The following is a 101,686-nucleotide window of genomic DNA, read 5'->3' on the forward strand; positions in this document are numbered from 1 at the left end:
AGTCAGTGCTGTGCCTCTGAGGTGGGAGAGCCAACTTCAGGACACTGGTCCACAAGAGACCTCCCAGCTGCACATAATATCAAATGGTGAAAATCTCCCAGAGATCTCCATCTCAACACCAGCACCCAGCTTCACTCAACGACCAGCAAGCTACAGTGCTGGACACCGTATGCCAAACAACTAGCAAGACAGGAACACAACCTCACCCATTAGCAGAGAGGCTGCCTAAAATCATAATAAGTCCACAGACACCTGAAAACACAAGACCAGATGTGGACCTGCCCACCAGAAAGACAAGATCAAGCCTCATCCACCAGAACACAGCCACTAGTCCCCCCCACCAGGAAGCCTACACAACCCACTGAATCAACCTTAGCCACTGGGGACAGACACCAAAAACAGCGGGAACTATGAACCTGCAGCCTGCGAAAAGGAGACCCCAAACACAGTAAGATAAGCAAAATGACAAAACAGAAAAACACAGCAGATGAAGGAGCAAGACAAAAACCCACCAGACCTAACAAATGAAGAGGAAATAGGCAGTCTACCTGAAAAAGAATTCAGAATGATAGTAAAGATGATCCAAAATCTTGGAAATAGAATAGACAAAATGCAAGAAACATTTAACAAGGACCTAGAAGAATGAAGATGAAACAAACAACAATGAACAACACAATAAATGAAATTAAAAATACTCTAGATGTGATCAATAGCAGAATAACTGAGGCAGAAGAATGGATAAGTGACCTGGAAGATAAAATAGTGGAAATAACTACTGCAGAGCAGAATAAAGAAAAAAGAATGAAAAGAACTGAGGACAGTCTCAGAGACCTCTGGGACAACATTAAACACACCAACATTCAATTATAGGGGTTGCAGAAGAAGAAGAGAAAAAGAAAGGGACTGAGAAAATATTTGAAGAGATTATAGTTGAAAACTTCCCTAATATGGGAAATGAAATAGTTAATCAAGTCCAGGAAGCACAGAGAGTCCCATACAGGATAAATCCAAGGGGAAATACGCCAAGACACATATTAATCAAACTGTCAAAAATTAAATACAAAGAAAACATATTAAAAGCAGTAAGGGAAAGACAACAAATAACACAAAAGGGAATCCCCATAAGGTTAACAGCTGATCTTTCAGCAGAAACTGTGCAAGCCAGAAGGGACTGGCAGGACATATTTAACGTGATGAAGGAGAAAAACCTGCAACCAAGATTACTCTACCCAGCAAGGAGCTCATTCCGATTTGATGGAGAAATTAAAACCTTTACAGACAAGCAAAAGCTGAGAGAGTTCAGCACCACCAAACCAGCTTTACAACAACTGCTAAAGGAACTACCCTAGGCAAGAAATACAAGAGAAGGAAAAGGCCTTCAATAACGAACCCAAAACAATTAAGAAAATGGGAATAGGAACATACATATCGATAAGTACCTTAAATGTAAATGGACTAAATGTTCCCACCAAAAGACACAGATTGGCTGAATGGATACACAAACAAGACCCATATATATGCTGTCTACAAGAGACCCACTTCAGACCTAGAGACACATACAGACTGAAAGTAAGGGAATGGAAAAAGATATTCGATGCAAATGGAAATCAAAAGAAAGCTGGAGTAGCAATTCTCATATCAGCCAAAATCGACTTTAAAATAAAGACTATTAGAAGAGACAAAGAAGGACACTACATAATGATCAAGGGATCAATCCAAGAAGAAGATATAACAATTGTAAATATCTATGCACCCAACATAGAAGCACCTTAATACATAAGGCAAATACTAACAGCCATAAAAGGGGAAATCGACAGTAACACATTCATAGTAGGGGATTGTAACACCCCACTTTCACCAATGGACAGATCATCCAAAATGAAAATAAATAAGGAAACACAAGCTTTAAAGGATACATTAAACAAGATGGACTTAATTGATATTTACAGGACATTGCATCCAAAAACAACAGAATACACATTTTTCTCAAGTGCTAATGGAACATTCTCCAGGATAGATCATATCTTGGGTCACAAATCAAGCCTTGGTAAATTTAAGAAAATTGAAATCGCATCAAGTATCTTTTCCGACCGCAACACTATGAGACTAGATATCAATTACAGGAAAAATCTGTAAAAAATACAAACACATGGAGGCTAAACAATACACTACTTAATAACGAAGTGGTCACTGAGGAAATCAAAGAGGAAATCAAAAATACCTAGAAACAAATGACAATGGAGACATGACGACCCAAAACCTATGGGATGCAGTAAATGCAGTTCTAAGAGGGAAGTTTATAGCAATACAATCCTACCTTAAGAAACGGGAAACATCTCGAAGAAACAACCTAACCTTGCACCTAAAGCAATTAGAGAAAGAAGAACAAAAAACCCCCAAAGTTAGCAGAAGGAAAGAAATTATAAAAATCAGATCAGAAATAAATGAAAAAGAAATGAAGGAAACGATAGCAAAGATCAATTAAACTAAAAGCTGGTTCTTTGAGAAGATAAACAAAATTGATAAAACATTAGCCAGACTCATCAAGAAAAAAAGGGAGAAGACTCAAATCAATAGAATTAGAAATGAAAAAGGAAAAGTAACAACTGACACTGCAGAAATAAAAAAGATCATGAGAGATTACTACAAGCAACTCTATGCCAATAAAATGGACAACCTGGAAGAAATGGACAAATTCTTAGAAATGCACAACCTGCCAAGACTGAATCAGGAAGAAATAGAAAATATGAACAGACCAATCACAAGCACTGAAATTGAAACTGTGATTAAAAATCTTCCAACAGACAAAAGCCCAGGATTAGATGGCTTCACAGGTGGATTCTATCAAATATTTAGAGAAGAGCTAAGACCTATCCTTCTCAAACTCTTCCAAAATATATCAGAGGGAGGAACGCTCCCAAACTCATTCTATGAGGCCACCATCACCTTGATACCAAAACCAGACAAGGATGTCACAAAGAAAGAAAACTACAAGCCAATATCAATGATGAACATAGATGCAAAAATCCTCAACAAAATACTAGCAAACAGAAGCCAACAGCACATTAAAAGGATCATACTCCATGATCAAGTGGGGTTTATTCCAGGAACGCAAGGATTCTTCAATATACGCAAATCTATCAATGTGATAAACCATATTAACAAATTGAAGGAGAAAAACCGTATGATCATCTCAATAGATGCAAAGAAAGCTTTCAACAAAATTCAACACCCATTTATGATAAAAATCCTGCAGAAAGTAGGCATAGAGGGAACTTTCCTCAACATAATAAAGGCCATATATGACAAACCCACAGCTAACATCATCCTCAATGGTGAAAAACTGAAAGCATTTCCACTAAGATCAGGAACAAGACAAGGTTGCCCACTCTCATCACTCTTATTCAATATAGTTTTGGATGTTTTAGCCACAGCAATCAGAGAAGAAAAAGAAATAAAAGGAATCTAAATCAGAAAAGAAGAAGCAAAGCTGTCACTGTTTGCAAATGACATGATACTCTACATAGAGAATCCTGAAGATGCTACCAGACAACTACTAGAGCTAATCAATGAATTTGGTAAAGTAGCAGGATACAAAATTAATGCATAGAAATCTCTGGCATTTCTATACACTAATGATGAAAAATCTGAAAGTGAAATCAAGAAAACACTCCCATTTACCATTGCAACAAAAAGAATAAAATATCTAGGAATAAACCTACCTAAGGAGACAAAAGACCTGTATGCAGAAAATTATAAGACACTGATGAGAGAAATTAAAGATGATACAAATAGATGGAGAGATATACCATGTTCTTGGATTGGAAGAATCAACATTGTGAAAATGACTCTACTACCCAAAGCAATCTACAGATTGAATGCAATCCCTATCAAACTACCACTGGCATTTTTCACAGAACTAGAACAAAAAATTTCACAATTTGTATGGAAACACAAAAGACCCCGATTAGCCAAAGCAATCTTGAGAACGAAAAACGGAGGTGAAGGAATCAGGCTCCCTGACTTCAGACTATACTACAAAGCTACAGTAATCAAGAGAATATGGTACTGGCACAAAAACAGAAATATAGATCAATGGAACAGGATAGAAAGACCAGAGATAAACCCACGCACATATGGTCACCTTATCTTTGATAAAGGAAACAAGAATGTAAAGTGGAGAAATGACAGCCTCTTCAATAAGTGGTGCTGGGAAAACTGGACAGCTACATGTAAAAGTATAAGATTAGATCCCTCCCTAACACCATACACAAAAATAAGCTCAAAATGGATTAAAGACCTAAATGTAAAGCCAGAAACTATCAAACTCTTAGAGGAAAACATAGGCAGAACATTCTATGACATAAATGACAGCAAGATCGTTTTTGACCCACCTCCTAGAGAAATGGAAAAAGAAACAAAAATAAACAAATGGGACCTAATGAAACTTCAAAGCTTTTGCATAGAAAAGGAAACCATAAACAATACCGAAAGACAACCCTCAGAATGGGAGAAAATATTTGCAAATGAAGCAACTGACAAAGGATTAATCTCCAAAATTTACAAGCAGCTCATGCAGCTCAATAACAAAAAAAAAAACCAACCCAATCCAAAAATGGGCAGAAGACCTAAATAGACATTTCTCCAAAGAAGATATACAGACTGCCAACAAACACATCAAAGAATGCTCAACATCATTAATCATTAGAGAAATGCAAATCAAAGCTACATTGAGATATCATCTCACACCAGTCAGAATGGCCATCATCAAAAAATCTAAAAACAATAAATGCTGGAGAGGGTGTGGAGAAAAGGGAACTCTCTTGCACTGCTGGTGGGAATGTGAATTGGTACAGCCACTATGGAGAACAGTATGGAGGATGCTTAAAAATCTACAAATAGAACTACCATATGACCCAGCAATCCCACCACTGGGCATATACCCTGAGAAAACCATAATTCAGAAAGAGTCATGTACCAAAATGTTCATTGCAGCTCTATTTACAATAGCCCAGAGATGGAAACAATCGAAGTGTCCATCATCGGATGAATTGATAAAGAAGATGTGGCACATATATACAATGGAATATTACTCAGCCATAAAAAGAAACGAAATTAAGCTATTTGTAATGAGGTGGATAGACCTAGAGTCTGTCATACAGAGTGAAGTAAGTCAGAAAGAGAAAGACAAATACCGTATGCTAACACATATATATGGAATTTAAGAAAAAAAATGTCATGAAGAACCTAGGGGTAAGACAGGAATAAAGACACAGACTTACTAGAGAATGGACTTGAGGATATGGGGAGGGGGAAGGGTAAGCTGTGACAAAGCGCGAGAGAGGCATGGACATATATACACTACTAAATGTAAGATAGATAGCTAGTGGGAAGCAGCCGCATAGCACAGGGAGATCAGCTCGGTGCTTTGTGACCGCCTGGAGGGGTGGGATAGGGATGGTGGGAGGGAGGGAGACGCAAGAGGGAAGAGATATGGGAACATATGTATATGTATAACTGATTCACTTTTTTGTAAAGCAGAAACTAACACACCATTGTAAAGCAATTATACTCCAATAAAGATGTAAAATAAAATAAAATAAACATACTATAAAATACAAGGGAATATTGTAAGAACTGAGAAACCATAAGACATGATAGTACCAAATACATAAAGAGCTATTGTGTAGAAGAGGAATGGGACTTACTGTTTCTCTAAATCTAAGAGTAATCCATGGCATAGTGCTATGTGAAAATGCAGAGCAAAATATTCCATCAATGACTGCAAATATGTAAACATTTAATAGGCAAGCGAGTAAGGATTGAAGGTAACTAGGACAGATGAAACACTGATGTGTTTAGGCGATGGTACCGTGGCCAAGTTGACTCTTTGTTTAGTATTGTTCTGCAAAAAAGAAATTTTAACAAAAGCAAAACACATAAAAGAAGAAATGGAAGTGCTATAATCATAGAAAAATGTTCGGCCTTACTATAATCTAAAAACAAATAGATTTACATATTTATCAAAATGAAAAACATTAAAAATAGATAATACCTAGTACTAGTAAGGTCTAAGGAAATAAGATCTCTAATGCAGTTCTGACCAGAGTGTAAATTTTTACACATTTTCTGAGGAAAAATTTGGCAAACTATATAAAAAAGAATAAACAACAGTGACAATCCTTTGATGCAGCAATTCCACTTTTAAGACTATATCCTAAGTAAGGATTTATGTAAAGTTTGAACTAAAAACGTACTCACAGAAGCCTTGTTTATAATCCATAACAATTAAAAATAACCTAAATGTCTATGATTAGTTAATTTGGCTCAGTAAATTATACAATGGAATATTATGCAGACATTAAAATTATGTGCAAAAAGTACATATATATATATATATTTTTTTTTTGGTTGCACTGCACAGCATATGCGGTCTTAGTTCCCCAACCAGGGATCAAACCGTGACCCCTGCAGTGGAAGTGTGGAGTCCTAAGCACTGGACCAGCAGGGAATTCCCTGGAATAAAGTATATCTGATGGCAATAAAGGAAGTTCACAACTTGAACAAAACAGGTAACTAAATACTCTGCATAGTACGGTCCAGTTTTCGTTTACAATATTCTATATATATGTACTATATGTGCATATACACATATCATATACACATACATATACATATATACATATATTTGGTGCTTGATTTCTTTTTTGCTCATGTGTATATAAATTTTAAAATTTATTATTTGATTTTATTACATTATTTATTTTATTGCTTATATAACAAAACAAAGCAATTAAAAATTAAATAAGAGGGCTTTCTTGGTGGCGCACTGATTAAGAATCCGCCTGCCAATGCAGGGGACACGGGTTCGAGCCCTGGTCTGGGAAGATCCCACATGCCGCGGAGCAACTAAGCCCGTGTGTCACAAGTACTGAGCCTGCACTCTAGAGCCCACGAGCTACAACTACTGAGCCCACGTGCCACAACTACTGAAGCCCACACGCCTAGAGCCCGTGCTCTGCAACAAGAGAAGCCACGACAATGAGAAGCCCGCTCACCGCAACTAGAGAAAGCCTGCGCACAGCAACGAAGACCCAACACAGCCAAGAAAAAAAAAAAAAAAGAAAATAAAAAAAAAGAGCTTTTCTCATCTATCAAATATGGAAAGTTTTTAAAAAATATGGATTAGATAACACAAAGTTCACAGCACTTAGTTTGTAATGGAGCAGGACCCTATGGGGCCTTCCTGGGACAGGCCTTTTCTCATATTCTCTTCTTTAGTTCCTCTCTGAAGTACCTAGATAACAGCATTTCATGCACATTTCCATAGTTGTTTTACAGATGTGAAAACCCCCCACTGAAAGGAAGGTATTAACTACTTGATGACCATGAGCACATAGCCCCAGACCTCCCCATAGCCTAAGGACTGATAATGTTAATCCCTGTGACACCTCCCTGTTGCCTGCACCTTCAGCCAATCAGAGAATTGTGCGTGAGCTGATCACATACCTTGTAACTCCTCCCCCACCCCCGCCCCCCAACCTGGCTTTTAAAAAATTGCTTTGCTGAAACCCTTTAAGGAGTTTGGGTTTTTTTTTTAGAGCAATGAGTCACCTGTCTCCTTTGTGGCCCTGCAATAAACCTTTCTCTGCTCCAAACGCCCACGTTTTGGTGTTTGCCCTCACTGTGCGTTGGGTACACGAACTTGCGCTAACAAGTTGATGATCAATAAATACTTCCTAAATGGGAAGGAAATCTAAAAAAGAGTGGATATATGTATACATATAACTGATTCATTTTACGGTACAGGTGAAACGAACAAAACATTGTAAAGCAACTAAACTTCAATAAAAATTATTTAAAAAATTTATCAGAAAAAAAAAATACCAGTTCCTCTCTCTTCCCTGGTGACAGGAGGTATTCAAGCACAAATTAGAAAATGGCAGATCTGGGATGCAGTTGAAGAGATTTAGGCAAGAGGTTTGTATTAGATGAACTCTAAAGCTCCTATCAACTCTGACATTTCATGATCAACACAATTTTCCCCTATTTACCTCTTAAACTATCAGCTGGGATAATACAAAAAACTACGGTTTGTATTGACTACCTAGTAGTTGTGTTACCATCAGTAGCACTGTACATTGTGAATGGAGGGGCGGTGTTGTGAAAAAAAATCCGGCACAAGGGAAGCCAGACTCAAGTCCCAGCCCACCTCTCCATTGACAGTTCCCTGGCTCCTTGTTTTGTGAATGAGCGGTGGTCCTCAGGCCTCAGATCAGACACTATCCGCGAGAAACAGAACTTTAAAAAGGGAATTACTTTCCTTTTCCAAGGAGTTGCCGGGTGGACCAACACAGAGGAATGGAGCGCCCTTTCCAACCACCTGAGAGTACGGGAGACGTTCAAGACCCTGGGATCCAGTCAGTAAGGGACGACTGGGGAGCTCTCTCTAGGAACTGAGAGGGCCTCTCCCAGTTGGTCGCACCGGGCCTTCTCCGCCGGGCGCCAGGAGGTCGCGCTGGGCGCGGCTACAAGCAGGACAGCACGGAGGGGCCGAACGCCCTGCCAGGTACCCTTACGGCCCCCACGTGCACGCGGGCCGCGAAAAGGCTGGGGCCTCGGGCCGGGGCGGGGCTAAGGCCGCGGGGCGGGGCTCCAGCTGCGCGCGCGGGGCGGGGGCGGGGCGCGCAGCGTGGTCTGGGCAGGCCCGGTGCTCTTCCTCCTCCCGCGCCCAGGCCTGGCGGGCCGAGCTCCTCCCCCGGCTCGGCCTCTCTCCCCACCCCTGCCCTCCTTCTGCCCAGCAGTTCCTCCTTCCCTCCTCCCCCTCTTCCTCGGTGAGGTGCTCCTCCATCAGCCAGCCAGCATGGCGGCCGTGGAGACGCGTGTGTGCGAGACGGACGGTTGCAGCAGTGAGGCCAAGCTCCAGTGTCCCACCTGCATCAAGCTGGGGATACAGGGCTCGTACTTCTGCTCGCAGGTAGACTCCCGCTCCCCAGCGGCGCCGCCGCCGCCCCCCCCTCCCCTCTCCGCCTGACCTCGCCGCCGGTCGGGACATGCTCCTCCTCTTACCCCCGCGGTCGCGCCGGCCGCGCTTCCTCCTCCCCACAGTCTGAAGCGCCGCCGCCTCCTCTCTCCTCCGGGGGATCTGGGGCCCCACCGGATCCTGGCCGCGCGGGGCGCACGCTGGGTACTGGCGCGGGCGGCCGCGGCCATGTGGGCTGGGGGCGGAAGCGGACTTGCCCTGAGTCGCTCGGCCGCGCTGGGGCCCCGCGTTGAGGGGCCGGTTCTCACCGCGCATCCTCTGCCCGGGCTGGGGCTGCCAGGTGTGCGGGCTACCCGGGACAGGTGGGGACGCTGGGGGAAGGCGGCAGCCCCAGCTGTGCGAGTCGTCACAGCTGCAGCTCCCGGCAGGGCTCTGATCTTGGTCGCTGGGGGCTGCGGGGCCGGATAGTCGCTCTGGTCCCTACGGGATTGGGGGTCGGAAGAGACCCGCTGGCCTTTGAAGAGTGAGTTACCTGGGACGGTGGGGGTCGCAGAGAGGAGGTATACCAGCCCCACCCACCTCTGTCCGTAGGTTTTACTGCTGCGCATTGACACTTCGGCAACTTTGGGATTGGGGATGGAGAGGGATCTGTGTAATTCATTCTTTTCCTTTGGCATCCAAAATTATTAATTTACAAAACCATAAGTTAACAGTATGAGTCACCCCTGATTTACTGAATTTACCACTGAGTGAAAAAGACAGTTCCATTAAGAGTTATGCTTTAAAGCCGTAGTGTATTAAAATACAAGTTTTGTGCGGTGGAGCAAAGCCAGCACTGAATGGGGTCCGGACTGCAACGTGTGCTGGTGTTTATGTTTACTGAAGAGCACTAGTGTTCCGGCTGCATTTAGACGCCCGGAGTATTGGCCCGGCGGCATTGGTACGGCTTTTAGTTACAGTCCGGATTTGTTGAAGAAAGGCACGTGAATATTCAGGTACTAAATCGGTAGTGTCCCGCGAGGAGGAGAGCATGAACAAAGAGTCTGAAGGCACGGTCAGGGCCCTGGCCTTGCCGTTGACGGTGAGATCTTGAATTAGTCCAGTTACTTAATCTTGCTGAGCACCTCTGTGCAGAGGGGAAGATGATACTTTTACTTGCATATTTCACAAGGTTGTTCTGAGGCCCAAATTATCCAATGAATGTGAAATCTTGGTAAAACCTAAGGAGGTTCTTTTTAAAGGTCGTCAGTACACTGTAGCACTGTTATATGTAAAAATATAAACGAATAGAAGGAAAACAAATATATAAGAGCAATAATATAAATATTTCAAATATAAACTGTGTAAACATAAAGATGTATGTAAAATTAACGTATAAATAAAATCCTTAAGGTCCAGCACTTGTAGATAAGCGGTTGTAAGAGATCCTAGCTATGTTGTACAGGTGTTGTTTTCAGATAGGATATGATCCTTGACCTTGTTAGTATCATTTGGAAAAAGTTGCACATGGAGAAGTGTTGCTCATTTTAAAAATAGCATTGGGACTACTCAACATGCTAAAAGTGGTCTGAGTCCTTTTGTTTCTTTAAAATAATTTTCAAATTCTATAATTTGTTGAGGCCTGTGTGGGACCTGGACTTAAAACAAAAAAACAGTAGTTTATCTTTGGAAATTGTGTACCGCATGAGTAGACTAATGTGGTTTATGTTGTGCTTAAATTTAGTTGGCATTTGGTAATGTTAAATGAATTAATATGTACACAGACTTACCTGCTGGGATTTTAAAAAGATACTATGAAGCCATATTCATCAGGGATGGGTGATATTCTCTTAGGCATGGTTTTATTCAATAGAAAGAACATTGGCTCATTGGGGTTTATGGAAAAATGCCAACACATTTGTGAAAACATGCAGGGTTTATTCAGTACAGTAGGTATTTCATGTTGGATTCTGCAGGTATATTTCTAGTCCCATTGTTATACCTGTAGTCAAATATATCCTGAATGGTGCTCAAAGCTGTCTCTTTCTTCATTTCTGTTACTACCTCCTTTAGTCAGTTTTAAAAATTTCTCACCCGTTTCTCTTAGTTCATTTCCCTGCTGTAGTTTCCCACCTTGCAAATAAACACCCACACCCACACACACACACACACACACACACACACACACACACACACACACACAAATCAAAGGAAGAAAACCTTTTGTACAGAAGTTATTTCTCCCCTAGCATAGCACAGTCTGACTATGCTTACCGCCACCTATAACAAATAGAGTTACCATTGCTTGCAGGATTCTAGCCCCGTAGTCAGGGCACCTGTCTTCAGAAATCACAGCTATTCTTTCAGTCCCAGCTTGAGACCTTGATCAATCATTAACTTTTCCTAAGCCAGTTTCCACATTTGTGATGAAACTAGGGCTTCGTGCCACTTCTCTGATCATTTTCACTAGCAGTGGTCTGTCTTTTTTCTTCTCCTTGCTCCTCTGGTCCCCAGCCTGGCTATCTGGCCAGCTTGTCTTTGGGAACAAACCGAACAAAACTACAAGAGCCGTAACAGAAGTAAGCCTTTCCCGGTTACCCTGTCACACCACCTTATTCCCTTTATAACATTTTATACAATCTGTAATTATTTCATTTTTGTTCTTGTTTATCTGTCTTTTAATCAGAAGGTGAAGTCATGAAGAAGCTATCTTGTTCAGTTCCCTATCCTCATTTCTCAACACAATGCTCTATGCAATAGGTGGTCAATAAATGCTTGAGTCATTGTATCAAAAGGCAGAATAAAGAGGTAGACTACTGCATTTGAATCACAGCTCCATTACTTACTAGCTGTGTGCTTTAGGTAGATAATCTTTGTTTTTTGTTATAGCCTTTTAAAATGGGTCTATGAATAGTACCAACATCAGGGTTGGTACTAAATACTAAAGACTAAATACTAAGTGTATGTAAAACACTTAGCATAGCAGTGCATTTCATCAGTGTTAGCTCTTTTTATTGTTATACTGAGTTTATGCTTAAGAAGATAGAAATATTTTTATTTAGGATGCTTAATTTTAAGAAAAGTTTTGGTCCTTTAATGAGTAAAACCCGTTTTACTTGAAATCGAGCTTTTCAGGAATTCCTGATGTTTGATGGTATTTCTTTATAGATGTATCTATCTTATTCAATAGTAGTTGACCAATTTTAATAGTAGTTTAGTAGTTTACTTGTAGTCCCTAACAGTTTGTAAGAGTTTTTTGAGGATGGAGGCTGTGCTGTACTCATTTTTGTATTTCTTTTAAGTGCCTTGTACACAGTAGGCACTCAGTTCATTAAATGAAAGAAGAAAGGTCATTGGGCCTGAGAAGGAAAAGCAAAGAGCAATCAAGCCCTTAGTGAACACCCCAGGGCAGATGCTATCTTGTCCTTAGTTGAAGGATCTGCTGAGAAGGACCTGAGTGATTTGCAGTCCTTCATAAGGCATAAGAACTTAAAAGGTAGTATAGTATAAGTGGAAGGAGCCTGCCTGGGTTTGGAGTCTGACCTGGGTTTAAAATTTTTGAGACCATGTCCTTGGGTAAGTCATCTCCTATTTTATGAGAGGACTAATGGTACACCCTCTTTATGGAGCTGAGGTGAAGGTGAATAAGAGCATGCGAAGTGCCTCACACAGTGTTCAGTAAATAGTTTTATTACACACATAGCCTTATGTCTAATACTATTACAGTCAGATATAAGGAAGGTTTAAAAATGTTTAAGGACTCCTAGAGTAATGAAAACAAAAATAAACAAATGGGCCCTAATTAAACTTAAAAGCTTTTGCGTAGCAAAGGAAACCATAAGCAAGACTAAAAGACAACCCTCAGAAACCATAAGCAAGACTAAAAGACAATCCTCAGACAACCCTCAAAAGACAACCCTCAGACAACCCTCAGAATGGAGAAAATACTTGCAAATGAAACATCAGACAAAGGATTAATCTCCAAAATATACAAACTGCTCATGGAGCTCAATATATAAAAAACAAACAAACAACCCAATCAAAAAATGGGCAGAAGACCTAAATAGACATTTCACCAAAGAAGACATACAGATGGCCAAGAGGCACATGAAAAGATGCTCAACATCACTAATTATTAGAGAAATGCAAATCAAAACTACAATGAGGTATCAGCTCACACTGGTCAGAATGGCCATTATCAAAAAATCTAGAAACAGTAAATCCTGGAAAGGGTGTAGTGGAATGCTGCACTCTTGGTGGGAATGTAAATTGATACAACCACTATGGAGAACAGTATGGAGGTTCCTTAAAAAACCAAAAACAGATCTACCATATGACCCAGCAATCCCACTACTGGGCATATACCCTGAGAAAAACCACAATTCAAAAAGAGACATGTACCAAAATGTTCATTGCAGCTCTATTTACAATAGCCAGGACATGGAAGCAACCTAAGTGTCCATCGACAGATGAATGGATAAAGAAGATGTGGCACATGTATACAATGGAATATTACTCAGCCATAAAAAGTAATGAACTGATTTATTTGTAGTGAGGTGGATGGACCTAGAGACTGTCATACAGAGTGAAGTAAGTCAGAAAGAGAAAAACAAATACCATATGCTAACGCATATATATGGAATCTAAAAAAAGATAGAAATGGTACTGATGAACCTAGGGGCAGGGCAGGAATAAAGATGTAGACAGAGAATGGACTTGACACGGTGTGGGGAGAGGGGGAAGCTGGGGGAAAGTGAGAGTAGCATTGACATATATACACCACCAAATGTAAAATAGGTAGCTAGTGGGAAGCAGCAGCATAGCACAGGGAGATCAGCTCTTTGCTTTGCGACCACCTAGAGGGGTGGGATAGGGAGTGTGGGAGGGAGGCTCAAGAGGGAGGAGATATGGGGATATATGTATGCATATGGCTGATTCACTTTGTTGTACAACAGAAACTAACCCAGCATTGTGAAGCAATTATACTCCAATAAAGATGTATTTAAAAAAATAAAAATATAAGCAGTAAATAAACATATTCTATGAAATGGAGAAGCATCGTTTGTCATGAACATTTTGAACAAATTCTTGCAATAGGTTCTTTCAAAGAAACTGGTGATGTAAGGTGACTGATTGGGTCTTCAGTAAGAAAGTAAGTGGGTGGGCATCTTGTATGTTGGAGTTGGAAAGTGAGGAAGGAATTGACCTTCCAACATGTAGCATCTTTGAAATGCAGACCTGCCCTCTAAGACGCTTTCTCCTTTGGTAACAAAGTTCCTGAGAATGCGAGTGTTTCTGGAACTCATCTTCATCCTCCTTGGAGGTATTACCATATTATACTTTTTATTTCTAGGGATTTTCTTTAAATTCCTCACATTACCTCACACTATGCCTAGATATTGTTGTAAGATTGGTGTTTGGGTACAACTGTCTTAGCTTCTTATTAAAAAATGAATAGGATGAAGGTCTGGAGAGGTTGTGATTTTTTTTTAAACAAAAATAACTTTTGCTGTAGAAAAAATTAGAAAATGCAGGTGAAACGTTACCCAGTGATTATTTCTGTGAGTTTTTTGATGAGTATTCTTACAAACACATTTATATATTCTTATATACATTTATGTGCATATACTTGTGTTTTTGTCAGAATGGTACCATAATATGCATAATCTTAGGGAATTTGCTTACTTTTACGTCTTAACTAATACATTGGGAATGTCTGTAATAGCTACATTTACATTATCCTTTGTAGTGGCTGGACTAATATACAACGTGATCGGTGTACCGTCCTTTATTTACTCACTTATGGTTGAATTTACTTTCTTTTCAATTTTTTTGGCTACTGTTTAACTGCTCTTCAATAAATGTTCTTGTGAAATTTAAATCATTTTGATTTACTCGGGAGTATAGGATAATAGTAGGACTGGTACAGGAACCCAGGAACCAAGGATTGAAGCACCCCAAGCTGCTAGTAGTTCTCACAGTGTAGTCAATGGATTGTTACTAGTTTGAGAAACTTCTGGTGGTGAATGGAGATCTCCTTTTATTGACATGTTTGTATTATAAATGCTTGTCATGAATTATACTTTTATTCCAGTAGAACTTGTGAAAACCAAGCATCATTTGGTTGGTAGATAGTAAAAAGTTGAACAAATCTTTAACTCTGAGTTACTGTTTTAGAGATTGAAGGGCTATTGGAAGTAGATGTGATCTTATACTATTGATATAGCTTGTGGTAGAAGTTTTAGTCACTTTTTTTTTTTTTTGGGGGGGTGAGTCTGTTTCAGATTTGGCACACTTACAACATTTTTAGTTTGGTCTTAATAATTTGGTGGGGATGACAGACACATAAGCCCATTGCTAAACACATACCCAGCTCTAGACAGGAGGGAGGAGCTTTAGCATGGTAGCTCCTTCTCTATAAATGAGGAATTGTCTTTGGTATTAATAGCAAATCCATTTAGTTGATGTAATATAGGCAGGAATACTCTATAGAGCAACCATTGGGATTCTCTCCATATTAAAGTTTTAATGTAACCAAATATAAATATAATTATCCTTTCTGCTTGATCCTGAACCTCTCTTGACCTCACAGTTTTAACATGAAGCATTTGCTTATTCATGCTTGGGCAGCTCAACAATTATAAATCTTTTTTTTCTTTGATTGATATCAATCTCGGATCTGGCTTTGAATAAAGAACAATTCAACACACCCTGTAAGCTAGGCCTGCCTTTCGCAATGTGTGTATTTAGCAGCTATAGTTGAACCTAGGAAAGGGGGCCCTCTGAAAATTCCCCTCAGTTATTCATTGCAAATGAGTTTTCCCTTTGTGCACCATTCACAATAGCTAAGTTGTGGAAACAACCTACATATCCATGGATGGATGAACAAATAAACAAAATGTGGTATAATATATAACAGAATACTATTCAATTTTTTTTTTTTTTTTTTTGCTTTACGCGGGCTTCTCACTGTTGTGGCCTCTCCTGTTGCGGATCACAGGCTCCAGATGCGCAGGCTCAGCGGCCATGGCTCACGGGCCTAGCCGCTCCATGGCATGTGGGATCTTCCCGGACCAGGGCAGGCGGACTCTCAACCACTGCGCCACCAGGGAAGCGCAGAATACTATTCAATTTTAACAAAGAAGGGAATTTTGCAATGTGCCACAACATGGATGCATCTGGAGGACATTGTGCAGAATAAAATAAGTCAGTCACAGAAAGACAAATACTGTGTGATTCCACTTACAAAAGGTACCTGAAATAGTCAAAATCAGACACTCAAAGAGTGGTTGCCAGGGGTTGGGTGAAGGGGGAAATGGGGAGTTACTAATTAATAGGCATAAAATTTCAGTCAAGTAAGATGGATAAACTCTAGAGATCTGCTCTTTACCATTGTACCCACAACAATGTAAATTATATATATATAAATTTTTTGGCTGTGCCCTGCGGCATGTGGGATCTTAGTTCTCCGACCAGGGATTGAACACGTGCCCCCTGCATTGGAAGTGTGGAGCCTTAACCACTGGACTGCCAGGGAGGTCCCAATGTAAATTATTATCGACACTTAACAATTGTTAAGAGGGTAGATCTCATGTTAAAGTCTTCTTACCATTAAAAAAAAAAAAAAGTTCTTTCCTGTTTTTGTCTCTAGTAACCTATCTGTTTTATAGCTAAGTTCAGTGGGGACTTCTTCCTGATACACCAGAGCTGTGCCATGTCTGTTGGAAAGCATTCCTAAAATCCCTGTCAGCTGGAGTTGGCTAGTGTGACATTTATCTGGGTCATAGGCTCAGGCCTCTAAAGAGTGGTTTGGGTATAAGTGAAATTTTGTGACTTTAGCAGTTTCCTTATCATCATATAGTGGGAGGCAACAGAGACTTTTCTATATTTTGAACTTGTATTTATTGGTTCTGCCTTGATAAAAGGTAAAAAAGGGCAGCCCTTTGCATCAGATTCTGAAGGTTATCCTGCTTTATTGATCAAGCTATGAGCTCAAAATCATTTAGTAAAATAGGTAAATGTAAGTACCATTAGGTTTTAGACATGACATGGCTTTTTTTTTTTTTTCCCTCTGAATGGGGATTAATTTTCTTACTGATTGTTTCACTAATTGGTGCTAGTGATGGGTTTAACTATTTGAATACTGATAACTCTGCATTGTTCACTACTAATATGTGGAGAAAAATATAAATGCAGTTATGTGATTTAGTGTTGCTTTTGAATTGAGGTTTTTAAGTACCTTAAAGTCAGGATCTATAAGTTTTTTTTTTTTTTTTACTCATTTGTTTTTATTAGATGTTGAATAGAATAAAAAACTAACAGTAAGTCATCCATAGGATCTAAAGAAACGTGATATAGTAAATGCCTCTATACTTAACCACCTAAGTTATTAAAAAGAACATTATTAGTAAAGCAAGTAAAACCAGAAGGCTCTTACGTGTCTCTCACCCAAGTGGAACTCCCTATTCTGAATTTTGTGTTTATCATTCATTTGCTTTTCATGTTTGATTCCTTAGATAATACATTGTTTAGTTTTGGTGTTTTTGAGATTTTTATAAATGAAATCACTGCAAGTATTCTAAAACTTGCTTTATATATTGAGGTGCTCCTGTGTTGCACCTACGAGTGCAACGTGGGGGGAGGGGCTGGGAGCTGAGGCTCAGGCTTCAGTGGTCAGACCCCAGGGAGAGGACTGGGGTTGGCTGCATGAACACAGCCTGAAGGGGGCTAGTGCACCACAGCTAGCAGGGATGGAGTCTGGGAAAAAGTCTGGAGCTGCCAAAGAGGCAAAAGACCATTGTCTTGGAGTGCACGAGGAGAGGGGCTTCCTGCTGTGTGTTCCCACAGGTGACAGAGCACCACCTAAGTGAGCTCCAGAGATGGGCACGAGCTGCAGCTATCATCTTGGACCCCAGAGGCGGGCACGGACCGCTACTGCTGCCACCAAGTATCCTGTTTGCAAGTGCAGGTCACTACCCTCACCCTCCTGGGAGCCTGTGCAGCACACCACTGCCAGGGTCCCGTGATCCAGGGACAACTTCCCCAGGAGAACACATGGTGCACCTCAGGCTGTTGCAGTGTCACTCTGGCCTTTGCTGCCACAGACATGCCCCGCATTCCATCTGTGAAGTACCCCTCCCTCTCCTCGGCCTGAGTGAGCAAGAGAGCTCTAATCAGCCACTGCTTTAACCCCCTCCTATCGGGCAGGAAACAGATGCCTGAGGGCAGCCAACACGCCCTCAGGGACCAAAACCAAAGCGGAACCCCAGGAGCTGTGCAAACAAAGAATAGAAAGGGAAATTTCTCTGTGTAGCCTCAGGAGCAGTGGACTAAATGCCCGCAATTGGCTTGGTAAACCCTGTGTATGTGGAATACCTGAATAGACAATGAATGCTCCCAAAAGAAGGCGGTGGACTTTGGGGAGCAGCTGTAGACTTGGGGTTTGCTTTCTGTGTCTAATTTGTTTCTGGTTTTATGTCTATTTTTGGTTTTGGTTTTATCTTAGTTTAGTTTTAAGTGCTTGTTATCATTGGTGGATTTGTTTATATGCTTGGTTGCTCTTTTCCTTTTTTTTTTCTTTCTCCTCTTTTTTTGAGTGTGTGTGTGTATGTTTCTTTGTGTGATTTTGTCTGCTTTTACCATTTGTTTTGAGGCTCTGTTCAGTTTTGTTTTTTTTAATAAATAAATTTATTTATTTATTTAGTTTTGGCTGCATTGGGTCTTCATTGCTGTGCATGGGCTTTCTTTAGTTGCAGTGAGCGGGGGCTACTCTTCGTTGTGGTGCGTGGCTTCTCACTGCGGTGGCTTCTCGTTGTGGAGCACGGGCTCTCGGCACGCAGGCTTCAGTAGTTGTGGCTCGCGGGCTCTAGAGCTCAGGCTCAGTAGTTGTGGCGCATGGGCTTAGTTGCTCCGTGGCATGTGGTAGCTTCCTGGACGAGGGCTCAAACCCATGTCCCCTGCATTGTCAGGTGGATTCTTAACCACTGCGCCACCAGGGAAGCCCTGTTTGTTTTTTTATTTATTTTTTCTCCTCCTTTTCTTCCGAGCCATGTGGCTTGCAGGGTCTTGGTGCTCAGGCTGGGTTTCGGGCCTGACCTTCCAAGGTGGGAGAGCTGAGTCCAGGATGTTGGACGACCAGAGGCCTCCCAGCCCCATGTAGTATTAATCAGCGAGAGCTCTCCCAAAGATCTCTGTCTCAACACTAAGACCCACCTCCACCCAACAGCCAGAAAGCTCTAGTGCTGGATGACCCATGCCAAACAACTAGCAAGATGGGAACACAACCCCATCCATTAGTAGAGAGGCTGCCTAAAGTCATACTTAGTTTACAGACACCCCAAAACACACCACCTGATGTGTCCCTGAGCACCAGAGGGACAAAATCCAGCCCCATCTACCAGAACACAGGCACCAGTCCCCCTAACCAGGAAGCCAACTTCACCCACTGGGGCAGACACCAGAAATAATAGGAACTATGAACCTGCAGCCTACAAAAAGGAGACCCCAAACACAGTAAATTAAAAAAAATGAGAAGACAGAGAAATACGCAGCAGGTGATGGAACAAGGTAAAAACCCAACAGACCAAAGAAATGAAGAGGAAATAGTCTACCTGAAAAAGAATTCAGAGTAATGATAGTAAAGATGATCCAAAATCTTGGAAAAAGAATGGAGAAAATACAAGAAACATTTAACAAGGACCTAGAAGAACTAAAGAACAAACAAACAGAGATGAACAACAATAACTGAAATGAAAAATACAGTAGAAGGAATCAATAACAGAATAACTGAGGCAGAAGAACGAATAAATGAGCTGGAAGACAAAATGGTGGAAATAACTGCCGAGGAGCAGAATAAAGAAAAAAGAATGAAAAAAAATTGAAGAAAATCTCAGAGACCTCTGGGACAACACTAAATGCACCAATATTCAAATTATAGGGGTCCCAGAAGAAGAAGAGAAAAAGAAAGGGTCTGAGAAGATATTTGAAGAGATTATAGTCGAAAACTTCCCTAACATGGGAAAGGAAATAGTCACCCAAGTCCAGGAAGCGCATAGAGTCCCATACAGGATAAACCATAGGAGAAACACATCAAGACACATATTAATCAAACTAACAAAAATTAAATTCAAAGAAAAAGTATTAAAAGCAGCAGGGAAAAGTAACAACATACAAAGGATCCCCACAAGGTTATCAGCTGATTTTTCAGCAGAAACTCTGTAGGCCAGAAGGGAGTGGCAGGATATAGTTAAAGTGATGAAAGAGAAAATCCTACAACCAAAATTACTCTACCCAGCAAGGATCTCACTCAGATTTGACGGAGAAATCAAAAGCTTTTCAGACAAGCAAAAGCTAAGAGAATTCAGCACCACCAAACTAGCTTTACAACAAATGCTAAAGGAACTTCTCTAGGCAGGAAACACAAGAGAAGGAAAAGACCTACAAAACCAAAACCAAAACAATTAAGAAAATGGTAATAGGAACACACATATCGATAATTACCTTAAATGTGAATGGATTAAAAGCTCCAACCAAAAGACACAGACTGACTGAATGGATACAAAAACAAGACCCGTATATATGCTGTCTACAAGAGACCCACTTCAGACCTAGGGACACATACAGACTGAAAGTGAGGGGATGGAAAAAGATATTCCATGCAAATGGAAATCAAAAAAAAGCTGAGTAGCAATACTCATATCAGACAAAATAGCCTTTAAAATAAAGACTATTAAAAGAGACAGAGGACACTACATAATGATCAAGGGATCAATCCAAGAAGAAAATACAACAATTGTAAATATTCACGCCCCAACATAGGAGCACCTCAATACATAACTCAAATACTAACAGCCATAAAAGGGGACATTCACAGGAACACAATAATAGTAGGGGACTTTAACACCCCACTTTCACCAATGGACAGAGATCATCCAAAATGAAAATAAATGTGGAAACACCAGCTTTAAATGATACATTAACGAAGATGGACTTAATTGATATTTACAGGACATTCCATCCAAAAACAACAGAATACACTTTTTTCTCAAGTACACATGGAACATACTCCAGGATAGATCATATCTTGGGTCACAAATCAGCCTTGGTAAATTTAAGAAAATTGAAATCGTATCAAGTATCTTTTCTGACCACAACGTTATGAGGCTAGATATCAATTACAGGAAAAAAATCTGTAAAAAATACAAACATACGGAAGCTAAACAATACACTACTAAATAACCAAGAGATTACTGAAGAAACCAAAGAGGAAATTAAAAAATACCTAGAAACAGATGACAATGAAAACACAATGACCGAAAGCTTATGGCATGCAGTAAAAGCAGTTCTAAGATGGAAGGTTATAGCAATACAATCCCACCACAAGAAACAAGAAAAATCTCAAATAAACAACCTAACCTTACACCTGAAGCAATTAGAGAAAGAAGAACAAGAAAAACCCAAAGTTGGCAGAAGGAAAGAAATCATAAAGATCAGATCAGAAATAAATGAAAAAGAAATGAAGGAAACAATAGCAAAGATCAATAAAACCAAAAGCTTGTTCTTTGTGAGTTGAAGAAAATTGATAAACCGTTAGACTCATCAAGAAAAAAAGGGAGAAGACTCAAATCTACAGAATTAGAAATGAAAAAGGAGAGGTAACAACTGACACTGCAGAAATACAAAGGATCATGAGAGAGTACTACAAGAACTATATGCCAATAAAATGGACAACCTGGAAGAAATGGACAAATTCTTAGAAAAGCACAACCTTCCAAGACTGAACCAGGAAGAAATAGAAAATGTGAACAGACCAGTTACAAGCACTGTAATTGAAACTGTGATTAAAAATCTTCCAACAAACAAAAGCCCAGGACTGGATGGCTTCACAAGTGAATTCTATCAACATTTAGAGAAGAGCTAACCCCTGTTGTTCTCAAACTCTTCCAAAATATAGCAGAGGGAGGAACACTCCCAAAGTCATTCTACAAGGCGACCATCACCTTGATACCAAAACCAGACAAAGTTGTTACAAAGATGAAAACTACAGGCCAATATCACTGATGAATATAGATACAGAAATCCTCAACAAAACAGTAGCAAAAAGAATCCAACAACACATTAAAAGGATCATACACCATGATCAAGTGGGGTTTATCCCAGGAATGCAAGGATTCTTCAATATACCAAATCAATCAATGTGAAAAACCATAATAAAAAATTGAAGGATAAAAACCATATGATAATTTCAATAGATGCAGAAAAAGCTTTTGATAAAATTCAACACCCATTTATGATAAAAACTCTCCAGAAAGTGGGCATAGAGGAAACCTACCTCAACATAATAAAGGCCATATAAGAAAAACCCACAGCCAACATCATTTTCAATGGTGAAAAACTTAAACCGTTTCCTGTAAGATCAGGAACAAGACAAGGTTTCCCATTCTCACCATTATTCAAAATAGTTTTGGAAGTTTTAGCCACAGCAATCAGAGAAGAAAAAGAAATAAAAGGAATACAAATCAGAAAACAAGAAGTAAAACTGTCACTGTTTGCAGCTGACATGATACTATACGTAGAGAATCCTAAAGATGCTACCAGAAAACTACTAGAGCTCGTCAATGAATTTGGTAAAGTAGCACAGAAATCCCTTGCATTCCTATTACTAACAGCAAAAGGCTGAAATAGAAATTAAGGAAACTCCCATTTACCATTGCAACAAATGGAATAAAATAAACCAACCTAGGAATAAACCAACCTAAGGAGACAAAAGACCTGTATGCAGAAAACTATAAGACACTGATGAAAGAAATCAAAGATGATATGAACAGATGTAAAGATATGCCATGTTCTTGGAATTGGAAGACTCAACATTGTGAAAATGACTCTACTACCCAAAGCAATCTACAGATTCAATGCAATCCCTATCAAACTACCACTGGCATTTTTCACAGAACTAGAACAAAAAATTGTACAGTTTGTGTGGAAACAGAAAAGACCCTGAATAGCCTAAGCAATCTTGAGAATGAAAAACGGAGCTGGAGGAATCAGGCTCACTGACTTTAGACTATACTACAGAGCTACAGTAATCAAGACAGTATGGTACCTGCACAAAAACAGAAATGTAGATCAATGAAACAGGATAGAAAGCCTAGAGGTAAACCCACTCACATATGGTCACCTTATCTTTGACAAAGGAGGCAAGAACATACGATGGCGAAAAGACAGCCTCTTCAATAAGTGGTGCTGGGAAAACTGGACAACTATATATAAAAGACTGAAATTAGGACACTTCCTAACACCATACACAAAAATAAACTCAAAATGGATTAAAGACCTAAACTTAAGGCCAGACACTATAAAACTCTTAGAGGAAAACATAGGCAGAACATTCTATGACATAAATCACAGCAAGATCCTTTTTGACCCACCTCCTAGAGAAATGGAAATAAGATCAAAAATAAACAAATGGGACCTAATAAAACTTAAAAGCTTTTGCACAGCAAAGAGACCATAAACAAGACGAAAAGACAACCCTCAGAATGAGAGAAAATATTTGCAAATGAAGCAACTGACAAAGGATTAATCTCTAAAATTTACAAGTAGCTCAGACAGCTCAGTATCGAAAAAACAACCCAATCCAAAAATGTGTGGAAGACCTAAATAGACTTTTCTCCAATGAAGATATACAGATTGCCAACAAACACATGAAAGGATGCTCAACATCAGTAATCATTAGAGAAATGCAAGTCAAAACCACAATGAGGTATCACCTCACACCGGTTAGAATGGTCATCATCAAAAAATCTAGAAACAATAAATGCTGAAGAGGGTGTGGAGAAAAGGGAACTCTCTTGCACTGTTGGTGGGAATGTAAATTGATACAGACACTGTGGAGAACAGTATGGAGGTTCCTTAACAAACTGAAAATAGTAGTACCATATGACCCAGCAATCCCACTACTGGGCATATACCCTAAGAAAACCATAATTCAGAAAGTGACATGTACCACAGTGTTCATTGCAGCACTATTTACAATAGCCAGGACATGGAAGCAACCTAAGTGTCCATTGACAGATGAATGGATAAAGAAGATGTGGCACATATATACAATGGAATATTACTCAGCCATAAAATGAAACGGAATTGTGTTATTTGAACTGAGGTAGATGAACCTAGAGTCTGTCAGTCATGCAGAGGGAAGTAAGTCAGAGAAAAGCAATTACCATATGCTGATACATATATATGGAATTCAAAAGAAAATGGTTCTGATGTACCTAGGGGCCGGACAGGAATAAAGACGCAGGCGTAGAGAATGGACTTGAGATGGTATGGGATGGGGAAGCTGGGATGCAGCAAGAGGGTAGTATTGACATATATACACTACCACATATAAAATAGCTCGTGGGAAGCAGCTGCATAGCACAGGGAGATCAGCTCGGTGCTTTGTGACCACCTAGAGGTGGAAGATAGGGAGGGTGGGAGGATGGTGCAAGAGGGAGGAGATATGGGGATATATGTATATGTACAGCTGATTCACTTTGTTCTACAGGAGAAAGTAACACAGCATTGTAAAGCAATTATACTCCAATAAAGATATAAAAGAAAAAAAAACTGAATTTGGATAAACTGAAAGAAAAAAAAAAAGTAAATGAAAGGGTGTGTATCAGTGCAAAGGAGAGGACATTCTCTCCAGGGGAAGGATATGTTTATGGAAGCAGGAGCAAGCTGAGACGTGTGTTATGGCAGGTAGATTAGCTTTACGGTGGTAAAGAGTCTCAGTACAGAAATATAAGGAAATAAAATGATTGTTAGAAGGGTAGAGACCTTGCTGTTCCATTGAGTATATTTTTTCAAAATGTAAATACCTTCATTTGTATTTTCGGTATAAAAAGCAGTACATGATCTTTGCATAAATTTAAAACAGAAGTTTATAAAGTGAAAACTCTGTCATGATCATATCCTAAGAGAGTGTTAACAGTTTGGTTTATTGTCTTTTCAGACTTTTATGTATATATTACATAGAGGTTAGAGCATGGATACTGTGTACAGAGGACCTGCATTTAAATCCTGGCTTTGTGATTAATTAGCTGTGTGGTTCTTTTACATGTTAATTAATCTCTCTGTGCTTCAGTTTCCTCATCTGTAGAATGGGAAATAATAGTACCTACCCTTTAGAGTTGTAAGGATTAACAGTTAATGCATAGTAAGTCCCTAAATCAGTGCTTGGCATGTAGTACACATTTAAATGTTACCTGTTGTTTTTATCTTTTGAAAACAAAAACAGGATCGTTTTTCTTTATTATACACAGGTATACAGTTTTGTAACTTTTAAAAAATGAATTTCTTTCTTACTGTGGTTAAAAAAGACATAGAGACGTCACCATCTTAAGCACTTTTTTTTTTTTTTTTTTGCGGTACGCGGGCCTCTCACTGTTGTGGCCTCTGCCGTTGTGGAGCACAGGCTCCGGACGCGCAGGCTCAGCGGCCATGACTCACGGGCCCAGCCGCTCAGCGGCATGTGGGATCTTCCCGGACCGGGGCACGAACCCGTGTCCCCTGCATCGGCAGGCGGACTCTGAACCACTGCGCCACCAGGGAAGCCCAGATCTTCATGTATTTTGAAATATAAGCCTTTAGCTAAGTTAGTTGTTTTGTAAGACAGTTCCTCAGTTTATTTAATGAGAATAATCCTCTTAGTCCTCTTATTAAAGCTGGGATTTGATGTAAGTTTCATGAACCACGTATAAAACACTCTGAAATCCTCTGAGGAAAATACAAGGCTATTTATTTGGATAGCTACTTTTCAATGAATGTGATGAATTTCAAAATGTTAGTTGATGATAGCTACATTGAAAACATAGTTGGGAGAAAAATCGATGTGGTATAGCATTGATCCCCAGTGCATTGTAAACTTCTTCAGAATACCAAGTAGTCTGAAAAATGTGAAGCGTGTTCTGCTTTTCTAGGAGTATGTTCACAATCTTGTTGAACGTGGGGTTTGTTTTGCTGAAATAGAGTCAAGGAGGATTATTTTAAAATCTTGGTAATTGCTCCATAGCTTATGACTTTTCAGAATAGATATGAAAAAATTAGTTTACCATGAATACTTACGGTGTGTACCTTAACTTAAGGTGTGTACCAAATCTTAAATGTTGGTCTTTACACATTGTCTTGGGCTTTTTACTTTGAAGTGACAGTAGAGGAGAAGCGTTTTGAAATATAGTTCCTTTAAAAAACTTATACTGCTTTTAGTTTGTTCAAAGTTTACCCGAGATCAAATCAACAGAGATTACAATGAAATAGATTATTAATTGAATTGTAGAGGCAGTAATTGCTAAAGGGTTTAGAAGAAATGTCATTTGTCACTGGGGGACAGGAGGAGTTTTACAGAGAAGGTGGTATTTAAAGTCATTTGTTATCTTCTAAACTCTTGCAGGAAGGTAAGTTTTGGATGGAGGAGAGGAGGGCATCTTCTTATTTAAGCTTAATTGCTTTGAAAGAGAAGATATGAAATTGGGCACAGGTGAGAGTGGCTCCCCCTCGCTGCTCCTGTCTCAGAGCAGCTCTTTGTTCTGTTTTAAATTCAAAAGATTGCTCTAGATTTCTTTTTACAAGAGTTCTGTGATCAGTAGCGGTACAAAGAAAAACTTGGCATCTACTCTGATACACTCCAGATGGCAAGCATTAGCAAATAGAATCGAAAATCTTTATTTATTTAGAATTCAAGAAGATTTGATGATTGGATTTCTGTATGTTTTCCTGTTGTAAATAACATTACCTTTTGAGTGGAGAAGCTAGGAACAATCAACAAATAATGGTGAATGTGTAGACATACCCACTGTAAGAGATAGGTCACTGAAGACGACAACGTTAGGAAGGATGTGAGATTGATGTGAAAAAAAAAAGAATAACATGATTGTGTTCCTTGATGCCAGTCTGTCAAGCCTTGTTCACCTTAAGGTGATGTCCCCCAGGAAGAGACTGAAAGAGGTGAGCTGTGTGTTTTTGCCACTGGGGGGATACTTAGTTGTGGGGCAAAGAGTAACTTGTCCGGTTAGTAACACTGTGAGCGGAAAGTATAAACACATTGCCTTAATGCTGTATTAATTGTTTTAAAGTGTGCTTCAAGTGACAAGATGCCTTAACTCAGAATAAGAAAACAGTTTGTCTTTTAGATGGAATCTTCATGCAGCTGGAAAATGGCGTTCAACTTAAAATACTGTCTGTAGGAAAGGAAACTTAATATATATACACTGTACAGTTTAGAGATTATTATACCAATTATTATTTAAATAAATTTATTTTATTATTTTATTTTATTATTTTATTTTTGGGGCTGCATTGGGTCTTCATTGTTGCATGTGGGCTTTTCTCTGGTTGCGGCAAGTGGGGGCTACTCTTTGTTGTGGTGCGTGGGCTTCTTCTTGCAGTGGCTTCTCTTGTTGCAGAGCACGGGCTCTTGGTGCGTAGCCTTCAGTAGTTGTGGCACACAGGCTCGGTAGTTGTGGCTCATGGGCTCTAGAGCGCAGGCTCAGTAGTTGTGGCGCACGGACTTAGTTGCTCTGTGGCATGTGGGATCTTCCTGGACCAGGGATCAAACCCGTGTCCCCTGCACTGGCAGGCAGATTCCTAACCACTGTGCCACCAGGGAAGCCCCCAATTATTATTTTTTAAATATGGCTTTGATTCTTGAAAAGACATGCACATGGCTTAGAGTCAAATAGTCTATAATCCTTACACCCTATACCAGATATCTCTTTCAACATTTTATCCCAGTTTTATCGAGAAATAATTGACATAACATTGTATAAGTTTAAGGTATACAACATAATGATTAGATACATGTATATATTGTGAAATGATTACCGCAGTAAGTTTAGTTAATGTTCATCACCTCGCATAGTTTCAGTTTTTTCCCCTTGTGATGAGAACTTTTTAAGATTTACTCTCTTAAGCAACTTTCAAATATACAGTAGAATATTGTTAACTACACTCATCATGTTGTACATTGTATCCCCAGAACTTTTTATCTTTCACCATTTTCAACAGATTATTTTGGTACTTAATTCCATATCTCTAAAATACATGGTTAAGTTGCTCTGTCTCGATAATCTGGTTTTAGGCCTTCTCTCTAGGCTTCCTGGAATGGCAGAAGAAGGGTTTAGCTATTACACTCCTCACCTGCCATGTGCCTGTCTTCTGACTCGTAAGGTGGTTATGAGTCATGTAGTCTACTTGCCACTTATTAGCTGTGTGACCTTGGGCAAGTCATTTAACTTCTGTGTGGCTCAACTTTTCTCATCCGTAAAATGAGTACTACATAAATAGTATCTAGCTCATACGGTTGTTAGCACTTAACCTATGTAATTAAAATAGTGCCTAGCACATAGTAGGCTCTAAATAAGTGTTATGTAATATTATTACATAGTGATTACCTTTCCTTTCCTGTGTAACTCATTACTTAGCTTTCTGTGTACTTGTCTTTAATTACCCCAACCCTTCCCCTGGTTTTTTAAGTCTTTTTTTAGTATATTTAAACATACTTGGTATTCTTTACTTGGTTTCGTGTTCTTGAAGAGTCTCTTCCAGAGTCTTCTGACCTCTCCAACCTGGTTTAGTCCATCTCTAGATCTGTTGTATAGTGAGTTTTTTTTTTTTTTTTTTTTGTAGGGAGGTGGGTGGGATGGGGAGGGGATCATCTCACATCATCCTGTGGTTTTCTTTTATCTTCTTTAATGTAGCATCCTCTGATTGTACATCTTGTTAAAATATTTCATGGAAAATTTCCTTGAGAAATAACATTTTGAGAAAATATTTTCCTTTCTAGGGTTATAAAGCATTTGTTACTAATTTAAAACCACATATGGGTAGCAGTTTTATATTTTATGCCCTTTAGTTAGAAATAATTTTGTTAGTTAGAGGTGTGTGTGTGTGTGTGTGTGTGTGTGTGTGTGTGTGTGTGTGTGTGTGATGGTAGAAGGTATTTAATAGCAATTTTACATGGAATACCTTAGTTTGGACCCAGAATAGGTACTTTCAAATTCAGGAATGCTTTTTATATATTGAGCACTCATTTAATATTAAATGATTGATTTTGGCAACTCTTAAACCTTCTATTTGTTGAAAGTTTCAAAATAGAAACAACCAAGTGTTATAGTTATGGAACCACAGTACGGCAATGTGGTTGATAATAGCAGTATCTCTAGAATTTATAAAATAGGCTTGTTATATCTTCTTGAAAGGACATTTTTCTGAACTTTTTAGTGTTACCGTATTCCTTCCTCTACCTTGTGTCTAGTAGGTCTTCTTGAATAGGCAGGTAGTTTTATGATTTATTTTGTTTTCTTTATTTGAAAATGAGGAAGAAAAGACTTGCTTGTAACCCACCAGAAGGAGTTTAAAAAGTCATGCTGTATAACATTCTGGCAAAGTTTGCTCATTTTTGTTATTTAGAGGTTGCATTTTACCAACATGAAGAATTAGTAATCTAGTGGAGTGATTTGCTTAGCATTTTTTTTTTTTGGCCGTGCCCCACAGCTTGCAGGATCTCAGTTCCCAGACCAGAGATTGAATCCGGGCCATGGCAGTGAAAGCCTGGAATCCTTACCATTAGGCCACTAGGGAACTCCCTTGCTTAGCATTTAATAACTTTACAATATTGTAATTTAAAGTTAATGAGTTTATTCTGTTTATGTAAAGTCCTTTCTGGGAGCTACTGATGCATCAGGATGGTTAAATTCTATTCAGTATAGTTTTGATGCTGAGTGTTTTTCTGTGTATGTGTTTTAATTCCATGAAAATCTCGGAAATTATTTTATTATAGTAATATTATATTTTGTTTATTAAAAATGATAATACATGATAGTTGTAGAGAATTTTGAAGTGATGAGTGCTTCTCCCCAAATTTATCTCTAATTCCCCAGGATCTCTATTAAATATTAACAGTTTGCTATGTATCCCAAGGTGTTTTCAAAGAACGTGGTGCATCTCTTAATCAGCATATTAGTCAACAGAATTCAATAAGAAACTTTCTTGATAACATGGTTTATTATAGTGTCTAGTAGGAAAATAATTACTAACGTAAGAGAATTAACATACAGTAATATAAGCTCTGTGGATGAAAACATTTAATTATGGAATGTTTAATAAGTGGTAAGTATGATTCTGTTTGAGACCAGTCTTTCGTTTCTTCTTTGACTTTATCCTTTGCCAGTTCTTAGTATACACTGAGAAATGTTTATGTATTTTTCATATTTATATAAAAAATTTTTTAAGCTAAAAATTTTATTTAACCTTTTTTCTTAAATCTGTTTCCTTTTACCTAGATCTCACCTGCTTCTTCCTCTCTCCTCTATATGCTGCTAGATTGTTTTTGCTTTTATTTATGTTTACCAGTTTATTATAGAGGATACAACTCAGGGACAGCCAGATGGAGGAGATGCATAGGGCAAGGGATTGGGGTGGGAGATTGTGGTGCAGAGCTGAATCTTATCCCTTTTACTGAGCCGTTGCTTCTTCAGAGCACTGTCCTGTGAGCCTTGTAGCTAGATAGAAAGAGAGTAGACTTTGGAGCCAGAGAGCCCTGTGTTGCAGTTCCAGCTCTGCCACCCGACAGCTGTTTGAACTGGTTCATATTATTTACCCCTTTCCTGCTTTAGTTTCCCCATCTGTAAAATGGGAATATTAATATGCAGTTCCTAGGATTAGTGTGAAGTTTTAATGATATAGTACATGTAAGGTGCCTGGCACAAAAAAGTCCCTCACCAAATGGTAGTTTCCATTAGCAAATGTCAAGGGTGGACAGGCTTTTATCTATAATGGAAGGTGATGTCGTGCTAACCCAGCTTGATGGGAACCTTCCTTTATAGATACTCACCACTTGGTCCTTTTTACTCATTAAGATGATGACAGGGCTATTTTTATTTTTGAGACAAGATTTTGAAGCAGAGTATTATCCTTCCCTATTATCTGTTGGCCAGTAATAATAAGGGTTGGTAGTAATAGTGAAATGGCAGGTAGACAGGAAAGGGAAGAAAGAGCAGCAAGAAAACCCTGGATTAAAATATCCAGCAATACATATCGAGAGACATAAAATGCATACAACTTCGTAAAACAAATATTACTAAGTTGCATTATGCAGTATGTAAAGGAATAATCCACCATAGTCAGCTAGTTTATTTCAGGGAGGTAGAAATCATTAAATAATACGTGAAGTTATTAATATAATATATCAAATCATTACATCAGATACAAAAAATCGCTTATGAAGATGCTTAAAATGAATTTGATAGGATTCAATACCAGTTCCTAATAACATTATTTAACAGTGAGAGGCCTGCGTACCGAAAAAAACAAAAACAAACAAACAAAAACTTATAAATGAATTTGAGGAGAATTGACATCTTTCTTGTATTTAGTCTTCTACTTCAAGAGCACAGGATGTCTATTTATTTAATTCTTACTTGATTTCTTTTATCATTGTTTCTTAGTTTTCAGCATACAGCTCCTGTACGTCTTTTGTTATATTTATACTATTTATTTAATATTGGGAGGAGTGATTGTAAATGGTGTTACTTTGTGTATTCCCAATTACACATGGCCAGTATATAGAAATATGGTTGGTTTTTGTGCGTTGACCTTGTATTTATGGCCTTGCTGAACTGATATTTTAGTTCTGGCAGATTTTTTTCCCTTGTTTTTTTTTTTTGCGGTACTCGGGTCTCCCACTGATGTGGCCTCTCCCATTGCGGAGCACAGGCTCCGGACGCGCAGGCTCAGCGGCCATGGCTCACGGGCCCAGCCGCTCCGCAGTATGTGGGATCTTCTTGGACCTGGGCACGAACCCGCGTCCCCTGCATCGGCAGGCGGACTCTCAACCACTGCGCCAGCAGGGAAGCCCTCCCTTGGTATTTTTATATAGGTAATTATGTCAGCTTTGAATGGGGACAGTTTAATTTCTTCCTTTCCGGTCTGTATGCCTTTTATATTTTTCTTACCTTGTTGCATTGTAAGACTTCCAGTATGATGTTGAAATATGCATGTTGAAAGTAGACATCCTTGTCTGTTTCTGATCTTAGGGAGAAAACACTGTGTCTTTCACATTAACTATGATATAATCTGTAGACTTTTTGTAGATGATCATTATCAAGTTGAGGAAATTCTCTTCTAGTTTACTGAGAGTTTTTATCATGAATGGTTGTTGATTTTTGTTTCCAACTATATTATGGATTTTTCTTTTTCTTCTTGCACTTCTGTTACTTTCTGCTTCATGTATTTTGAAGCTCTGTTGTTTGATATATACAGTTTAGACTGTTACATCATCTTAGTTAATTGATCTTTTAAAAAAAACATTCTGTAATTTTCCTCTTTACCCTTAGTAATTTTCTTTGTTATGTCATATAGGTCCTGAGGCTCTGTTCATGTTTTTTAAAAAAACTTTTCTGTGTTCAAATGGGATAATTTCTTTCAATCTTTTAGTTCACTGCATCTTTCCTTTGACATCTTCATTATGCTATTCAGTACATCCAATTAGTTTTTTAGTTTGGCATTGTATTTTTCAATTTTAAAATTTTCATTTGGTTTTTCTTTACATCTTCTTTGTAAAGATTTTCTTTTTCCATTGATTGAAGAGTGTTTTGATTGATTGTTGGAATGTTTTAATAATAGCTGCTTTAAAGTGTTTGTCAGTTAATGCCAACGTTGGTGTCATCTTAGCATCGGTGTCTGTTGACTCATTTCCCTTGTAAATTGAAATTGTCTAGGTTCTTTATATGCTGAATAATTTTAGATTGTATCCTAGGGATTTTGAATATTATGAGATCTTGAGTCTTGTTTAAATCTTGTGAAGAATGTTGATATTTTAAGTTTTAGCTGGGTAATAATCTGGTTAGGTTCAGCTTGCAAGTTCTAACATGCCTTCTTTGTGTCCAGTGTCAGTTCAGTTTTCAAAACCTAGCAGTGCCATTCAGATTTGTCCCTGAGACCTGGACGATGGTCTCTCTATTCTGTTCTCACACACATCAGTATTGTATTATGAACAACTTTATGGGGTCACTTTCTGGTGCTCCTTCCTGGTACTTTCCGGTTCCTTGGGAATCCTCATTTTTGGTCCTCTGGCCAGAAAGCTGGGGTTTTAGTTACCTGCTTTGCCGCATACTTCATGACAGTGCCTTTGTCTGGGCCAAATGACAGGAGGACACAGAGAGAAGAAAGCAATGGGGTTCGGCCCCACCCTCGCTGGACCACAGCTTCACTGATGAGAGAGGAGATGCCTCTTCCTCAGAACTTTGACTCCTATGAGCTCACATTGTGGGTCGCCTCAGGATCACTTGGGGTTTGGGGTGTGAGAAGAGAGAAACAAGAAAAGAAGGTGGACTGTATTCTGAGCACTAGGAGTTCCCTTTCCTGTTCCTTGAGCCAGAATTAGAGGGCTTCTGGACTGCTCTGTGTTTGTGCCCCGGTGGGCACTTCCATGTTGCCCCTGGTGATTTTGGTGGGGGAGGATGGTAGACTCATCACCAGTTCAGTGGTTCCTTAAATAGCTGTGCCATACATTCTGTTTGGGTTTTGTAGTTGGACTAAATCTGTGAACCTCTGACTTTTGTCTCCTTTACAGTGGCTACTGATGTCTCTGCTCAATGTTTCTTTAATTTAAAAAATTAAAAAAAAAACCCTAAAACCTGGCTTCCTAAGGTTTGCTTTTGTGTCTGAATAGCTTAGAATTCTGCCAAAGGTTAGTCACAAGTTGTGCTCACACACCTTGAGCTGGCAGGCTGTTCTCTGTGATGGTCTCTGTGTTGGCTGGAGAGCCTGTTCAAACCTAAGGTTCTTCCTGACTCTTTTTTTTTTTTTTAAATTTTATTTATTTTTGGCTGCCTTGGGTCTTCATTGCTGCGCGTGGGCTTTCTCTAGTTGTGGCGAGCGGGGGCTACTCTTCGTTGTGGTGCACGGGCTTCTCATTGCGGTGGCTTCTTTTGTTGCGGAACAAGGGCTCTAGGTGACCGGACTTCAGAAGTTGCAGCACGCGGACTCAGTAGTTGTGGCTCACAGGCTTAGTTACTCTGAAGCATGTGTGGGATCTTCCCGGACCAGTGATCGAACCCGTGTCCCCTGCACTGGCAGGCAGATGCTTAACCACTGTGCCATCAGGGAAGTCCCTCTTCCCGACTCTTGCATCCCCTTTCCCAATGCGCAGGTTCTGTGGACAGTGATGCTAGTCAGCTACAAAGGTTACAGTCATCACTAGCTGCCTAACTGCCATAAGTTTTCATAAGCTAAGAATTCAGGGCAGGGTTGACACAGACATGTTAAAAATATACAGGTGCACCATCTTTTCAAATTTCAAGTTTAAATTGCTTTTAAAAATAATAAGATTGAGGGACTTCCCTGGTGGCGCAGTGGTTAAGAATCTGCCTGCCAATGCAGCGGACATGGGTTTGATCCCTGGTCCGGGAAGATCCCACATGCCGCGGAGCAACTAAGCCCGTGTGCCACAACTACTGAGCCTGCGCTCTAGAGCCCGTGAGCCACAACTACTGAGCCTGCGAGCCACAACTACTGAAACCCGTGCACGTAGAAAGCTCCACAACAAGAGAAGCCACTGCAATGAGAAGCCCGCACACCGCAATGAAGAGTAGCCCCTGCTCGCCGCAACTAGAGAAAGCCCCACGCACAGCAACGAAGACCCAATGCAGCCAAAAATAAATAAATCTATTAAAAAAATAATAAAATTGATAAAACTGTTATTGGCCACACATTTTTACACAGTTTTCCCTACATTGCAGTTGAGGAAAGTGGAACGTGGAGATATTAAGATTTTTTTTCCCCTTACAGCTAATAAATGATCAAGCTATGGGACAAGTCTGTCTGACTTCAAAGTCCATGATTTTAGCTGCTGCCCTAAACTTAATTTAGAAAATCATGTGAGTTTTGAGTTGTCCCTACCTATAAACCCTTTATGAATTATCCTTAGTAGTAAGTAGGCAATGGATTTTTTTGTAGTGTTAAAAAAAATTAGGTGAAAATACTAATTTTCTTTAACATTTTAAATGCTTCTTTTATCTCTCCTCTCTGATGGTTCGTTCTTTCCCCTCCCTTTCTTGAGTTAAATTGGTGTGTAAACTTCTGTGTTCTCTAAATGAATCAGTTGGGATAGAGATGTTATTTTATTTAAGGAAATATGTGTCAGCTTCTGTGAGGTCAAAAAAAGATGCTGGGTGAGGCAAAAGTACTTTGTTCACATAACCTATTTAGAAAAGTTTATAAATAGGTTGTATTGGGTTGCCAGCTATATAAATGCAGATCTTATTTTGCAGTTTTGATATGCATGAATCTAGTTACCATAGAGTAGTTAAAACCAGTCTCCGAACAACATGAGTAATGACATGAAGTACATAAGACTTCATTGCTAGCTCTTCAGTCCTCAGATCACTGCGTAAATCACAGCTGTGCGTCTTGATCAGTGAGTGACCAGTCCCTCCACTTCGTTCAAAGCCTGTCAGCGATTGGTCCCTGTGCATCTGTCACTCGGTTCTCTTGCAGACAGCAGAGCCTGTAGTTGCCTAGCTTTCTTGTTTCCCAATGATAAACTTATGTGACATTTTACAAAAATGGATCATTGAAAGAAGGAATTGGCTAAAAAAGATGGAAGTGCAGCAAAGAAGTGCTAAGTGTTAATGCTAGAAGTGAAATCTAAATGGAACATAAATGGAGTTGTGGAAGAAACAGCTGACCCAGGGGAGTGTTGACATTGCCCACCTTTCTAGAGACTCTGTAGATGTGCAGCCAGAGGAAGTCGGACAGACTTGTTGACATAAATGAGGAAAATGGTTGTGATGAAAAGAATGATGGTGTCTCAGGGGAAGTGACACCAACAAAAAACTTTACATTAAAAGAACTCTCAGAGGTATTGAGAGTGCAAAGGATAAAATTTGGAAGCTGTTTTAAACCTAAAAAGGAGTATGACAATCTGCCAAGCATAACAAAGATATTCACTCTGTTTACTGAGTTATACAGTGGGAAGAAGGCACACGTGTTCAAATTAGTCTTGATAAGTTTTAAAATAAAGAAATAAAATACCCTAATTTTCAATATATCTGATGTTTTAAATTACAGTATACTAAACAAATATTAGTTTTACTTTTCCAGTTTCCTGTATATTTATAACCTACAGTACAAGAATTTTTCTTAAACATCTTGTTCATTTATTTATTTATTTATTTATTTATTTATTTATTTATTTATTTATGACTGTATTGGGTCTTCGTTGCCGTGCACAGGCTTCTCTAGTTGCGGCGAGCGGGGGCTACTCTTTGTTGCGGTGCGCGGGCTTCTCACTGCAGTGGCTGCTCTTGTTGCAGAGCACGGACTCTGTGCACGCAGGCTTCAGTAGTTGTGGCACGTGGGCTCAGTAGTTGTGGCTCGTGGGCTCTAGACTGCAGGCTCAGTAGTTGTGGCGCATGGGCTTAATTGCTCTGTGGCATGTGGGATCTTCCCGGACCAGGGATCAAACCTGTGTCCCCTGCATTGGCAGGCGGATTCTTAACCACTGCGCCACCAGGGAAGCCCTGAATATTGCTTTTTACGGTTACAGCTTGTATGATTGCTTACTACTATGCAAAGCAAGGACTGCCTGTATTAAAAATCAGCTTTATGGAGTTCTTTAGGACCATTCTGTGTATTAAAGTTTTAATTTGGGGTGTGTGGATGGAGATCAGGGATGCTGTAAACTCAAGTCTTCATCAGGTTGTTCCTTCATTTAAAACCCTTTAGTGGCTTTTTCTGTTGTCATTAGAATAGACCAGAATTTTTTTTTTTTTTTTTTTTTTTGCGTTATGCGGGCCTCTCACTGTTGTGGCCTCTCCCTTTGCGAAGCAGAGGCTCCAGACGCGCAAGCTTAGTGGCCACGGCTCACGTGCCCAGCCGCTCCGCGGCATGTGGGATCTTCCCGGACCGGGGCACGAACCCGTGTCCCCTGCATCGGCAGGTGGACTCTCAACCACTGCGCCACCAGGGAAGCCCCAATAGACCAGAATTTTTAACAGGCTCTTATCTCTGCCTCTGTCTTTAGCTCTTGTCTTCCACTTCTTCTCATAGCACTGTGTATTTTTTCTGTTTAGCCCTTATGATTTAAACTATGTAGTAAATTGTGTGATTAGCCATGTAATATTTGTCTAGAATAGGCCTATATTGTTCACTGCCGAATGCCCAGCACCTATGCGCATATAAACATGGGCATACAAGTCTGTTCATTCACTCATTCATACATACAAGTACAGAGTGCACGTTACAACCACATGGCACTCTGTATTTTATATGTGCATGGATAATTTTTTTTTCTGTGGAGGGGAATGATTGCTTTCCCAAGATTCTCAAAGCCTTCAGTGGTCTGAAAATGTTAAGTCTTGTACTATAGGAATTGATACAGTGAAATGTGTACTCAAGCCTAGATGGTATCATTATACATTAAAGATGTTCACTTTCTAATCTGTATTTGAATATTTGGACATACAAAATATTATATATGGCCCTGAGCAAGCATTTAAAATTAGTACATTGTCTGTAGAAGATAAAATTCATTTTAAAAATGGTTATTTGTGTTGGGATATATTAATATAGTAGCATTTAAAAAATCTCTATCAATTTTACATAAGATATAAGACAGAGTAGAGTGGCTATTGGGTGGGAAATCGGCTGCTTGGCAAATTTAATCTTCTAGAAAATTGTTGAGTCCATAAATAAGTACATGTAAGTGGAAAAAGCTTCAGAAAGACTGTAGTTAGTCCCTCACCCTGTTTCAGTGTGTGCCCTGATGTCTTGTTAGTCACTGTATTAGTTTCCTGTGGCCGCTGTAACAAATCCCCCACACTGAGTGGCTTAAAACAACAGACGTTTATCCTCTTTTAGTTCTGGAGGCCAGAAGTCCAAAATCAGTTTCATTGAACCTAAATCAAGGTGCTGGCAGGGCCGCGCTCCCTCCAGGGGCTCTGCCACATCACTCTGATCTCTGCCCTCCTAGGCACATTACGTTTTCCTTTTCTCTGTGTGTGAACCCCCCTCTTCCTCCTTCTTACAAGGACACTCGTGATGATGGCATTTAGGGCCAACCTGCATAATCCAGGGTAATTTCCCTATCATAAAATCCTTAATTTAATCACATATGCAGCAACCCCTTTCCCGAATAAGGTAACATTTTACAGGTTCCAGGGATTTTATTATTGCTGCTTTCACCCATCACTCCTCCAGCCCCCTTTTTGTCTTTTATTAAACAGGTGAGTGATTGTTTATCCCAGTGTTCTTTGAGTTTTCGTACCTCATAATCCAATGCAATTTCTAACCAGTATATCCACCAAAACTAAAGTTGTGGAGTTTTTTTACTGACGTCTCTGTTATTGTTTTTCTACTATGATGAGGAGTCTGGAGGTGGATGTGTTGGGACTTGGAACAGCAGCTCCACAAAGTCATTAGGGACCCAGGCTTCTTGGGGTGTGCTTGTCGTTTTGCAGGCACAGCACTGCTACTTCACTTCAGGCAACATCTCCGGGTTTGAAGAGGGGAAAGGGCAAAGAGTAAAAGATAGGTGTTTCTTTTCTCAGAAGCTTTGCAGAAGCCCCACCCAACAACTGGGCTTACACTTGGCTGGCCAGACTGGGTCACGTGTCCACCTGCAGCTTCAAGGAGGCTGGGAATGTTTTTAGCAGTGTTCCCACAACTCCACTCTAGCAGGATTCTTTGGCTGTTGAGGAAAGGGGAGGATGGCTATGAAGCAGGCAGCTTGCAGTCTGTCCTGGAAAGTGATGAAAGCAGTTCACGTTTCCTTCTACAGCTACAAGGTTTTTTTTTTGTTTGTTTTGTTTTTTGTTTTGTTTTGTTTTTTTTTTTTGCGGTACGCGGGCCTCTCACCGCCGCGGCCCCACCCGTTGCGGAGCAGAGGCTCCGGACGCGCAGGCTTAGTGGCCACGGCTCACGGGCCCAGCCGCTCCGCGGCACGTGGGATCTTCCCGGACCGGGGCACGAACCCGTGTCCCCTGCATCGGCAGGCGGACTCTCAACCACTGCGCCACCAGAGAAGCCCCTACAAGGTTTTTTTTTATTGGCTGCACTGTGCAGCATGTGGGATCTTAGTTCCCTCACCAGGGATTTGAACCCAGGCCCTTGGCAGTGAAAGGGCATGGAGACCTAACCACTGGACCACCAGGGAATCCCCTAGAAGGCTTTTGTGTATATGATCACATTATATTTGTTTCTTCCCTAACGGTTGTGGAGAAAACCTGCTTAATGCTGGGTATGGTGATAAGCACTAAGATGTCATACGTTGATACTTGCTATGTGCTAGACACTTTAACTACTTTTATATATGTTAGTTGCATTATCTCCTTTAATCTGCTATGTGATCTTCTCTTGGAGAAAATCAACCCACTTTATAGGTGGAGCAACTGAGGATCCATTAAACTGGTAGTAAGTATCATCATTTCCTAAATTTAAAGGTAAAATTTTAGAGCTTATAATGGTATAGCTAACACATGGTATAGCTTAATCACACCTGTGTTTTCTAGTTCCAGGTTTGGTGCTAAATCAGTGTTTTGAATTGAGTATGCGCAAAACACCCCTCCCCCCCACCCCGCCCAGCCCATTCACACACTGTAAAACAGTGAGAAAGCATGACTTGTAGTCAGGTAATCCTGGTTTTGAGTCCTCCTTCTGCCAGGTACGGTTCTGTTATGTGATAGACAAATTATCTAGTTTATCTGTGCTTCAGTTTTATCATTTGTGAAATGGGGACAGTGCCATCTGCCTCGCAGGGTTTTTGTGAGGATGAATTGAAATATAGGTGTATAGTGCACATATATTTAGTAAATGATAATTTACAGTTTTTACTATGGTTGTCTTCCTATTACAATTCAACATTGAGTTTTCCTTTCTTATGTGATGCAGCGGTCTCCAACCTTTTTGGCACCAGGGACTGCTTTCGTGGAAGACAATTTTTCCATGGACCAGGGTGCGGGGGGGCAGTATGGTTTCGGGATGATTCAAGCATGTTACATCTATTGTGCACTTTATTTCTATTATTATTACATTGTAATATATAATGAAATAATTATACAACTCACCATAATGCAGAATCAGTGGGAGCCCTGAGGTCATTTTCACTTGCCACTCACTGATAGGGTTTTGATGTGAGTCTGCAAGCAATTGATTGATTAAGGTCTCTGTGCAGTCAAACCTCTCTGCTAATGATAATCTGTATTTGCAGCCGCTCCCCAGTGCTAGCATCACCCCCTCAGCTCCACCTCAGATTATCAGGCATCAGATTCTCATGAGGAGCGCACAACCTAAATGCCTTGCATGTGCAGCTCCTGTGAGAATCTAATGCTGCTGATCTGACAGGAGGTGGAGCTCAGGCGGTAATGCGAGCGATGGGGAGCGGCTGTAAATACAGATGAAGCTTCATTCGCTCACCCGCCCCGCTGCTTACCTCCTGCTGTGCGGCCTGGTTCCTAACAGGCTACAGACCAGTACCGGTCTGTGGCTCGGGGGTTGGCAACCCCTGATGTAATAGGTTAATACTGAAGAAATAATTTATTCCTTTTTAGTTCTTGGGACTTTTCGATTAATCTTAATAATCCTCTTTTGTGGTAAAATCATAGAAAAATATTTGTTTTTCTACCAATTTCCTATAACTCCATGGTGGGGAGGAATTGATTTTTGTGCCAGTTGTGAGTGGTTTTTGCAGTGACAACAGATAGGGGTACCTCTAGTTTCCTTCCTGTATTAGTTTTCTATAGCTGCCAAAACAAATTACAACAAACTTGGTGGCTTCAAACAACACAGCTTTGTTATCTTGCGGTTCAGTATGTCTGACACAGGTCTCAGGGCTAAAAGCACGTGTTGGCAGGTTGGCATTCCTTTCTGGAGACTCTAGGAGAATGTGTTATTTGCTCTTTTCAGTTTCTAGAGGCTTCTTGCATCCCTTGGCTGGTGGCTCCCTTCCTCTGTCTTCATAGCCAGTGATGTAACATTTCTGTGGCCATGCTTCCATCATTACATCTTTCTCTGACTCCTTCTGCCTTCCTCTTCCACCTCTTAAGGACCCTGTGATCACATTAGTCCCACCTGGGTAAACAGTATAGTCTTCCCCATTCTCCAAGTCAGCTGATTAATAGCTTATATTCCCCTTTACCTTAGTTGTAAACTAACATATTCACAGGTTTTGAGGATTAGGACACGGACGTCTTTAGGCACCATTATTCTGCCTCCTATATCTCCCATCCTCCCCAAAAGACTGAGCTCGGTTTCAGCTTCAAAACTGGAGAAGTCTTTAATGTTGCATACACCTTTTTATACAGTTGAAGTCTGTTGAGGTTGTAGGTTGTAGTAGGAGGTAATGGGTTAATCTGGGATTTTTGACTCAACTGCTGCTGGTTGCGGAAGATGCGAGGGGAGTGAAGGGGAAGTAGTGAAGGTCTGGCCCTGGAGGGGGAAACCAGCGGAGGCTGTTGGGTAAATCTCTAGGGAAAGCAGCTTTTAGCATCACTGGTGTAATGGGTGTTGATTACTACATAGTCCTAGGGATTTTTCTTTATTTCTCCTTCTATTTTTTCTTTAGCTTTCCTCTTATTCCTGGATTTTTTTGTGTGTTTGCAAAGTCAAAACGTTTGTAGGGATTTGTGAAATTTCTTAGTATTTGTATGATTTATTTGAGTAATTTTAAATTATTTGAAGGAAAGACTATAAAAGTCAAAGCATCAGTAAAATCTATGTCTGGTTGAATTCATTTTTCCAATTTATTACTTGAGTTCATTACTTGAATTCAATTTACTACTTGAATTCATTTTCCCAATTCAGTACTACTTACTGGTGTCTGAATTATGTCACACGAACGTATTTTCCCAAGTGAAAAGTCTAGTCTTTCTAGTTATTTATTTATCCATTCTGATCAATATGCAGGTGTTCACTGAAACTCCTCCATGTGCCAGGCGCTCTGCTTGGCTCTGGAGATATAGTGGTAAACTTGACATAGTCCCTTCCCTCACGGAGCTTACAGTCTAGTCTAGTAGGGCTGTCAGCACATAGTAAACAAAGTGGATATGACTAACTGGGAGTCAAACTACTATAAATCATGGAAGAATCTGCAAAATTTTCCTTATTTTTATTTCCCGCAGTGTATGATTACTTCATTGGTTCAGAGTTCTTTTCAAATTCTTCAAAATAATTTGATGACATGAAATTGAAATATAACTATGGCTACTATTTACAATATTGACTAATGTTTTTTGGCTTATTTGAAGTATGTAATCTGAAGTTTAGGTTGCTTTATTTATTTTTTTTGAATTTTATTTCTTTATACAGCAGGTTCTTATTAGTTATCTATTTTATACATATTAGTATATATATGTCAATCCCAGTCTCCCAATTCATCACACCACCACCCACCAACACCCACCACTTACCCCCTTTGGTGTCCATACGTTTGTTCTCTACATCTGTGTCTCAATTTCCGCCCTGCAAACTGGTTCACCTGTACCATTTTTCTAGGTTCCACATATATGTGTTAATATACGATACTTGTTTTTCTCTTTCTGACTTGCTTAACTCTGTATGACAGTCTCTAGATCCATCCATGTCTCTACAAATGATCCAATTTTGTTCCTTTTTATGGCTGAGTAATATTCCATTGTATATATGTATCACATCTTCTTTATCCATTCATCAGTCGATGGGCATTTAGGTTGCTTCCATGACCTGGCTATTGTAAATAGTGCTGCAATGAACATTGGGGTGCATGTGCCTTTTTGAATTGTGGTTTTTCTCAGGGTATATGCCCAGTAGTGGGATTGCTGGGTTATATGGTAATTCTATTTTTAGTTTTTTAAGGAACCTCCATACTGTTCTCCATAGTGGCTGTATCAATTTACATTCCCAACAGTGCAAGAGGGTTCCCTTTTCTCCACACCCTGTCCAGCATTTGTTGTTTGTAGCTTTTCTGATGATGCCTATTCTAACTGGTGTGAGGTGATACTTCATTGTAGTTTTTTTTTTTTTTTTTTTTTGCGGTACGCGGGCCTCCCACCGCTGCGGCCTCCCCGTTGCGGAGCACAGGCTCCGGACGTGCAGGCCCAGCGGCCACGACCCACGGGCCCAGCCGCTCTGCGGCACACGGAATCCTCCCTGACCGGGGCACGAACCCGCGCCCCCTGCATCGGCAGGCGGACTCCCAACCACTGCGCCACCAGGGAAGCCCCCTCATTGTAGTTTTGATTTGCATTTGTCTAATAATTAGTGATGTTGAGCAGCTTTTCATGTGCTTCTTGGCCATCTGTATGTCTTCTTTGGAGAAATGTCTATTTAGGTCTTCTGCCCATTTTTTGATTGGGTTGTTTGTTTTTTAGTATTGAGCTGCATGAGCTGTTTATATATTTTGGAGATTAATCCTATGTCCGTTGATTCATTTGCAAATATTTTCTCCCGTTCTGAGGGTTATCCTTTCAGCTTGTTTGCAGTTTCCTTTACTTTGCAAAAGCTTTTAAGTTTTATTAGGTCCCATTTGTTTCTTTTTGTTTTTATTTCTATTACTCTAGGAGGTGGATCAAAAAAGATCTTGCTGTGATTTATGTTAAAGAGTGTTCTTCCTGTGTTTTCCTCTAAGTGTTTTATAGTGTCCGGTCTTACATTTAGGTCTCTAATCCATTAGGTTGCTTTATGAAATGAGTTTTAATATAGGCATTATCATTTTTAAGCTTTTCCAAATATTTAATGTAGTGAAGTTACAGATGTTGATTTTCACAAATAAGGTTTCCAATAACTATTTCTTATATATAAAGTTCTTTAAAATATTTCTAATTAAGGAAAGCCTGGGGGCTTCCCTGGTGACGCAGTGGTTGAGAATCTGCCTTCCAATGCAGGGGACACGGGTTCGATCCCTAGTCCGGGAAGATACCACATGCCGCGGAGCAAGTAAGCCCGTGCGCCACAACTACTGAGCCTGTGCTGTAGAGCCCGTGAGCCACAACTACCGAGCCTGCATGCCGCAACTACTGAAGCCCATGCTCCACAACGAGAGAAGCCACTGCAAAGCGAAGCCCGCGCACTGCAATGAAGTGTAGCCCTCGCTCACCGCAACTAGAGAAAGCCGTGTGCAGCAACAAAGACCCAGCACAGCCAAAAATAAATAAATAAATAAAATAAATTTATTTTTTTTAAAAAAAGAAAGGAAAGTGTGACACTAATTTTCATGTTTGTTCCTTTTAGGAATGTTTTAAAGGAAGCTGGGCTACTCACAAGTTACTACATAAGAAAGCAAGTAAGTAAAGTCACACATCTCTATACCATTTTTCTTAGAAGTGGCTTTGTGCAGAAGACAAGAATTCTTCCAGCTCTGAAAGCGTATATTTGAATGTTCTGATGGTATAATCCCAAAAGCTAGAATTAGGACATTTTTTGTTCTTTGTGGTATGTAATCATTTAAATAAAACATGACTAATATCTCTGTTAATCTTGTTTCACATATGTAACATGAAAACATGAGATGGCTGCCACGAGTGGGATCTGGCTTGAGCAGTACCAGAGGACATCCTAAACTTTTGGCATCTTGGCACCCGCTTTCCTTTGCTAGAAGCGTTTGTGTGTTGTAGGCAAGGGCGCACGAGCTATCTGGCTTCATTTAATCAAATCGCTTTTGTTCTTGTTTAGTTTCAATTTCAGTTGCTTTGTCTAACTCAAAATTGTATCACTTTGTTTTTTGGATGTTTTAATGTTATTCCTTACAGTCTAATGTTTAGTTTTCCTTTTTGAGACACCACAAAGTGAAACTATTGGCTGCTTTTTAGCTATTGCTGTCAACCACACTGATCTATTGCTGATTCGAATGGCCTTTTCTGCTTTCGCGACTCATCCTATAAATTCAAGCCGTTAGTGTGGCTAGCTCAGGACAACTCGTCACAATTACTTGCAAATTGACAAGGGCTTTTTTTCTTATAGCATTGCCATCCTTATGGGTGGATTGGCAGATAGTACGTGGTTCTTGGTATAAGATTTTCTTTCAACTTACTGATCTTGGTATTTTTAGTTCATCTACTTTATATTTTTAAGGAATTTGCTGATTTAATAAAGTTTGATAGATTGTTTTATATGTGTATATACCTTAAAAATCTCATTGAGGTCAGTTTAACCACCATTTCAAGGAAAAGGAAATAAAAATTTAAAAAGACATATATTCTGTGGTTGTATAAAGCGAAGTCTACATTTAACGGAAATGCTAGGCTATTGTGGGAGGAAATGTGGTTAGAGATGAGGAAAAATGATATGAATAAATGAGTTTAAAAAGCATAAATGGCAGGATTTGCTACCTGCAAAGTGTAGAGATAGGTTTAAATATGCCATTTTATTTTATTCACTTATACTTTAAATACTGTATATCAAATGTGTTAGGTATTTTTAGAGCTCTTTGAGCCAATTATTAACATTTTATATTCAGGAACTTAAAGCACAGGGAACTGAAGGATTGAGGTGAAAGAGTATGTTACTAAAAGAACTTGGGGCTTCCCTGGTGGTGCAGTGGTTAAGAATCCGCCTGCCAATGCAGGGGACACGGGTTTGAGCCCTGGTCCGGGAACATCCCATGTGCCACAGAGCAACTAAGCCCGTGTGCCACAACTACTGAGCCTGTGCTCTAGAGCCCACAAGCCACAACTGCTGAGCCCTCGTGCCACAACTACTGAAGACTGTGTGCCTAGAGCCCGTGCTCCGCAACAAGAGAAGCCACTGCAATGAGAAGCCCGTGCACCGCAACAAAGAGTAGCCCCCGCTTGCAGCAACTAGAGAAAGCCCGTGTGTAGCAACGAAGACCCAATGCAGCCATAAATAAATAAATAAATAAATAAAGAATGGGTCTCTACTGCAAGTGTTTGCCAACTCATTGAAGTGTGCTTGTTTCTTCAATATTGGGTTTCTAAGGATAGAGCTATTTCATTATGACTTACACTGCAAGAGAATTAAACAGCTGGTGTTTCCTAAGTAGTTGTTACTGCATTGGACTAAGACGGTTTGTGTTTTACTTATACCTCTAGAGTTTAGTATGGTGCCGTGTTTCAGATTGTGCCCTCTTGGATCTTAGGGGATGATTTCTTCAGTGGGTGAGCTTAATATTCTTGATCACTTTGGGCTGTGTTGGGTAGAGTCAGCCCTCAGCTGCCAGCCCTGTGTCTTTCACGCCCTAATAAATTGAACCCAGCTACCATTGTGGATGACAGTCCTAGAGGAGGGAATGGTGTGGGGAAAGGTGATCTCCAGGGCTAAGAAGAATATTGAGAAAGGTATTAGGGGAAAAGAATGTTGGGCTGGGAAGGAACCAGGGCATCTTAAAAGATAGCACCTCATTCCAAGAAATAATAGTGAAATAATGTAGCAAACAGTTCATGTGAACTGATCTCTAATTAAAGATGGCCCAGTTATATTTATGTTCATGAGGGATATTGGTCTGTAATTTGCTTTTAATGTCTTTGACTGGATCTGGCATTAGAGTAATCCTGGACTCATAGAATGGGAAACATTTCCTCCGCTTCTATTTTCCGGAAGAGGTTGTGTAGAATTGGTCTTATTTCTTCTGTAAATGTTTGGTAGAATTCACCAGTGAAATCATTTGGACCAGGAGTTTTCTTGGTTGCAGAAGCTAATCAGGCCTTAGGAATATTTCAAGTGTGAGTTAAATGACTTAAGAGCAGAATTTACTTTTTATGTGTCATAGTAAAGAAGACCAGTTAGGTTGTCAAGTCCTTAAATGCATGTAATGCTGATGCTTGGGTGCATATTTCTTACACATATCTCCTGCCAGAGTTTACACAGTACCATTGCCTTTGATCTGTAAAAGTTGTAGCACTTCACATCTCAATACTATATTATTCTACACTTTTTACACTCACCACTGATATACTCAGTGTGTTTCTTTGCTTCCCATTTTCCTAAAGTAAAAGGTGGACATGGGTGACACGTATCTTTTTATTTATTTATTTATTTTTATTTTTGTGGTGTGCGGGCCTCTCACTGTTGTGGCCTCTCCCGTTGCGGAGCACAGGCTCCGAACGCGCAGGCTCAGCAGCCATGGCTCACGGACCCAGCCGCTCCGCAGCATGTGGGATCTTCCCGGACTGGAGCATGAACCCATGTCCCCTGCATCGGCAGGCGAACTCTCAACCACTGCACCACCAGGGAAGTCCCGACAAGTATCTTTTGAATAGCCAAAGATATGATATAAAAACTCATTTAAAAAAAAAAACACAAAAGAAAAACCTCTGTGGGATTCCCTGGCGGTCCAGTGGTTAATACTTGGCGCTTTCACTGTCATGGCCTGGGTTCAATCCCTGGTCGGGGAAATAAGATCCTACAAGCCGCACAGCGCGGCCAAAAAAAAAAAAACACCTCTAAATAATACTTTTTATTCTACTCTTCTACCCTTCCAAATTAGTGTGCTTGAATTTTGGATTGCAGAGGGAAGGTATTAGGTAATATTTCAAAACCGGTTCCACCAAGTTTTGTGAGCACGGATTACTCTAAGCCTCACTTCCAAGCTGCCGAAATCATGCATTTATTTTGAGTGTTAAATAAACAAATCTATGTAGAGTGCTTGGTGTATGTACAGTGCATAGTAAGTGCTCAGTAGGCATTTAATAATCACTTCTGGGAGAACTGAGTCAGGATTGTGATCAGAAGATTCTGTTCCAGGCAAAGCTTAGATATGGGCAGTTCTTTTGTGGCAGCTGAGGCCACCTGCACAGAACCTTTTAAAGAGGAAAGAAAGAAAGGTGTGCTGTACTTGGTACCTGATCTTGCACATATCAGGTACTCTTTGACACCACCTGCAGCTTACCTGGCCCTGTTGCATTGTGATGTTTGAAAGACAGCTTACAGATGTTCGTTTATGCTGTCCTGTGCTTTCACAGTCCTTTGAAAAAGACCAGTTAGTATGCAATTTTGTTACCAACCCCCAGTCCAATTCATATTTATTAGGTTTCTATTACGTATGTGTCTGGGACTTCGGGGCTTGAATCAATTGATCCGTAAATAGTTTACATTAAGAAAAACTTACTTTGGAAGAGAAACTTTCCCTAAGTAAATTATACCTAGAGACTAGAAAAGGGCTTGCCATATTTCATTCTTATTTAGATAGCTTTTGGGTTATATTATTTGTTGGAGATCTGCTTTCAATTCTCTTGAAAATCGATTGTGGAATGTTCAGAATCCAGATCAGTAGGAAGGAAAGATTTTACGTCCTTCGTTTTCACCCTCCCTTGGATGATGTTAAAGCAAAAAGCCTGCATCTTGATTGCTGTTCTGTCCTGTTTCTGGTGAAAGTTATTCTTGAAGTTTATGATTCAGACAGAAGCGGTTGATGCAATCACAGCTAAAGCAGGTGTAAGTTGGCCTGCATTTTAAACTATTTTCTATAATGTTTGACCCTAGTGGCAGTGAATGGAGTCCATTTCTGTCCTGGAATGAGAAACAGTTTCGTGTGAATGTTAATGTCAATAGGAAACCTTTCCTGAATTTCATAGGGGAGAAAGATATCTAAAATTTAGTAGTGTAGCAGAGCTTTCCTTTCTCTCTTTCTATTCCTTCACTTTTTTTTCTTTTGGCTGCGCCATGTGGCATGAGGGAATCTTATTAGTTCCCCGACCAGGGTTTGAACCCATGCCCCCTGATTGGGACTTCAGAGTCTTAACTACTGGACCGCCAGGGAAGTCCCCTCTATTCCTTTACGTTTTATGTAATATTATAATTGTATTTTCTTCAATAATGTGAATGGATTGGTGGTATTTTTGCATTGTTTTCAATTGTCCCTCAAGGGCCTTTCAATCCCAAGTTGACCACATGCTCTTTGGAGAGAGTACTGGACTGGGAAGCAGCATTTCCACATTTCTGTGCCCATGTGAACCATATTGCCTCAGTTTCCTCATGTGTAAAATGAGAAAATGAGATTAGATTGTCTTTTTCTTGTTGTTGATAACTTTAGTCACCATGCTGTCCTTTATATCCCCAGGACTTAATTTATCATATGACTGGAATTTTGTACCTTTTGATCACCTTCACCCATTTCACCATTCCTCTTTAGCTTAAGATGACATGATTCCATCTGTCCAAAATCAATTTTAAATAGATTGCTTAAAGGGGGGAGTTTTTTCCTTGTACACTTCTAAAATTATTTGGAGCTTGCCTTTTAAAACCTGTGCTAGCATTACAATAATCAGGAAGACACTGGTGTGCATTGGGAGGTGTATAGGCTGCTACTTGGTGTAGGAGGGATTTGAATTCCTGCCATTTAAACTCTTAGGTTAGTAGTTTTATTTTGGTTTTTGGATCAGAACTGCAGTTAATGTGCTCAGATACCATTAAGGGTAGGTTCTGTGTGAAGATTTTTAGGTGTATTTCAGTAAATACAACATTGTATATTATTAACTAACCTGGTAGTAAGGTGTGTGTTTGGTTCTTAATTTTTCTAATGAATTTTCAGTAACTTCCGATTGATTGTTCCCTCCCCTTATCTTTGCCTTTTCCTACTTCCTTCTATTACCTACTTCTTTCTGTTACCTCCTTCCTGAAAAAAAGGCAAATGATACTCATCAAATTTTCTAAGCAACTTAAAATGTTGAAAGTCATTCATCATCTAAGTGAGAAGTTTTTGTTTTTTACTTTAAATTTGCTTTGGGATTATTTAGAATCTGTTCTTTTAGTAAAAGCACAGAATCCATTTGTAATATCTGCTCTCAGTTGGGAAGTTTTCCCCAGGCTCAAATTTTGTATTTCAAAAAGCAGGCTTCCTATAAATTGACATTGTAGAGAGAATACATTTAGTATTTACTTGAGAAAAGGAGTTCAGCTATGAGCTGTTCCTATTCAACATTGTGTAAAAAATGAGAATATGTTTAGTTTGGGCTTTTTCTCCTAAGACACTTAGATCTTTGAGGAGTCATAGGGCTGTGGCAAGAAAGCGGTAGTTTTGGTGACTTAGGTTAGGGTAGAAGTTTGCTGGATTTTGTGCCTGGGCTCTTTGGCTTGGCTTTCAAATGGTGATAGTTAAAGTATGCTGCTGCTCAGTAGCTTGACCACTGAGGCGTTTCTTTCTCTCATTCATCTGTCCATCTCCCAGAAGATGAAAAGGCCAAGCGAGAATCTGTGTCTCCCTGGACTGTGGAAGGTGATATCAACACTGACCCGTGGGCAGGTTATCGATACACTGGTAAACTCAGACCACATTATCCACTGGTGAGTAAATAAGGTAATAAAAATTTAACATTCTTTTAAACCAATTTTCAGTTTCCTAAAAATGATACTTATAATTTGTATTCCAGTTATGAATCATGTGATCAGGATTAAGTTTACATTCTAGCTTTTGAACTTTCATGGTACATTATTTAGAAGTTAGTAGGGATAATTGGCAATCATGGATGAAGTAGAAAAATTTTAGATGAAGGATTCTTTAATATTTAAGAAAGAATGAGGTAGAATAGATATCTTTAGGCCAACATAATGGTAGTGTGTATTACTACTTCTCTAAAATGTTTTCAGTGTGATATTCTTCTACCTTAAGTTTGATATGGCTTTTCTGCCACTCCTGTTCCTTCCAGCGCTCTTGGCAGACTGACTTCAGAGTCTTAACCTAGGAATTGACTTAAGTTGAAATTTATTTGTCATTCTCAAATACTTAAATTCTTTTTACTGTTGTTTTCATTTTATAAAAGAGATACATTGGGGCTTCCCTGGTGGCACAGTGATTGAGAGTCCACCTGCCGATGCAGGGGACGCGGGTTCGTGCCCCGGTCCGGGAAGATCCCACATGCCGCGGAGCGGCTGGGCCCGTGAGCCATGGCCGCTGAGCCTGCGCGTCCAGAGCCTGTGCTCCGCAACGGGAGAGGCCACAACAGTGAGAGGCCCGCGTACCGCAAAAAAAAAAAGATACATCTTTAATTTTTAAAATTTGGAAAAATGTCAAAAATATAAGAAAGTTTAATTGTAGCTCCCGGAGATAATGTCCAGGAACATATTCGTGTACATTTACTTTGAAACATCATTTTTTTACTGATTGTGGTTCACCAATTTGTTTGGAACAACACGGGCACCTTCCTTGTCTGCATGTAATCTTAAATCTTTAATGGCTTCTGTCACTCTCCCCATTCCTTACATATCCTGGGAAAGGGGGTGGCATTAGCACTAGACTCGATCTTCACAAAACAGATATGTTGTGATATTTAAGATGTCATTTAAAACTTTTTTTTCATTTAAGTCAGCGGTCCCCAGCCTTTTTGGCACCAGGGACTGGTTTCATGGAAGACAGTTTTTCCACGGGGCCGGGTCTGGGGGGTGGTTCAGGCGCTTGTGAGTGATGGGGAGCGGCAGGTGAAGCTTCACCGCTCACCTCCTGCTGTGCAGTACGTGGCTGTGGCCAGGTGTTGGGGACCCCTATTTCAATGAAATGAATGAACTTTTGAATTTGGTGTTTATTCCCCCACTTTTATTTTCTTTGTTAGTAGATTTTTTTTTTTTTTTTCGGTACGCGGGCCTCTCACTGTTGTGATACCGGCCTCTCACTGTTGTGGCCTCTCCCGTTGCGGAGCACCGGCTCCGGACGCGCAGGCTCAGCGGCCATGGCTCATGGGCGCAGCCGCTCCGCGGCATGTGGGATCTTCCCGGACCGGGGCACAAACCCGTGTCCCCAGCATTGGCAGGCGGACTGTCAACCACTGCGCCACCAGGGAAGCCCTGTTAGTAAATTTTAATAATGAAAGTTACTTTCATGTTTGAATCGGATCCATCTAACCTCTTCGTTTCTTTTCAGATGCCAACAAGGCCAGTGCCAAGTTATATTCAAAGACCAGACTATGCTGATCACCCTTTAGGTAAATTCTGCTATGCTGTTTCTTCATAGTTCAGTTTGTGGGCTTGCAGACTACTACAGAGGAAAAGAGTGCTTTCTTAGTAGAAAAGTTTCAGTGCTGGATTTCTAATAAATGTAAATATGTTTTTTCAAGGCACACTAGAACATTTGAGAGCATTAAAGATTCTTTCCTCTCATTAGAAATCTAATCAATTCTGAAAACATTGTTTATGTGGCTGTTAAAGGCTACATTCAACATAATATTGTATTTAGTGTTATATCAAATTCTAGATTTTAAAAATAGTTTTGATTTTAGCATGTTCTCCAACCTTAATTAAATAATATCCATTTAGGAAATAACAGATGGTGGAGGCCTTGAATGCATGCCTAACTAAAGACTCTGGACTGTAGCAGTAATAGAAATAGTAGTAATGGTGATGATAATAGTAGTAATGGTGATGCTGATGATTCTATAACTGATATTTTTTCATAACTGTGTGTCAGGCACTGTGTCAACCTCTTTACATGTATTACTCCATTTAATACTTTCAACACTCCTGGCGTGGGTTCTATTGTCTTCTCCCTTTATGGTTAATGATAGTGAGACATGCAGAGAAGATAGGTACTTTACAGCATAGGCTAAAGTTGGATTATGTGAAATTACTGAATTTGCTTGTCAAAAATGGTTGAATGTGGTTTAATCTACAGAGCTAAGCTACCTTTGCTTTTTTCTCAAAGAAAAAAGGGGAACTGTATTAAGTCCTTATGAATATAATTTGAAAATTTAGTTAAACTCCACTATTTCAGATAAATTGAAAAAAAAGAGTCTGAATGATAGAATACTGTTGAGGATGTATAATTTCATTACACTGTATTTAATATTCTTGAATATAGTTTTAAATTGTATTTTTAAAGAGTACATAGATAAGGTAAATTGTAATAGGATAAAATGTTGCACAGTGAAAAGTGAGTACCTTTCCCCAGAAGTAATCACTATTAATGATTTCTTGTAGAACTTTTCAGATATTTGTTGTGTGTACACACATTAACACGCCCCCACCCAATTATACACAAAACGAACAAACTATATACACCTTTTCACCTTGCTCTGTTATATTTTATGTTGTAAATATTCCATATAATCCGATATAAAACCATTTCTTTCTTTTTAATGACTGAAGTATTCCATTATGTGGACATGTTACAATTTATTAAACCAGACTCCTACTAATGTATATTTAGATTATTTCCAGGTTTTTACTTCTAACAATTTGACTTCAGGAACTGTTCTTATAATTACATATTTGTACACATGTTGAGAGTATTTCTATAGGTTAATTGCCTAAAGTGAAATAGCTAGATCACAGGATACATGCATTTTTAAAAATTTTGAGAGGTATTATAAATCTCAGAGATTTTTTTGCCAGATAAAAACATATGAGAGTCGCTTTCCCTGTATCTTTTTTTCTTTTTAAATAAATTTATTTATTTTTGGCTACATTGGGTCTTCGTTGCTGCGCACGGGCTTTCTCTAGTTGCCGTGAGCGGAGCGCTACTCTTCATTGCGGTGCATGGGCTTCTCATTGCGGTGGCTTCTCCTGTTGCAGAGCACAGGCTCTAGGCACGTGGGCTTCAGTAGTTGTGGCACACGGGCTTAGTTGCTTCCTGGCATGTGGGATCTTCCCGGACCAGGGCTCAAACCCGTGTCCCCTGCGTTGGCAGGCGGATTTTTAACCACTGAGCCACCTGGGAAGTCCTGTTTTCCTATATCTTCCCCAGCTTAGAATCTTATCAAGTTTTGCGATCTGTGCTAATTTGAAAGATGAAAAATGGTATTTTGCAGTTTTTTTAATTTGCATTTTGAGTAAGGTTGAGCATCTCTATATTTTTAAAAATCATTTGTATTTTTTTTCCTTTTGAACTATCTATTCATATCCTTAGACTTTTTTCCCCCCAGTTAGATTACTTAGTTTTTTCCATACTGACTTATAAATGCTCTTTCTATATTAAGGAAAATAATCTCTTGGTGTATGTACTATGAAATGTTTTCTCCCAATCAAGCAGTTACATTTTTGTCTTTGTAACATTACATTTGTGACAAACTTTCAACATTCTTCTGTAGTAAAATTCATCAGTGTTTTCTTATAAGGTGCCTATGGCTTTATGACCTAGAAAGACCTTTTGGGTTCAGAGATTATAAAAACATTTTCCCATGTTTTCTTCTGTTTCTATGGTTTTACTCTTCTTGAGTGTGTGTGATAAAAGTTTTGGTCCATCTGAAACTTATTTATCTTTAGGAGTTAAGTAGGGATTCAACTTTATTTTTTTCCCAGCAGAATATCTGGTTGTGACATCACGAGTTATTTTTAAAAATTAGTCTTTCTTACTGATTTAAAATGCAAGCTGTATCACTATATTAAATCTTCACGTCTTTAGGTTTTGGGATTCTGTTCTGTTTCATTAACCCATCTGTCTAATCATATGCCATTGCCAAACTCTTAATTATTACAGCTATATCATGTTTTCATACTTGATAGGCCTTGTTGCCCCCGCCTTTCCTCGTTTTCAGAATTTTCCTGGCTGTTCTTGCATGTTTGTTTTTCCACGTGAAATTTAGAATCAGCTTGTCTGGTTCCCAAAAATGTCCTGTTGCCATTTTTTATTGGGATAGTATTAAATTTATAGAGCAATTTTGGAAGAATTGACACCTTTACCGTATCGAGTCTTCCTATCCAAGAATAGGGTATGTTTTTCTTTCCTTCATTAGGCCTTTTAATGTTAAGTTATTCCTGGATACTTTATCTTTTTAAGTTATTCTTGTGAATATAATATCTTCTGTATTTTTTGCTTGTTTGTATATGGGAAAGTTATTGATTTTTATATATTTTTCTTATCTGCCAACTTGCCGAATTCTTATTTCTAGTCATTTACCAGGTATTCCCTTGTTCTAGAGATATATAATCGTATCTGAAATTGATAAGGAGTTTTTCCTTTTCTTCCTAATTTTATATGTCTTGTTTCTTTCTCTCGTTTAGTACATCTGCTAGTATTGTCAGAACAGTGCTAAAAATACTAGTGCTGAGAGTGGGCATTCCATGATGTTGGTTCTTGGCTTGAGATTTACATTTATCATGTAAAAGTGGTAGCTGGCTATGGTATCAGAATTATCTTTCTAGATGATCATTTATTTTTCATTACTTAATCTATGGCTATGATGAGTTATATTAATAGTTTAATATTGAACCATCCTTGCCTTTCCAATATGAATCTCGCTGAAGTCATGCTGTACTATGTTTTTAGGATTCTGTTTGATAATATTTTATTTGGTATTGTTATATCAGCATTTATAAAAAGAGTAGTTTATGGTTATATTCTTTTTGTCAGATTTTGAAATAATTATTATACTGGCTTTAATGCTTTTAAATGTATGAATAACTTCAATTAAGCTAATTTTATGAGTGAAAATTCTTAGGGCAGTATTTTTCAAACTTTTTTGACTATGACCCAGAGAACTGTATTTTATAGCATGATCTGTGTATATGTGTGTGTGTATAAATCAACAGTCAAACATTTTACAACAGCACTTACTTGCTTACTTACTTACTTACCCTGTATGATATAGTCTATTATTTTCTATTCCATTTATTTACTATAAAAAAATATTAGTCATAGCCCACTAATAGCCACTAAAGGGTCACAAGCTGCCATTTAAAGAACACTGACTTAGGTTCCGGTTTCAAAAAAGAAATGAGTGTAATTAATTTATCAGTTGTTGATAATCTACTTGCTTCATGAGATGATGATCATGAAAACAGTTATAAATTGTATGGTGCTCTTCAAATGTGAATCATTTACTGACCTTATTAACACACTCCCGGGCAAATAATAAGTACTCCATCTTGAATGATTTCTCATAGATTTGGAAATTTGTTCTTTAAAATTGTTCTCTCAGTTTGTTTAGCAAATTTCATGTTGCAAGTAGTTTTTCAGAAAACCTGACCTGGACCCTCCCATGTTATGAAATACCATTGTGTGAAATAGTGAGCCCTGACTATTATTATATCATCTAGGGGATAATTATGCTAATATATACTACGTCTTTTTGTTCATTTTGGTTTTACTTACTGATTTTCTTTACCAGGAATGTCTGAATCTGAGCAGGCTCTTAAGGGCACTTCTCAAATTAAGTTACTCTCATCTGAAGATATAGAAGGGATGCGACTCGTATGTAGGGTAAGAATTTTTTTCTCCCCCCTTGGGATAGAACATGTTTAAGTAGTTATAACACATGAAGTCAATGATTTGCTCATTTATAAAAGTAACAAATGTTACGTAGTAAAACTGTGATTAGCCATATTTACTTTATTTTTAAATTTACTTTTTGAAGTACAGTTGATTTACAATGTTGTGTTAATTTCTGCTGTACAGCAAAGTGACTCAGTTATACATATATTCTTTTTTATATTCTTTTCCATTATGGTTTATTCCAGGATATTGAATATAGTTCCCTGTGCTGTACAGTAGGACCTTGTTGTTCATCCATTCTACATGTAATAGTTATTTTCTGTGGTTCTTTGAGGAAAATCATTCATCTATTATTTTATTTCCCTCCCTTCTCTTCCCTGTTGTAGAATTGTGAGAAGCTTCAAACTTCATCAGTTCATTATTGTTTAGATTACTTAGGATGTACATTTTCACATAGAAATCAGTCAGACGTACTTATTAAGCTATTTTCTAGTTAGCCCAATTTTATTTATATGTTTACACACACATGCATACACTTTTATTAATGGGTGTTAGAAATACATACAAATGGTTGTAAACTGAAAATTCAGGATTATAATATGCAAAGTGAGGTTCGTCTTATCAATATCCTACAAAATCTAAGTTAGTCCAAAGGGTACAGATTTCTATTTCTATTTCATTTCTTCTTGAATGTATGAAGTGTTTCTCTTTTACAGCTTGCCAGAGAAGTACTGGACATTGCTGCTGATATGATTAAACCAGGTGTAACTACTGAAGAAATAGATCATGCTGTACACTTAGTAAGAATTTTAATTTTATGCTTTGAAAAAATTTTTCATACTGTTAGATGTTTAGTCTAAAACATTAAAGTAAAAAATTAAGTAAACCTAAGTTCTGAATATCTACACTTGGCTAATTTGAAAGCAAAGTTTTCACTTTGTTTCAAATATAGAAAGTATTCAACAGTCATTATTCCCATCTTTAAGTATCTGTGGTATTGGGGTCTGAGGTAAGCTTGAAATATCTTGTTTCTGAAACCTCACATTTCATAACATTTTAGTTTAGCTTTTATAAGATGATTAGCTTTATTAGCACTTTAAGTAAATCATGCTACCACATGCATCAAATATTTTGAAATAAAAAAGAATATAACTTCTGAAACTAGATTAGTAGGAAAACATCTTCCTTTTTATATCTGTAATAACAAGGCCACAAACAGACCAGATACATGTTTGTAGTAAATATGGTATAGGTATACTTTTAAAATAAAGATTGCTTATCTACCAAAGAGAGACCTTAAAACCCTTTAGTAAATAAATATTCATGATCATAAAAAAAACAAAAAAAAATACCCTACAGTAGATGAGTACATATATGATATGATTAGGTTGTTCATAGTAGAAGAGCAATAATTAGTTAATAAATCACATGGAAAACTAATTAAACCTGCTCTGGTAATCAAACAAATGCAAGTCATAAAGACCTACTAAATTAGTAAGTATTTTAAAGATGTTTATGTCCATTGCCTACGGGAAGATGGTGAAATTGGTACTCCTTTGCATGGTGGTGGTATTGTAAATTGGAACTATCCTTTTGGAAGGAAATTTGACAATGTGTCTTGAGCTATAAAAATGTTTAGAACATTTTTTTATTTGGAATTTTATAAATCCTGATTTTTGGATATTGTTCCATGTTATAAAGTACAGTTGACCCTTGAACAACACAGGTTTGAACTGCATGGATCTTTTTTTTTTTTTTTTAGTATTTATTTATTTATTTGGTTGCACCAGGTCTTAGTTGCAGTGGGCTCCTTAGTTGCAGCTCCAGGGCTCCTTAGTTGCTGCTCACCAGCTCCTTAGTTGTGGCAGGTGAGCTCCTTAGTTGTGGCATGCATGTGGGATCTAGTTCCCTGACCAGGGATCGAACCCGGGCCCCCTGCATTGGGAGCGCAGAGTCTTATCCACTGCGCCACCAGGGAAGTCCCTGCATGGATCTTTTCATGTGATGAAAAAGATCTTTCATCTTTTTTCAATAAATATATATATCTACTGTAAATGTATTTTCTCTTCCTTTCGATTTTTAAAAAAAATTTAATAAAAATTAAAAAAAAATTCTTTGGCCTCACCACGTGGCATTCTTTTTTTTCTTATGATTTTTAGAGTAGTATTTTCTTTTCTCTAGCTTACTTTATTGTAAGAGTATAATATATAATACAAAGAATTATGTAATATAAAGAATACAGTATATAACACATACAAAATATGTGTTAAACTGTCTGTTATTGGTAAGGTCAACAGTAGGGTATTAGTAAAGTTTTGGGGGAGTCAAGTTATATGTGGAATTTGGACTGTGCAGGGGGTCAGTGCCCCTCCCCCTCCCCCTCCATCCTTCCCCCACCCCCTGTGGCCCCAGGTTTTTCGTGTCAGCTGTATGTGGTATGCATTAATAGCAGTTTGAATGCTTCCTATAGGCCAGGTGCTCTTTTACGTGCTTCTTTTATTAACTTATTTAATTTCCCCAGCAACTCAATGAGATAGATGCTACTGTCATCTCCATCTTACAGATAAGGAAACTGAGGCAGAGAGAGGTTAAGTTGCCCAGGGTTACACGACTTGTAAGTAATGGAGTTGGCATTTTCAGTCAACGCAATCTGCTTCTGTGTGCTCTTAACTAGTATTTATACTGCTGTAAGAAATACAGAAGCATATCGTTAAATATAAGGAAAAATGATAGGCATGTAGTTATTGATCATAATTTTTTTGTAATTGAGGAAACTAATATAAATTTTCAATACTAGAATTGCCAATAAAATTATAGTACATTCCACAAAGTGTATTCTAGGCAACTATTTTTAAATTATTTGTAGGAAGACTGTGGCAATGTGGAAAGAGAAATTATGTATGCTATGACTACCACTGTATAAAAACATCCAAGTAAAATAAGACTTATTTATGGGGAACCAGATCATTTTCTTAGAGGTTCTTTTGTTGTTCCACATGAATGTAGTGGTTAAAATGTCTCAGGGAATACTTTACCATCTCTTAATTATTACTAGTATTTATTTTTATTTTTATTACTTTTATTATTAGGGATAGAGGCTTGTTTCTATATAAGAAATTATAATTACATTAAGTGTGCACATTAATTTAAAATTTTAAATTTAAATAATATGTTTTTAATAAGGAGTAGGTAATTCTAAAATAAAATCTTCATATAGTGACATCTGTATATGTAAATATTTGGAATATGTGAATTTTCTTTTCCTTTGCGATTATCAAGTAAACTGGTTTGCCTGTGGTCTGACTTACAAACCCTACTATTTATCTACTGTTTAAGGTAATAGCTACTAGTGTTTCTAAAATAAAATCTTAAATAAGTTCTTCATTAGGAGCGTTTGTACAACAAAATTTTCCACATTTTTCAAATTTTAAAATGATTAATTGTATACAGATTAACTTTTTCTTTGGCACATTCCAGATTATTCTCTCTGTATTTTTATTTTATTATAGGCATGCATTGCAAGAAATTGCTATCCTTCTCCCCTGAATTATTATAATTTCCCAAAGTCTTGTTGTACTTCAGTGAATGAAGTGATCTGCCATGGAATTCCAGACAGACGGCCCTTGCAAGAAGGTGATATTGTTAATGGTAAGAAATAAGTGTGACTTTTGTCACTGTTAGCAAAGAAACAGCAAGGCTTTGGGAGTCTAATAGTGACTTGCATTTTCTTCACTTGCTTCCTGTCTTTTACTTTTTTCATATTTAAAACTTAAAATAAATTGAAAATCTCTGGAAACCTATTTTATGGTTTTAAGATGTTTAATTGCTTTCAAGGTGCTTCTACTATGATGTGCTTGATACAGGTTCTTTAATGCAGATGATCATTATGTGATTGGTAAATAGGGGAAAGATGTCAGTGAAGTGTGGAAGTAATGTTGATTCAAGTGGGATTTTTTTTTGCTTATTCCTTTTAGTCCACTATTGGTTTTGAAGAAATCAGGGCAGGCTTTCTTACAGATAAAGAGAAATCATTAGTAATATATGAAGCTCTTAAGAAAAAAAGCTAAAAATTCTGCAGAAGTATTGTCCTTGATGTAAGAAGTTCAGAAAGTGGCTTTAGGGACCACTGTGTTAAGCTATTTTGGGAAACTCCAAGTGCAGAGAAAGAAGCTGCAAAAAACATTTTCCTCTGTGATTGAAAAAATGTTGATGAATTAGGCTCCCCTCGATGGTATTTTTAATATTGATGAACTTGGTCTCTTTAGTAATCAGATATCTTCAAGGATCTATATATCAAACAAGGAAGCCTGAGCCCAGGTGTTAAAGGCTACAGAGAATGGACCAACTGTGATGCTGGCTGTGAATGGTAGTGGGGACTTGACCAACACTGTTTTTTTTTTGTTTGTTTGTTTGTTTTTTGGCGGTACGTGGGGCTCTCACTGTTGTGGCCTCTCCCGTTGCGGAGCACAGGCTCCGGACGCGCAGGCCCAGCGGCCATGGCTCACGGGCCCAGCCGCTCCGCGGCATGTGGGATCCTCCCGGACCGGGGCACGAACCCGTGTCCCCCTGCATCGGCAGGAGGACTCTCAACCACTGCACCACCAGGGAAGCCCTGACACTGTTTTTATATGAATTGTTTTTGCTTCAGTTAGAGTATCTGTTTATAAAGTTCCATAAGTTTTGAGGGGTCTGCCCAATGCTGTTTTTCATATATAAGCCTTATTATTTTTATTACACACATAATGTGTGAGGTTTTTCAGGAACGTGAGTGTTGTGCTAGAGCCAGCACACCTATATTGTGATATTGTAAGTGGATTGAAAATTTATGGTTTAAGAATACTCATTTAATGTGCTCCGTAGGATACATTTAGTGTAGTTTAGTGGTGTAGTGGTAATCTGTATTTTTAAACATGGGAATAGTCACAAATCAGTGAAAGGCAAATGAGTCTTTGAAAAATAAGTATAGAATAGTGTAAATGTTTCTATTTATTGATTCACTAGGACGAGGAAAAAGTCATTAAAGATAACTAATGAAAGCAGTATTTCCTGTTTAATGTCAAAAGGTGGCAAAGTCCTTCATTTAATGTTCTTAACTTGGATCATTGATCTTGCATGAATATATCCGGGGTTACATTTTTCTTCTGCTGTAAACGATCTAACCACTGCTGTAAGAGTATTAAAGCCCACTGTCTGGCTTGTGCTGCGAGACCACGGACCTGTTTTCCACAGTGAGTTCAGTTGCATTACAGACAAGAAGTGTCTCTTGGGCATTAAGTGTGTATTCATTGGTGTCACTTGTGAATGCAGAAGTTATCTCTCTCGTTAAGCTGCTTGATTCTGTCATGTTGGAGAAAGTTAACTTCAATTTTGAGATAAAAAACAAGTGTGGTCTTTATGTTTGCACATTCTTTTGCAGTGGACATCACTCTTTATCGCAATGGTTATCATGGGGACCTGAATGAGACGTTTTTTGTTGGAGACGTGGATGAGGGAGCTCGGAAACTGGTTCAGACCACGTATGAGTGCCTGATGCAAGCCATTGATGCAGGTCAGGCTCAGTGCTGGGCACCCGCTGGAGCTACTGTGTGGTGTGGGCCTTGAGTGACCTATCACTGTACTGTGCATGCCTTATCCCTCCCAGCTGTGCCTCTACCCTCCTTGAGTTAGCTTTGGGTTTGGCAGTAGTAGGTTTAAGGATGATTTGGGAATCCCTTGATGAGGATGGACCGGACTATTGCTTATTCCTTTGACTCTTCTATGATTTATCTTCCTTTTCTCTGGCTGATAAATGAGGAGGAATGCGTGGATACTTTTTTTTTTTTAACGTCTTTATTGGAATATAATTTCTTTACAATGTTGTGTTAGTTTCTGCTGTAAAACAAAGTGAATCAGCTATACATATACCCCCCTATCTCCTCCCTCTTGCGTCTCCCTCCCACCCTCCCTATCCCACCCCTCTAGGTGGTCACAAAACACCGAGCTGATCTCCCTGTGCTATGCAGCTGCTTCCCACTAGCTGTTATTTTACATTTGGTAGTGTATATATGTCAATGCTACTCTCTTACTTCATCCCAGGTTCGCTTCCCCCTCCCTGTTTCCTCAAGTCCATTCTCTATGTCTGCGTCTTTATTCCTGTCCTGCTCCTAGGTTCATCAGAACCATTTTTTTTAGATTCCATATATATGTGTTAACATACAGTATTTGTTCTTCTCTTTCTGACTTGTGGATAGTTCTTGAGTGCAACTTTTCTTCTACTTTTTAATTATTTTGGGAAAGAGTGTGTTAGATTATAAGAGAAAAATGAGTGATCTTCCTTTACGCTTGCTTCTCCTTTTTTGTTTTTTAATCTCTCTTCTCCAGAGGTGTCCACTTTTTTTTTTTTTTTTTTTAATAAATTTACTTAGTTTTGGCTGCATTGGGTCTTTGTTGCTGCGCACAGGCTTTCTCTAGCTACGGCGAACGGGGCCTACTCTTCGTTGCAGTGTGCGAGCTTCTCATTGTGGTGGCTTCTCTTGTTGCGGAGCACGGGCTCTAGGCACATGGGCTCAGTACTTGTGGCTTGCGGGCTGTAGAGCGCAGGCTCAGTAGTTGTGGCGAACGGGCTTAGTTGCTCTGCGTCATGTGGGATCTTCCCGGACCAGGCCTTGAACACGTGTCCCTTGCATTGGCAGGTGGATTCTTAACCTCTGCACCACCAGGGAAGTCCCCAGAGGTGTCCACTTTTAACATTTAGGTTTTTTTCTCTGCAGTATGTTAGTACACACATAGAAACACACATAACTGTATGTATGTGTTTAGTTAGGTTAAACGGTATCATAAGATTTGCGGTATTCTATAATTTGGTACTTTTCAACCAGTAATATCTTAGAGGTCTTTCCATATTAGAATACGTACGTACCTGTATGCATAGATCTCCATTCTTTTAATGGCTATATATTATATTCCACAGTATAAAAATTTCTACAACTGTTCCCCTACTGGATTTTGGTGTTTTCCATATATCTTGCTATTGCAGTGAATAATATCTTTGGGTAGAGGTGTATTTCTGTGGGATTTTTCTCACACACAACAGTTCATCCAGGTTTTTTAAAATTTATGCCATATCTTGTGAGGAAAGAGAAGGAGAGTCTTGTTGCAAATGTTAACAGACTATTACAAAGGACAGTTTGAGGGCAAATAACTTTTCAGTTAAAATCCACAGCATTTCAACCTTATTGTTCAATGTGTTATCCACCCCCTACCCCCTGTTAAATAAATCTGATATATCATCAACAATGTATTGGACAGGACAGGGTTCTTAGGCAAAAATATAGGATATGATGCAATTTTTACTAATTTAATGAAGTCAGAGGAATGAAAAATGAAAGCATGTGATTATTTTTATATATCAATATGTGAGATATTCTTTTCCTTATTTTTCACTGTTGATTATACTTAAAAACTTTGATATTCTCTGTGGTATTGTGAGATGAAGACTTTAATATTTAGTTTCTCATTTTGGAAGCTTTAGTTTTAAATCATTTTTAGGGTTTCTGTGTTCAATGTTTATGTCCCTTTTGCTTCTCTGTGGGTTGATTGAAATAACCAGACAGCTGGAATGTTGTTTTACAGTGACACAGGAATAAAAGTTGCTAAGAAACTACAAGAAATCAAAGTCTTCATTAACAGTAGACAGGAAAGAATAGAAGTTGCTTCATCTCTGGAAAGTGCTATTAACACTTTTGTATGTATCATTCCTGCCTCTTGTTTTCCAATAATTTGGCTGCCCACCCTGGTGCAGAGCACTAGAGAGCTTGACCAGCTATGAAATTAGCCTTCTAGAATAGGGCTTCTCAGTCTACATGCTCATGGCACTTTGAGTCTGATAACCCTTTGCTGTGGGAGTCTGTCCTGTGTACTGTAGGATGCTACGCAGCATTCCTGGTATCTCCCCACCAGAGGCCGTTTGCACCACCACTCCTCGTTGTGACAACCAGAAACGTCTCCAGATATTATGAAGTGTACTTCCCTGGGACCAGAATTCCCTCTGGCTTGAGAATTAGGGGAGAAGTCTCCTCTCTCACCCTCCGTCATTGTTTTTGAACAGTTTCTTGTGTGTTGTGCACCATGGTTAAAATTTTCCTTTCCTCCCTGCTGACTGGGGCTGATAGGACGGCTTGGATGGAAATGCAAGAAAATCATTATGCAAGTCAGCATGTTCCTCAAAAATCATTAACCTCCCACCCCCCCCAAAAAAAGTCAAGCTGGAACATGTGGTTAAGAGCAAGTAAATGTTATGAAAATGATGCCTTGAGCCGTTCACCTGGAAATTTGATTGATGGGAGAGGATGTGTTGTGCCTGCGCCTCAGGTTGGAGATGAGAGAGGCACAGTAGGGGACTGTAGGGCGTGGGAGGACCCCCAGAACCGTGGCTGGGTTCCCTAGGAGTCTCCATGCTAGGAGAGCTGTAGCAGCAATAAGAACCGCTTCTTTGGGTTTTTATTTAAACAGTGGTAAAAGTCATAAAAATTAAACGGGGCTGGAAGTATACAGTGAGAAGTACCTTTCTACATCCTACTCCTAAGACCTTCTGCAGAGGCAACTATGAATAATTTGAGAACCACTTTTATGGGGATAAAGAAGCCCAGGGGAAGTAATTCTTTGAGAAATTGACCAGACTAAAACTGAGGACAAGTCAAGTTCCTTTTTGGACCTTCCTTTTTCTCCTGATGCTCTTTCCTCTCTTATCTCTTCTGCTTGCTTTAATGGAAAGCACACTGACCTTAGGGAAGGCGAGGAAGAGAAGTGTGTGTTCCATTCTCTTGTTTATTCAGAGAGCAAGCGGTGCCTCTCCCAACCCCTTACTGCTGCACACGCCCTCTTCTTCTGCAGCAAAGGAGGAAACGCAGGTGCTGCTGGCTTGGATCTCAGCTTTGCTGTTTCCTGGCAGTATAGCCTCTTTGTGCTTCAGTTTCCTCATCTTGAAAGTCTCGGAATGTAGGTGTGTAAAGCCTTCAGAAAGGTTCCTGGCATAGACAGTGATTGCTCAGTAATTATTAGTTTTTCTTTCTCTTTGTCATGAGTCTTCTCTTTTCCTTTCAGTGAAACCTGGTGTTCGATACAGAGAATTGGGAAACATTATTCAGAAGCATGCCCAAGCAAATGGATTTTCAGTTGTTCGAAGCTATTGTGGGCATGGAATCCACAAGCTTTTTCATACGGCCCCCAATGTACCCCACTATGCCAGTAAGTACTGTCCAAAGATTTGGTATTTGCGAACTATTTAGTCAACAAATATTCAAACATTTAACAGGACCTCCTATTTTGTATTTATTAAAGTAATCTATTAGCTGTTATAAACAGACCCCCCAGAGTGTAAACGCAAGGCACATAGCAGTCCACAGCATATGTGTTCGGTCACTCTGGGGGTGTGGGGTGGGACAGTTACTCTCTGACCCAGGCTCTTGTCACTTTCAACCTATAGCTTTCAAGATCACTTTGGGGGTTCCCCTCCTAGTCGTACAGATATTGGGGATGAGGGGAGAAGCATGGAGGGGTATGCTTGGGAGGTTTTAATGGGCCAGCCTGGACTTGGCATAAATCACTTACATTTACTTTTCATTGGCAGGAATTCAGTCACATGGCTACACTAACTGCAAGGGAGGTGGGGAAGTGTAATCCAGCTGAGTACTCGGGAAGACAAGGAGACTAGTAATTTTGGTGAACAGCCAGTACTCTCTGCCACATGTATTCTGATTCCTGAAATGAAATTGGTTCAGCTGGGTTTGATTTGAGTTCTCAGTACATGTCAGCTACTGTATTCTTTGTTGGTATAGAGGGGAATCGACAAAGTACCTTTTCTTGGGCTTCCGTGGTGTCGCAGTGGTTGAGAGTCCACCTGCCAATGCAGGGGACATGGGTTCATGCCCCGGTCTGGGAAGATCCCACATGCCGCGAAGCAGCTGGGCCCCGTGAGCCATGGCCACTGAGCCTGCGCGTCCAGAGCCTGTGCTCTGCGGCGGGAGAGGCCACAACAGTGAGAGGCCCGTGTACTGCCAAAAAAAAAAAAAAAAAAAGTACCTTTTCTCAAATTGAGTGCTGTCTGATAGATTAACAAAGGAAGTTTTGGGCGATTAATGTCTTACAGAAACCTTTCCCTTGGAGAGTTAAGACATGCAGGGGTGAGTCTGTTATTTAGTGCTAGAAAGGAAAGCCGTCCACAATAAGTGACCTAAGAAGGAATTTAACAAATATGTAGGAGCCTTTGCTATGTAGACACTTTCATGTACCTCCTTGTGCTTACGTTTTCCCTCATATGCACAATAGCAGGGAATGGTACCTACCCTAGAACTGTTACTAGGATTAAGTGAGATAATGCGTGTTAACTTTTAGAGTGATGATAATGATGATGGTGATGCTATACATTATCTCATTTGATCATCACAACTCTATGAATAATTTCTTAGTCCTATCTTTTTAAATTTTTTTTTAAATTTTTTTTTATTTTGCGGTGCGTGGGCCTCTCACTGTTGTGGCCCCTCCCACTGCGGAGCACAGGCTCCGGACGCGCAGGCTCAGCGGCCATGGCTCATGGGCCCAGCCGCTCCACGGCATGTGGGATCTTCCTGGACCAGGGCACGAACCCGTGTCCCCTGCATCGCCAGGCGGACTCTCAACCACTGCGCCACCACGGAAGCCCTCAGCCCTATTTTTAAAAAGCAGATTCTGCGTTTAGGGAAGTGGTGTATTTATTCAAGTCCACACAAACTAGTAAATAAACGTCAGGTGTAGGATTGGTACCTAGGTTCTGTCTGGCTTTCTAGAGTCAGTCTTTCCCGTGCTGCCTAGGAAGGACTGAAGCAGTTTGGCGCTGGGTCTTGTGGGAGAAATAAAGATTGAGATTTTGGTTTGCTGGAGAGATGAGGAAGGGCATTCCAGGCAGTGGGGAAGCATGAATAGGTGCTTCAAGTTGAGACTGAACAGAGACAAGATAAGCTTGGGCTGAGAATTATGTGTTAAGGACTAGAAATGGACAGTGCCAGATCGAGGATAGTTGACTTCCTTTTAGGGATTTGTAGAACATTTTTTGGCAGAAGAATGGCAAGGTGAAATTGCCATTTGGGGAAGAAAAGTTAGCAGTGGTGTCTAGAATGTATTGCCGGTGTGAGTTAGCCAGGCTTGTCAGCCTGATGCACAGTTGTCGTAATCCAGATGTGAGGTAAAATCTAAGACGTCAGTAGTTGTGAAGAGAAAGGGAAATGAGTGAGAAACGTCTCAACAGGAGGAGCTAGAGAAGGCACTTAAGGCACAGCATTCGACATAAATCAATAAGCATTTATTAGCAGACCACATAGGCCTTTTTATTTCAGCTGGAATTGTGCTTGAAATAAAAGCTAGCAATAGAAAATAGGTAGCCAACTTCATTCCTACCTGGTAAGCCCTGTGATCACCTGATGTGCATTGCCTTTAACAGAATGGAAGTAGCTATTCTGATGACACTGGCGTGTGCCACACGTGTACGTGTGTGTGTTTTGTGTGTGGAACAAGAGTGTGCAAGGGAGGGAATGAAAAAAGCACCCTTACTTGCAGAGGTAACAAACTTAGGTTTAGGTATGGACTAGATAGAGACTTTTTGTCTATCTGTCTATGTCTATTAATTTTTATCGGAGTTGAGTTGATTTACATTGAGTTTCTGCTGTACAGCAAAGTGAATCAGTTATACATATACATATATCCACTCTTTTTTAGATTCTTTTCCCATATAGGCCATTACAGAGTACTGAGTAGAGTTCCCTGTGCTATTCAGTAGGCTCTGAGGAGTTATCGATTTTATATCAATACACAGTAGTGTGCATATGTCATAAAGAGAGATTTTTTTTGAAGGAAATAGAATTTATGGGAGACGGAGATACAGGTCAGTGATGATGGTGTCAGCAAAATACCATACCACCCATACACAAGAGATGGCGCTTGAGTTTCATGTTAAACTCTTTAATTAGAAATAAAAATTCTGAAAAAAGAAACAAGGACCCAGGTATACTTCATTTCATCCAACTGATACGTTTTTGAAAAGTCAAGTGTTAATCGGGTTTAGATAAAACAAAATATGTGTGGTCCCTTTAGGGACGTGTTAAAGGAAGCTGCTGAGAGAGTCTCTGTACTGCAGAGGCCTTTTGAAATGTAAAGGATCCCTGCTTTGGCTTGTAACTTCATATTCCTAAGCACCCGAGCACGGAACCAGGAAATTGTTGTGTGACTTCCCTCCACCTCCTTCCGTGTAAGAGAAGTCCTTGTTAGATGAGAGTTTAGTGTGCTGCTTTGTCATTATGGTTCGGAACTAAAGGTGATACTACCCTATCTTTAGAATATATATCACGGTAATTCTGGGAGGCAGACGGTAGAGCAGGTACACACTTTTGTAAAAGCACTCAGCAGTAGTATCTGCTATAGTGTAGTCGCTAGGCGATGTATGTTTGAGCCTTTTTGAGAAGCTGAAACCATGAGTCAGGGTTAGCTGCGAGTTGTAACTTCTACAACAATGCATCAATGGCAGAAACAGGAGTGGAACTTGGCTTCTCTGTACTGCGCTGTCCAGTGTATATGAGGCACATATGTAATGTTAAAATTTCTAGTGGTCATATTGAAAAAGTAAAAAGAGACAGATGGAGTTAATTTTATATTTTATTTAATCCATTACATTAAAAATATTAGCATTTCAACATTTAATCAATGTAAAAAAATTGCGATATATTACATGCTTTTTTTTTGTCTTTGAAATCGGCGTATTTTTACATGCACATTCTGACTTGCCATGTTTTAAGTGCCGAGCTTCATGCACCCAGTTGCTGCCTTACTGGACAGCACAGCTATCAATTCCTTTATCCTTTTTTCGTTCCATGACACCACACTGACTCTCTTTGACATTTTCTGTTTGATATCCCCAAGGGAATATGACCAAGTCTATGTAGTAAATTGCATGTCATTTGGAGAGAAAGTTCATGAAATTAGAAATAAAAAGTAATGATTATTTTTGTCCCTCAGAGTTTTATAATTTAGAAACTCCTGATTTGGAATCTGTAGAATAAGTGTATTTTGGCAATACCTAAGATAGCGGAAAGCAGCGTGATAGCTATTCACAAGGAAGGGCGTGCAGGAGTGTAAACGTGCGGGTGAGGTTAGACCGTACCTAGACAGAGCAGCTTGAGCAGGGTCGGCCTCTGTCGACACATGGGTTGCCATCCGGAAGAACCGCAGCCTTACGCAGAAAACCCCTGAAAGCCGGTGCTTTCGCCACCTGGTGGTCCGGCAGCGCAAGTGCAGTCACCTGTTTACCGATGCTCTTAGCAGTTTTTGGTTTTTATTGACAGTTTGAACTTTAAACTCTCCATTTTCGTCTGAGATTGTCTAAAAAGGCCTATCCCGTTTAAAATTTTTGGCCTTCTTGGGGAGATGGCACGCCTGGGCACTGATAGTTGAGTTTCTCACAATGATCCTGAAAAATACTTTTGTATTGGTGAACTTGGACAAAAAGTCTTTGGAGGGAGAAATGGAATTTTTGTTTCCAATAGAAAGGAATAATCGTGTCAGCATTAAAGAAAAGTATTTTTACATGCGGGGCTTTGTCCCCCTCCGAAGATAAGACAATTTACAAAACTTTTAAAAAATGGTGCAGTTGTTTCTCTGGGCTGTGCCCCCATCTCCACCCGCATCCACACCCCTACACGCACCCAAGAGGTAGGAGACTTCTGGTGGAATTCGAAATGTCTTCTTCTTTAAAGCATCGTACCTCCATGAGTGTGGCGCTTTGCTGGGTTGCATGGTTGCAATTCTAACCCTGCTATAACATAAATGGGGGGCACTTTTCCTTTTATAGAAGCGATAACCACATCTGAGATCCAGCCTAGGGCATCTCTGTATTTTCCTAGAGAAGACGTAAACAAAATGAAATATGCCTAGGACAGTATCTGCCCCAGAGTAGGTTTTCAGTAAAATCCCTGTTTGTTGAATGATCTGCTTTAAGAAAGGGGAATCAGGAGAGGAGAAAGTCATTAATTTAAGAATCACTCATGGGAATATAAGTTGCGTACTTTTCCCAGGGAGCTGCTTAACAATATGCTGTAGGTTTTTTTGCTGTGTTCTGAGATTTTTTTCTTTAATTTCAGAAAATAAAGCAGTTGGAGTGATGAAGGCCGGCCACGTATTTACAATTGAGCCAATGATTTGTGAAGGTGAGAAAAAAGGGATGCTGTAACATTCTTTAATTGAATTTTTATTTACTTTTGGTTACTCATGATCAGATTAGTAGTCTGCTCTACTTTCTTTTTGCTTCATTTCCACTCCCCGTCCTATCTCTAACTTGATTCGGTATCATGTTAGAGAACTGAAAATTGTAAGGGTTGGCAAGAAAGCAATACCTTCTGCACGGTAATTTGCCTGCTGTCCGTAGATGCTGAAGTGCTTGAATCCTGGTCCCTTTTCATAAAGGTCCTGTCAAAGGGAGCATGGTAATAACTAGGCGCCTCCATCAAGCCTGTGCAGAAGTTCTTGCTTGTCTTGGTGGGGGTGAGGAGGAGGAGGAAAAAAGAAGCTAGAGCTATTTGGGTTTTTTTTTTTGGTCTTTTAAATTAATTAATTAATTTTTATTTATTTATTTTTTGGCTGCATTGGGTCTTCGTTGCGGTGAGTGGGCTTCTCGTTGTGGTGGCTTCTCTTGTTGCAGAGCACGGGCCCTAGGCGCGCGGGCTTCAGTAGTTGTGGCACGCAGCCTCAGTAGTTGTGGCTCACAGGCTCTAGAGTGCAGGCTCAGTAGTTGTGGCACACGGGCTTAGTTGCTCTGCGGCACGTGGGATCTTCCTGGACCAGGGCTCGAACCCGTGTCCCCTGCATTGGCAGGCGGATTCTTAACCACTGCGCCACCAGGGAAGTCCGAGCTATTCGTTTTACGGCAGAGTTATATAATTTAATTCTCCACAACTTATGAGGTAGGTGCTATCCCCATTATACAGGGGAGCGAACTGATTTTTGAAGAGGTTAAGTAACTTGCCCAAAGTCACTTAGCTAGTTATGTGGCAGAATCTGTGGGACTCTAAACTCATGAGCCATTCTGCCGCTTGAGGGTCTGCACTCATATCGTCAGGTGGTGTCATACAACTGCTGTGGAAAAAGCACAGCATAGACACGCTCAGCACTGGCAGTTCTGTGTCCTCGCTGTTGGTCACTGTGACAGGCACATGGCAGTGATGGTTGGTGTCATGATTGGAGCCCCCCACTGAGGCTGTCCATAATAACTGGGGCCTCCTTCATGAGGCCTTCACCTTTGCTTTCTGCCAGTTCTTCTCTGGGATTGGGGGATGCAGAGTGGGGCAACAGTAGTAGGGCTCTTGTGTCCTGGTCCCTGTGTTAAAGGATGCGTCCCCTTGGGATCCTTCCAGTCTTTTTTATAACCTAATCTTTGGAGTGATATCCCATCACTTCTACCAGATTTTCTTCCTTAGAACTGAGTCACTAAATCCAGCCCACACTCAAGGGGAGAGGAGCATTGGAGGTTGTTTTAGAGGCTACCTTCTTAACCTGGTCCTTTGTTCCCTTTTCTGTAAAATGGAAGTTACAATCTTTATCCTGCTGAATCCCCAGGGCTGTTGTAAGAATTAAGTGAGATGATTTGTATTAACACAAAGTACCTTTAAAGGGCTGTACAAATGTAAGGTATTGTTTTGTCATTCCCTGGAATAAGAATAATGATCATATGTAACCCATTGCAAGAGCATTGAGTATATTAGCAGAGAAAGGCAAGACGGTGAGAGGAAAGTGTCATTTTGGTTACATACCTATTTCCATTAACTGGCACTTAGCTGGTGAGACATGAAGTGGTATTTCCGGGAGTAAGCAAATAACACAGTGTTGAGCTGGTTCAGACAATCGTCAGATTATAACAAATATACCTCAGTGTAACTCAGCTAGGTTAAATCCCAGCTTCTTAGTGGAAGGTCTCTAATCCAAAGAAGAATTTGAATTTCCTTAGAATAGTAGTCTAATATATTTAACTTGACATTAGTAAAGGATCTGTTTTAGCAGATGACAATAAAATTAAAGATGTATTTATGTCGGGCTTCCCTGGTGGTGCAGTGGTTGAGAATCCGCCTGCCAATGCAGGGGACACGGGTTTGAGCACTGCTCTGGGAAGATCCCACATGCTGTGGAGCAACTAAGCCCACGCACCACAACTACTGAGGCCGCGCGCCGCATCTCCTGAAGCCCGTGTGCTCTAGGGCCCATGCTCCGCAACAAGAGAAGCCACCGCAATGAGAAGCCTGCGCACCACAACGAAGAGTAGCCCCCGCTCGCCGCAACTAGAGAAAGCCCGCGCACAGCGACGAAGACCCAACGCAGCCCCAAAATAAATAAATTAAAAAAAAATTATAAAAAACCCCCAGTGTATTATGTCTTAAATCCGTTTGTGAAAAGATCATTCGTTACATTGAGAAATATCTGTTTACTCATCTTTAGATGGTTGACAAAGCATGAGTTAACTTTCTTTAAGCTACCTCATATTTTCTTTTTAGACTGGGGTTTAATATTGCAAAAGTAGGTTACTTCACTGCAGACTTTGTACTCTGGGATGTGTCTGAGGCAGTAAGACCTAATCTTTGGTAAAGATTACTCAAAATGGGAATTCCCTGGCGGTCCCGTGGTTAGGACTCGGCGCTTTCACTGCCGTGGGCCTGGGTTCCATCCCTGGTCAGGGAACTAAGGTCCTACAAGCTGCGAAGTGTGGGCCCCCCACCCCCAAGGCAAAAAAGATTACTCAGAATGAAGAATATTGATTTTTTTTTTTTACATCTAATTTGGAGATAAGAAAGTCTCTGTAAACACATTTTTATAGTAGTATCTGGAATTGCAGAACTTTGTCATTCCACTGTTGCCTCTCCTCCCCTGCCCTACTCCGCCTCCCATTCTCTCTTTCCTGTGTTGTCTCCCAGCTCTTTTCATTGTCCCTTCGTTTCCTTTCTAACCCTCTCTCTAACCCATTCTCCCTCATCATAATTTTTTTTTTTTTTGGCCGCACTGCACAGCTTGCAGGATCTCAGTTCCTCGACCAGGGATTGAACCTGGGCCACAGCAGTGAAAGCCTGGAATCCTAACCACCAGGGAACTCCCAATAATTTAAAAATTTTCTCACCAGTCTCTCTTTTTCTCTGCCCTCTTTCTGGTTACAGGGGTGTGGCCTATAAAAATTTCAGCGTATAATCTGTTCTCACCATCTTTGTGCCTGCCATTTAAAAATTATATCAGGAATTAAATGCTATAATAAAAGTATAAGAAGTTACTCTATTTCCTTCACAATATACATCGGCTATAGTTCAGTCAGATTCCAAAGTTATACCAGGAGAGAGCTAAATTCATTAATTCAGTTTCTTACTTGTAGTTCTGTGATGAGTGGTTATCAGTTACGTTTCTGAAAATGAAACCGAGTGCCTTTGTTTTGGAAATACCAACTTGATTTAATATTTGGGAAGTATACAAAATGTGAAGTTTTAAAATTTAAACACTGTTATTACTTTGTTGGACTAAAGACCAAAATGAAATAGAAAAGGCTTTTTAGCTTAAACAGTTGAAGTGTAAATAGGAATCTTAATAGTGAATTTTAAAATTAGTTTTCTGAGATATCCAAGGATATAGGAGTACAGGCCAGTACACTTGCCTAGAGAGTTTATTAAGAAAACAAGCTGAGTGATAGAATTAAGAACTGGTGTTTGTTTGTTTAAGGCGGATGGCAGGATGAAACCTGGCCGGATGGCTGGACAGCAGTGACGAGAGATGGGAAACGGTCTGCCCAGTTCGAGCACACCCTGCTGGTCACGGACACTGGCTGCGAAATCCTAACCCGGCGACTCGATAGCGCGCGGCCTCACTTCATGTCCCAATTTTAATTTCTCCCGAGATGGCACATCTCAGTGATACCTTCTGGCTGTACTCGGCGTTTTATTGAGAGTACAGGATGGAAGAGGACATTTTTTATAACTTGTTTTGTTTCGACTATAGATAAGGAAGGACTACAGCATTTGATGTGTGTCCTCAAGAACTTGTCTTAGGTCTGAAAAAGCCAAGAAGAATAAAGGAAGCTTTCTCAACTCCTTTCAATGCTCCCCTCTCCCCACACAAAAAAATCTCTGCGCCCCTGTTTTCTCATTTGCCCTTTGAGCACTTTTACTTAAACCTGCTTCTAGTTGCTTTTATCACTGCCACAACCGGGCCTTCAGAGCCACCTGCTTTCCAGGTGAATGTTGGAGGTGAGAATCCCTGAAACTTTAGCAACATATTTTGCTCCCGATTTTTTTTTTAATTATATATGTATGGAAATATATACGTATACATTTTAAATTCCATATATGTAATTACCAAACACTATGTGACCTGGGGTTTGTGTTGATTCTGACAGGGTTCTATGCTGTCGTAAATGGACCCGTCATTTGCAGTGATTTAATTCCCAGCTGGGAATTAGCCTCCCTCCTCCCCTGCTAATTTACCCTCGTAATTGTGTGTAAGGAAGCACTCGGTCAGTGAGACTTTCCAGTGTGGACTCTGTGTGCGTGAATGGCTATGGCAAAATTCACTTTGGAAAAAGATGATCAGGTTTTAAAAAATCTAGTTTATGGCAAAAATAGCCACGCTCCAAGCGGAAGCTGGCTGTTGCAGAGAATGGGATTTTTGTAATACGTTGCTATTTCAGACCTCTGTTTGGTCATAATGGTAGGAAAAACGCTCCCTTCTCTCTTATTTCAAAGGCATACCTTGGAGATATTCAGAGAAGGGTGGAGGCTGCACTGTGGGGGTTGATGGGGAAAGACAGTTCTGAAATCTCTCCAGCAGTGAGCAGAGTCTGGAAATGCTAATGTTTAATAAACCTGGTGGGGATGAGAAAGGAACTTCTTTGAAATTGGACTGTTGCCTTGCAGGGATGCAGCTGTCCTTGGTGTGCTACCACAATTCTCCTTTACATAGTTGGGAACCTCATTAGAAATGACCTCAGCTGCCCAACATCTGTGTTCCTTTCAGTAGTTCAGTCCAAATGGGAGTGCATCCAGTGAAGACAGATCAAGGTCATTGTCATTAGAGAGTACTTGATTACTAGGTATCTGGTAAGTTTATTCTAAGATAATTCGATACCACTGACATGTTACATTTGTATGAGAACATCTTTCCCAGAGTGCCTCAGACCTTTATTGCTTTAAAGGAATTATAATGTTTTCATTACTTTTATTATTTTAATGATTTAGTAAAGTGGCTGAATCTGGTATGTGTGTGAAGTTTTTTATCAAACTGTAATATTTGTGAATGGAATGCCTTGCAATATGAATGTTAATATAATGTGTAAAGGGAGATTAAAAAGTTTGAATGACTATCCCACCATGTAGTTGTTAACTTTGCTGTATTTGTTGGGGATTTCAGAAGGAAGTGGTGGGAATGGGGAGGCTAATTTCATAATCTAAAATAAAATTTGAGTAAAAATACTTTTTTAAGTTGAATGTCTATATACAAATTCCAGTACTGTGTTTAGTTCAGCAGTCTACCAGCAGTATTTGAAATGCAACCATATTTCTGAGATAGTTTAAGGTGGCGATTGCTGCATATGTAAGGCAGCATCTTATGTACTGATAGTGGAATTAACAGTGTGGGCTTACTCAGTGTCTACTATTAGAAAATAAGCTCAAAGAAAAAAAGTCTTGGTGGGTAGTTTTTTTTTGTTGCTGTTAAAAGATAAACACCACACTGGTGATGGTGCTTTTCTCGGTTTGGGAGATTTTAAAACAATATGTCCTCTAGTCTAATTGTATATGTCTGATTACAAATGTTTGTTTAGTAGGTTTAGATGAGAAAACATCTAGGGTAGTTTCATCATTCTGCCAACTTCTCAAAAATGTCAGTGTGTTAACTTTTTATTTTTTGTATTAACTTTAAAATAATCCTTTTTTTCCCCTGACAGTCCTTCATCCCCCTTGGAATTATAATTTAGAAGGGAAAGGTGTTTGCCTTTTATTTTCATTTTATGTCTTTTGCTGGTAAAATGTATAAAGGTACATTAGAACCCGTTCACCAACACCTTTATATTACTTGCCATCCACATGTCTAAATTAACAGGAAGAGGGTGTTTAGGAATTTGCCATCTTAGCTTGATTCCTCAGTTTGTCCTGTCACCACTTCTGGCTCTTCATTGAGTTTGGTTAAATTTGAGAGTGGGATGCTCCAGTTTGCTAAAGCCCCCAAATGCACCCTCCTGGTATCTGTAAGCTATTTCTGTCCTACCCCCTCCCCCGTTTTTTCTTTTTTTTACTTCCAACTTTTAATTTTGAAAATTTCAAATTTACAGAAAAGTTGATGGTACAGTGAAATAACCACATATCCTTTCCCTGTATTCAGCAATTGTTATTGCGTCACATCTCTCTATATAAAAAGCATTTTTCTTTTGAGAGAAATGGCATTGTCGTACTTCACCTGCTACTGTTGCAGTGTGTCTCTCTTAAAACATAAGAACATTTCCTACACAATCATAATACTCCTGTCACACCCAAGGAATTGATTATTCATAGTTATCTAATGTATAGTACACATTCAAACCTGAGGCTCAGTTTCCCCCCAAGTGTACTTTAAAGCGTTTGTCGTGTTTAAAATGCAGAATCCAAACCCATGGCATTTGGTTGTCATCTGTAGGTTTTTTTAAACTCTAGAACAATCCTTCCACCTTTTTTTATCTTTTATGAAACTGACTTGAAAAAGCAGGCCAGTTAGCTTGTAGAATTCTGTGCTTCCCTGATTGTTCCTCATGAGTAGGTTCAGGATAAATGTTTTGGCAGAAGACTCCATAGATGGCATGTGGTGTGTCCCATTCATCGCATCACATCACATCACATCACATCACAAGGCACATACTGTCATTGTCACATTATTGCCAATATATGTTTGCTCACTAGGTTTCTTTCAGATTTTCTATTTTAAGATCCCTTTCTTAAGCAAATAATTTGGGAGGAGATACTTGGAGACCATTTGGATATCCTGTTCACTTAATGATTTTAGCATTCATTAATAATCCTTGCCGGAATCCATTATTTTGTTACATTGGTGGCTGCAAATAGGGACTTTCTAAATCTAGCATTCTGTCTGCATTTATTGGCTGGCATTCTTTTACTAAAGAAGCACTTTTTTGAATATCAGTGTGGGCTCGTTGTTTTTAAAAATTCAATTAGTTACTCTAAATGGTCTGTATTTGGCCAGTGGAAGCACCTTTAAGCTTATTTATGGGTCATTTTGATCTGTGTCTGTTAGTCTTTGAGCACATTCTTGCTTTTTGCCGTATCAAGATGTTCTAGATTTATCATACACTTTTCCTGCCCCAGCCTGGGAATTGGCTTCTTCTCCAAGGAGCCCTAGTTTCTTTTCATGGGGAATGGTATTTGGAAATCAAGATCTGGGTGCTGGGGTGTCATTGCTCCTAGGGCCGTTCAGGGAACAGAGCCAGCAAATGCATTTTTTATAAATCATGAATTCATTCTGATACTCTGATTTCAAATTTAACACTAATCTTCCTCACCCTTCCCTGTTCCATATTTGTATCTTCCTTCTCCCATGGTGAGAACTTTGGTTCTGAACAACATTAACTTATTTGCTTGATTCTACATGACATGTAAAATTATTTTAGAATTACTATACCAAAATCACTACCAAAATTTAAGTGTAAAAGTTGTGATTGTTCTTATTCTTGGAACATATTTCACTAAGGGGGTACAGAGTATTGGGTTAAAAGCTATTTGAAGTAATTAATTTTGATCCTGCAGTATTCTAAATTTCATAAACCATGAAGTTACTTTTCAACAGTAAATGCAGTGAATCTTGGGGGCAAAGCATGCTATACAGGTGGGGAAGATTTTTTAGCAGTCTGGGAGTTAGAAATACTGGAATCAATTGAGATAATGTGATATGATTCTGTCTACATTTGATGGTGTGTGGCTTCTACCAAGTTCTCTAGCTACCAGAGGAGCAAATTATACCACTTGTAATGTGGATGTATAGCCTATTTTCAGTATAGAGTAGGAAAAAACATCTGGACATTGTTTTAGGAACAGATTGTTTCACAACATAGGCTGCATTATGCTGATATTCTAAAAGTTATTAATGTGTTTTGCTTCATTTAAAAAATGAACATCGAAAGAAAGGCAGCACAGGTTCCATGCATCGAAATTCTGTGGTCCCACTGTGTTTGAACTCACAAGCAGCCTTTGGTGGCAGCCTCCTTCCTTACCTCTTTTTCCTTTTGCTGCTAAGTATGAAAAAGAAAAACAGTGGTTTGCATTTGGTTATTTTGCAAAAAAAAAGCCAGGAGTCAGGTGGCCTTGGCTACCTGTTACCTGCTGCTTTTCATTTTGGGGACTGTGGTGAGGAACAACAGAACTGTCTGTGTATGGTAATTCTGTGATTACATTCAAACCTGTCAACACTGGTTTATCTCACTAAAATGTGCCCCAAAGTCAATATGCGGAGCACTCAAGAAGGGCTTCCTGGAAAGATTTTCACTTACCACTGATGTTTGTTGGAGTTCAAAGTATTTTAATAATTTTTCTTGTGAATGTCCAGCCTTTTTACTATTGCGAAGCTTTGAGTAGAATAATTGCTTCCATCTCCTGGGTGCTTGGCCCTTTTACTATTACCCCAGCCTCTTCATTCAATTCCCAACAACAAACACATGCCAAACTCTCAGGCACATTTGCACTGTGGTGTCATGAGACGATCACGAGATCAACAATCAGGACACTAGGGCTCTGAGTTCTCTGATTTTTGCGATACGCGGGCCTCTCACTGTTGTGGCCTCTCCCGTTGCGGAGCACAGGCTCCGGACACGCAGGCTCAGTGGCCATGGCGCACGGACCCAGCCGCCCCGCGGCACGTGGGATCTTCCCAGACCGGGGCACGAACCCGTGTCCCCTGCATCGGCAGGCGGACTCCCAACCACTGCGCCACCAGGGAAGCCCAGTTCTCTGATTTTTTTAAACTAGCTGAATGGCTTGGACAAATCACCGTATTTCTCTATGGAGGTATCCTATTTGTGTAATGACGCCACAACTTAGCAACTGTTTTATTCTATATATAATGTGACTATAAAGCGAATTTGCTTTATTTCAGTACTTGGGTCAGACATCAACAGAAAATTCAGAATAGAATTTTTCAAACTTTACCAGTAAATCTGAGCCCTGGGTGATTCTGAGAAAACAAAATAGCCAACGATAAGAACATTTAATATTAAGATGTAGATTTAAGGAAGAGAACAACAGGTATTTTAAAGCAAATTTCCACTGTTTTATCTTGTTTAACATATCTAGATATTTTTGGTAGTCAGGAATATTTCAGTCCACGTCTAAACTCTGGGTAGTTCAGTGGTGGATTAGCGCTCCTTTCCTGAAGGGAGCATGTACATATTACCTCTCAATGAATTCTGTTACGATGTCCAGTTTGATAAAAATCAATCTGCTTAAAAGCCCATCCCACTTGCTCTGTTCCTATAAAGTTCCACCAAAAGAAGTTTGTATAATGCAGGACTTTGTACGTACCGGTTCACTGTGCTGGTTTACTTCCTAGTTGTTTCTTTAAAGATATGATTTCCTTGGTATAGTTCTATGTACTTATTATCTAAGTAACTGTTTAAATATACTTAATGTTTTCCAAATGTGTTTTCTGTCTGTTTTTTCTGCAGGGTATTTGCTGACAGAGAATCTGATCTTGCATGTTAATTGAAACAAAATTGGCTGAGTGCAAAGTTGGTTTTTTCCTGGGTCACAAAGTGTCTCTAGGCCCAAAGAACTGTCAGTTACTTTAGGACTTTGATCATCAACCTACTTGGGAGATTGGTAGCCATGCAGAAAATGTTCTGAAGCATCTGTGCATGTAAAAATATGTTCCCTGTTTCCCAGATCAACAAAACATTTTGAGAATCATGAGCTACATTTAATTTTGCTTTGAAATGGGATAAATGGAAGTAGCATTGTGTTTATCTTTCGGAGCTGTATTTGTTTAAGCTGTACACACATTAACTGGCTCCACTGTAACAAAGTTTGGAAATAATGCAGTTTTTTCCCTCATCTCAATAACCTCATCATTCCATAGGTTCTACCTTATGTTAGTTCTCTGTGCATGTCGTAAAGAACTCATTCCAAGTCAGACATGGAATTCCAAGTCAGCCTGTATATGGACTATCTTTCTACAGTGAACATCACTAGGTGGGTTAAATAGAAAGCAGAATAGCCCGACATGCGGAAAATGGAAAAGCAGGAAAGATTTGAAAAATGCCAAGTATACCAGCATTTTCAATGAAAAACAAAAAGCTGTTAAAAGATACATCCTAACATTGTAAAATTTTGGATCCGTAAAATTTTTTTTACCAACTTTCATGAAATATACAGCAGAGATTAGTGACTTGTGTTAAAATTATATACCTTTTATCCAAGAAAGCAGTTTAAACATAACTTCAAAAAATTCCCGACAATACTTCTAAGGTGGTAGAGTCCTCATTTTGGACAACCAGGATAGATTTGCTGACATGCACATAGTGAATGTTTTTTAGCCCTATGTTGTGTATGTTCTTCCAAAAAATATTTGGTTCCGCAATATACATAACCACCTAGATGCCATCCAAGAGGATGTATTAAAAGTATCTTAACAAGAAATACTTTATACCTATAGTTCCATGTTCCAAGAATCTTTATATTAAAGAGCTTGTAAAATTGATTTTAAATACTGGTTCTTTGAAAGAGACAATTGTACTTTCAGCCAGGAAACGCTCATACTTGTTAAACTGAATTAGCTGGCTTGAGACTATGTACATGACTGTGACAGAAAAGTAAACTCCCTAATTGGCCAGCTACAAGAATTGGAGTTACATTATTTTACTATCTTAAAATTATTCTCTCATTATTGGAGAACATAATGTTTGCCATTCTCATTCAAGTATAACTCATGTATGAGAAGAAAAATAAAGGCGAAAAAAACCCCCCAAAAATTATTAGTTCTCCTCCATTATTACCCTATATACCCATTCCGTTACTGCAGTCGCTTAAGGCAATAATATACTTCGTTCCTGGAAGGCTGAGCTAAAACAAATCAGATTAAAGCACACTTCCTACAGCTAGGGTAGAAGCTATTTTTATTCTGTTCTTCCAGTTCACCCAGAACAATAGGTTGGAGCCATCTGGGCCCCGACTGGGTCTCCAGCCCTCTAGGTAAAATGAGAGAAGCTAGGTCATACTGCCTAGTCCTTCAAATGCACCAGAGATCCAAAAAAGAAGTCCTGACCATAACTGCCACTTTTCTAGTTTTCAGTCAACTAAATATTGCTCTCTCAGAAACACAAACTTTGGGAGTAATTAAGCTACATCAGTCAAAAGAATTAAAACAAGAAAAAGCACATGGTTTCAATCAAACCAAAAGATATGTATGTGCATGGCATATCTGATGTCCTGATACAAAAACAGTCTAAACTATGCTATGATGTAGAAAGAAGAAAAAGGCACATAATAGGCGGGGCGCCGTTCACACGAGAGTCGGTTGGTTCCTGTATCCCTGTCCCCGCCTTCCCTCGCCGTCATGTCGATATTCCTGGTGAACACCAACGTGCCCCGCGCCTCTGTGCCGGACGGGCTCCTCTCTGATCTCACCCAGCAGCTGGCGCAGGAAGGCCACGGGCAAGCCGGCGCTGTACATCGCGGTGCACGTGGTCCCGGACCAGCTCCTGGCTTTCGGGGGCTCCAGCGAGCCGTGCGCCCTCTGCAGCCTGCACAGCATCGGCAAGATCGGCGGCGCGCAGAACCGTTCCGACAGCAAGCTGCTGTGACGCCTGCGCGTCAGCCCGGGCAGGATCTACATCAACTACTACGACATGAACGCGGCCAACGTGGGCTGGAACGGCTCCACCTTCATCTGCACGTCGCGCTCCGGAGTCCCCTGCCCCAGGCCCGCAGCCCGCACGCGGTTTTCTGCCCGCCCCGCCCCCAGCGACCCCACCTCCCGGGACGGAGAAATAAACGGTACAGAGACGGGGGGGGGGGGGGGGGGGGGAGCACAGAATAGTGTTAATAGTATTCCTTCGTGTTAAAGTATATGTATAAGAATAGTGGTCACCTATTTTTTGGGGGGAGAGGGAAGTGTAGCTTTTCTTATGCAATTTTCTCTACTATTTGAATGTTCTAACTCTTGGATGTATTGCCTTCATGTATTTATTTTTGTGTTAATGGATCACCTGGATGGTAAGACTATGCATCATTCTCGTTTGCTTCTTTATTCTGCTCAGGGTAAAGAAACCTAAATGTTACTTAACAGCACCAGGAAAAGACTGATAGATTTGACTATACTAAAATAAAAATTAAGAAATATAAATATATTAATATAAAACTTACAAAGGATTGGCATCTAGAATAAAGAACCCCTAAAAATTACTCAGGAAAAGAGAAGTAATCCAACAGAAAAATGGGCAAAGGATGTGAACAGATGCCTCACAAAAAAGGAAATACAAATGGCCAAAAGAATGAAAGACTTGGGACCTCCCTGGCGGTCCAGTGGTTAAGACTCTGCACTCCCAATGCAGGGGGCTCAGGTTCCACCCCTGGTCAGGGAACTAAGATCCCACCATGCTGTGTGCCACGGCCAAAAAAAAAAAAGACTTTAGTCATTAAGGGAAAGGCAAATTAAAGTCATTTCACACCCATCTGATTTGCAAAAATGTCCAACCACATTTAAGAGCAATTTGACAATTTCTAGTAAGGTTTAAAATGTGTTTATCCTATGGTACACATCCTTCATAACTAACGCACTGAGCACAATGTACAAGGATGTTCCACCAGTGTTGTTAGCAATACAGAAACAATTTGGTCAACAACTATATGCTATCAACTGGAGACAAATTATGGTAGTTCATATAATTGACTACTGCACAGTACTAAAATTAATGAATGGGAGCATCACCTACAACAGGGATTAATCACAAAATAATGAGTGAAAAATGAAAGCTGCAGAATGAGACAGTATCATGTTTAAAACATGTATGACAATACTGAAGACTAAAGGGTTTATGGATATGTGTAGTCACAGTATGGCAGTATGCATGGGAGTGATAAACACCCAATTCTGGATGTCGACTATACCGCAGAAGAGGAAAGGCAAAGTGGCCTGGAAGAGTAAGATGTTAAGATTGGACCAAATAAGTACTGGAAATTTGGGTATTCAGTATATAAATATTTTCCATATGCTTGAAATAGTTCAGAGTGACCAACAACACATATATACCTACTTAAGCTCAGAAGGTAGTTTCAATGAATTTGTGGGCCAGATGTCATACTAGGAATTAGGAGTCTAAGTCTGAACAATGCATGGTACTTGCCCACAAGAAGATAATCTCACAGAAGCAGATTTGGGTTCTGATTAACTGTGCTACTGCTGATTGGAGAAATTTGTTCTTTAGTAAATGGGCCTGAGACCCTTAAAAGTTAAGCGAAAGTTACCAAGGACAGTAGAAGACAAGGTTCAGATACTCACCACCGCCCTTCTTCCTCCATCTTTCCTTTAAAGAATGAAGATAATGGGGAGAGCAACCATGACAAAGAATTTGACATACAACAGAGTTGACAACTTCCACACATATGCAGAAATGCCTTTTATTATGTTAAAAATATTCCTTAATGAGCCAGCAATTATTTATGTGAAGAGTCCAGAAAACAGACTTATGACAGTATTAGCCTTGTCCTTGATTAGACATTTATGAATTTATACAGAAAACATTATTCCCCAGAGTCAGTTAATGAAGGTCTAAGAAGATGTGAACTTGAAAGAGCTCCTTCCTGCTTGTCTGGCTGCTCCAATCAGACCACAAGACTTAGTTACAAGGATGGAAGAATTTTTCTCTTTTGAATTTAAAGCTTTAAAACAGTTCGGATGCTGTAAGAGAAGAAAGCAATAAACAGGTTCTGAATGATTTCTTTGAAGACCACTAAAACTCTTTTTTTTACCCTTCTCCCTCCATAAGCCCCAAATCATTACCACATTCTACATTAAACAGCTAAAGAGAAAGCTCACCTCTTTCCTGCATGCATCAGTTCAAAGGCTTCGTTAATTTGGTCAAAAGGCAAATTGTGAGTCACAAATTCATCAATCTTCATTTTTTTGGACATATATTCGGACACCAACTTTGGGATGCTTTCTACACTCTTCCATCCTAAAAGAAATCATACATCTATTCATTAAGTTTTCCAACAAATCTCTACAGTATGCTTGTTACTTAGTGGGTGACAAAGACATTTAAGAGAATGAATTTTTTCACGAACTAAAGAGGAATGAAAAACTTCAAAATCAGCAGAGAGAGGAAGAAGAAATGCACATCTTTAATTAAGAAAAAAGTAAATGCCTTTTGAGCACTTGCCTTTTTCTGTATTAAGGTTTACTAAAATCTCATTAAATCTTAATGGAAATTTTTAAACCATACAGGATAGAACTCTAGAATCAGAATAAGCTTATTTAAGTCCACAACAGCAAAGATTTCTGTAATCGTGAAATTCAAGGAAGAAAAAAACTGATGTGATACATGACTATTTCTGTGGTTTTAATTTCAACAATAAGGATACCATCTCAGAAGAGAAAACTGAAATTGAAAAGCAAAGTAGGTGATCTTTAGTTACAGGTTACGATTTTAAACAAAATCAGATCCTTCAATTTCTCACTTGTGTTGAAAGAAGCAGTAAATCAATAAAGAAGCCTTCCCACCTTTTAAACCAGGGAGTCTTTGGACCACATTTCAAACCTCTTTTGAGCCTTTCCCAAATCTCCCTTCTTGTGTCCTCTACCAGTTACCCTTTCCTTCCAAACTGCAGTGCTTTTTTTTCTCCTTTAAATCTCCTGGTAACTGAGACAACCACAGCCACTGCCATTCCCTAAACTGCAACTTCTGTTTACATTTGTGAGTCATATTTTAGCAACACCCATGGGGCCCCAAGGCTCCAGCTTATTTCCCAATAAGCATGTGTTTGGATGAGGCTTCAGTGAGAGGTGACTACCAAACCCCCTGGCTCAGTCTCCCGGACTAAGAACACCCTTTCAAATACAGCTATGGACCCTGAGATGATGCCCCTGAGCTGCACGTATGGCTCTGAAAGTCTGTCCTAAAATACTCAAGTGCGGCACACGTGTAGCGGTTTGGAAAAGAGGGTTTAGTCAGCTTGACATTTGCCTTGACAAATTCTGTAGTATAAGGAAGGAAAACTCTGACCAAACCCCTCATTTTTCATACTTCCCTAATCTTTTCTTTTGGCCTTGAAACAAAAGCTGGCATGAGGTAGGGGACACTTTGCTTAAACACAGATCATTAAAAACTCATGCTATTAGAGAATGGACTTGAGGACACGGGGAGGGGGAAGGGTAAGCTGGGACAAAGTAAGAGAGTGTCATGGACTTATATACACTACCAAATGTAAAAAAGATAGCTTGTGGAAGCAGCCGCATAGCACAGGAGATCAGCTCTGTGCTTTGTGACCACCTAGAGGGGTGGGATAGGGAGGGTGGGAGGGAGATGAAAGAGGGAGGAGATATGGGGATATATGTATATGCATAGCTGATTACTTTGTTATACAGCAGAAACTAACACACCACTGTAAAGCAATTATACTCCAATAAAGATGTTAAAAAAAAAAGAAATGCAAATTCTTGAGGAAAAAAACCCTCATGCTATGTAATTCTTTCCTTAGGAGGATGGTAAGGATATAAATATATTTTTTAAAAATCTATGAAAAACTTTATATTTCATTTATTCACAACAGTTGGGATATACAAACATGTTTTTTTTTTTGAAATAAACAGCTGTTTTTTTTAATAGTTTTTTTTTAGATTTTGGGGGTAGGAGTTAATTAATTAATTAATTAATTATTGCTGTGTTGGGTTTTCGTTTCTGTGTGAGGGCTTTCTCTAGTTGTGGCAAGCGGGGGCCACTCTTCATCGCGGTGCGCGGGCCTCTCACTATCGCGGCCTCTCTTGTTGCAGAGCACAGGCTCCAGACGCGCAGGCTCAGTTGTGGCTCACGGGCCTAGCTGCTCTGAGGCATATGGGATCCTCCCAGACCAGGGCTCGAACCTGTGTCCCCTGCATTAGCAGGCAGATTCTCAACCACTGTGCCACTATGGAAGGCCCTACAAACATGTTTTGATGTCTTTTCTCTTCTCTAGCTGAGCAACCTTGAAAAAGGTGGAAACTTTCTCAGCATTCTGCTGGTAGTTAGGCAACCCCAAACAACCACATACTTTTAGGATCATACAAGGGAAAAATGATCAGTCTGGCAGCTTTTCAATTTTGTTGTAAGGTTTTGTCAAATTTAATATTTTCAGTTTAAGACTTAGTATTGGTTACTGCTGAAATCAGTGCTATTCAGACGGAAGTATGATCACATCCAGGGATCACTGCACTCTCTGGAAAAATGAGTAAAAAATGCCAATAACCTATGTAAGTCTACAACACGGCACAGCGTGGCTGATACTGTCGTTTGCTTATCCTGTAACCAGCTTCTCACTCCTGACCTACCCTCAACTATTTCATTAACAGAATATTAATATTTTTTTCAATGTGTAAGAAGTAGCCTTGAGTTTCAGGAGAAGCTGAGCACCTCCCCAGTCCCAGGGGTAAATGCTGACTAGGATTAAAATTCTGCCAATGGAAGTAACAAAAGAGAAAATGTACTCATCTCATCCACCAAATTACCTCCAAAGGCAGTGCCTTTCCACGTGCGGCCTGTTACCAGCTGGAATGGACGAGTGGCAACTTCTTCACCTGAGGCAGCTACTCCAACCACCACGCTGACGCCCCAGCCTTTGTGGCAGGCCTCCAGCGCTGCTCTCTGCAGGCAAATCACAGAGGTCAGTGCACTGTGCTGAGAATATCTGCTTCCCCAGAAACTTCCGGGGGAGAGGGTGGTGGTACAGAGCTTATTAGAAAAACGGCAACAAAATGTCCAAAGTGAGTATTTAGTAAGTTTAATTTTATTGAACAATTTTAACAGGTATTTTAAAAAATTTACGAACTTGGCCCAACACTGACACAAATTGAAAATAAAAAGCTTTCATTTGTTATTTTAAAAAGTAAATCTTAGCTCAAAATTCTAAAGGCTTAATAAAGGCAGCAGGCAGAGAAGTAATAGTTATACTTCTGCTGAGTGTCTACTTTGTGTCAGGTACCTACGGTTACTATCTGCATTTTACACGTAAGGAAACAGGTTTAGAGAAGTTAAGTAGTTGCTCAAGGTCACTGAGTTAGTAAGTGGACATATATCTAATTCCAAAGCCCATGTTCTCTACAGCTGCATCATTTTGCCTTTTCATTTAATGAAACATACTCTGAGATTTATGTGTACACTGAAAGGCAAAGAAACATTTCCCTTCATCTTTCCCTTGTATCATTTCCAATTTCTAGTTCAAGTAGTCATTTTCCCTTCTAATAATTCTTATCAGGGAATTCAAGACTTTTCCTTTACAAAACAAAACAATTTTTGAACTTAATTAAGGAAATTACATTAAAAAAAGCAGCCCCCCCCCCGCCACTTGGAATGAAGCCAAGCATACTCACCATGACTTTAACGTTACCAATACACTCAAAGGAATAGTCCACTCCCCCATCAGTCATCTCAACGAGCACTTCCTGGATAGGTTTACTGAAGTCCTGGGGGTTAATACACTCAGAGGCCCCAAACTCCTTAGCCCTTGTGAATTTATCTTTATTGATGTCCACACCAATGATCCGGGATGCACCAGCCACCTTACAGCCCATGATAACTGCCAATCCAACTCCTCCCAGTCCAAAGACGGCACAAGTAGAGCCAGGCTCCACCTAATAGTAAAGATAGTTTATAAGGTACTCATTTCACAAGAGTCAAGGAAATCATTAGGTTTCTTACTGTTTGGGCCTATTTCACTATTCCAGCAAGGCTTTGTTGTATGAAATTAGAAGGTGGACGCTAAAACCCAGGCCAACACTTACCTTGGCAGTGTTCACAACAGCACCATAACCAGTTGAAATGCCACAACCCAGAAGGCAGACTTTATCCAAAGGGGCTAAAGGATCAATTTTAGCAACAGAGATATCAGCCACAACTGTGTATTCAGAAAATGTGCTGGTTCCCATGTAATGTAAAATTGTCTTTCCTTTACAAGTAAATCTGCTAGTGCCATCTGGCATTAATCCTTTCCCTTGAGTGACTCTAAAGAAAATAAAAAAGGAAGAAGGTAGGGTAGAATCAAGTTTCCTAAAATGCACAGGAAAAAGAAATCAATTTAAAAAATAATGACCAGTAAACAGAAGAGTGTGCTAAGACCAAAAGTCTAATTTCTAATATATTCATTAATAATTTAGCACCTTTCAGCAATGCCTTATTAGGAAAACTTATAAAAGAATTATAATCTTACCTATCTTTTCCAGCATTCAATATACTTCTGGATTATACTGTCAGAGTATTGAAATAATTTTAACAGGTACAATTTATGGATCAGATGAAATGATTTTAAAAGTCCATCGTAAAACTCTGTGACCAAATATAACTTCATAAAGCCAAAACCAGCATCTACACAGCAAAGATTACAAGCAACTATCCACATCAGCTGATGAAAGTAGATGTCCACACTGGCTGATTTAGACCTTTCAGGAGGCCTATTTCAAGAGTGTAGCTCTCACCACTGATATGATACATGGTAACAAAAATTATTTTTGATATTCTAAATAGGTGATGTAACATCTTGCTTAGGAACATGGGCCCTAAAGGCAGACACACTTGTGCTCAAATCCCACATGCTCCTGGGCAAGTGAATTAACTTTTGTGCCTTAGTTTCCTCACCAGAAAATCAGAGAAATCTATCTTTCTTAGACATTGCTATAAAGATCAAATGAGGTTATGTAAAGCACTAGCACTGTGCCTGGCACAGAGTGCTTAATATATATGTTATTTTAACAAAAATAAACACTACAATTTGATGTACATTCTTGGACAAATCCTTTGAAATACATGTGAATAAATAAATATATATAGATGAAGAAAAATGGATTGCCTCTGGATTCAAGAATAAGTACATTTCCTTTGGGAGAAAAACAAAAATATGATCAGAAACAAACAACAAATAGGTGACAAAGCTCTACGATAAATAACTTGTATCTTTATGAGAGCAAGTTAAGTTTGTTTAGCTCTGAATGTGAGAAATTGCTCCTGTCCCAGAAGAGTTTCTTGAACAAAAGGTGATATGGGATGTATTTTAAGCTTTGAAAGGACTTGTCCTTCTAAAAGGTTACAGACAGCCACAAAAAACCTATTACCATTATTATATCTGACGTGTCAAAATTTTTTCAGACCGTGTTTGGAATTCCCTTTCAAAATGACTAGTTTTTTATTTTTTCGGTTCTAGCTTTTTTTTTGCGGTACGCGGGCCTCTCTCACTGTTGCGGCCTCTCCCATTGTGGAGCACAGGCTCCGGACACGCAGGCTCAGCAGCCATGGCTCACGGGCCCAGCCGCTCCAAGGCATGTGGGATCTTCCCGGACCGGGGCACGAACCCGTGTCCCCTGCATTGGCAGGCGGACTCTCAACCACTGCGCCACCAGGGAAGCCCGGTTCTAGCTTTTTAACTGGATTTACGTGATAAAATAAATGGAACCTTATTTCCAAAAATAGAAACTAATTTTGTCAATGGCATTAGAAAAAAATGCAAAAACAAACAGATCTCCCAAACACTGCTGGTGGGAGTATATCCCATGACTCAGCAATTTCAATCCTAGGGAAATACCCAAGAGAAACTTTTGTATATGTCCATCAAGAGACACATATGAATGCTTATAGTGGCACTAATCACAACAGGTCCAAACTGGCATCAACGTAAATGTCCATGAACAGGAGAATGGATTAACAGTGATTATTTGGAATGCAATGTGAAAGAAACAAAAGAAAATCACGGATGCACAGAGCAACCTGGATACATCTCGAAGGAAGCCAGACAAAAGAGCACATATTGCATAATTCTGTTTATATGAAGTCCTACAGTGAAAGATATCAAAATAGTGGTTAGCTTTGAGGGAGGCAGGTGTTGACTTGTATGGGACATGAAGAACTTTGTGGGCTGCTGGAAGGGTTCTCTATCTTGATCTGGGTGATGGTTATAACTATTAGGTGTGTATATGTATAAAAATTCATGGAGCTGTACACTTAAGATTTGTATACTTTAATTACTTCATTATATGTATATTCTACTTCAATAAAAAAGACAAAAAAGGGGCGAACAGACACAAGATCTTAAATGCCTTGAAGTTCTTTAAGTGTGTTACCTTGCTACAATCAAATAACCACCTTTTCTGTGTCAAAAGGTTATGTTATCTCTTGTAGTCTTCCTAAAACCTTATGAGCTAAGTTTTATTACTTCGATTTCATGGACAATAAAATGGCTCATAAAAATGACTTCATTTAATTTCATAAGCATGTCCCTCCTTACTACATATTTTGGCAAATTTAGCCTAGTGTTATGGAAAGAGAACGGGTTCAGAAATTTGTGAGGTACCTCTTAACAGCTGATGATGCTGGGCACACCACTTAATTTCTGGGTCTAAATTTTCTCATCTATGAATATAGTGATAGCAGTGATAATGACAGGTTGCCCTAAAGATGGAATGAAATAATTCATGTAAAATGCCCTGTATAAATTGCCACGTAATTACTTATTATCATGATATTATCATGATTAGTGTTACCTCTTGTTTTAAGAATAAAATAAAAAGATACTAACCTTATCTTCTGGCAAAGGTTCGTTTTAGGATTTAGACAAAATTTGCACTCTCCACACTGTGGGATGTAAAGTGGGATGACAGTATCACCTGGAAAACAAATGCAAGGACATTATCCTGAATAGGTAGCATCTGATTCTAAATGAATACATCAGCCCCTGCAAATTCCCATTTTTTTTTAATTAAAAAAATTTTATTTATTTATTTTTGGCTGCATTGGGTCTTCGTTGCTGTGTGCAGGCTTTCTCTAGTTGCGGTAAGCGGGGGCTACTCTTCGTTGTGGTGCATGGGCTTCTCACTGTGGTGGCATTTCTTGTCGTGGAGCATGGGCTGTAGGCGCGCGGGTTTCAGTAGTTGTGGCTTGCGGGCTGTAGAGCGCAGGCTCAGTAGTTGTGGCACACGGGCTTAGCTGCTCTGGAGCATGTGGGATCTTCCTGGACCAGAGCTCGAACCCTTGTCCCTTGCACTGGCAGGCGGATTCTTAACCACTGCTCCACCAGGGAAGTCCCCCAAATTCCCATTCTTGTCAACCCATGCAGCTTTGCAAAGTTAACAACTTTAAGACCTAGAACTTTACCTACATGACATCATTCAGACACTGCCCATGCAAAAAATACAAGCTTCAAATTTCTGTCTAAGTGAAACTTTTAAAACAGTAAGTGGAGAACAAGGAGGTCATGTGCTTCAAAACACTGACTCAATGCATCTTCAAAAATTCTTGCTTAATTGGGCAAAATTTGCTTTGGCGATGTACTTAAACCATTTCAGATAAACAGCAGTCTGCATAATCAGAGAGAAAGAAACTCTCAAATATTTGTGCTTTTCAGATGAGGCGTATAAAATCAATCTTGACAACTTACTTAGGCGATAACTTATTCACAAATAAACAATGTATAAGTTATGAGAAACATAACTTCCCTATAGAAATAAGCCAAAATTGTAAAATAAGTGATTCAAATACTCTCCTTACCTGCCTTCAGCTTAGTAACTCCTTCACCAACACTTTCCACAATTCCAGCACCTTCATGTCCCAAGATCACTGGAAAACTCCCTTCAGGATCAGCCCCACTCAGGGTATAGGCATCAGTGTGGCAAACTGCAGTGGCAATAATCTAACAGGGTATTAAAGTGTCTACACGTGTGTGCATGCGATTCAGTGAGGCATAGGTGGAAGCACTTTTACTTTAATAACATTTTATTGATTAGAAGATACAATTCTTTCATATTTTAACCTCTCTAAAATCAGCATATGCTTATACTCTATGGCATCTTAATTAGAACTGGCAGCATTTTCTTAGTGGTACTTAAAAGTAACGGTGCATTTATAGGCAATGAAACATGGTACATCTATTCTCCTTTTCAGTGCATGTTAGCAGGAGAAGGTAAACAAGGTGATGTTTTGGGCACTGTGCCGTCTGCAGGTGTGGAGAGGAACATCCCCTGTGTGCAAATGCAGGTGGAGCCCATCTCACTGCTGGCCTCCTCCTAACTGCTGGGGAATGCAATTTCTAATAAGGTACTGGCTATTTCTGAAATACGTCAGCCTGCTTGGTCTGGGCCAAAACTCAGAGGTTTTACTGGAACCAACTCCCCTTTTAGCAGCCACACACAATTTCTACTTAAATAAGCCCTTTATCCCGATTTCTCTAGCCTTCAAGCACCTCTCACTTCTCCAAACTACCAAAAGCACAGAAAGGAAAAGTCTTGGGGGTGTCTGTATTTATGCTTCTATGCTTCTCACAAATATATCCAATTACAACGTAACATTCTTGGCTGTTTGTCAGCCGTTTCCCAAGGAAGCCTGCTGAACTCAGTGTGCCCGATACGGCTCATTTTAGTACATCCAGGACCAACATTTTCTTTTTTAGTAGCAAAATCACAACCAGGCTGATTTCTGAACTTAAAGAAAAACATACACACTAGTCTAAGATTTCAGATCCCTGGGCCTGGGTTAAAAGGATCTGAAAGTTATTTGGCTCTGGCTTCTCAACCTGTTCAGTGTGACCCCTGGGAACCTGAGAATTGGAGGTGGGATGGGGGAAGTATACTCCAATTCACAGCAAAAAATGCTTATTTTTTCTAGAGGTTAGTTTTATTCAATGTTCACTACTTTAAAGCACTGATTTTATATGAAAACAAGTACAGAGGAGAATGCCAGAATATCCAGCTGCCTGCCTTGTGCAGTATGACTCTCTCCAGGGGTAACTTCAAATTCCCTCACAGCAGAGGTTGAGAAGCACTGCAATAGTGAATCCCCTGAACCCTGGCCTTGTCTGCAAGGGTCAGTACATTTTAAAGCTCTCTTAGCAAGCTTACTTCACTTGCTTGTTGGTCTAATCAATTAGGAACCTCTTCCTAAATCTTATTTGAAGTTTCTTCTAACAATCCAAAGACCATTTCTTTCTTCTTTTGTTTCTAATGTGTCACCATAGATTTTAACTTAATGGGATCAGCAGAAAGGGGAGCATCCTACCAAGCCACCTTAAACCCAGACTACAGAGATAAATTGCAGTAATCCAATGATCCACGGAGAAGGCTGCTCAGCACAACACCAAAGCTAAAAAGATGGGAGAAGACTGCTGCAAAGGTGAGAGGCATAAAATAAGAGGCTGTGATTCCAAGGTTGGATGACTTTCAATACCTTCTCCTATACACTGTCCTTTGGGATTTCTCCTCTGCAGACCTCAGAGGACTCATCTATCCAGATACCTAATTGTAAGCCTTTTTCTCCCAGTACCTTGGATGTTTCATTACCTTAATTCGAACTTCATGAGCCTTTGGGGGTGCCACCTCTATCTCCTCTATGGAGAGAGGCTTTCTAGCCTCCCAGGCAACCGCAGCCTTACATTTGATAACCTGAAATGGGGAAAACAGAGCAAGATGTTTATCCTCCTGAACTAGTAACCAACTACTTATTAGTTAATTTAGATGCTGGTGAATGCTAATCTTAGAAAGTATATCACAAATTCACAAAGACACATATAACTCTAAGTGATATGGAGAACTGTCTGGCACATGTTTATACTTCGTATAAGTGATATTCATTAAAAAGGTTTAATCGAGATGACCACATGAAGAAGTTTAATTCAGGAATTCCCTGGCAGTCCCATGGTTAGGACTCGGCGCTTTCACTGCTGGGGCCCACTTTCAATCCCTGTTCCGGGGAAACTAAGATCCCTGCAAACCGCATGCCCCCCACCATAAAAAAAATAAAGTTTCACTCATCAAATATTTAATGACCCTCTACGATGCATAAACAGGAGCTGGTTAACAATACAGGTTCCAAGAAAATCTGATTCTAGTCTGGTACAGGGTCCAAGGAATCTGAATGCTTAAGATGTGCCCTACGAAATTCTTTTGCTCAGGCTGGTTTAAGTAACACTGGTTTAGTGCAAAACTGCACCGTGGGAAGGAGCGTAAGGAAAAGTATCAGAATGGGGGAATTAAAAAACCCTACATCTTTCCCTTTCAACTGTGCTATCCAACACAGTAGCCACTTGCCACGTGTGGCTTTTGAGTGCTTGAAAAATGGCCAGTCTGAACTGAGATAAGCTGTAAGTAGAAAATATACCCAGATTTTGAAGAGTTAGTATAAAAAAATTAAAATATTTCAATAATATTAAAAAAATATTGATTACATGTTGCGATAGTATTTTGACTACATTGGGTTAAGTTTTAATCCAACTTAATACCGTTTTAATGTGGCTAATAGAAAACTTAAAATTATATATGTGACTCATACTGTATTTCTATAGTATAGTGCTACTTCAGAGTCTAGTCAGTACACTCCTCCTTTACCAGAGAATGAAGTGTATGTAATAAGGAAGGTTTTGACTCGTTCACATAATGCTTATGAAACATGTTCACAGAATAAAGATTGCAATGGGTTTATAGGAGACAGACTCGAAAGCTAACGATTACAAAAAGTGTGATTTAAAGGGATAGGCACAAAGTGCTACAGAATGCAAAATGTGGAGAAAGAGTGTAACTTTGGTTGGTGGGTTTGGGAAAGCGTCACTTTTAACTGGGATGCGGAAAGATGAGGAAGAGTTAGTTACATAAAGATAAAATATCTACATATAGAGTGACTGTGAATGGTGAATATGAAGCCCCTTACACAGTCCTTGATACAGTGTAGCTTTGCAGAAATAAGGTGGTAGTTATTAGTAGCAAGAGAACAAAGAGTAGAGAAAAAGAACTGAACTATGTAGAAGGATGAGTGGCTTGTGTTAATTGGCGAGGCTGGAAATGATCACTTTTAAAATTAAAATGTAGATATTAAATCTGATCAATCAATCTGGTAAAAAAAATTCATACACTGCAGTAGAATCTTTTTTCACCTCAACGTCCCATAAATTTCAAAACAAAACTCCAAAGGTAAAATTCAGGATACTAACAATGAAGTCACATATTCTAGAGATCTGAAGCAACAAGAATAAATCATCCATAATCTAAGCTTTAAGTGCCTTCTCCACCCTTTTAAAGCATATATGGAAGTTTAACCTTTTCCTGTCAATGACAATTCTAAACAAAACAAAGCCCCACACTAAATCCACACGCAATTGCTCTACTTCAACATCTGAACTATCACAGGAATTATAATTTTTCACATTCTCTGCTGAAGGCACTTGGTAATGAGGAAAAAAACCTGCCAACTTGTTAAATCTGAAAGATCGTTTAGAATTTACCATTTCTATTCAAGTCCAAATCTTTTTAGAAAATCTGTTTGCAAAGCATTAAAACAATCAGCAACTTTAGACGGATTAATCATATTACTCATATATTTCTGCCTTTGTTTATTGTCTAATGTGTATTTCAAGAACTTGCAATAATAGTCTGTTGCACAGGGTTCGGAACCCCGGCTCACTATGTTTAGTGTTATCACTAAGCACGACAAACCACTAACCCTCAGGTTTTTGGTCTGTAAAATGGGCTACTACCTTGCATAGCTGTTATGTGAGGATTCAAGGAGGATATGTATAAAGCTCTGGTGCCCAAGTGCTCCAAAACGTTACCGAAAGGGCCCTTAGGAGCCTTCCAAAAATACATTCCTGGGGCTTCCCTGGTGGCGCAGTGGTTGAGGGTCCGCCTGCCGATGCGGGGGGGCGCGGGTTCGTGCCCCGGTCCAGGAGGATCCCACATGCCGTGGAGCGGCTGGGCCCGTGAGCCATGGCCACTGAGCCTGCGCGTCCGGAGCCTGTGCTCCGCGGCGGGAGAGGCCGCAGCAGTGAGAGGCCCGCGTACCGCAAAAAAAAAAAAAAAAAAAAATACATTCCTTGGTGGCACAGTAATAGCTCAATTATGAACTACTATCGTGAAAAACAGGCAACGTAGGGGTTAGGAGCACGGGCTCTGGCTGCAGCTTTGCCACCGAAAAGTATGGCCCCGGGCAAGTTACTTATTTTTGTGTACGCAAGGCGTGGCGGCCCCTAAGTCACCCCCAGAACACCAGGCTAGAGACCGACTCCCCCTCACCTCCACTCTCCGGTTCTCCCCACCTCCACCCCGCTTCGGCTGTCCCAGAAAGAAGCAGCAAAAACCCTCCCACGAACGGAGCCGAAACAAAGCTTCCTCCCTCCCTTCTTGCTGAACCGCTCGCCCGAAGCCCCGTTTCAGCTCCGGCAGCCGGAGGCCGTCTCAGGGCCAGGCCCCGCGCGTCTCCCCCTCAACTCCTGACTCCCCCCCCCGGTCCCCCCGCCCCCCCACCCGGCCAGGGGCCCGGTTCTGCTCCATAGTTTCCCTCCCTCGCTTCCTTTTCTGGACTCAGCCAGCGTAGCAGCTGACAATACCTGGCTCGCCATCTCCTCGGATTCCGGTCAGCGCGAAGCGAGGACTCGCAAAAGTCCCCAACGCAACGAAAGATCGAGGATGTGGGTGGGGCGTGCGTCCGGCGCGGTCCCGCCTGCGCCGGGGAGAGCGTGGAGGCGGGGTTTGCGGGGGCCGGGCCGTGAGGGGCGGGGCCTGGGGTGCGGCCCGGCCAACGCGCCTGCGGAGGCCCAGGTGGTCTCGCGGGGAGCTGGAGGGGTGTCAAGGAGGCTGGTTGATGGCGGCAGCTTCGTGAGCCACGTGACAGGCACCCTGCACTATATCTGTCAGGAAAGGGTTTCCCCGTGTGACTGTAGCCCAGGCAGCGTCGATAAAGCTTACAAAAGAGAGTGGTGGAAGGTGAGGAGCCAGGAATTAAATTCTCTGGAAGCATGTGAGAAGCCATGAGAGGACTGCACCGTCTTTGTGCTCCTTCTACACACTTTGTGGGCACGTCTTGAGAGCGCAAGGCGAGTAAGATGCAGCTGTTCGAGGGAGTCTCCGTCAGCTGAGCTGTTTGAAGAAGAATAAAGGGCACGCCCCAAACGGAAGCGCCTTCAGGACACTTCCCAGCGTCAACTTGAAAAAAAACGCGCAAGGGACGACCAGTGAGTTTATTCAGTGTCCTGCTGGGGACTGTGGCGTGGGAGACAGCCTCTCAGATAGCTCAGAAGAGTTGTCTTGGGAGGCCAATAGATATGTGATTTGGAGGAGGGAGGTCCATGTAATCCAGCGTGTTATCTCCTAGAAGGTTATTGCTAGTCCCGAGGAACAGGTATCTTAAGTGAATGATTTTCGTGCATGGGAAGGTGTGAGAATCCAGGCTCATAAAAAAGTTTCTCTTGAAATATTTCTCACTATCTAAGGGCCTGTTTCTCCTGTTTTCCCAGAGCACGGAGTGCCACTTTCCTGATCCTCACCCTGAATTCCTTTCAGGATGCACTGTAGGTCAGCGACTGCAGTGGCCAGTGACTCAGTCCTTGCAGAATTGGATGGTGGGCAACATCCTTCATTTTACACCAGGCTCCTATGCCAGCTGCTGCTGAAGGGTGAGTAGGATTTCTGATGGTGGTCGATAGGACATGGGGAGAGAACTTTGCGAGGAGGAGAAGCGGGCAGGGAAAAATCTCTGAAACATGGATGCATTTGATGTGTTTTAAGAGTGGACCAGAGTGTAGAGAGAGGGAGGATGAAGTATTTGCCAGTTTACTCTTAAACTCTGTTATGGATGCTGAATTTTATTAAAATGGCTCTACTGAACAGACCACTCTTCTTCCTTGCTGCTCAGTCTTTTTAATGGCTCCTTTCCCTCAGTATATACCTTAAGGGTTAGTGCTCCCAAAAAGTTTGTCCGAAGCCTTTCCTTTCACTCCACCCACTCATCTACACCATGGCTTTTAACTTCTATTTATATAAGGACCACTTCTAGATTATGAATCAGGATGGCTCCCAGTAAACTCCAGACTTGGGCACACAACTGCCTTCTAGACCTCTGCCTCCATTAGGATATCCCACAATTATCTCAGACTCAACTTGTCCCAGACTCATCCTGTCATCCTTTTTCCTTAAAGGTACTCTTTTTTCTGTCTTTGTGTGTATCACTGAAGGACCCAGATCTAATCATCAGACTACAGAAACCTTCCCCTTCTCCTACACCTTACCATTACATGACTAAAGGCCTATTTACCACCTTTTTGCCCAATAAGTATATCATATGTGCCTTTCAACAAAAAATAACAAGGCATACTAAAAGGCAAAAAACACAGTTTGAAGAGACAGAGCAAGCATTAGAACCAGACTTTGATATTGCAGTGATGTTGACATTATCAGGAATTTAAAATAACTATGATTAATATGCTGAGGGTGCTAATGGAAAAAATAGACAATATGCAAGAACAGATGGATACTGTAAGCAGAAAGATGGAAATTCTAAGAAAGAAACAAAAAGAAATGCTAGAAATTAAAATCACTGAAATGGAAATGAAGAATGCCTTTGGTGGGCTTTTTTTTTTTTTTTTTTGCAGTACGCGGGCCTCTCACTGTTGTGGCCTCTCCCGTTGCAGAGCACAGGCTCTGGACGCACAGGCTCAGTGGCCATGGCTCATGGGCCCAGCCACTCTGCGGCATGTGGGATCTTCCCGGACCGGGGCATGAACCCATGTCCCCTGCATTAGCAGGTGGACTCTCAACCATTGCACCACCAGGGAAGCCCTTTGTTAAAAAAAATATATATATTATTATTTATTTATTTATTTTGGCTGCATTGGGTCTTTGTTGCTGCACACAGGCTTTTCCCTAGTTGCGGTGAGCGGGGCTACTCTTCATTCCAGTGCATGGGCTTCTCATTGCAGTGGCTTCTCTTGTGGAGCACGGGCTCTAGGCACACAGGCTTCAGCAGTTGCGGCACGTGGGCTCAGTAGTTGTGGCTCGTGGGCTCTAGAGTGCAGGCTCAGTAGTTGTGGTGCAAGGGCTTAGTTGCTCCGCAGCATGTGGCATCTTCCCAGACGAGGGATCGAACCCATGTCCTGTACATTGGCAGGCGGATTCTTAACCACTGAGCCACCAGGGAAGTGCCAGTGGGTTTATTTGTAGATTGTACATAGCTGAGGAGAAGATCTATGAGGATGAAGATATGTCAGTAGAAACTTACTAAACTGAAAAGCAAACAGAAAAAAAAAACTGAAATAAATGGAAAAGAATATCTAGGAGCTATGGGGTAACTACAAAAGGCATAACATATACATAATGAGAATGCCAGAAGAAGGAAGAGAAAGAAACAGGAGCAATATTTAGAGCCATAATGATTGAGAATTTCCTCAAGTTAATGTCAGACACTGAACCACAGATAGAAGCAGCTCAGAGAACACCAAGGAGGCTAATGCCAATAAACAAAACAAAAATAAACAAACGAAAAAACTACACCTAGGCATAACATATTCAAATGACAGAAAATCAAAGATGAAAAAATCTTGAAAGAAGCCAGAGGGAAAAAAGCACCTTACCAAAAGAGGAGCAAAGATAAGAATTACAACCAGTTTCTCCTCAGAAATCACCTATGCAAAAACATAGTGAAGTGAAGTATATAAGTGTTGAGGGAAAAAACCTTCCAATCTAGAATTCTGTGTCCTGTGACTTTATCCTTTAAAAGTGAAGGAGAGATAAAGACTTTCTTAGACAGAGAACCATTGAGGAAATTTGTTGCCAGAAGACCTGTCTTACAAGAAGTGTTAAAAGAAGTTCTTCAGAGAGAAGGAAAGTGAGTCAGGTCAGAAACTCAGATCCAAATAGAGAAAGGAAGGGCAATAGGGAATGAATAAGTGAAGGTAGAATAAAAACTTTTATTGTTCTTTACTGATTTAACAGATAACTGTTTGTTCAAAATAATAATAGTGGGACTTCCCTGGTGGTCCAGTGGTTAAGAATCTGCCTTCCAATGCAGGGGACACGGGTTCGATCCCTGGACAGGGAACTAAGATCCCACATGCTGCAGGGCAGCTAAGCCCGTGTGCCACAACTAGAGAGCCTGTGAGCCTCAACTACTGAGCCCACATGTCACAACTGGAGAGCCTGTGTGCTGCAGCTACTGAGCCCCCACACTCTGGAGCCCATGCGCCACAACTAGAAAGAAGCCCGTTCACTGCAGTGAAGAGCCTGCATGCCGCAATGCAAGATCCTGCATGCCGCAACAAAAGATCCCGCATGCCGCAACTAAGACCCAACGCAGCTGAATAAATAAATAGTTGAAAATAACCTACCTCCAATTCCATCTTCTCATTAAAAAAAGTAATAACAGCAAGAACATTTGATGATTATAGTTATGTATAATTGAAGTGGATGACAGCAATGATACAAGGGATTAGAGGGCGGAATTAGGATTATTTTGTTATTGTAAAGTATTGGTACTACCAAAGAATCCATATATTGCTATTTGAAGGTGAACTTGGATTAGCTGTAAACATGTATTGCAAACTCTAGGGCAACCACTAAATTTTTTTTTTTCGGTATGCGGGCCTCTCACTGTTGTGGCCTCTCCCGTTGCGGAGCACAGGCTCTGGACGTCAGGCTCAGTGGCCATGGGTCACGGGCCTAGCCGTTCCACAGCATGTGGGATCTTCCCAGACTGGGGCATGAACCCGTGTCCCCTGCATCGGCAGGCGGACTGTCAACCACTGTGCCACCAGGGAAGCCCCCTAAATTTTTTTAAAGAAGTATATGGGAGCATATGTATATGTATAACTGATGCACTTTGTTATAAAGCAGAAACTAACACACCATTGTAAAGCAATTATACTCCAATAAAGATGTAAATAAATAAAGAAGTATAGCTGATATGCTGAGAAAGAAGGAAACATGGAATCATGTAATATACTGCATTAACACCAGAGAAGGTAGAAAAGGAGAAGACAAAAACGGTAACAAAGAAGAAGGACAACGAATAGGAAACAGTAACAAATATGATAGATAGTAATCCGCCTATATCAGTAATCACTTTAAATGTCGTTAGTCTAGATGCACCAATTAAAAGATAGAGACTGTCAGTATGAATCAAAAAACAAGTCCCAAATATATTTTATATACAAAAAACCAACTTTAAATATAAAGACACATATAGGTTAAAAGTAAAAATATGGAGAAAGATATAACATGCTAACACTACTCCAAAGAAAGCTAGAGTAGCTGTATTAATTTCAGACAGCAGATTCAAAGCAAGAAATATTATGAGGTATAAAGAGAGGCATTACATAATGATAAAGGGGTAAAAATGTAAAAATTCTCGGCAAAATATTATCAGATTGAATCCAGTAATTAATAAAAAGAGTTATATGGCACAACCAAGGGATTTATCTCAGGTATGCAGCCTGTTTCAACATTTGAGAATCAACTAATGTAATTCATTTCATTAACAGGCTAAAGAATAAAAATCGCACAATCATATTAATAGATGCAGAAAAAACATTTGACAAAATCCGACACCCATTCATGATGACAACTCTAAGGAAACTAGGAATGGGGGG

The 101,686-nt window shown here is 39.9% G+C and overlaps 2 protein-coding genes and 1 pseudogene across 5 annotated transcripts; 2 read left to right on the top strand and 1 right to left on the bottom strand.

The window, feature by feature from the left end:
- The first annotated feature begins 8,818 nt into the window (after positions 1–8,818).
- Positions 8,819–75,556, top strand: METAP1 (methionyl aminopeptidase 1). Of its 2 annotated transcripts, XM_082653354.1 has the most exons (11): positions 8,819–8,977; positions 44,207–44,258; positions 50,097–50,212; positions 51,783–51,843; positions 55,963–56,054; positions 56,783–56,866; positions 59,576–59,714; positions 61,483–61,614; positions 65,148–65,291; positions 70,208–70,273; positions 73,812–75,556. In XM_082653354.1, exons 1-11 carry the CDS (start codon positions 8,864–8,866, stop codon positions 73,973–73,975), a joined length of 1,164 nt encoding a protein of 387 aa, XP_082509480.1. In that variant the 5' UTR covers positions 8,819–8,863; the 3' UTR covers positions 73,976–75,556. The 2 variants fall into 2 exon arrangements, with proteins under 2 accessions (XP_082509480.1, XP_082509481.1); XM_082653355.1 differs by lacking the exon at positions 61,483–61,614.
- Positions 75,557–81,671: 6,115 nt separating this feature from the next.
- Positions 81,672–82,179, top strand: LOC309821813 (macrophage migration inhibitory factor-like; annotated as a pseudogene). Its single transcript has one exon. The product of its transcript is annotated as a macrophage migration inhibitory factor-like (transcript).
- A 1,541-nt stretch (positions 82,180–83,720) lies between these two features.
- Positions 83,721–96,753, bottom strand: LOC309821620 (alcohol dehydrogenase class-3). 2 transcript variants are annotated; one of them, XM_082653107.1, is made up of 9 exons: positions 96,656–96,753; positions 93,621–93,722; positions 91,837–91,978; positions 90,869–90,956; positions 88,089–88,308; positions 87,678–87,938; positions 86,817–86,952; positions 84,153–84,291; positions 83,721–84,014 (listed from the first exon to the last, which is right to left on the bottom strand). In XM_082653107.1, exons 1-9 carry the CDS (start codon positions 96,665–96,667, stop codon positions 83,990–83,992), a joined length of 1,125 nt encoding a protein of 374 aa, XP_082509233.1. In that variant the 5' UTR covers positions 96,668–96,753; the 3' UTR covers positions 83,721–83,989. The 2 variants fall into 2 exon arrangements, with proteins under 2 accessions (XP_082509233.1, XP_082509234.1); XM_082653108.1 differs by lacking the exons at positions 91,837–91,978; positions 93,621–93,722 and having other exon boundaries at positions 96,656–96,699.
- Between the last annotated feature and the right edge of the window lie 4,933 nt (positions 96,754–101,686).

The sequence above is a fragment of the Grampus griseus genome, assembly GCF_964374135.1.
Source record: "Grampus griseus genome assembly, chromosome: 4".
In the NCBI taxonomy this organism is placed as follows: Eukaryota; Metazoa; Chordata; class Mammalia; order Artiodactyla; family Delphinidae; genus Grampus; species Grampus griseus.

Coding starts and splice junctions, on each gene's coding strand:
- METAP1 (XM_082653354.1), top strand. CDS start 8,864: ATGGCGGCCGTGGAGACGCGTGTGTGCGAGACGGACGGTTGCAGCAGT. Junction 44,259..50,096: donor GTTACTACATAAGAAAGCAA/GTAAGTAAAGTC, acceptor TCCATCTCCCAG/AAGATGAAAAGGCCAAGCGA. Junction 61,615..65,147: donor GATGCAAGCCATTGATGCAG/GTCAGGCTCAGT, acceptor TTTTCCTTTCAG/TGAAACCTGGTGTTCGATAC.
- LOC309821620 (XM_082653107.1), bottom strand. Junction 88,309..90,868: donor AACCTTTGCCAGAAGATAAG/GTTAGTATCTTT, acceptor TATTTTCTTTAG/AGTCACTCAAGGGAAAGGAT. Junction 86,953..87,677: donor TTGGTAACGTTAAAGTCATG/GTGAGTATGCTT, acceptor ATTTGCCTGCAG/AGAGCAGCGCTGGAGGCCTG.